Raw genomic sequence first — 144,179 nt, forward strand, 5'->3', positions numbered from 1 at the left:
TGGAACATAGGCTAACTGGTATTTGCACCTGGAGGCTGCTAATTCCTTTTCCTAAAAAGTGTGCTATTGTTCCTACAATGAAGGCTATTCCAGCTTGGATCCTTCCTCCTCTTCCCTGTAAATGTCATGGGAAAATGTTACATTGCAGTCTACCTGACAGCCCTTCACGGTTACCGTTCAGCATGAGCAAACCCTCTTTTGTCTCCCCTGTCCCTTCTTTTTGCGGTCTCTATAATCATAATCCCAAACCGGTGCTCAAGACTGCATGGTATTTTAGGTGCACAGTGAAATAAAAGTCTAATTGCCATCAAAATTGGGGGAAGGAAGGTCTTTCTGTAGTAACAAAAGGAGAAATGACAAGAGGACTAAACACTGTTCTCAGTTACTCCTCTAAACGCAGAGAACCTGGGCATTTTAACAGCACTGTTTTAGATGTATACCTGCACAGCATTTTAAAAACTTGCTTTAAGGAATTACATGAATATGACTCTGAGACAGAAGGCTACCAAATATAAAACAAAATCCATTACTACCTAGCTCCTCAAGTCCCACGTAGCCAGGCTTAGTTGCTCAGTAGCAGAGCCCGAGCAGTCCCGTAGGTGCGATGAGCTGCCCCACCACAGGACCAGTTGGCAGGGAACAAGAACTGTGATTTCAAACCTTTCCGGTCCTTTAATTCAGGTTTCTGTTGCCAGAACAGCTCTGGAAACTACATCCAACACAAAAGTAAATGACAAAAGCATGCAATGCTTTTATAACTCAGAAACACCGACACAAGTGACCTCCTGCCGGCAGTACAGCTGGTCACTCGGATGGAGCATATGGAAGCAGTAAGTTCATATCCTTTCTCCTTCTACCTTTCGTGCTGTGACTGAGCTCAAGAGAAAAATATTTCATTGTCCAGTAGTAAAAGCTGACATTATTGTCCTGCCTCCATCTGTCCATTAGCTCCCTAAAAATTATGTGAGACAGAAAACAGCGTAGTGAGTCCATCGCAAATGATGGGTGGAAAGTACACAGGTACCTCCCAGAAAATTTTCTGCAAAGACAGAAGCCCTGGCACTCTGCCTCCATCTGTTTGTAAGTGTGCACAATCAAATTTAAAAGTTTGTCATGTGACTGACCGCTACTGCTCTTATAAAACCCAAGAGTTTTGTGTTTCTGGCATGAAACTGAGATCTGGTCTTGAAATGTCATGAGCAATGTACCAAGACCCTGTTTCTTCCTGCCTGCTAGCACTGCCAGCATCTCACTGGCTGATCAGTTCTTTTTCTTCACTCTGGAAGACAAACTAGCAATAAAAAAAACCATAGTTTGGGTTTTGTTTCCTCTATGCGTCATTTGTATTTCTCCTATATTAAATTTTGTCGGGGCCATTTCACGCATAAACTTTATTTTTCTTTTGTGCTGGAGAACACCTGAAAAATTACTTAATGTGACTCCATTTATGAAGCTCATTGTGACAGCAGCCTGTCATCGTTGCTTCTGCAGGGACAATGCGAGCGAGAGAGGGGAGTGGGAAATATGCCAGTCAAAGGGGAAAGACAGGCTTGGGCTTTTGTAACGTTTGGCTGGGCTTCAGAAGGTTCATGGACTTTGTGATTTTGAGGCAGACAATCTGTTTTTATTTGCTCGAAGTAGTTGCTTGGCTTTAGACAGGAGACATCGGTGGCTCATGCCATTCACGTTTCCCTGCTGGGGAGGCAGAGTGGGAAATAAAAGCCTGAAAGTATTTGTGGAGGCGGGCGTGCCAAATTCAAAGCAAAACTCCCCAAGGCTGCGTGTTTGGTAGCTGTGAGGACATGCGAGGGCTGGGGCGAGAAAGCCTGGGGCTTCTGGGGACAAGGGGAGAAGTGGATGGGGTTGGATGCGATTAGGGTATTGGCAGCATGTTCTGTGCTGGATGCAGAGGTTGTGGATGTTAAGATGCGCCTTATGTTTCAATTATTCTATAAGCTTTCAGCCACCCACAAGCTCATGCTTTAAGTACCCTTTTGCAAAGGCCTGAGTGAAACAAGTCCATTATATTTTAGAGTCACTTATTGCTGGGCTTCTCATGACAATGTTATGGTTGGAAAATACATGGGTTCTCTTTTGCTTTTCCAGAAACTTTCAAGCACTTTCAGCAATCTTAAATGGAAGAATAGTTTTCAGACTCAGGGTAACTTCTCTTTCTAAACCCTGCTTTCCCAGAATTACTTTCAACGTGCATCTGAAAGGCTAACTAAAAATAAAATATTGACAGTTTTGTCAATATCTTAAAGGTGTTCAGAAACCAATGAACTGAGCTTAAAAGTGAGATTGTTGCTGCTTTTGTCAGTGGACAGCAATTCAGTGCGCTTCTCAGCAAGACCTAAAAGCTAATGCTCCTTGCCTGTGACTCCCACATAATGCTGCGTGCTGGAGCTGGGGGTTAAGCACTTATGCTTCTTTAACAAAGGTTCACTTCAACCATTGACTCAGACTAGGGGAGGAAAGGAGGAATGTCTAACTTTCTGCTCCAGAAACTCTCGAAGCTTAGGTTTGTTTCTTTGCCAAAGAGAAAGCTGTAGACTGGAATAGCTGGAGCTTTTAGCAGAGCTGGAAAGTTGGGAACAGCAGCAGAACAGATAGGAACTAAATGAGCAGATTTATTAGTCATGTTCCTGCCATCCAAAGTATCTTAATCTCACTACTTCTATCATCAGCAATTCCCTAGATATTCCAGAGCAGCTTCTGCTTCTCAGGGGAATTTCACAATTTAAAATTGCTTATGCACAAAAAGGAATAAAAAAACCTTAATTTTAACTTCCCACAAACCAACATAAAAACCACATAGCATCTAGTAAGTTCTACTTTTAAAAGTGCTTTGGTTTTAACTCCTGGTATAAATTATGTTACAATTCTTTAGAAAGAAAATGTAATGTTGGGACAGGTGCTGTAAGCACTCAGTTTTGCCAGCACTAACATGGATGCTGTAGGGCTTTTCCCCTCAAAACCCTAAAGTTCCCGTCAGAACCTTTGCTTTCATCATTTTTTACGGGTAGAAAGCTTTTAACTAATAAATTAGTTATCTGTCTGGGAAAAGATTTCTAAGTATAAGTTGTGGAAGAAAGAGATGATCCATTCTTGTATTTGAGGAATTATAAGTACTCATTTACTTTCACTACTAAGTAATCATCTTATTACAATTCATTTTTGGAAGTCTGCAGAATCCAAATCCTTGCTAAATAAAGCATACCTTATCTCCAGTGGTGACCTCCCAAAGACTGCCATGAGCATAACCAAACCCAGCGAGGCTTCACATTCAGCCCCAGGGAAGATGGCTCAGTGCATGGGCCATGCATTTTTTTTTCCAACTGCTTTTTGAGTCCAGAGCTTTTCGGGCAGATCTATCCAATTTGGGTTCTTGAGACAAGACAACATTGGTTTCACATTCCCTGCTTCTTTGCTACTCTCTTATTGTCTGCTGGGTCAGTGATACTTAGGATCATAACATTTTGCTGTGCCTGAAAGCAGCCTTTGTTTTTAGTACTTTGCTGAACCTTGGTCTTACGCCACTCAACTGCTCCTTGTCTACGGAAAGCCTGTGCTTCTCCTCTGATCCTTCGTGTGACCCCACCACACGTACCCACACCCTCCGTGTGCAGCAGGCCAGCATCTCTAGCCCATCTCTTTTCAGAAAAAATGCCCTGAGATCTCTGGATGAAAAATGCTTTATAAAATTGTTGTTCTCTGGAGAGCAATAGAATTGAGTGAGAGCCTTTCTGTGGAATTTGTAAAGCCAACTACAGCGTTTAATGGCAAATTAAGTCTTTACTGCAGAACTCCATAGGCTGGTGTATTACCATTCCCAAAATGCCTGGAATAATCCATTTCTCTAAAAGCCTTAGGACACTAAGTGAACTGCATGAAACCCCCACAAATACAAAAATAGTCCAGACTGTTCTTCTTTCATTCATTTCCAGTAACACGGGGCTTATATTCTCCTCTGTGTTGGCTCCTCAGACTAGTGCGCAGTAGCAGGAATCTGCTCTTGCTTTAAGACAGTTGCCAAATTCATTACTCCTCGGCAATGTGCAAAGCCCCTCATCACTGTGGCCACTATCTTGAGTCCTGACAGCTGGCTTGGGGTGTTGGGCTGAGCTCCAAGAATAAACATTTTCTAAGACATTAATCTTTATAGTCATTATCTACAGCAACTACTTCATCTGGCTTTTGGTAATCAATCTGGGGTGGGGCTTTTTTGTGTCTTCTAGTGAACATAATTTGATATAAAATTCATGGCTTTTCTTTAGAGGGGTCAGGGCTGCTCTGTGCACAGACAAGATGAGTAGGGAGGTAGCAATCACTTGACTTGAAGATATTCAGAGGCTGTTTGGGGCCAGTTTTGATTGTAAATTGGGGTTGCATCTGGGCTTGTGGACATGAGGGTACCAGGGTAAATCCTGTCCTCTTAGGAGGTGCGGAGCAGGTTCTGCCTGCAGGATACAGGGCAATCCTCTAAAAGAAAAATTTTGACTCTTGTGGTCCTCTCATTGCAGTGGGTCTACCCCAGAACACCCCACCCCTTCCCAGTTACCCCCAAGGGCTCTCTGGGCTCCATTATCCCCAGCTAGATTAAAGCAGAAGCCTAACCCACAAGCCTGAATTCACGTTGAATTTACAGCCCATCTCTCTTTTGTGCATGAAGAGCTTATAACAGCTGCTCCCATCTGAGATACCAAACTGCACGTGGCTTGCGTCCATTTCTTGGTAGAAAACGTAGTTTATGCAGGATTCTAACTCAAAGGGTGGTGCTTGGCAAAATGCATCCCCTCTGCCTTCACGGCAGGAGTAGCATCTTCACATCTCTCACCCCGGCAGCCTCAGCCTGTGAAATGTGGGGTGTTCCCTGTGTGAGGGCTCCCAGCACCCAGCCCGGCGGGGCCCAGGGCTCTGCGCAGCAGCTGGGAGGCAAAGGGTGGATTTTCAACAACTGCAATGTTGACTAGGGCACTTCAGCAATTCTGTCCTCACTCTGGCTTAGGAAAGGGAGGGGACCAGAGAAGAAGTGGGAGGAGGATCATCATTTAAGTGCAAACATTAAAGTTGCATTTAGCACCTGTCTAATTTTTAATATGTGCTTAGCTGCGACGTGGTATAAGGCACTGAGGTAAGTGACAATTTATGCAGCATTTCTAGATTAGCTGTAGCATGGAGAGTAACTGACTTTTTGGCTCAACAACATCAATCGAAAATAAAATCACTTCAATCCAAGCCAAAAAAAAGGTGTATATTTGGGGGAAGGGAAGGAGGACGTCTCAGGTTTTTCTGCCTTTTTGTTAAAATGAAGGGAATTTTGAAGCCCAGTGTTTTGAAAGGAGAAATATCTTAGTCTCTGAAACACATATCATTTCATTCTCGGAAAGCCAAGAGTACAAGGAGGTGACCCAAAGGTGCATTTTTTCAAAATTTTTTCTAAAAAGAAAATTCCCAGCTTTCACCCAGTCCCAGGGCAGCTTCCTCTGAACACAGCACCTGCGTGACCAGCCCCTAGGGTGATTTTCACTCCTTCATATAAAGTACATCTTATTGACACAGCCTGGAAGCCTTTATCCCATGGCAGCAGACAGACCCGTTCCCAGCACAAAGCTCTACGTTAGACAGAATGCTGCTGAACAGAAGTGCAGGGGTACAGTTAGAGCCTAAGAGGACCGAATTACTGCACAGTCTCATCACAGCACTGGGGCCTGCCTAACTGTGCTCAGCGCCTAGGGCAATACAAAATGCGGCTTCTTCCCGGGACTCAGTATTTCTCTCTCAATTACTTTGGTAGCCTCTCCTGCTACGGTCCATCCCTGTGTGGGTCTCTGGGTACTTCTAGTTGGTGCGCAGAGCAGGTCCGTCTGGCTCCTTGAGCCTTGGGGATCGGTTCTCTGTTATCTTCACTCTTGCACATTTGTTGATGCAGCAAAGCACGGAGGGGTTTAACTGCCTAGTCTGAATGGGAACAGCAGGCGAAACGCGGCCAGGTCCCAGCAGCCGCTTCTAGAAGGTCACTGTTTCTCTGAGTCCAGCTTAGATCACAGAGAGGAGAAAAGCGCTGATCTCCTGTGCGTGGCGGCTTATCTTAGTGCACCACGGGTGAAATTTCTTCCTTATCTGAAAGGCCATTGAAACACCCATGCACTGCTTGTTTCATACAAAACTTCATGGCAGGTTTTGGTCTGTGCACAGGGTGATTTTTTATTTATTTATTTATTTTTCTACCTGGCATAGAGAAAACAAATCAGGAGCAGAAGATAAGCAACAGAATGCCCTTGCGCCTTCCAAACCATATAGCTTAGGTTTCAACTGAGTGACCCAAGGCAAAGGTCAATATAGATCTGAACTGAAAGCAATACTGCCCGGGTAATAACATCGATAAACAATATCCAGCTGGCTGTTAACAGAAGAAAGGTGTTTTTCAACTAAGAGCGATTTTTTTCACGTAAATGTAAGATGCCAAGAGACAGCTTCTTTGCAGTGATGCTCAGTAAGTGTTTTGTCTGGCACAGAAGGCTCTCTGATGATAAAGTGCCATTTCCTGCCCTCCTCACTGCCCCGCTAAAATCTGTGTCTGATTCGCACCTACATCTCATCAGATGTAGCACCGCAGGTTGGTGAGCAGGGCAAAGTGCCACCTCAGCGGGCGGACAGTGGTGCCAGTGTGCCAATGCTGCTGCCCGCACCAGGGGAGGGCTCGGGAGGTCTGCTTGGTTGGCAGCACCAGTACTTGCTCCTGCCTTGGTGAAGCAGGTGAAAACTGTCCCTCTGCCTCAGCAAATAAGTTTCAGGTCAGCTTCAAGCCAAGCCGTGAGCAGGTCTGGTTTGGGACTGGGCTGGCTTCTTGCAGCACGTGCTACCCTGTCCTCCAGTGTTGCTCCAAAAGGCACCACGGGTGCTCAGTACTCCCTGTGCAATAATTCCTGCTTTCTAAAAGTCTGTTTATGACCTTCTTGGGGAATTAGGACCACTTAACAGACCCCCCTTCATAGCAAAGGTACAAGAGAATACGCTCAGCCCCAAACCATCCAAGTGAAAGTGAAGCTTGCTTTAATTTCTGTCCAAATCCCCCCAGCCCTGATGTGATGTGCAAAGAGACAGATGCCCCGCCAGCCCCCACGTGCTGCCCTGCCACAAAAAGCACCCGAGAGATTTGTGATGTTCCTGGGCACAGCGCTGGAGGTGCCGTTACCCCGAACAGTGAAATCACACGTGTAGCGTGACTGCATCGTGCTGCTTGCACATGTGGTTTGTGGATGTAAGTTGCCAAAAGGTAGAGAAAAACATCATTTAGGGTCTAAGCCACCTGGGCTGCAGTTGTGGCCAGCCATGTGCTTTTTGTCCTTTTCCTCCTCCAGATCAATTGTGAGGTTGGAGTGGGGCTGAGTGGAAACTCTACTGTTATTTTGGGTTGCTTTGCCCTGTAATCACTGCAGCACAGCATGGCAGCAGTACCATGAGAGATCCCCCCTTCTCCTTCTGCCACCTCACTTCCATAGGCGCAATCATCTTCTCACTAGAGGCAGTCGAGCCACATTCATTGCACAGTTTGTTTGCGAGCTTGGCATTTTTCATCATTTAATAATATGCAGCAAACGTTTTTTCACACTCTTAGAGCAGCCCCATAAAGCACCACAACGAGCTTTGGCAGTGATTTTACTCAGCACATTTATTGCATCAGTTGTTGAACAGAACTGTTTGTGCATCTTAATCAGAAACCTGCCCCCTGTTTTGTTTCCACTAATGGGGGAGAGGGGAGGGGAGGACAAAAAGGACTTTTAGGGGAGATCCCAGTGGCTCCAAGTTGCAAAATCACAGCTTTGTTGAAGTCACTAAATCTGTGCTGGAGGTCTGACCCCTGTGTTTTAAGGTAGAGGGAACCCTGTTGCTAATTCGGGGCAATTTTAGTCCTGTTTTAGGCAAGCAACCTCATTTCGTATAATAGCAGCATATTCAGCCAGGGCCTCCAGGCAGGCTGTGCCTGGATATTAGCAGGTCTGGCATGGTTTTCTGCTCTCAGTATCCCAAACTACTTAGCAGTGCTGGTGTCCCAGGGCTCAAGGCTGGCAAGGAGCAGGCGCAGATCTTCAGGGTCAGGCACTGCAAGTAGAGAGCCTAGTTCCTGGTTCCTCAAATGGTACCTTTTCTCCTTCCAGAAGAAGCCCAGAAGCAGAGCCAGTCAACATAGTCACTGCACTGCCGTGATCCCAGGGAGGGAGAGGAGAGCCAGCTGGCTTCTGTGCCTTGGGATCTCGTTGGCTTGGGAGAGGGACACTTTCAAAAGCTTACGTGCCCGGCTAGGTTGGGGCTGCCTCAGTTTCCTGACATTTCCAGCTGTCTTCAGAGTGAGCGTTGGACAGGACTTGGTAAAACACAATTTGTGTCCAGCTGGCCAACAGTGGGACAGGAGCGGTGGGAGTTGCTGTCAACCAGAGGGATACCTTCTGCTGGGTGTTGTAGGCAGCTTTTACCCTCTTTCTATAGCTCTAACCACTAGATGGAGGCACAGATTGATACTCAGGGAGTGAAAGTTCCACCATGGCAATAACTATAATCCCCAATTTTCAGCAATTTTTCCCCCCGGGGTCTCTCAGAGGCCCTGCAAAGCTCAGCAGACCTGCAGGATATAGGGACTAATTCACCCACTGGTGGGAGAGATTTGTGCTGCAAGGAAGCAAACAGCAAATGCCAAAATGGCAATGCTGCTGTGGGATATTGCTATGGGAACCCCTGCTCCAGCATGGCACCTGCAGTTGGTCTGAAGGGACATTTCCGAGGACTGCAGTAACATGGTCCCTACCCCTCTTCTCGCTTTCTCAGCTGCCTCTGCAAAGGCAGCCTCTCTGCCCGCTCTCACAGATGTTTCAGCCTACGGTTGCTTCTGCACACTTCAGCGGAGCGGTAGCAGTAGCATCTCTGTCGTTTATGGCTAGCATTGCTCTGACTCCAGGCTAGAGCAGCCCAAAGGGCTTTTACAGGGACACCCACACAGCAGAGCACAGGCTTGTCGAGCTCCCTTCCCCTTATTCCTATGTGAAGAGCACAGTCTGAGCGTCGTGCACAGTATTTGCTGCACCAGCAGCAGTTCTTTGAACAACGAACCCTCCCGCTGCCTGCACCGCCCGTGTTATCCGCCCTCAGTGGGACCGGCTGTGGGGTGCCTCTAGAGCAGAGCTGCTCGGAGCCCAAGGTGGGCTGCACGAGTTGTAACTCCACGAGTTACAACAGTTTGATGCATATCATGAACCTACAGCAGCACATATCGGTAGGGGAGCCACAAAAATGATGAAAAGGTTTTGAGAATTGGGCCTGTGAGAGACAGGCGGGCTCAGGCTGGAGAAAAGATGACTGTATGGAGGCAGGAGTGCTGTTTGCAACTGGAAAAGAGGCTGTTACAGGGCAAGTGGGGAGAAATTATCCCCATTAGTCGCTGACAACAACATGAGAACTAACGGGCTGGGGCTGCGGCAGGGAAACTGCTGTTTAAGTGCTAGAAGAAACATTATAACTCCAAGCAAAACTGATGCATTTCAAGTGGGTAAAGAGAGTCCATGACGTCCCTGCTGCTGGAGACACTCGGCACTGGGCAGACCTCTGTCCTCTCTTAGAGAGAAGAAAACGCCAAGCAAAGCTCGTCTCTCAGACACAGAAGACACTAATGGAGCGGAAGAAGTGTCCTCCTTCCCTGCCCACGCTGACCAGCCATGCTGGTACCAGCATACGTCCTGACCTGCTGCCCGGGAGCACCCCATACGCGAGCTGGTCTGGCCTGCCTGCTCCAAGGCAAAGGAGCTCCTCGCTTGGACTTTGCAGCCGGCTTCCTTTCGCCACATTTCATCCATGCTGCTTCGCTGCTGGTGGCACGGTGCCTGCTATTTTCGCTACAGAACAAACCTCATTTAAAAGAAACTCCTGCTGCTGAAGTGCTGGCACAAGATGCTAGAAGCAGCAAGCACCATGGGCGGTCAGCGTAACCCCCTTCCCGGTCAAGAGCACTTTCCTTCCAGCATGCACAAGCCTTCTGGCAACACTGGAATAACTGGGAATGAGATCTGGGCATTCAGCATGTCCACCCCAACTGAGCTGCTTTTGCAGCATCATCCACAGGATATTTTGGAGGAGTTTGGGCCCAGCAGCCGAAAAAGCTGTAATGCAAATGCCAGCCAGCCAGCCGGCAACTCCTACGATCCAACTGAACAAAGCTGACAAACTTCATTTTTAGCTCTCGTCTCAAGACCGCACGCTGCAAAGCACAGGGAAATTAGTGTCATTAGCGAGGAAACACAACAGGAGGACTCGGGCCAGTTGGGATATAAACTCTGGGCACTGAGGTTCAGCTCTCTGGCGGTCTCTGGTAGCAGAGCCTCATTCAACCTGTGCCCTAAAGGAACACTTTATGCCTGTCTCCAAATCAGAGCTATACCTATACTCGTAAAGAAGCAGTGAAGTCCTGCAGAGCATCTGTGTTTCCCTTGGAATAAAGAATTATGCCAGTATAAAGTATTTCTGTAAGGGAATGTGCTACTTGCATAGTTATTAATTCATTACTGGTCATGGCCAAACTCACTCCTCTACTAAGTCATCTATTAAATGAGCCAAATGAAATTTATTAACACAGCATTGATCATTTAAGTCTTTTAGCATAAAGCATAATGGGATAGAAGCAGAAGTAATGATTTCTTGCCTGGCTTCTGGTTCATGTCTGGTGCTCAGAGCCCTGTGTTACGGCTTCAATTGTTCCTGGAGCTTCTTCCCAAACAGGCATGTCCGAGCAGCTGGGGGGGATTTTCTGGGGTTTTGTTTAAAGACAAAGTGAGTTTCCCTTTGCACCTGGCCTGAAATGACTCTGAAAACTGAATTGGAAAAATAGAAGCAAGCCTTTCAATAGCTCTGAAGGCTGGCTAGCCAGAAGGAAGAAATTCTTGTTTGGACAATAACACGGGTGTTGCCACATTTGCACTCCAAGAGGCCGGTTGTCCATCTCAGGCAGCGCTCAAGCTCTGTTCTTGTAGGACCTCACCTCTTTTTTGCACTTACTAAAAACAGAGGAATAGAGGCTTTGGGGGGAGCTGGGGCAAGGTCTGGCCATGCAGCAGAAAGCCAAGTCTCTCCACTGGGCTGGACTCCAGCACTAGCTAAGCCGGCACAAGGCAGCTCCTCGCCTCCACTAGAGGTTGCCCCAGTGTCATTTTTTCGGAAGGAAACCGTGCATCCCCAGAGGAAATTGTCTAATCACCGTTTTGTACAATTAGACTCAGTCTTTATGAAGCTCTGATCATTTATGTTCGCAAAGCTAAGTTTGTTTCTACAGGAGATAATTTAGCCTCTAGGCAGATGGGGATTTTCGTGGAGTTTCTAATTCTGAATTTGTTTGATGGGGAACTGCTGCTCTGTTTCCCTCCCGCTGCCCCCCAAATTAAGAAGAAATCATAAATATATCTCTGAGGTGAGGCAGGTCTGGGGCAGTATCGCTACAGACCACAGGCTCTCGCCTTTGAGAGCCCCACGGACTCGGAGATGGCAGCTAATGATGTTTGTGAGGATCTCAGTAGCATCTAAATCTTATCCATTTTACTACATAAAATGACAGACAGGTCCCTAAGTGTTAGGCCATGTCAAAGATGCTCAAAGCTTTCAGCTCCTAATGAAGTTAAATAAGAGTTAAGCTTCATGGGTCTAAATTACGTTAAATGGGACTTACAAGATTAAGCCGCAAAGACATGGGGGAGCACAGCCCTTCCCTTGTTCCCGTCTTTAATTCAGCATGGGAACAGCCAACAGAGACGGGAGTTTGCACAGCGGGGGCTCCGCCGCTTCTCCGGGAAACAACCGCTCAGCAGCAGCATCAGTCATAGGGTGACTCACCCCGGCCGTGAGACGAGAAGACCAGCAGCATCGCCTGGCCAGGTGGGGAGAGCGGCAGCGACTTGGTGTAATAGAGCTATCACCGCCAGAAATCTCCGTCAGGTACCTGCAGCAAAATGTCATCTTAAATCTAAGTTGTCGGGGGGAGAGGGGAGGGACAAAACACTGAGCACCTCAAGAATGAAAACATCAATTAATTCCCTGTTTTCACTCGTGCATCAGCGCGATGCCCAGGGGAGCCTCCTCCGCCCCTCACCAGCAATCAGCCTATATCAAAGCATCATTAACCATTGTCAAGTCAAAGACATCTCGATTATAAACAAGTCCTAGCCCAGACTCGTTTTGCCATTCACACTGTGCAGTCCTGACACGAAACCAGAGGCTCTGAGCAATGTTTGGGATTTACCCTTTAACCCCATCTCCTTCGCTGCTACCTGCAATCAAATATTTATTTACTGATATTCAACAGGTCATAAAGTGCTAGGAGAATTAGTCTGGAAACACCCTTAAAACGTCATCTAGTCCCTCTGTCTATGCACAGCAGGATCAATGCTACTTACATTGTCCCTAGCAAATATTTTTCCTAACTATTCTTACAGACCTTCAGTGATGGAGGCAGTACATTCTTCACAGGTATCTTTTCTTCACTATCCTTACTGTCATCGCTGTTACATGGTGTTACTATCTGAATCTGTGTCCATGCAATTCAAATAAGCTCCCTCTTGTCCAGCTGATGAAGGATTTTGCATTTACTGGACAAGAGGGTTGTCACAATTCGCCATTGGCATACGCAGGTTTACATTTCACTTCAGTGGAGCTCATGAAAGTCTGCAGTCTGAAATGAGCATTGATTTTTCATAGTATGTCTGGGTTTGCTTTTTGTTATAGGGATATGTCTTGCAACACTTGAACTAGGAATTGAAGTATTTCTCATAAGTATATTTATAAATCCAACCGTTTAGCAGTTTGCTGTTGTTATTGCTATTGGACTTACTGATGACTTTGGGTTTTAAAAATAAGATATTTAAGCAGAAATTGACTTTTTCCATGGAAATTTTAATCATGACACAGATTTTCTATTTCTTCAATCAAAACTTTTAGATGAAAACATTTGACTACCAAATCAAAAAGGTCTACAAGAGTAGATGTGTGGGGGGTATCACAAGTTTTCACTAAAACTTTCAAAAGTTAGGGGGGAAAGGTGGTCTTTAAATCCACATTTAGCCACCAAAGATAAATAACCTGATTTCAGAAGTACCAGCCGTGCAAGGGCTCTCTTCGGATGCCTCCTGTGAGTAAGCGCTCAAGAAGATAAATGGAGGTTTCCCAGCCAGCAGCTTTCCTGACTTCAGAGAAGCCGTGCACATGAATAGCTCCTTGCTGAACTGGGCTTTTCATTACTTTTGAGTGGCACTTTTAAAAATAGGGCTGTAAACATAAAATCCCCCCACCCCCTTCCCCCACACTCAGTGCAGCCCATTCTGGAGCTGAGGGCAGAGGTTTAGCAGCCTCCTCCCCATCCTTGCTTGAACGGTTGGGACAGGGGGATGGTTTATGCACAAGATATTTTGGGTTTTTATGGAGGAAATACGTGCCTGTTTCATGAGATATTGCCTGGGTGAGAACTGACGTAAGAGAAGCCAAGATATTGAGCCATCCCCCAGACAGAGCCCAGCTTCTTGTGTCCCCCAAGACCAGTCTGAGCTCCCCCAAACTTAAAAGTCAAGGACCAAAGCTCGCACGCTCATCTTCTCCCTGTGGCTTTCTGCTGTTATCACCAAATCCTCCTCCTTTGTAACCGTGACAGGAGAATTGCAGGGAAATAATTTCTTGAAAATGTTACCAAAAACACAAAAATAAGCAGAAAATCAGTTATTCTAAGTGGCTGGATTCTGGAGTCTGGAAGCTTGTTTGTTATTTATTTGGGTAAAATAAAAGCACATTGACATTGTTTCTTTGCAGTAATGAAGTGACAGAAACGGTCCAGCGTATGAAAAACATTTGTTTTCCCATCCGGCTGTTGAAAACATCTCCTATATTTTTATTCCAAGGTCAGGAATTTACTAGCGGGTGCAGAGAAGGTTGTGTTCGTTGTCAGCGAGAAAAGGCTGGATGCGAACAATTTCAGAAGCATCCCCCAAGTCTTACACAGGCAAATTTCCCCAAAGAACAGCTTCTCTGAGCCGCGGCACACCAAGCGTCTTCTGACAGTGTACCAAAACGCATGTGATCATGTGCCTTCCTAGATGCATTCATATAACTTATATTTCAAAACTGGGTGTTGTGCAAGACAGCCAGAGCCGGGATAGTGTAGGAGGGATGGCAGTTTGTACTCAGATGATCGCAGCTGAGATCATTTGGGGCTGTAATTACCAGAGCTGGAAAAAGGGCTGTGAAGCAGCTGGCCTCTCTTCTGCTAATCTCCAAACCCTGTCCAGGTGGGTGGTTCGCTCTCAACCCGTCCCTGCCCAGACTCTGCTCAGACCAGGATGAAGTTGGTTTTGGTTGGGAACAGGGGTTGCTGGAGCAGTAGCTCCGAGAGCTGTTGGTGGCTTCCAGCCAAGAGTCTGGAGAAATGGGTAGAGAAGGTCCCTCAAGGTCTCCATGGCTCAGGGCAGACCTTGGGGGACTTAGTGTCTCTTCACAGCTGATACTGACCCTGCAGAGGGTTTAATATGTCTCAGTAGCGTTCACTACAGAATTGGAGGGTGTTATTCCCCTCTTCTGCAAGGAGGGAGAAAAGCCTGTCCCCTACCTAGCTGCTGGAATTGTGAATCCAGAGGAGGCCCAGGGAGGACCAAACCATCTACCACTGTCAGCAGCCCATGAGTTGAGTTCATGATAGTTTACAGTCGTGCAAGCTTGGATGTTTTCAGACATGAGCTGTTCCCTTTTGTCTAGGAAGATCTCAGAGGGGAGCTCACTGGGGGAGCTCCAGAATTCAGCCTTGCAGAGAAGCCTACAGGAGACCCCGGCAGCATGTAACACTTCAAAATTCAAGTTCAAGTCATCTCTAGGCCTGGGATGCTTCAGTGTGCAGGGAGGAGCAGAACTGTAGACACTGAACTACAGCATTGGACATGCAGAAAAAGGTCCTTCCTTCTGGCTTCAAGTGTCTGTCTTCACATTAAATTCACCAGTTAAACTGTCGCAGTTTGCTTTTCTCTGCAATTAGACTCTACGATTAGAACAGTTTCCGCCGCATATCTGTGTAAGTGCAAGTGTCCTTTTTTCCCCTTTATGAATGTCTTCTGCCCAATCCTTTCTTTCCATTTCAAAAATGGTTTAACAGGCTCCTTGTAAGAAGCTGGAACATGTTTCCTAGGCTAATGCAGCCCCAGCCAAGTTGTTCTTTCATCAAGGCAGTTCAGTCTTCAGCGCAACATCTCTTAAGCTTATTAAATCAGCCTAGTCTCCTGAGGGATGTTTTAAATGGGGGTAAAATACCATATTAAGCGATCCAGGAACTTATTTGATTTAATTTCATTTGTATTTAGTTTCTCTCTTTGTCTCCTCTTCAGGAAAGAAGAAAGAAAGATTTGGAGGTATTCTAAAGATGCTCCTTTTTTAACCTTTTGGTGAATATAATAATTCAATGAAGCCTTAGTAATCTGCCTCTGAGCACTCACAAAAAAAATCTGTCCTCTTTTCTTGCTACCTTTCCTCTTTCCTTCGGCTCTTACCACATAGATGCGATAGCATAGAACTGTGACAATGTCTCTTGTTACTAAATGGTCATGAACTTTTGCAAAGTTGGAGAACATTTGCTAGAATGGTGTAAAACATTAGGGTAAATATTCAAAATAAATTATACGTGTGAAGTAAATGAGCAAAAGACACTATTTGATGCGTTACCCAGCTTTTTGCTAAGGGAGTTATGGATATGTACGTAACAGATTAATTTGCCAAACTGTTGCATTTGGGGTTTGGGTTTTTTCTCAACAACCTTCTTGATCCTTAGTGCGAATGGCTCAGATTGTACGGCATATGCATTTTTTAAAAATGAAAAGGAACTAAGTGTATCTTAAAAAAAAAAATGTTTGTAAACGTTACTGCCTAAGGAAAAGCAGACTGCGCTATCAGGCTCTGCATGTGTGTGCCTGTGCCCATGCCTGCTTGTGCCAGTGCAGCATGTGTGTGTCTCTCCATTACAGCTTTTCAAACCTCTTGGTCAGTTCTGGGAGAATAAGTTTGGTAGAGATAATGCTTATGACGTAGTGTGAGCCTATATTAGACATCAGAGAATGCACTTAAGAAATGGCTCTACAGGCAATCATAGTTCAGCTCTGCTCTTTCCAGAGTGACTTGCAGACACTGGTCTATCTCTGACCCAGCCAGTTCTTCTGGAAATGATGCTGCAAAGGCCATAGCAGGTACAGGTGGTGCCGTCAGACCTGGCTCTGCCTCTTCAACACCCTCTTCCCACCTCTGGGTGAGGTTCTCCACTGCTGCGTACTTCTGCCAGCCATTTCCACCAGGTGCAGTAGGTCCTTTCTGCAGGGAAAACACACTGGTAGTGATCAGTACCCTCTTGCTGTGGCTGGAAATCACAAGTCGGGGACAGTCCTGTGGCTTTTTGATGGGTCAACATAGCCTGGAACTGTCTGAAAAGTGGAAGAGTAGGAGGTGGGGTCGCTGGACATCAGTCTGTGTGGTTGTTTTGCTGTCTTTTCTCTGTAGCCCCTGAATTGCCACTCAGTAGCTCAAGTACCTCATCTGAATTCAACAGGGCTGATGGTGCTTATCTACATTTCATGCAAATCAGCCCAAACACTGGTTTCTGGCTGCTTTCCAGTTCAGATTAAAAGTCTCTCTCTCTCTCGCACGCTCACACCAGCCCGTTGGTGGACTTTAATATCTGTTAAATGCACACATGGCTTTGACAGCACAGGAGCTGTCTGAACTTTGTCTCGGGGAGCAAGATTTGAAACAAGAATGAGCTCAACTGCTCTGCCGTGCCCTGGACAAGACCTGTCTCCTCTGAAGGAACCAGAGATTTTTGTTTCTGGGGGCAGCTGGGCCTGGATGACCAGTTCATCCTCAATCCTGAGTCTCAACAGCTCTCCTGCTCCCCTCCCTGCCTTGTCTTGCAGCGAGACACCGTGGGTGCACCTGACTGTGGGGGTCCCATGCCCTCCCAAGGCTTGGTGTGTCTGCAAGGTGATGGTGCATGTTTCAGCCATTCCAAAGAGCAGGGCAAACAAATGCATAAGGCATTGGCTTGAGAAGCAGGAAAAAAGATATGCCGCTCCAAAATCATTCAGCAAATCACCTACTGCTCTGTGCCTCAGTTTTCCCAGGTTTTGCCTATTTAAGCTCTTTGTTTAGTCTCTCTCCTTACATGTTTGTACAGTGCCAAGTGCAGAAGGTGCCTGATTTTCTTCAAGTTCTGAATCGTTTCCATAATGCAGACAGTAACTCTTCGGTGCCAGTGTTTTAATTGCCAGGATCCCTGAGATGTCTCTGCATACCCCTAGCAGAAGCCAGCACACGGGGCTGACCTCTCCTAGCTTGCTTGTTCTGCCTGGCAGACTCTTTTCAATTATTTTCTCCCCATGTTGCTGTTTACATTTTGTACTCTCATCCTCTGCAGCATTTCCAGTCACCTTCCAGCAGCCTGAATGCCTCCTAATCTGAAGTATATTTCAGCCTTATCTCTATCAAAGCAGAAGGGTAGGGGAGTCATCCTCATTCCCAGCTGCTCTTCAGCAGCCTGATCCATAAGGAGGCTGAAGCCATCAGCTGCTCATCTCAGCTTTCACCAGAGTTTGAGTAAGTTGCAGATGATTCTTCTGTCAAGAGCACTGAGGACAAAATGAAACTTTCTTTTTTTCAGGGCTGCACGTTAATCTCTTCTCAACGTGCTCGGAAATGATTGCGTGTCATGTTTCATTTTGGGCTGTCATTGAGTTTACTCAGTCCCCTTGCTAGGAGTCTTCCTGCGGCAATTCCGTAGCTGTTGTGGGTGATTGTGGGAGGAGGATCCAGAGGGGCCAGGTCAGCAGCCCTGGGCTGGAAGTGCTTTGCTGAAGCAATGGGGTTTCTCTCCATTTACACCAGTGTAAACTGGGATTGGGATTCACTCTGGTACCTCAGGGAGAAATGATTTTGAAATTATATGGGAAGGAGCAGCAGAGCAGTTGCTGCTGTCGTTGAGCAAACTGATTGTGTTGGCTGAGGGATGAGGAGGGACCTAAAAAACCAAGAAAATTTCGTGGGCTCCTCGGGTCTTCCTGGCTAGCCTGGGTGCCTTCGGGAGTTCCCCAGCCTGGTCCTCATCCCAGCAGATTCCAGCACCCCCAACTGCTGCATCTTGCAGCTCTCCGAGCAGTCTCTTAAAACTTTGTGCTGCCAGGGATGCCCACCCTCCATTCAGTGAGAAAAACATGCAGCAAGGCAAGAAGTGCAGGAGAAAACCATGCTAGGCACTGAGCACAGGGTGTCCAGGGCGCTGTGTGCTGCTTTCCCTTTTCTCTCTCTGCAGAGGATTATCTCAGCTGCCTCTCATCTTTTCTCACTGTCGTTCTCCATGTTCATCTCTTATTTTCTCCACTTGTAAGTGAGGATTAGGGCCACTTACTCCTCTCTTCCCCTTCCTTCTGTACAGATTCATCCATTCTCTCCCTGGCCAAATGGCTCATGAGCAATAAACCCCTGAGGGGCTCAGTGTTTTTATCCTGGACACAGCCAGTATGGGGTGTGCTGGTGGACGAGGTCCGTGCCTGGCACCAGTGGGTGACAGAAGAGCCATTTCTATTGAAGAGCAGAGCAAGGCTTTGTGTCCTTATTTTCCGTCCTTCGGTTTTCCAGTTTTTACCCAAATCCACAGGGTTCTGTTTATTGTCACCTGGAACATTTGCTGAAATTTTTATATTGATCAGACTCAGAGTTGCAGAAAGCCATTGCAAACAAAACCCCACTGTCACGCTGACAGTGAGCACTCACTTCTCTCGGGCAGCAATAAAAAAAGAGGTGACAGAGAGCTCAGTGCACTGAACATGCACCCATATATACACACATAACTCTGTAATTACTAGTATCATTGAAATGATAGGTATAAAGACCTAGTTAGCAATGGAGCAGGATCATTAGCATAAAAACTACAAGCACAAAAATGCACTGAAATGACAAATACAAGGAAGCCATATGAGATTTGCATTAAATTAGTGACTGTGTGTGAGATGCTATTTAAATGGCAGGTGACTAGAAAATTTCTTTCCCTTTTAGTGTAAGAGGCTGAAATGTTCATTTTCATGGTAAACAGTAACTACACATTGATTTCTAGCTTTAAAGCATCTCTGCAAATAGCACTCACAGTAAGTGGGGTTGGAGTCACCGAAATCAGAGGACTGGCGTGCCCTACGCGTCTCTGAAACTAAGCAGCACAGCTTGAATTTCTTTCATACACTTGTTAAAAAAACTGCAGTGACAACAACAAGAAAACCAACTACCCTGTGTCTGGGGGTGGTAAATCAATTCAGATACAATTATTTGGGAAAGCGATCTGATGAATTATTTCAAGCCAGAAACATGTGTGAGGAGGAACATCAGAAGCTTGCAGTGAGCTGAAAGTGCCCACCGGCTGCTCGTTGTCGCTTGGCAGCACCCTGTATTTCCACAGAGCAGAGGAATGGGATCATATCTGACAACTGGTGGATCAAGATTTCTCCTGCAGCTTGCAGATCCCATTTTTGATAGGCACCCAAGTAAGATCCTAGGCTTGGATTAGTGTCTTAAGGGTCCCCAGTGCCCATCTGTACGCTGACCATAGGAGGAAGCCCGCAGCCTGCTGGGGCTCTCAATGCTCCCAAAACTTGGCACAGAGCCTGGGGACCCCCCAGATCTGGCACAAATAGGGATTGCCAGGACCTCCAAACTCTCACCTTTGCAGATATTTTTAAGAAAACCCAATAACCCTTGTTGTTGCTGCACCCTGGGGAGCCCTAAGACCTTCACTGTTTTGTGAGGGTGTCAGCCACACCAAGAAAAGCAGGTTTCTGATAGGAAAAAACCTTGTTGTGAAAGTGCAACTGAAAAATCCTTTTTTCTCCTGGCACCAGGGCAATGTCTGGTGTCCCAGTGCAGGACAGGGGATGCTGGTGAGGCTGCAGAACGGTGTGCGAGGCAGTGGCTGCTGCTGGGAGAGGGGAGGGAAGGAGGGAGAGAGGTTCTCCATGGTGCTCAGCCCTGTCCCTCAATAACAATAAGGCTGTTGTTCCTTTGCTGGTGTACTGCAGTCACGTCTTCACTTCTCACGGACACACTAAGGATGGGTCTGTGCCCGGCAGCACACGGAGGTGCCAAAACTTCAGCAATTACCTTCAGGTGGTGCAGTGAAGAGCTGTTGTGGACTTGCCAGCTCCCACCCAGGGGCTGCATGGCTACGCTAGCAGAACGTCGCACCTCTGCTAAGAAATCCTGCCCAGGGACCACTATCATAACTCCCCAAGCGGTGGAGGGCTTTAGCCCAGGTGTATCCCTGCTGAGCATGGCCATCCTCTGTCCATAATATAGACAAGCCCCAGCCTGACAACTTATCACTTACACCTGAGAACACATGAAAACTGAGGGTTAGTCCATCAGTTAGAAGTTAATTTGCACACAATTAACGGCACAGACATAAGTTCAGCGTCAAGGCAGGTAAATCAGTATAACCACCTAAATCCCAGTTAGGTTTGTCCCAGGCATATACTGACAGAGCAGCATGCACACAACAGGGCTTGCAGCCGTCAAGCTGTACTGCTGTAATTCACTATCACAACTTCCTGACATAGGAGGCTTTAAGTAAGAGCTTTTGAAAAGGTTATCCTTTGACTGAATGAAGTCTTACCCTACCACATCTCTAAATAGTGCTATTTTTGGAATGAAAAATGTCACTTCTTTCCCAAAACAGGCCCATCTGAAACTGGTCACTAGGCAGTGACATGTTAGAAGAAAGACTTCTTTCTCCCTGCTTTTAGCTGGTGGTCAATGTCTGATGACTCACCGAATGGAGGGTCTGCATCCTTGGCAGTGCTGGGTTAATGGTTGGACCTGATGATCTTAAAAGTCTTTTCCAACCTAAACGATTCTATGATTCTATAAGTTGCTCAGGTTCAGTTTGACCGTGTAATTTGCAGAGAATTGTTTGAATGGCTTAATGTGTTCTGAATTATCCTGGTTTCACATGGGATAAAGTTTTCCTGGTAGCTGGTATAGTGCTGTGTTTTGGATTTAGGATGAGAATAATGTTGTTGTTGCTAAGTAGTGTTTATACTGGTCAAGGACTTCTCAGCTTCCCATGCCTTGCCAGTGAGAAGCTGGGAGAGGACACAGCCAGGGCAGCTCGCCCAGGCTGGCCAAAGGGCTATTCCATACCATATGGCGTCATTCCCAGTATATAAACCGGGGAGAGTTGGCCGGGGAGTGGTGACCGCTGCTCGGGGACAGGCTGGGCATCGGTCGGTGGGTGGTGAGCAATTGCATTGTGCATCACTTGTTTTGTATATTCTATTATTATTATTATTATTATTATTATTATTATTATTATTATTATTATTATTATTATTATTATTATTATTATTATTATTTCCCCTTCTTTTTCTGTCCTATTAAACTGTCTTTATCTCAACCCACAAATTTAACTTTTTTTTTTCCGGGTTTTCTCCCCCATCCCACTGGGGGAGCGAGCGAACGTCTGTGTGGTATTCAGCTGCCTGCCTGCTTAAACTCCAACAATGCAAAGAAGAAATTCTACTCTTAGTAATTGAGGTGGAACGGGTAATTATTTTTCTCTGTCCATAAGTTCACTTTCTGAAGAAGGAAGGGGAAAACTGAGCTTTCAAATGCCTTTATTCTTTTCGCCACAGAAGTAGTCCTCATTTGCACCCACAAATGTTTACACAGACTTATTTGTGTCGTCCCTAGCAGGCGCAGAGTCCCTTTGAAAACTGAGCCCACCTAATGAGAGAAGGAAAACACGAGCTGGTGCCGAGCAGAAAACATGCAGCTGCTCTACTGTATCTTTCTTCTACAGGTTTCTCCAAGTACTTGACAAATTTTAAGATCAACAACAAGAAACGCTAAGGGGCAGGGAACTGTTGTAAAGCATTTTTAAATGTGGGACTTAAAATTTGCCCTGAAAGGCAAAAATTACTTAACTCACTTGGCTGATGATCAGAGGGTACAAATCAGAAGCCTTAAATACCCAGCCCGTACAAAGCAACTCTTCCAGCTATTTATTCTTGACATGTCAGCGACACGTTTGACCGCACTGGTGTCTCTATTTATTTGCTCATTCTCTGTAACCTCAGCCTGCCAAACCGTGCATCTGTTTGGGCTGCTGTCAATCACACGACAATTTTTATTTTACTTGGCTCAAATCAAAGCTGGTGTTTTGACAAAAGGTGGAGGGAAGAGTAGCTGTCAAAGCACCGAAGGCGAGAGAGAAAGACAGAGATCTAAGAGGCGGGGGGGAGAAATGGGCTAGTTATTATCCGTGAATGATGCAGTATTATGCGGGAGATGTGATGAGCAGAGACTTGCAGTGAGACCGGTGCCGTGAGTTTTGGGGGTGACTTGCTCATGCTGTTTTAGGAGGTGCAGAAGAGGTGGTGAGTTGGGCTTCAGCCTACAGCAATGCAAGGAGATCTAAGCAGGAGGGCGAGGAAGAATAATGTAAAACAGCCAAGGCAAATCCCCCATTGCATTCCCCTTGGCAAGCCACCGCTTTGCAGGTTGAATTCAGGGGACGTGAGGATGGCTGTGCCCCCGTGTCACCTCTGGCTGGTGCACTGGGGACTCCACAAACCCAGCCTGATTTGGGGGCATAGGCTAAAATAGGAGGTGTTTGGGTGCTGGTGCACGAACTGGTGCACTGATGTGCCATGGCATGGTGATCCCATCATGGTAGGTAGAGTCGCTGGAAGTATGTCATGTTATTTAGGTGACACCAGATGCTCAGATCCATGCTGGCGGTGAGCAGCTTCTACGATACTTCATATAAGCTAAAAAAACCACATACAGATCTTGTATTGCCTTTGGACTCAGGTGACTTTTCTCCTAATAGGGATTTTTAAACCTGTGTAGGAAATATTTTGCCCGCTCTTGAGAGACTTCATAATTTCTCATTCATTTTTTTCAATTCTGGGATGGGATTTTTTTGCCATGTTTCATGGCATGCTGCATTCTGAGGAAGTGCAATAGCTTTGGGGATCACTCAAACTTTTTGAGTTTAATGACTGAAATGTCTCCTTCCTGTTTTACTTTTTAAAACTGAATATCGTTGTAATACCAATGGGGAAAAAAAGCTAAAATGAAAAATCACTTCAAAATAGAAAATCAAACCAGTTCCACTCTATGTTTTTTTTAAATAGTGTGATTGAAGTCAACATGTTCCTGAGCAACATCTCACTCATCATAAAATGGCATTTTCTGACAGAACAACATTTTTTCATAAAATAAGCACTCAGCCTGGGATTCCTGTATAATGACATTAAATGCGAATATTTGGCAGAGCTGAACATAAGAGGAGACACAAATTATAGCTAGCATGGACCAATGATTATTCTTTTTTCCTGCGCTAAAACAAAATAACCTATAATCATCCAGAGTAGCCAGAGTCTTCTGCTCAGTATCTTCACGAACACAGCAGATACAATTAGAAATCTGTAGCTGTCTCTTGAAAATAGGGGCAATGAACCAAAGCAATTGAACAAAAATAGGTGCCAATAAGAGCTAAGAGACTACACATTTTTTGGTTCAATGGCCAAATGGAAAAAAAGTACATTTTGAGTTAACCTGAATTGAAAATTTTTCCATTTTTCCAGTGAAGCAAAAAGTTGAAAAAATTAATAGCAGATTGCTTTTTCTTTTAAGCTTTTTTTATTTTCTGTTCCATTTCTTTTTCAACTACTTTTAGGGGAAGTTTCAGAGCCTATTTGATCAATCCCAACCTACAGTCTTGTATTGGAAAAAACAAGTTTTGCCCAACAGTATTTTGTCCTTTGCCAAGTGGTATGAGAAAAATTAGGTTAGACCTTCCAGAGGTGTGAATTGTTTGAGCTGTGTTCAGAAAATAGGGTTGATTCATCTCAGCTGAGAATCGGCTCCGCTGTCCTTGGTGGGACCACGGTATTTTCTGCCTTTGACACATGCTGGCGATCATTCACCAGCGATGCTGCTGTTCCCAGGGTGTCCTTGCAGACAATTAGTTTGAGGACAGGACTCTTCGTTCTGGTTATTGGAGTTCTCAATGAGGTGGTTGCTTTTGGAAACATCTCACAATGGAAATAAGCCAGGCCAGATGCCAGACTAGACAACAGGGAATTCTTTAACACTGGTTTGTTTGGGTTTTTTTCTGCAAAAGAAGCAGATTTATTTACAGCAAAATGTTTGGTGAATCCACATTGGTGTTATTGAATCTCCAACTTGAAAATATTCTGAAGCATTTAGAAAACCCAGCTTCAACGCTTGCAGAGCTTTGCTTCTTCAAGTTTCCTTTCAGAAGCTGTTTTACATTTACCTAATCTGTCATCAAAAGACTAGGAAGCAAAACAAAACATTTCTTACCTAGATCACCATAAACCATATTTAATTCAGAATTTTGAGGGCACCAAACATGCAAAAATTTTGATCAAACCCTTAACTAGATTATGTGTCACCTTTTTCTAAAGTTGTGGAGTACCCGACCAGCCAAAAGCAAAACCTGTTTTGCACTCAGATCTGGCCATGGGAACCAACAGGGTGAATTGAATTTTGTTTGCAGAGTTAATCTCCTCCAAGTCTGGCTTAAGCCTTCCAGTTTTCCACCACTACCACAGTTTTAGCACTTAGGTTTTCGTTATAAGGCTAGATTTTCTTGCTACCCAAAGAAATGCTTGAGCTTTCTGCAAATCCTGCCTGGCTTTGGTCCTGAGCGGCTCTGTGTCCCTGTGAGGGTCAGGGTGGTTTCATGGGTCCTGGGAGATGGTGTGTCCCTCACAGCCCTTGATGGAGGGTTCAGGCAAGGCATGAGGAGCTGCTGTTCAATGGTGATAGTTAGCAGTGAACCCAGTGGAGCAGAGGCCCGCGGCGGCATGACTTCGCTCCAGCCCTTGCTCCTCTAATAGGTGGTTCTGCGGCTGCAAGCATGCCCCGATGCCACCAGAAGGATGAACAGTGCTGATTTTCACATAAAAATGTGTTTCTCCAACAGACTTACTGAATGGCGTTGGCCCAAATCCTCCCCCTCACCTTGATCTCCTTTCCACCCCAACCCGCTCCCCTCCCCTATAGGAATACACAGTTTCCCAGCAGATGATTCTGTAACTATGATAATTCACCTAGTATACACCTTATGACTGAGTTTTATATTAAGTGTTCTGGGTGGCAGGGAACATAATAGCAGGCTGACTTTGTTGTAAAAAGAAAAAAAAAAAAACACCTTGAATTGCTTGTGATGTGAGTGCTTTCTTTTCAGTAAATCAAGCTGTTATCTTTCCAAACGCCTTCTCAGCACCCTCCCTCCCTAAATCCTCCAAGCCTTCATCTTTTTGAATATGATATTCCTTAGGGTACATAATTATCAGGAAGTTGCATACATAATTTAAACAGAGACCTTCTGATTCCGTGCCTCGATGGGCTAGTGACATTTCCAAGGGAAATTTAGCTGAACACTGAGGTAAAGCTCCCACTGTTCTTTGACAAGTTTAGTAAGATCTTTATTGTTTGCAAAATAGCCTGACCTTAGCTTTACCCTTACCACCAAGGGGAAGAGATAGCTGGATTATAACGACTCCATGAAATAAAACTAATAAAAATATAGAAAATGTACTTTAAGGGAATCTGTGGGATAGAGAAGCCCAAGGACTCAGGTGGTGGCTGCCTCCAAGGCCCTAGGAGTAGGGCAGGTTAGTAGTTTGGGTCTGGCCTGGCAGATGGTTCTGGGCTCTGCTAGGCTGGGAATCATCTGCCCTTATTACAGTGTCCAAAAGTAAGGGGTAAATTTTACGCTAATCACTCCAACCTCTCTCTGTAGTGAGTGGAGAGGAACTGAGACCTCCAAGGATTGATTCATCTCCCCTAATATTAGTCAAAACGCTCTCCAGAGTACCTGGGATTGTGATGAAATGCAGATAAAGTATAGTTATAATTCAGTGTTTGGTCAGGAAACTGGGCTCAAGCTAGCTCAAGAAAGGAGGTCCAGGGCTCCTTAGAAATGAAAGTCCAGGTTTCCTTTGGAATGAGAGATAGGCTTTCTGAATAATCGGGGTCTGGATGAGGGCTGGAGTCCAAAGATAGTAATGTGAGACCCAATAGTCAAGGCAGTGAGGTCCAGACTTGCTTGAAAATTGGACCTAATAAAACTTGAGTCACTTGACCGGTATGTAATCAGGAACTGGGATTCAGATTGTCTTGAAACTTATTCCAGTATTGCAACTTGAGCTCTGAAACCTAATGTGTCTGTGACTGCAAAGGACTTAGAAGTTTTTTATGTTTTTGGATAGTTCACCTGATTTCAGGCTTTACAGCCCAGTTTTGCACTTAGTCCTGACCTGAAGTGGCTTCTTCAGACACAGCTGACATTTGCAAGGATTTTAACTTGCTGTTTTGCAGACTGTTTCTTCTTTGTTTTGTTTTCGTAGAGGTTTCCTCTTTATAGTATTTAGCATTTAAATGGAAAATGGAAGGGGGAGAAAAGCAGCATTTTGGTATCTCACAAACCAGATGCCTAAAACAAATCATCGCTTCATGGCCAGCTATTAGTAAGCAGGGCTGGATAAAGAGGTGGCGCAAAACTTCTAAGTCCCTTGGCTGCTCAGAACATGTTTCTGAGGAGCTTCACAGCCTTTGTTGAGACCCACAGGGATGGGATAAAGTAGCAACAAGCAAGTCATTGCCCAGCAGGAATCCTGCGAGCAGCAGGAGGCATAGAAACGAGGAGGGGTGGAAGACACAGGCTCACAGCTCCACCAAAACAGGCATTTTTGACCAAGGTGCTGTACTTGCAGGGAGGCAGAGGGGTGCCAGTCACCAGCATTTACCATATCGGATAAAGAGCTGTATGTCAAAACCGAAAGGATGGGTGAGTCGCGTCTGCCTTGGGACCTGTTCTATATCTGCTGTCGTCTGATGCATTCTTTAATGACATAGATAGCAGAATAGAGGTTAGGCTTCTGGAGATTGTGAGCTGTATAATGATGGGAAGAGATCCAAATATGCTGAAGAACATAGTCTGTGTGCAAGGTAAACATGACAAATTGAAGGATCAAGCTGAAAAAACTAGGATGTGATTGAACAAGGACAAGCGTCAAGCCTGCACCTAGGAAGGGTAATCCATAACTGTGGGATGGAGAACAGCTGGCTTGGCAGATGTTGTGCAGGAAAAGATGGAGAATTTGTAGCTGATGTAAAGCCACTCATGAATCAGCAATGCCAGGCATAGGAAAAAAAGCAAATGTATGGGGAAGTGTAACAATATCAACCACAAGGCACATGGGTGATCCACATGTTCATCTGGTTTTTAATGCTGTACTTTAAGAAAACTGTGGATCAGCGGGAGGGCATTCAGAGGACAGCAACAGGGGCTATCAGCAACCCTCAAAACATGGCACAAAGGTAACATGAACTGTTTAGCCTGAAGAAGAGATGGCAAGATAATGATCTTCAAATATGGAAAAGGCAAAGAATAAGGGAAGAATTTATTCTTCATGCCCCTGGTGAACAAGTGAAGAAGAAATGGGCTTAAATTGCAGCAGGAAAGACTCAGGTTAGACATTAGAAAGACTGTCTTTAAAGCTGGTATTGTGAAGTGTTGGAGTTGATTGCCCAGGGAAGGTGCAGAGCTTCCACTGCTGAAAGGCTTCAGGAGGTTACAGAGCCATCTGTCAGGAGTGGTTTAGGCAGCATTTTCTAGCTTGAGGCAGAGGAAAGACCCACCGACCTCCTGAGATCTTTTCCTGCCCTTTTTTTTTCCTTGCAGTTTTAAGTTTCTGATATTTCCTAGCTCTGTAGGACTCTCGGACAAAGCACTGCTGTCAGAAAATAAGCTCTTCTCCCCTGTTTATCAAGAGTGAGCGAGAAACCACGGTACTATCAGAATTTCAAATGTAATTTTACACAGCGGTCAGCGTCTGAAATATCTGAGGCTTAAATATGGGTTCAAAACTAGTCATTTTTGGTTTCAAAATTGCCATAAATGCAGATATCCGCGCGTTGTAAACTGCTCAGTAGAGAGAAACAGGCTTTGTTTAATTTGTGTGCTGTGATGCATGGTTTACACTACATGGTATAGTTCAGGTTAAACACACAGAAATAGAGGTTACCCGCTTCTAATCTGAGCAAAGAGTGGAGCTGTACCTTACTACTGAACTACTCAGCTCTTTGTAGACATGAAAAGGATTTTTATTTTGGTTTTGAGATTTTTTACATCTGTTTAACATATAGTGAGCGTCATTATCTGTTTCCAATTTCTAACTTGGGTACAAACCATTGAAAAATGTGTGGCCAACGGTAGGAGCTCTCACAGCTTCAAAACTGTTTCCAGTCTGACCTGCAAGGCCTATGAAACTCCAGGTGGGAGAGGGCTCTCTCCCAAATGTTCACCCCTACTCCTATAGAAACATGAAGAATGAAGAGCTGACAGCTGTTCAGCAGATCCAGAGAAGATGTGAATCTGCTCCAGATCTTGGTTATTAGACCCTCAACTGCTAGAGCAAACTATGTGAATGCCTGTTTTTAACCTAGGTGGTGCAGCTGTCAGTTTTTATGTTAAAAATGTCAATAAAATTCATCCCAACAGCACTGGATGAATTCTGTAGAAATACTTGGGATTTAAGATTTGAGATCCATGGGAAACTCCGATATTTCTGCCTTAATCTTTTTTTCTGGCCATCAAAATAACCTGAAAATAATAGAAATATGATCACAAACACAATCAAAAGCACAAACTGGAAGATCTCAAAAGTAATGAAAATTCTGACCCTATTTGTTTGAAGTTGTTGAAGCTGCTCGCTCCACTCCTGTTGAGTCATTTTGTTTTGATGAAGTCAGACCCCTTCTCGTTGAGCCTGTAACAGAAGGCTTCACATCTGAAATTCTACGTGTTTCCAACAATAAAGGGATCCTAGAGAATAAAAGTTTAAAAGGAAGCTAAAACAAAAACAGAAAGTTGTAATGAGCCATTCTTGTCTTATCAAAGTACTTTGACATCTTTGAAACAAAATGAGAAAATGGAAAGAAATGGTTGCAAAATTTTGTGCGTCAGAAATGTAACTGCGATTGACGTGTCCCCGTGAAATGTTTAGATTGTGGCAAAACTGTGTTTTCTGGTTAAAATTCTTCTGTCAAACCTCTTTAGACCAACAAAAACACTGAGTTGTAATGACAAGCTAGCCCTTGAGGGCTGATGTGTGTCTGGAGTAACTGGAGGAAGGATACACCCTGTCTTGGCTTTTATGCACGAGAGATCCAAGTACAGGAGATAACGTGGGGCAACAGAAGCCCATGATGGAGCTGGGGTACAAGAAAGGAAAGGTCAGCAGTACCAAGCAACATGAAGGGACCAGGCTGGGCAAAAATTCTTGATGTCCACCATCTTCTGAGCATGGCAGAGGAGGTTCTTGGAGCGATGCACACCCAGGAGCATCCCGCTGCCACCAACGCAGCTGCTTCCCGCGCCGGGTGGTAAGGAGGCCATTATGGCTCAAAAATCTCCTAGGAAGGCATTTTTGTCTGTGTATTGGAAGACTGAGCTAAATGCTTGGAGCTATTAGCAGACAATTAAAGCTAATGTTGCAGCCATCAGAAAGATCCCAGTTAGTCACTTTACTCAATTTAAATCTTTGAAAATTTTCACAGTTCCAATCAAGGAAGAAGGAGGAAAATACATATAGATGTGTATGTATATATATATATCAGAGCATTAACTTTCATTGTCAAATCAAGTCAAAAATTGCTGAATGAGGTAAATATGAGAAGAAATGTAATAGACTATTACCACAATATAGCTTGTGGCTTTCGTTTTCAAATTATATTCACACAACCCTCGCCCCCACACAAATGCACTTTGGGATATTTAAGGGAAGAAAATAGTAATGTTTGAGATGGATAAAATAATCAAGTAAAAGGCATAAAAATCTGCAAAGAAGCAGGTTGTAGGGGGCTGGGTTTTAGGCTGGGCATTAGTTGGAGGATTGATTTGTTGGAGGTCCTTTCCTTTTCTAGAGACAAAATAGAAGAGTATTGCATTAGTCTCAGGAAAGAGAGAGACTAGAATAATAAAAGGTAAATGTAAAAATGGGTGGATCCATAGATAGTTAGGTAAGAAGGAGAACATGTGAGTTGTATGTAAGGAAGATAAAAGGTGGTTAAAGGAATACTGAAGGAAGAGAAATGCAGACCAGTGTGCATGAGAGCTGTTTCATTAGACGAGTGGTTAGATGGATAAAGTAAAGACAATATGAGAAAAAGCAAAGATATATTCCACAAGAAGCTGACAGATAGGTAGGCAGCCACAGAATAACATGCTGCATAGTTTAAAGTTTTCTTTTTCGTGTAAGCTGTCAAAGAAACAACCTCACTGCCTGTTTCCAGTGGTTTGGGTTGTGGAGGGCATTATATTTGTTCATGAGGTGAGATGCTGAGCCACAGCGCTGTTTTTCCAGTACTTTGGCTCTCTGTACTCTGGTGTGACGTTGCCACCAGGAGGCAGATGTCCATGTGGAGGTCCAGCCAGAAAAAGGAAGGCCATAGTAAGACAACCAAGCAAACAAACCCCATATTTGGACACTCATTGCCTGAACAAGGATGAGGAGGGTTTGTTGCCTGGGGTCTCCTGGGTGCCTTCTTTGAGGCAAGTCAAACCTACAAAATTATCTGGTGTTGTCTAGGAGAGAAAATATTGTCAAACTTGGCTCCTTTGCCTGAATAAAGCAATTCTCTTCTGGGTAGCCTTGAGCAAGATACTTTACCAGCTTATTCATAGAGATAGTTAGTTCTTACCATGCATATGTACAGCACCAAGCACACTGGAGTCCCAGTATTTTCTGGCGACTCAAAATGACAAGCTCCCTTGTCATTGATCATGGTTTCTTGCACAGAAGGTTATTTCCTCCAGAAGGGAAGGCAGCACAGCCTAGCAAGAGCACCCATGTTATAGCGTCTTCTCTGGCCGTTCCCAGCTGTCAGAGCACAGAAAGCAAGAGAGGAAAGATGGGGCAGTGCCCTCCAGCTCTTCATGCTGCATCATGAGCCAGTGAGACCACGATGGGTTCCTGGAGTAGTGAATCAACACTGTGCACCTGAATCCTCCTTCCCCATCACTGAAATTCCTGGTGATAGCTTTGTCTTTGCAGAGAAGAACCAGGGAAGAGCAGCCTGTGTCTGCTTGACAATCCAGTGTGCCTGGCTCTTAAGATATTTGCATGCCAGGCATTTTAGCATGAAATTACAGCTCAAGGCAGCAAAGAGTTTTCAGTGCTGAATGTCATTCCCAGAGTTGGCTGCTCCAAGAACCTGAACGTGGGCGGCAAAATATCCTTCCTGTTCAACACATTGCCCAGATGCTGTAGGCTTTGGCTTGAGCCAGGTTTACCATCAGCACATCATGACTTGATTAAACTTTGGAAGCCTCTGCATAGGCTGAAGGTCAGAATCAGAGAGCTACAACGAGCAGCAGTGTCAGGGTCAGTGATTTTGAGAGACATAAGGGAGCAGGCTGGAAAACCATGAATGAGCTATTTGATTGATTCTTCAGAAAACACTACCTATGCCCGGAATAAACAGGCAGGAACATCAGAGGCCATCCCACATTAGAGCCAGGGGCACGAGAAGCTTACTGGCAGATCTCCAGTCTTTGTGGGAGAGATGCAGTTCTTAGCATCTCTCCTAAGGAGCTGTGGGAGATGCAGTTTCATTGTATCAGCACATTTCAAAATGTCAGTGGCAATTGGAATCAAATGCTACAGTGCTGTAACAGGCACAGTAGTGGTATAATAATAACAGTAACATTATTATGGAGTTAAGTGCCTACATTAAGACACTGCACTCATAGGGCACACCTGCTTGAGAAGCTTGCGTTGCTGCTTGTTGAGTGCCTTTCTTTGAGATGTTAATGCTGATGTACTGTGCGTGGCCCTCGGGGAGGTGTGGACAGTGCTGTGGAAGTGCTAAGTATCATTCTGTTTGTTTCCTATCACCATCCAGCCCAATTAATTTGCCTTCTCTAGCCTGACTTTTCCTTCCCTGCCACCACCAGCTTTTCAGGGAGTTTATTTCTCAGCCTCTGTGAATATACTGCCTGCCCCATAGAGATGGTTCCCCATAGCTCTGGGTAAAATAACTTGTCCCTTCTGCATCATCCTCCACAATCTTCTGAAATTAACTGGAATAGGACATCTGTGGCCAAAATGCATCACCCTTCGTCCCTCTTTGTACCCAGTTCCAGGAAAGGAGCAGCAAATGTCCCACAGATGGTGCTTTTTTGCCATAGCCCAGCTCAGCCCATGGCTGGTGAGAGGTAGAAAAGAAAAACTGTTAGACTCTGTTTGTAAAGCAGGTTGGGGTCATCTCATTTATGAAAAATGGTTGGGGAGAGGGACACAAAGAGTATTTCTGTTTTAACATTCTCAATAGCTCCCAGGTGTTTTGGCAAAGCAACAGAGGTAGAGCTAAAGAAAAAAAAAGCAACAAAATCTAAATAGAAAAAGTGACTAGCAGAAAGTGCAAGGAGATTGTAGTAGTTCTCCCACGTGCTGGTCTGGGAGAAACAGGACAACCATGGGCCATCCTGCAATCTCTACCTGTCAGACCAGCTCTTCTGTCTTCCCCAGCTGGAGGTGGAACAGGAAAGGAAGGGGTTGAATGTTGGATGAGCAGCAGCATAGGCGTCTTAACTCTGCCAGTGTTTGGCGGTGGATGTGAGTTCACATTAGAGTGGAGGCGTTCACCAGGTTCAGGGAGGTGGCCTGTATTCAGCACACAACACTTTCTCACCCAGCAAACTCACAATTGGTTTGAGAGGATGCCAAGGGAAAAAAAAAATATATTCTTTGGTGTGGATATAATGCTAACAGGGCAGACGGCTTTGAAGGGAACACACAGGAGAAATGCGTATGACTATGTTTCACAGTGTTAAGCTGCAAAACCACACACTTCACCAGATAGAAAAAACATATGGGGCTTTGTAGTGAAAAGGGAGATGGAGCATCCTGCTGACCCATGATGGAAAGACCATCCTCAAATGTTAACAAGGGGGCTGACTTTTCTGCTATTAGCCAGGCATTTGAAGGGCAGGATGCATCTATCCTTCATCTATTCTCCAGGTCAGCGACCTGCTGTTACATGCAAATATGCCAAGGAAAAGGTCAGCAAAGGAGTAAGTACCAAAGGGCTGCAAGAGAAGGGAGGAGGGATCCAGCTGAATGTCAAGGGCCGAAATGAACCTCGTGTTTTCCAGGCAGAAAGGCTGGCAGCCTGAGAAATGATTCTTATTTACACCTACAAGAACTGGTGCCAGATACGCAGATGATGGGATGGTTGGGCACAAAGGAGTGAAGTATCGACCGGTGGATTCTTCAAAGATGGGAATAGCAGAGGCCCATCAATCCAAGTCACCAAGGGAAGGAGAGTTATTGTCTTGCACGTGCTCTCGCTCACACACATACAGAGAGACTTGCAATTGCTTTGCCAGTTTGGCTCCAGTCTTCCACTGACTCATAATCCAGCTACTCGATCATTTCTAAGTAAAGGGCTGTCAGTGCATCCCACCAGCTTGATCAAAGAAATCCATCGGTCCCAGATAATCCCACCAACCCTTTCTGTTCATGCAATGCTAAGATCAGGCTGTCTGTGTTCCCTCTGTAGTCAGTGGAGCAAGAGATGAGTTTCTCCAGGGGGTGACTGATCCTTTCCTAACAAAGGTGCTTAAGATACTGTGGCTGAACTGCCCTTGGCATGTCTGGATTTCCCTGGAGAGTCTAGCTGGCCAGCTTAGACATGGGCTTGCATTACAGCAGTCAATATTGCTCTCCAAGTGATGGCAGTAGTCCATTCAAGAAAATCTCTTTTTCCCGCTCTTTGCATTTCAACGTAGCTGCAGTAAAGAGAAACGTTGCTTTGGGCTACTGCACTGGCTGTCTCAGAAACCATGGATTCTCTTGGTAGGTCTTCCATTGTCTTCTTCTCCTCTGTGTCTCTAGACCCTGCCATAACACAGCATGATGGATGTTCCCTTTTTCCCCACCCTTCTTTTGTTTCCTCCATTTGGATGACATCAATGTAAGGCTTACTCAATGTAACCGCAATGTTATAGGCTCTTCTCTAACATTTTGGATGTCACAGCTTTGCTGTACTTTGCTAGGATCTGTGATTTTTACAGAAGGTAGCTGTACACTGTCCAAGCATAGCAATATCTAGTTACCTGTATCACCACTGTTGCTCCAGGCCTGGTGTCCTTCTGGGCAACAAGTTCCACTCATGCAGCATTTTTCCCCTGTTCTAAGCACAAGTGTTGTTCCTGTGGGATCAGCATACACATATCATGAAGGGATGTTATCCTCATAAAATAGCTTTTTGATATAAAGTCATGGGAGCAGACTGCCCAAAATCACCTGGCCAGTGTGGAGAACCCCATTGACACCAGCCAAATCCACAAGCCACATTATTTTGTTGATCTACGACAATACTTTCACTGCCAGAGACCTGAAAACTCTACCAAAACATCAAGATCTGAGTTAAGAAAGACCCAAAGTGCTACTATCCATGCGATGCCTCCATTGCCTTCCACTCAGTGAAGGTCTTCTGTACTTGTTCAAGCCTACAGAAGCAACAATGGTCCCTAACCCCATGAAGGAACCTAACCTGTCCTCGGACAAAACCTCCATTGGCTCAGCAGTCCAGCAAGGTAGCCCCACTCCACTGGCTGGGGATCACACTGCCATTTAAGACTTGCTGAGCAAGCCCTATAAAAATTAACACATCTTGCCAGGGAGAAGGTAGGGGATGATTAATGAACACAGCCAATGAAAGGGGGAGGGGGGGAATCAGGGGAATAGATTTGCTAAATTGACAGCATATAAAATGTTTGCTCCTGCCTGAAACAGCAAGGTTGGCAAACCCTATCATGGGCCAGTAACCTGGGTTAAGTGAGAAGGCCACGGACCCGTAAATTGTACATCATCTATATTCAGATGTACAGGCTTGTAGCCTCTCTGGTCCAGTGAGCCCAGTAATGAAAGACTTTAGAGCTGCCCAAGACGTAAGATCGAGTGCCCTGGTTGTTCTAGCTCTGATAAGATTTTAGATGATGATTAATTTTGTTAATGACTTTTTCAGTGTATAGCTCTCTTTCTCATCCCAGGGTTATTGTGTATGTTTTCTGCAGAAGTGAGAACCTTGAGGGATGTTCAAGAGAGACTTTTATCCCATGAGTAAAAACAGAATAACTGAACAAAGCAAGGGAGTATTTGTTATCAAATCATTTGGCCCAAAGAAAGATACAGCATGATACAAAACTTGCCCAAAACATTTCTAGTGCTATTTTTAGCACATAATTTTTTTGCTCAGAAAAGTTAAAAAGGAGTCTGCTGAGGCACTTATTGTTCCCTCTGCTGTGTATAGCTCAAGTGGCTGAAAACTTTCTATCAAATCTTTTTCTCCCCATTTTAGGAACAGACATCTTCTTGGCAGTGAGTGTGAGCAGATCTGCGTTGTTGTTAAGCAGGGGAGCTCAGCTGCTAATTTGTTACTGCAGAGCGTTTCACAGTCATGAGGAAAACATTGCCAACGCAAGTCCTCACCGCTGCTCACAGCCCCTGCATCCCTCCCCCTTCCTGCCTCCAACGGAGGGGTCCCTGGGTGATGAAGCACAGCCTGTGCCGGGCTGGTGATGGCCCTGACCATGCTGATGGTCGTGCTGCTTCTTCCTCCCATCCCCGTGCTGGATGCTAGTGCTGCTGTGTAATGTTTTTCTGTGTGCTCTCCATGGGACGGAGGCCTGATAACAGTGCTGCTTGCTCACTCCTGAAAGCAGTACCAATTCCCCCAGGGACAAAAGATTCAACAAGTAAAACCCCCCAGATGTTAAAATGTCTTCCACCAAGCAGGTCCTTTCTTGACTCCTGGAGGATGGGAACGACTGTCATTTCCCCCGGCCACATCTCTCCAAGACATCTACCTTCACCTAGTGATCGTAGGTTGGGCAGACATTCACATCCACAGAAAAACGTCCCTGGGAAGTCAATACTCAGGGGCTGGAGGACTATCCCCTTGCATCTCTCAATGGCGATGACTTTCCTCATTCATTAAGTCTGACATCTGCTATTGATATCAATTATGATAATTAATGAAACATTTCACTGGCTGTGGCTGGCGATCTGTCAGCAGTTTCACACTGAAGGTTGGTTGATGGTGTTAGTGGTAGCACAGAGGAGTTATTTAAGTAGCTCTGTTGGATTAGGGGAGCAGTGGGATCAAAAGATCTCATTGCCATTTGTGTCAGCCCTCGCTGTGAAAAGGCAGATGGGAAGAAGGAACCTGTAGAGACATGATGGATGGAGCACCTGCACTAATGCAGCAAAGGGAGGAGCTCTAAGAAAATTGTTTAAGGTCTTCCCCCTCCATGCTCTGCCTGTTTATGAAGTGTCTTACAAAAATCACACAGCCTTAAGTCCTAGGATTTTCAAACGAGGCCAAGTGCTGGGTTTTGATTTCTCTCAGCATTGGGCACCTGGATTGCTCAGGCACCTTTGAAGTTCCCTCAAGGTGTCTATCTGCACCTTGCTGCACAGACGTACCCTGACAACCTGGCCTTGTAAAATCAAGACGCACAGCTCTTCTCGCAGAGCAGTAAACACTGGACGTGCACAGGAGCCATTCATGGCTGTCCTATTTTAGGAAGTGGCTTAATCATTAGGTGGGCTAAGGACAGAGAATTGCATTTCTGCAGCGGAGTATATCTTATAGTCCCTGGGGGGCTTTTGAGAATGCTACACACCATTCCCTGCAGCTCTGTCAAATCTCCCAACCTGTTTTTCTGCAGAGAAGCTTCCAGAGGAGACATTGTCCCTTGCCAGCACAACGGTTATTTGTTCCAGGAGCTCAGTAGGCAGCCAGGCCCCAAGCCGTCCTACTGCTCTTGATACGGCAAACACAAAGTGCTGGTTTTAAGGTCCTTGCGGAGGAGTAACACATAGTGCAAGACTCCCTTGCATCTCAGTAGAGCCCCCTTGTAAAGAAAACAGATTTCAAAAGCATGCCTTGTTCCTCTGGCCTCATCCTGATTATTCTCACTCTCCTCTAAAGACAGCTGCTAAACTGGGTTTGGGGATGTACCTCCCTCTCTGCATTGGGACACTGGCCCAGAGTGACCACCTCAGATGGAGACATTTATGCTGCTGACAGTGGGGACAAAACAAAGCCCATGCCTGGCGAGAGGTTGCCCTGTGGGACCTGGGTGCAGAGCACTGGGAGCAGTAAGGCACTGCAGGGCTGTGCATGAGCACTGGGAGGATGTGGTTCATTTATTGCTCAGATTAGGTGTACAGACTTCGGTGCGGTGCTTTGGTTCCTCTAAAGATGCTGAGCAGTTTTCTGCTGTATATAAATGAAGAGATTAGGAAGGGGGTCCCGAGACACTGAGGGGTTATGAAGCTCCTTCCATGTCCAGTCAAGGCACTTGTGGGTTCTCAGTTACGGTCTCCTTCTCACCATATGAATGTCTGACATTTCATAAGCTGCTTTCTCTTGACAGGCTAAGAGAGATAATTCTGAGTAATTTCCCATGAGAAGTGAGGGAAAGTAGGGAGTCGCAGGGGGTTCTGGTTATTTGGAAATGTCTTGGAACATCCTAAAAAAAAAATGTCTGTAATTTCAAGCTTGTACCTTCCTTTAAAACTCTCCTGTCCTCAAGACTTTACTGTTGTTTTAAAGTTCTTGTGACCTTTATTTTCTCTCTTTAGTTTCCTAAGTAATAAAACTGTAAGGAGCAATATGGGATTTGGGGGGCTTTTTTTTTTTACCACTTGAGACAGAATGGTATTTGAAGTCACAAGGTGAATGAAGCAAGATTTAAGCTGAAGAGACGCTGTAGCAGTCCTGGAGCTGACTGATAGCAAAACAAGCAGTCAGTTATTAGAAGACACAAATCACTCTAAAAGATTAAGTACTGAAAATAATAGCCATGCAAACCTTGAAGGAAGGGATGGCAGAGGCAAAGGTCATTAATTGACTGGTGAGATTTTTGGCTACAAGTTACTGTGGAATTATCTTTCTTTTTTTAAGCAAAGAAAAAATAGATCTGGTTCTATTATCAGTGGTAGTGGTGGTGTACAGTGATTGCTGTTGTTGACTGTTCAGTGTTAATTCACTATTCCAGTGAATCCAAAGTAATTATTCTTCCTTGCAATTTTCCTGTTTTATTTTATTTATGCATTTGGCATTTCTATCGTGCTCTTGCTCTCTATCTGAACATAAAGGAAGATTAAAAATGCTCAGCAATTAAGAACTCTAGTAGATAAATGAAGCATATTTAATCTCACAAACTGCCTGTATGTGCTCATCAGGTGAGATGGACGAATGAATCAGGTATCGAGGTAGAAGCGGCATCTCTCAGTGCCCTGCCAACACACATAGGAAAACCCTTCACTGTGCCACCACGCAGGAATAGCAAAGTCCCAGAGAACACCAGAAAACACGTTGGGGGACAGGGCTGAAAAGAAACTAATGAAAAACTCGTTTTTATTTTTAAATGTGTGTGCCTTGCAGTATGAGGCTTGGGAATGGCTTAGGAGTCACAATGGCACAGATGCTCGAGGAGTTTCTCTGTTCTCACAGCGCTGTGAATCACACTCCTGATTTTGCTGAAGAAATGTAGGCCAAAATCCTGGGACCTTGCAAAGCTTTGCTTAGCCTCTGTCCATCAACATACAGGCATACATCCATGGTATATAAATAAATGTAAACATCTGTGTCCTCCAGACACCTGGAAATTCTTCAAATGCCTTCTCTTGGTTGTTCCCTTCTTGTGGCACATTTTTTTTATTTCGGCATCATTTGTCCAAATAGAGATGATCCTTTTGCTCCTTGAATAAGTAATTCTGCTCTACACTGCACTGTGGGCTCCATTTTTCAGAAGAAAATAGAAATATTAGACCAGCACCACTGCCCATCTAGGTTAGTACCTTGTGCCACATCACCAGAAACTCCAGATGAAGACGTTCAGGAAAATGAATCTACATTATATGTCAAATACACTAGTTAAACCGTTTAACTCTTTTAAATTCTTCTGGCTCAACTCTTTTATTCAGAGCTAAAGTGGCATAAATCAGTGCAGTGTACTCCAGTTCCAGAGGTTTTCTCTTCACAGTGAAATTGCAGCAAATGGCATGAATTTCTAGGATATTGGCTACTCTATAGGGACTCTCCAGGGTAAGGCTGAGTTTTGTGCTTTAAAAGTAGAGTAAGCAGCAGAAAGTTACTCTAAAACACATCAAAAATAACCACATGGAAAGAAAGTGCATTATAAGTTCACCCCTTCCCGTTCTCTGCATATCAGACAGCCCAAGGACAAGTGAGCTAAATTTGGGCCGCTCTGCTCCTAAATATGAGTGTTTACACAATGATTTAATGCAGTTTAGCTAATCCACTTTAAATCCCCAACCTTAATTAATTGCAAGTATTAACTAATGGATTAAATTTCTCAGCACCCCCTGTGGAGATGAACCTTACATGAAAAATCTTTCAGCAATGTCGTGTTCATTCTGCAAATGACAAACACAAATTTGGGGAGGGGGTTGACCAAAAGAAGAACTCCCAAACCTACTTCAGGTGTTGGTAAGCAGTGCAGACTTTGAGATCCAGACAGCTCAGGCTGGCTCCTGCCATTTGTTCATATTCTGCTTGTTGGGACTCTGATCCTCTTTCATTACACATTGGCAGGTATTACCTGCCCTGCACTCCTCAACTGGTGTTTTCCATTGCTGGCGACAACACGCTGACTTTTTCATTCTCTGCATGTGCATCTTTGGGTTTAATAAGACCTCACATCTCACCACTGCTTACAATGTGTCATTAGCTGTCATTAGAAGTTAAAAAACAATCATTATTTCTCTCAAAAATGTAGATGTGAACAATATAATTATAATTTAATTCTCATTTTTCCTTTTGATACCACTCAAAGCTTAACCATTTGAATTTAAAAAATTACTTTTTGCTTCCTTTCTCATTTAGTCCCATATTCTACTGGTAAGGAGAGAGGAGAAAATAGAGAGAAGAAATAGAAACCTCAAAAAATCTTTGTTTTATTTCAATGCAAATCCATGTCAATCTAAATCTGTTTTGTTTTTGTTTGTATTGAAACTGAAACTAACCCAGACACTTTTATGAAATATTGAAACACATGGATTACTACAAATAATTTTTTCTTCTAAAAATGCACATACTGTTTGTAATTCTATTTTTCATTGGCGAATCCTTCAAATCAAAGAAACTTGCCAGCTCCAGAGAGGCAAGTGTATGGTAGTTACACATTCATTTATCATTTCATGCTGTTCAAACATGTGCTAAATACTTTATAGAACAAATAAAAGATAGGCAGAAATGTTTGCCCCAGTGAAAACAGGAAAAACCCAGGGATTTAAACCAGAATTTCATTCTGTCCCTGTTACAAAGTATTTCCAAACTAAGGCTCCTATCAGTGTGCGCACATTGAATACAAGCCAATTCCCATCAAAGAGAATAAGATCAAATTGCAGGACTAGGGCCCATGTACTTGACAGTTATTAGTTCTCGGTCTGAAACATAAAGTATTTTCTATCCTTGCTCATACTGATAAAGTTGGTGATATATTTGTTCAAATATTCTGCACTGAAAAAAAAATATATTGAGGTTGACTGGAGTGATTTCCTAAGTCAAGTAGAACTAATTAAATTGTTTGGCCTGGGAAATGTGAAAGCATTTTTGAAAAACTAAAGCCAAAAAATTATTTGTTTGTTTTGAATGAATTAGATGTTCCAGGAATGTATTTCTTTTCAATTTAATTAAAAAAAAAAAAAAAAAAAAAAAAGAAGAAAAGAAAATGAAGCAAGGCTGTCGTCTTCTGTCTTCTTCAGCAGTCTTTGAGGATCGCTTCTGGAGAGTGTTGCTGGTACAGTCACAGCAGGGCTGAAGATGCTCCACTGTGGTTGCAATTCAGGTTGCTGATTGCGTAAGAGAGCAGCTTTCTTCTTTCCCACCACAAGGATACAGCAGCAGTCATTACCTTTTTTTTTTATATGTATTATTCTTCCCCACTCATCCTTTTTGTTTGAACTTCCGCATGAAAAAATGTAAAACATTTGAAAATGTTGTTAAGGGAGGAAAAGAAATCAATGTATGTGACCTTCACTTGGCAGCCTTCAAAAGTGGTAAAAAGCATCAGAACCAGGAGGCCTTTAGTGTGTTTAGCTGTGATTTGTAGCTGATCTCCTCAACTCCCAACTACTCCATGAGTTTCATGCATAATGCAGCAGCAGTTTTGATTGAAGTCAAAAAATCTGCTGACAGAATGTAGTGTCAGGCATCTGGGGAGATGTCTAATTAATTATTATAATTGACATCCACACCAGATGTCTGATATATGACGGTCTCTTTGTTGATAAAAGGTTTCGGTAATTCTGTTTGAACAGCACTTTCAGAACAATATGTTTTCCATTTAGGTCACAGGGAAAAAAATATAATTTATTTTTTTCAGGAAATTGAATTCTGTCGGATAGCAGCATTCTTTCGTCTTGCCTTCCAGCTTCTAACCAGCCTTGAAAATGCATGGGATCGAGGATGCAATGGAAAAGCATTCATCACAGTGTTGACCACTGATCAAAAGCACTTAGCTGGGAAGTGCAGGATCTGCCATCATCTTTTATTCTCTATAGTCACAAACAACAGTAGCTGATCTGACATCTGTAAAAAAATAATAATAATAAAATAGTGAAAACTTCAGTCAAAGAGCCACTCTCAAATGGAAAGCCAATATGTTAGGTTATCAAAGAAGGTCAACAGCTTTTCAGTTCTTTCAAGTCATGATAATACTTCCAGAGCACCTCGTATTGAGAAGGGAAAAAGCACACTGTAACCTGAACCTTTTGGCCTCAAATTCAAACCAACTCAGAGCCCAGAAACTTTTAGTAGTAAGAAATAGCTTGCCTAGCTTTTTGCCTTAGTAATCCACATTCTTCTGCATATTTTGTCTTTTCTTTTTGGCTTAGGCCTGCTGAGAAAAGGTCTTCTTATGGCGTGCTCACTCTGGATAGAAGCAGGAAATACAAATCCCTCAGAAAATCCAGTTTTATGAGCTTTCCAGAGTATTTGATGGATCTCAGAAGTTCCATTTCAGAAAATGAGCACCTTGCCTTAGGACATGGTTATGCCAACCAGATTTCTGAATTGTTTGAGGTTCATCCACTGCTAATTAACATCCTTCGGTAACAGAAACTTATCTTTTGCACATGGTTTCTTCACCATACCAGACAACTGCCTTGATGCCTGGCAGTGCTTAGGAAGCCACCCTGTTAAACCAGTAGGGTTCAGATGATGCTCAGTTCATCCTCATGCTTCAGGAGCTGGTAGGATCACCTTCAGCCCTCCCCAGAAGCTGTCTTTGGCTCAGATGAGAGGTGACCCTAAAGAGAGCAGAGAGGGCTCCTATTTCTGTCCATCACCTTACACTGCTTCTTTTTCTTACAGCCTTATAATAGGTCTATGTGATTTTGGGGTTGGGGAAAAGTTCTGCCTGTGCTTATTCCAGATGTGAGTCAACTCTGAAGCAGAACATGTAGATTGTCAGGCTAGCTTGCACTCGGGCCAGTAAGCACTACCCAATTTTTAATCCATATTAATGAAAGATTGGCAATCTGGGTGCCTACATTAGTGTAAAGCCTCTTTAAAGTAAAATAAGGCTGTACACATCCACACTGATTAACCATGCCCAATTCTGGGCACACCAGTTATTGACAAAATTTTTCAAACCATCTGGTGGATTTGACCTGAGCTTGATGCAAGACTAGGGCATAGTCAGATGAGTGCTTGCAATACATTTGGAGCCATTTAAGAAGTTACCTTCTCTCAGCTCCAAATTGCAGCTGCCTTAGCTGGGACAATGTCTCTGACTCATCCCTTCTTGTGCAAAGTATGACAGATTGACTTAAATTGCCTGTTAAAGTTCCCTGTCTAGAAGTAACCAAATACACTGCAGATATTTCAAGGTATTTTGATGCCCAAAGAAGCAGATAGGCTCTAGTCGTCATTTCAAAGTCTGGAAGTGCTAATTTGCATCCTAGATACCCAATTTCCTTTCCAGATGTGGCTCGCAGATGCAGGGGTATGCAGGCATCTGACCTTACATAGACACCTGAACAAGAAACGATTTTAATGGGAATTCAGGCACTTTGTATAGGGCTTCATTCTACCTTACTTTAGTCATCTGAAATTTAAATGTCTTTTCTTAGCGATTTGTGGAGTCTCTTTACAGTTACTGAAGAGACATTTGTAGTTATTATGCTGTATAGTTAGTTATGATGTCCCCCATTCTTCATAGGACTTAAGTGCCCTGATACCTGTTTGTCCCTGAGGGTTTGCATCTCTCCTGAAAATAGGACACAGGCACCTATGTTACCTAAACCTTGTGTATGTATTTTCTGAGGGGACCAAACTAGACCAAAGCTTAACACAAGAACAAAGCCCTAACATGAAACCAAAGCAAGAATTCACATCCCCCCCAGCATGAAGATGCTGAATTTCCAGTTGAAACAGCAGCTTTATGCTGAGTTACTAACATTGCCTTTTTTGTTTTATGGATACCCTTACTTGCTTAACAGAATAAAGGAAGATAAAGTACTTGCACGGAGATGTATTCACTTCTGTTCTGTTGGTAGTGATTTGAAACCTTTCACTCCTGTGCTGTTAATGTCACTTTTAATATTGCAAATTTGCTAAGATGCCGAGCGAACAGCATTTAAATAATGTCTTTACAGGACCGATGCGTGCATGAGTTTTTGGGCAAGGATGGCTGTGGCTTTTTTACTAGCATCCTTGCAAAGCATGTAGTCTGCAGCCTCTTGCTTTAATTTCTGATATAAATGTAAATGGTAATTTTAACATTTTCGATAGTAACTTGATTTAATCTGATTTTGGCAAGACACGTGCCATGTATTTTACAATTTAAAAATCAGGTTTGAAAATGTCAGCTTTCATGAGCAGGCGGGCTGTGTCATTTACAGCACACCGAAGGCACGTGGCAGATAAGGCAAAGTGGGGCTAAGGAGGCATTTAGAGATTATTTGCATCAGAGAAGGCTGCTGAGAGGGAACGGCTAAACTGTAGGGAAACTAGCTGCCTCAATATGAATATCTAAATGAAATGCTGTTAAACAGCTTCTGACACCACAACTGAATTGCACCTTGGCTACTGGCTGTGCTAAACATTTAACAGTTGGATGCAGCAGCTAGCATTAAAGCCTGCGAGTCCAGCTCCTGTCTGCAGTGTAAAAGAGGTCCACCTGCACTGACAGGTAAGCATGGTCTGACCCCATTCTCCATCACGAATCTCCGCTAACGTGCAAGGTAGGAACAGCCTGAGCTCCTGAGCTTTCCCAGGCATTAAAGGCTCATCATGTTCAATGCCAAGTCTTGGTTGTTCAGTTGGGATGGGTCAAGCCTAGGAGGGCTGAGCTCCCAACACAAGCTGCTGGTGACTGTCTACCACCACAGAAAGCACTTGGGCAATGGGGTTCAATAAATATCCACCTTCTCTCAAGGATGTGCTTCACCTCCTGTGTAGACACAAACGACCTTCTCAGCCATCTCCAGAAAAGGACTTCAGCTCCCTCTGCCTCTTCATCAGTCAGATGTTACCCTCCGTGGTAGTGATTGGCAAACCCGTATCTCACAGCACAGCCTGTGACACAACCAAAGATCCTCAGACAACTGTAAATGGATGACATTTTTCAAGACCTGGAGGCAATTGGATGGTGTCTCCATCCCTCCTTGTGCATCTCTCCTCCGTCCTGCGCTGTCTGTCCAATCCTTCCTCTCATTTCAGACTGAGGGCTCACATTTCCAGCTGAATTACCATGGTTATGTATGCTACTGGCAGCCGGACTGAGCCCATCTGCAAGAACACGCTCAGCACCTGGTGGACCTTGCACTGCAGCCAGAGCTTCAAACAGAGCTGCATTGCTTTGTATTTTCTGAGCATTGCCTTAGCAACACTTAAGCATTTTATTTCAGGATGGAGAGGACTGTGTCATGGTGAGAGAAAGTCAATTTAAATAGTTCTAACAAAACAGTTTCTTTAGTTGTTCATGTTTCAAAGGACTGGGAGAGCGTCTCTGAGGCCTGGGTGGGATGGGACTGGGAAGCACAGGTGGTACCAGGGTACCCATCGCGCACCCTTCATGTCCCACTGATGCTGAAGGGGTTGCACAGTGAGTACCGAGAAAAGGACAAGCAAAGATTCCAAGGGACGCAAAAAGGAGCAGAGAGCTCTTTCCTGAGCACAAGTGTAAAGTCTCCCTGTCAGACAGTTGCTCCTGTGGACTTTCGGTGTATAGGCTGCTAATTAAGAAACCAGAGGCCTGAAATCACTTGCTTTTATCCTGCAGTTTTTCTCTTGTAAGGATCTCCTGGGGTTCGGTTAGTCAGCACATTGAGGGGATTAGAGAGCCTTGGGAGATACCTTCAGAAATACTAGGGAGCTAATTAAAGCAGGCAAGGGGAGCTGGCCAGAAAAACAGTTTCACAAATACACAGGCATTCAAAGGCACAGGCAGAAAATGCAAGACAAGGAGAAAGATGGAGCTTTAAAGAGAGACAACGAAAGACACACCACCTGCAAGGAATAAGAATTATTAGCAAGTTTCTTCTTCACCAGCAGCCATGTTTTCCCTCTAGATTTTGCCCACAGGAACAGCTCTATGGCCATTATGGAAATTTTTCCTAAAAAAACAGGAATTGTTTGCTCACTTCTAGTCATTAACAGCTCTGTTTCTCACACCCAGCTGCTGTGTGAGCACACAAGGCAGTGGGAAATGGTAATGCTGCCTTTCCTTTTGGTTCCTGAACATTTCTCATTATCAGATCTTGCTTTGCATAACTTGTTAGAGCACTGGAAAATCTGAAATATTTGGGCTCCTATTTTCCTTGATATTTGTTCACTACAGGAAACAAATCGGAGTAAAATTACCAAGTAACATTGACTATGTCTGAGAAAGCAGTCAGAGGAAAATAAATTGGTTTGCCGCTTTATAGAAATATCCACGATGATTCATTTAATAGCTCTTGCTATTTAAGTAAGGAACCTGAGCTTTGGAGGTAAAGTCTCCTGTGTATCAAAGATTTGGCTTTGCCATCCATTCCACTTCCAATGAGCTGTAAGCCAAAAAGAGATCCTGTTCACATGGTCGTAGTACAGGCTAAGTCTGTCGGAGCCTTTCTGTCCTCTCTAGTGATAGGAGGTGAATGTGGAACAGCCAGCCTTAAATCGAAAGGAGAAAGGGGCTTAGAAGTCCTCGGAGGTTTCTAAGACCTTCTTGAGTTGACGACAGTCCCATAGGCTGGGCAAGAGACCTCCAGACATCCCTTCCCACCACTGCCTTTAAGATTTTATTTAGTGAATAGCTGAGTCCCACTATTGTCTCTTATCTCCAGGGGCTGGTCTGCCAAAAAGATAAATGGCCTGGCAGTGCTGTTAGCTGCTCCCTTTGCCCAGGCACTGAAACATGATGGAACTGCTTGAGGCTTTAAAATTAGTGCTTAAAACAGGTGATGAGGGGGAGGAATGAATGAATGTCGAGAAATATGGAAAAGCATATTGTTTGTGCGAAGTCAAATGCTTGAAAAACCAGAAGCAGCAGCAACGAGGGTGCTATCCTTTTCCTCTCACACTGGAATATTACACCAGCCCACAAGTGGGTCCTGAAGTGGTCTCGAGCCCAGTGCTGACGGTGCTATAGGTGAACCTCAGCTCCGGGGAGCAGATGGGTTGGCTCGCTCTGCACACAAAAAAATGAAGCCATGACTCAGAAATGCAAGTTAGAGTACTCTCCATGCTGAGAGGGTCCCGGGCAGCAGGGATGATGGAGAGCCAGTAGCAGCAGGTCAGTGAAGCAAACCAAATTTGAGAGGAAGGGTTCACTCTGGAGAGGCTGAGAGAAAACAGCAATCATGGCAGTTAGCAAAATAATAAATAAGCCCTCCATTTTTTGTGAGAGAAATGGTCACAGCTGAGCAAACACCTAGCAATGGGCTGTCTGGTGTGAATGATGGATAGAGAGAAGAACAAGGCTAGATGAGGTTTCATGAGCAAAGTAAATACATAAAAGCAACCACTTGGCAGGAGAGCTGCAATGAGTGGGATATTTGGAGGCGGTTCTCTGAACACATGCCCCTTAGCAGGGAGAGGCTCTTTCTACTCATAAGAAGCCCATGGAATTACGCAGATTCACAGAGGATAAAACCTTCTGGGTCAACTTTTGTAAATTATTTTGGCCAGAAAATAGACACGAAAATGGCTTTCACCCTGCCTTTTTCAAACTGGAACATTTTGACTGTTTCAAAAAACACTGTTTCAAAATGGACTTAGAAGTATAAAAAATAATCACACAATTCAAGCTAAAGTGAAGAGGTTTTGTTTTGCGCCTGGCAAATGCTGACAGTCAGCTTTAACGTTCGTGAGGCTTGGAGAGTGGCTGAAGGCTGGAGGAGGTGCTGATTCATACACGGGAAGCATCAATTTGTAATAAGACCAAGAATTAACTGGTTTTGCCCCCTGAAATTTTGCCACAGAATATTGTAGGTTTCAAAGGCAAGTGGGCAGATGAATGGGGAATGAATCCATGAAGGGCTATTAAGTACAAAAACATCAATTGGCAACTGCAAGCTGAAAATGCTTGGGAAAACAACAAAACAAAGTACTCACCCTGTTCTTACACACATCTCTTGGTGTCCACATTAACCACTTTGAAGATAGAAACCTGGATTACCTCTACCTTTGGTCTGACCCATAATAGCTACTCTTGCATATCGTAAACTGAAACAAAAAATGCTCTTTATTCCTTTATTTCTAAGCCCAAATTGAGTCATGAACTGAGTCATTTCTGCTGCTATTCCAGCTCCTGCCACGATCAGACCTAGCTCCCACTGACCTCGCTCCTTAGCCTCACTGCTCCTTCAAAGTTTCATCTCTTATAGCAAAACTTACACAAATAATTTAGTTTTTCTCCAATGCTTCTTTGCTCTTGCACCACTGCTGGCATGGTGCATTATGAGCCAGCGCTGGTAGGTGCGGGCACCACCCGGGACAGGCCCGTGGCTCAGCAGCATTTGGGCAGCACCACCACACTACAGGTACTGGTGGAGCTGAAACCTTCAAACAAGGAGCTCACATTTGAGAACTGCTGAGTTTTGATCCAGCCAGGGCTAATTTCCAAATCCCACTGTTAACTTTTGCCCCAAACTCTCCCTAATCTGTCATCTTCATCTCCTAAAGGAATGGTGAATTCGTTGGTTCGGCAGCCAAACAAAGCATGCAGGAAAACAAATACATTTCAGAGGAAATTAAGTATATTTTCTAGGGTTATTGACAAAATACACAAAAACCTCTTTTGCAACAAGATAAACATGCTGTTTGACCCAAAACATTATGCTCTGATGTGCTGGTAGCTTACTTAGCACTTTTGTTTAAACTCTTCTTTTTCACTTGCAACGTATGACATTTTTTCAGCAAATACTGTCTTCTACCTGAAAAAGGAAAGGAGCCTACTTTGAAAAAGCTGGAATGAAGCCTCCTCTCATGCAGTGACAGGCAGGGTGAAGAGCTGCTCCCCAGAGCCCTGGAGTTGCACCGAGCCTCTCCTGCAACCTGTGAGCGAGCCACGGCTCTGCCTGCACTCTGCCTGCACCTCATCTGCCTGCACCTCACCTCCCAGCGCGTTGCTCTGCTCATCAGGGTATGCAAATAGATAAACCGCCAGTTGAGATTCAGCATGTTATCTAAAATTGTTATCTCCCAGTCTTCCTAGTCCCCAGGACCTCATTTGCTGATGACAAGACTTTAATGAAAAGCCGTACTCATCCCTTTTGTTAAGATTAAAGAAATAGCAAACAGTATTGTATTCTGCAGCAGCACAGTTCTGGCGTGGTCAGGTGGAAGAGAGAGTGGCAAGCATTAGACTCTGAACCCAGGTGGTTTCTCATTCTCCTGCCCTTGTATCAGGCTCCATAATGAAACACTGGAAGGGAGTTCCGATAAGCTCTTGTGGCCACAACAGAGGACAGATGTCACAACACCGTCTTTAAGTAGAGGTAACCGTTGGATTCCTGCAGTGTGTAGCTCCCACCCTGGTTCATGTGGGTGAGGGGAGAATTTCCTCTTAAACACAGGGCAAGGTTATTTCTCTGCCCTGTGCATATGCAGAAGTGAGTACACAGCTCCATTTGTGTTATATTACCTTCATTCCACCTGTAGCTGCAGGAGTTTCCTGAGACTCACTGATAACTTGACTTTTTTACAAGCCTGCTTGCTCGCTTAGATCCCCAGTGGTGTGAATAACTGAGAGCTCTGGTTTTGGGCTTCCCTGCTAGGAGGTTCTGCATGATTCAAGCCCTGCTCCCCTTGAAGTCAAGTCCTAGAGATGTTCTAGCTTAGGCTGATGGCCATATTGACTCCGCAGTGAATGGCGCAACACGAAGTGGCTCATGACATTTTTATTTCCTTTGCCTGCAAATTTCTTCGTTTCAGACCCTTTCAGGACACAGAGCGTAGAAACCAAGGTATAGTTTATAACACAGTTCCTCCCTGTGCTTCTCCAACACCAAAGGATTTCACAGAACAAGTCTGTTTGATGAAGCAATTCTAGTTCTACATGGGAGCTGTAACTCAGTAACCAAAATTCAGTATTGTTTAGGCAGCTGCTATTCTGAGCAAACTTTTGATCACTACCTTTATGACATTGTAATTTCAGCAAGAGCATGGTCAATATATGGCTGTACAACAAAATACCATAGCATTACATGTAATAGTATTGTAAATAGTCTTCTTAACACCCTAACCTTAATACACAGCTACGTTAAGTTCAGTTGTTACAGTACCCATCACAGCAGCATGGTAGCAGGCCAAATTACTAGCATTCGGTAAGCGTTACCAAGAGACTCACAAGCAGTAGAAAAGTGTTATGTTTTTCCATGCACGGAACGGAACGGATGTCTTCAGCAGTGAAATCCCCCCTGTACCGAGGACAACACAAGCTGGCTTGGAATGCTGGGCGGGAAGGTGATGGTGAGGGCTTAAAATCATCTGTAATGGGTCGGACTCAAGATCTGCCCACGTCTTATCAAAGTCAATAATAGAGGTCTAAAAGGGAGCATCAAAACAGGTCAGGTATGAAGTGGTACTTCTCCAGCTTATCCTGGTGCCCAGTAACTCATACCCTGGGGATATCCCACGCCAGAGGTAGGGTCTTTGTATTTCATAAGCCTTGATCATCTTTTTCCTTCCATGAATTTGCCCAAGAGCTCTTTGAACCCATATATATCTGCATCCAGACCTTCTTGCTTCTACTTCCCAAGCAAGGCAAAATCATCCTTTCAACTAGTTAGGGAGCTTTCAGCCACCTTTCCTCACCTGCACAATCGTAGGTGTCAGCTGAGGGGGACATTTAACTTAACTGTGAGGTGAATGAGCCTACAGGTGGATGCAGAGCTAACAGGTAGATAACCTCTCCTTGATCATCGTGGTTGTTAAAATATCCCCAGGGGCTGGCTTTAAAAGGAGACCCTTCAAAGGGTTAGAAGGGCAAAATCCATCAAGGGAAGCTGATAGGACATGGAATAGTCAAATTCTCCTTTGAGCTGTGCAGGGGAACAAGGTTTGATAACAATCAGAGCATTTACAGTCTCTCAAAGGGTTAGGAACATCAGTCAAACCCAAGGCAGGAAGGCGTTAGTAAAAATAAAATTAGAAAAAAGTAAAATAAAATGGAATGGAATAAAAGTAGATAGGGACTGCTCTAGAGGAGTTTGCTAAGTGTTTTCATTGACTTCCACTTTGAATTGTGAACCGAGTCCAAAGTCTTATATAGTTTTGAGAAACCATTTCCTTACAGAAAGCACAAATAGCAACTAAGAGATGCTATTCTAAGAAGCACTTGTCACTGTATTCATTCAAAGTTGCAACAGTCAGTTGTGCCAGGATTTTTTTTTCAGCCCTGCTAATTCTCTGTCAGCTCTATCCTTCTAGGTATCTAGCTCCATCTCAGACTGTGAAACCACTTAAGAAACTGAAATGCTTTTGATTCTTAAAAAAGGCTGTAATACAAGTATGAAAAATATAATTTGGGAATGGATGTAATAGAATTCCTACAGGCATTCAAGCAAAGAAAAACCCTTCCGGTGAAATCTATCCCTCTCTAGAGCGGCTCAGCCTTAAAAAGGGTGCAATTAGGTAGAGCAGTCGTCCTGCCCTTGGTCCAAAAAATGGACTTCACCCTCAATAGGACCAGTCAAAACTACATTTTGAAGGAAAATTTATGTTTCCAACAGAACTGGATTTTTCAAACGACCAACCACCTCTAGCAGAAAACGTTACTATTTCATCAGAAACGCCAACTGATTTTTTGCCAGGAGCACAAATACTATCACTCAAGAGAGCATGTGGTGGCTTGAGTGGATTGCAGAGCAGGCGGTCTGGGACCCACCACCCCAGGGCTCCTCCACTGCTCTTCTGGCCCCTGCATAGGGAAGGGGATGGTGTCACGTCTGGGACCACCGCAACCACCCAACTCGGACAGGAGAACAGCAGCTTGCAGCACAGGGACTGTAACTCTCAGTCCAAATGAACTGGTTTCCCTATCAGAATCTCAAATGTACGTATATTCAAATATTTGTACACAATACAAAATTTCTCTCAAAAGTTAAAAAAAGGGGCTAGTTTTAGCTGATGCCAATATATATCTAATATTGTCGTGGTTTAACCCCAGCCAGCAACTAAGCACCATGCAGCCACTTGCTCACTCCCCCCCTAATGGGATGAGGGAGAGAATTGGAAGAGTAAAAGTGAGAAAACTCGTGGGTTGAGATAAAGACAGTTTAATAGGGAAAGCAAAAGCCGTGCGCACAAGCAAAGCAAAGCAAGGAATTCATTCCCTGCTTCCCATCAGCAGGCAGGTGCTCAGCCAGCCCCAGGAAAGCAGGGCTCCATCGCGGGTAACGGTGACTTGGGAAGACAAACGCCATCGCTCCAAACGTCCCCCTCTTCCTTCTTCCCCCAGCTTTATATACTGAGCATGACGCCATATGGTACGGAATAGCCCTTGGGCCAGTCTGGGCCAGCTGTCCTGGCTGTGCCCCCTCCCAGCTCCTGTGCACCTGGCAGAGCCTGGGAAGCTGAAAAGTCCTTGACTGGTGTAAACTCTACTCAGCAAAAACCAAAACATCAGTGTGTTCTCAACATTATTCTCATCCTAAATGCAAACCACAGCACTATACCAGCTACTAAGAAGAAAATTAACTCTATCCCAGCTGAATATGTATAAAAAGATATATATTTACACTAGTTCATATTGTACACGTACATAATGTAAATAAATGTATATAAATACCCTGAAGGTATTTAAAGACATGTAGATGTGGCACTTAGGGACATGGATTAGTGGGACTTGGCAATGTTAGGTTTACGGTTGGACTCAATGATCTTAAAGGTGTTTTCCAACCTAAACGACTCTATGATTCTATAATCCTATGATTCTATATAATAATATACATGTATAAATATTGATATTATACATGTAATATAAATATATTTAGATAAATAACTATATTCTATATATACAGTAATATAAATCAATATCTTTTTATAGACAGTAGACAGCCAGGATTTCTGAGACACCTAAGCATCACTCCTCATCCTTCCAGAGCAGGGGTGATCATCGGCCACAGCCACGTCAGCTGATCCCTGTGCCGGCTTTGCTCTGAGTGCCTCCAGCCCGTTAGAAGGAAGACACACCGACACGTGTGCAAACACACATATACACACTGTGCTCTCTGCTGGGGATTTGACTTTGATTTTTACCTGTTTGCTTTAATATAAAGTAAAAGGTCATTTTAGAGTAATATTCCACAGTATTCACTGTTTATTCTCAGTTGGAGATGCGGCGTCTCTCTTATCTGACATTTCCACAACAAATTAAGTTCCTCAGACACCTTTTTAGGATGCAAAATGATTAATACCTAACACAACTCTGAAATATAATGTACTCTGCCTATCACTCCTGCATCTCCTCTGGTGTGGTTTTAAAGCATTTCTCCTCAGGGCAGCTCTGTGGTAGGGCAGCCCTTACTCTTGTTTTACACATCGGGGAGGGGGGTGGGGTGGGGGTGGTGCACAGGCTTCAGAACTTAAAGAGGATTATCTCATTTATCTTAAACAGCACTCACCTTTAAAAACATCCTTCTCTCCAGCACCTGAATATAGACAGGACTGGAGCAATAGTATGCTCTGAGTAACTCCTCTACTTCTTTTCCTCCCACAGTGTTCGCTACATCCCCCTACGCTATCCTCTAGTGCTGTCAAATTTCTTTGAACGTGGTCAGGAGGCTGAAAAGGCAAGGAGACACCCAAAAATAGGGTGATCCCACGTGACTCAGTTTCCTTAGGAAACCAGCCTGAAAACAGCAGGAAGCGTTTCCATGCTCCAAGCACAGAGAAGAAAAGAGTGACAGCAGCACAAGCAAACAGCATGAGAGGCAGCAAACCCCCATGCCTTGCAGCTAGGAGCTGGAAGAATTGCCAGCCAATCTCAGAAAGTGTGCAGAAACTCAGCAGCTTTGAACACACCTTGGAAAAATTGAAATGAATCTTGTTGAAGTGATAAATGACCCGGCTAAGGGACCAGCTCTGGAGCAGAGAGGCCGGGGTGGGATCCAGGATGCAGGTGTGGCAGGATGTGCTGCTGAGGATGCATCTGCCCGTTGTTCTGGCTTCTCTCCAGCCCGGATCCAGGTAGCACTGGAATAAGGAGTCATGGTTGGGGCAATCGTGTTGAAGGTTAAATTGTGCTGTTCAGTGAGGAATAACTTTTCTCGATCATGCATGTAAACAAGAGAATCAGAGTGAGCTAACACTGAGCAACCCACAGCAGTGACAAGTAGTGTGGCTGGCCAGAAAAATGTTGCCAAGCAGTGATTTTGGGTTCAAAATACAGTTCCCTTAAATTCAAAGCAGGGAAGACTTCAGTGTTACCATCATTTTCTGGGAGGAAAATGAGAAAGTTTGGCCATGTCTTTCTCTCCTCATTTCAAGGAGTTTTTGGCATTAGTGGTTCATTGCCGCGTCTCCACAGCATCTCAATACCACCTACCTCACCTCTGGCATTGTGTGGCTCATTAACGTTGGCTTGGTGGTGGCTTCTGGATGAGATATGTTTTGCTCCCGGGTTGGAGGACACTTTCACACTAGACGTGCCCCCCCAAAATGATGGAGCAGTGGCCATTCCCACGGTGAGATCTGAGTCTCCATCCCTGAAACGGACAAAGATGATGGAACAAGAGGAGGGAAGAGAGCACAGGAATTAAAGCTGATTCCCCTTTGCAGCTCTTTGCATGTGCTTGACAGGTCTTCATGCTTCATGGCTATAAATAACTGCACAGGATGCACTGCAAAGATCCCTCGCAAAAAAAATGCTGCTTGCTCCTGGTGGAGCAGGTTGAGCCTTTACAGGTTTTCAGTGGCTCTGGGAAAGCATAGCAAAGAGAGAGTTACTGGAAATGTTGATGGGAGCTGGTAGAAAGGAAAATTGCCAGAAAATAGCTTTGAGGAGAAAGTCCTCCAGGCAGTGGTCCCCAGTGCTGGAGCACAGGGCAATGCAAACGCGGCATCATTATTTTGTCTGGCTAGAGACAGAAGTCACTTGTCTTATTCTTTTTTTTTTTTCACTTTTAGAGGGAATCAGAGGGTTTTTACCATACAAATGAGGATCTGTCTACCATGGGGAGATTTGGAAAAGCTCATCAAGATTAATTCTTAAAATGGATAAATGAAAGCACATTAAACAACCTATGTAGACACACTCATTTGGAATTAAAGGGTCCATAATTAAGTTTTACTTAATTCACTTTTGAAGTGACTTGAGCCAAATTGAATTAAGGCCACTTTAATTTCAAATGAAAGTATCCAGACCTGGGTTTAATGTAATTTAACTAATCCACTTGCAGTTCACACCACTAGTTAATTTTGGATTAATTTCCCCTTGTAAGCAAGCTCTTAAACAGACGGCAGGAATGCAACTTTATTTTCCCTTTTCCATCTAGAGAGGGAGCCACAGAACTTCTCTTCCCCCAAAAAATGCTTCTGCTCTGTGCAGTTTAACCCCTTTTCGTGCAGTTTAACCCCTTTTTACCATGCCTGGGCTGAGCCTGGCCCGGGGCGTGCCAGATGTCTGCTGTATCATCCTCAGCAGAAAGGAGACAGGGATGTTCCTCTTGATGGTTCCATCACTGATGTCCATCTCCCAAAAATATTCCCTCTTGCAGAATTTTCAAGCTCACTTCCAGGAGAAGGTTTCGTGTAGGGTAAATAAAATTTGGTAACAGGTTCTGAGAAGACACCGTTGAGGATTACTGGCCTGGCTTGAGGGGAACAGGATCCAGGCAGACTTTTTGGTGAACTAAAGTAGGACAGATCCCAAAGGGCTTTGGCAAACTCAGCAGAGATGCAGTGTGCTGCATGGTGGAACTGGAAAGACTCCAGTCAACAAGGTCTGTTTAATTAAAGCCATTTAAAAAGCTGCAAAGTTCAGTTTAGGTGCCCTGAACTGCGGCAGCAGCATGAGGGTGGTGGTGTTTTTCTGTGTTAATTAAAATAAGGGATCTCTTTGGAGCTTCTGACAATGACAAGTCATTAATGGAGCAACCAGCAAATGAACAAGCAATCATGGGGCTGGAAGGCACCTCAAGCGCTGGAGGAAAGAAAGCATTTGCAATGGAGGGCAAGGGTCTGCACAGCTAATGCAGATGGCACATACCCAAATCTTTCTGCTTTTGGTTTGAACTACCACAAGTTCAAATGCAGTTCAGTTCATGCCAAGTCTCTTAAAGGTTTAAGTAACCCTACTGTAGGGCACATAAACCCATGACAGCCTGGGATTCACCCAGAGAAGGGCTGTGCTCCCATTAGTAATAACAGCAACGATAGCTTCTGTTACTGCAGCTTGCGGTGGGCGTTATCTGTTCACACAGGCTTTGAAAAAAAGAAGATGATCCCAAATAAAGAATCATAGAATCATAGAATGGTTGGGGTTGGGACAGACCTTTAAAGGTCATCTTGTCCAACCCCCCTGGAATGAGCAGGGGCATCTTCAGCTTGATCAAGTTGCTCAGAGCCCTGTCCAACGTCACCTTGAATGTTTCCAGGGATGGGGCATCTACAGCCTCTCTGGGCAACCTGCTCCGGTGTTTCACCATCCTCATCATAAAAAATTTCTTCCTTATATCCAGTCTGAATCCACCCTTTTTTAGTTTAAAACCATTACCCTTTGTCCTATCGCTACAGGCCCTACTAAAAAGTCTCTCCCCACCTTTCTTATAAGCCCCCCTGGTTTTTTTGAAGAGAAAACAGTCCACTTCCAAAAACATTTTGAGACTCAAGTGGTTCGTCCGTCTCTTAATCCCCAAGGGACTGCTAGATCCACACTTCACTTGCAACGTCTCCCGATAAAGTCACCTCGTGTAACACCTTGCATCTGCCAAAAGCACTAGTAGGGTCCTCTGGCATCTGTCCATCTTGATGACACGGGAGGAATAAGTAGCTCATCCAGGCATTGCATTTTCTGGAGTAAGGAGTGAGGTTCAGGAGGAAATTTCACCAGGAATAGAGCTGGCAACTAAGCGCATATGTCTTTCATCAAAGACAAGAGCTCTCCTTGGTTTGAATTCAGAAGCTGCATTTCTTTTCAGCCACAAGCCAGAGCAGTTTAATTGAGAAATCCTGTCAGGGAGGTAAAGCTTGGCTCCAAGGTGCCTCCACCCTTCCTTACAGCACCTTTGATTTCCTAAATCAAACTACACTTCCCAGAAGGCACTTTCCCTGGAAGTGCCTCCAGGCAGGCCCATGGCTAAGGCTAGTTAGAGTTTCATTTTTCAGGCATTTGAATTTTTCCAGCAAGACAAAGCAAAAGACACATTTTGTAAAAATATCATTTAATCAAAAGAAAATCGATTCTTATGGGAAAAGACGAAGAAAAAAAAAAAAAAAACCCACACCTCCAATGAGATGGAATATTTTCAACCAGCCTACCAATAACTATCCCACAGCTCCCTACATCTGGCTCCCTGCCTTTCACATAAGCGGCGAATGGGTAGGAACTCCTGCTGTCAGCGTTTTACTTCATTTGTGACCCACCACCTCTTTTCAAATAAATTCCCATTGAATTATCTGAAGTGAACAGAGAGCAAGGGGGGAAAGGAATTCAGGCTTGGAGGATAATACAGAAGTTATTTCAGCTGGAAGATCGAGTGCATTGCATCCATTTAAAAATCATTTAAAATAGTGAAAGAGGTGTTTTGAACTCAGTGGGAAGTTGATGACTGATTTGAATTCGCGCTTGCACACCCTGTTACAAGGAAAAGCTCCCTGGAATATAAAAGTCCCCAGAGAGATCTGCCAGGATATGGTGAATGGTACAAATCAAAGCAAACTGGAGGTGTGACATAGGTCTTGCCAAGGCCAGAGGTGGAGGGTCCAGGCATCTGCCATCCCCGGAGGGCAGAGGTGAAGCCATCCAATGCCTGTCCCCAAGGACGGCAATCCTCAACTGGCTCATCATCAGGGGGAAACATCCCCCCAGAAACGTGCGTGTGCCCAGGAGGAGGTGCCTACAGCTATTTTTTCAACCGAGGTTGCAGGGCGATGCCCAAAGGGAATGCAGCGGGGTGTAAAATTGAGCAGGGCTTTGATGCATTTACCAGCTTAGTTTAGCAACAAGCAACAGCAAGAAATGCACTGTGCAGCTAATTCCAGAACAGGGCCCTGCTCCCCCCATGGCCATTAGCTGCCTGCATCAGCCCTTATTTCTGCCTTAGTTTTCCTATCTGTGGAACAGCGATGATAAATTATATAGACCCATTTTTGTGATTGATTTGAGCTCTCTGGATGCAAATTGCTAATAATGGCAAATACTCTTGAAGGTAGTTTAAAGAACCATAGATAATTCAGTTTGTTTTGTACTGTAGCTTACTCACACTGCTTACATACACATATATATGTGTTTCTGTTTCTTCTTAAGATTCATTTCATTTTTAAGTGCATGTGAGAAGAGCCCGGAGTTCAGCTATACATCGCTTATTATTGATGTTTTTTAAAAGTAAATAAGTGTATGCTATTATGATTTCATCTCCTGTGTAGGAAAGCAGCACTCTGAGTGAGTTTTACTCTGGGAGACCTGCCGTGTTTAAATCTCTTACAAGATATGTCTTTGTTTTCTGAGGCGCAGAGAGTGTCTTCTCCATTTCACAGCACACTAAGGATTAACACCCAAACTGTAAAATGCATTGTACTTCCACCGTTAATCCGTCACATAAAAAAAAATAAAAACACAGCAAAAAAAAAAAATCTTCACTCGCCTTCGCTGACTTTCCACGTTGGTGATTTTTTTAGAATTTTTGGAAGGCAATGGACTATTTCCACGAGATGGGTGATGTCCTCGGGGGTCTCCAGGCTGCAGCAGGGGTGATCCAAGCTGTATATAACCTCCATTTCACGCTGTGACCTGAAAGACAGATTCCTGGTAGTGGAGGACAGCCTTTGACTCGGGAAGTCAGGCCTGAAATCTCTGTTCGTCCTATATAAGCTTAAATAAATGAGTTTGTGCTGCATTTCCCAAGCGCAAGATGGGTATCATAGACCCCCTCCAGTCTCACCAGGGCTTTCTGTGGGGCTTGGATGTTAGGATGAAATAGGGTATGTAAACAGATAATACGGGGAGAAAATGCAAGCCCCAGCTGTTTCTTGTATTTGAAAGAAAAGAATGCCTCCAGCTGAGGAACAAGCAAAAAGTTCGTAGCATTTTAGATGAGCCTGGATTCCCACGTGGGGTTTGGAGTGAATTTTACATAAAGTTTGTCTGGAAATATTCTAGCCTGCAGCTGAAAATAAAACTCTGCAAAGGTACCAAACCTCGGTGACTCAAATCCAATCCCAGGCTGAGGTTTTTCAAAGCTGTAGAGGAAAGCCGGACAGCAGAGTTCACATTAATTTTAATAAGAATTGGGCATTCAGATCCTGTAAGTGATAGCAGGGGCTATCAGCCTCAAAACCTGTACAAGCCCCAGCCAAGCGGGACTACGTTTCTGCAGAGCTCTGACAACTCGAAATACCTGTTGGAGCCAGCAGAGACCCAGCGTGGCACACAGCCATGTGCGTGCATGCACACCAGCGCCTGCTCCCACAGCATTGCCGGAGCCTTCCAAAAGTTACAGGAATATTTTTTAGCCTGTACGTTTTGAGGTGTTTTTTTTCTGCCTACTAGGAAGCAGGGATTATATGCAAAATGTGTTCATATTGCTAAGCAAAAGCTATAAACATGCAAATTCCAGTTCAGCAAGTTTTTATGCTGATTGCTAGACCTCTTCTTTGAGCAGATCCTAGCAGCATATAGCTCGGTGCTTAGGAATTTCTTAATGAGCAAGCTTCAGCACAGTATTTATGGCAATGCTGAGAGGTGCTCTAGTTATCAGGGGATGAAACTCAGGTTTAGAGATTCAGACAATTTCTTAATTCAGGCTTTTAACTCAGACTTGCACAAGGAGTTAAAACACTGGTGAGTGCAAAACTTCTGTAAGAACCTCACATTGCCCCAGTCTCTCAATGCGAGGTTTCCGAGTGAAATGCCATGAGAACTTCATTAGGGTTTTTTGGCTCGATTTTCTTGCCCTCCGTGAAGACAGACATGGGTATATGTCACAGCTGGCACCGTTCTAAGGCTGTGGTAAGGGATTCAGCAGTGCCTTGCACTCGGTTCCTGAGTCCGACTGGATTCAAGAGAGGTCTTTAGCCACATCCCTCCAGTGTCCAGATTCAACATCAATAAAGGAGTATGGTGGCTATTACTTTTTCATTTGTAGATGAAAAGGCAAAAGGGAGATAGTAGCGAGTATGCCTGCGAGTAAAGATCATTGAAGATTTTCAAACTCATGAATGCTCAGTACCTGAGATGCACTTGAACATTTAATGAAGGGTCTGGTCAGTTCTTAAATCCAAAACAGTCCAAGCCTGCTTAGGATTAACGCTCCACTTTTCTCAGGTGATTTTGGGGAATATGATTCAGTAACAGAAAAAGCAATGAGACATTCCTCTGGACAACAAGAATAGCCACAGTAGACACACATGAGTCAAAGCTGAAATTCAAGTTCTGCCTAGAGGTTTCAGGGCTCTGCAACTAGCCCGACAATGCTCCCCACCTCTGCAGACCTTGATGTCTTGTGGGGACAGCCCTGTGCTGGGGCTCTGGAGATCAGCACCTTCGTGCCAGTCTTGTCCTGTGTATCTTCTGTAATTGGGAAAAGTTCCTTGGGCATTTAACCCTCATCATTCAACTGAATCATCTGTGTGACACTCATATCTCAGCTGAGGTCTCCAAGCAACTGGGTTTTCATTCAGGTGTGAACCCTCTGAGTCTCCAAAGCTTGCTGAAGCTCATAGACTATTGCAACCAGGTTATTAAGGCCAGGTTTGAAGTGGTTTCTGGCCACACTTTTCCATGTTGGTCACACACTGGGTTCCCCTCACTGGTAGCAGGTCTGAGCATCTCCCACTCTCCCAGGTAGGAGCAGGGAGAAAGGATCAAGAGCTGGAGGAGCTCTGTCCAAGAAGAGGTCCATTCCTGGTCGGAGTGACCTGCCCAAGGTCAGACTGGGAGCTGCAGCCAAGGAAACAGCCGAATTGTGTTTTTCAAATCCTGAGCTAACGTCTTCACAAACAGAGCATCTTTCCTTCGTGCTGGCACTTGCTAGGGACAGGTTATGTGGTACAAACCGCTCCAGCAGTTCTTCTGATACAGTACTTACTGGAAAGCCACTTTCCTTGCCAAAAATGCTTCTGCTTGGATGTCAGTACTCATTTGCCAAGTTGTGTTGCCTTTAGATGTTGTTCATATACTTATCAAAGTCATTTTCCCCCGAGCTTTCAATCAGATAGCCCTGTGTTGAGCAAACAGGAGGAGACATTCCTTAAGTCCTCAATTACATTTCTTTTCTCCTCTTCAATTCCAGCACAGACAAGAGGTGATAATACCGAATCTTTCAAATATTTGATATACAAAGAGAAGAGCTTGTTAAAACGAGACCAATTAATGCATTTTTAATCCACATTTAAACACATGCAAAGATCCTGAATACTAATGTCGTCATTTAAATTCCAGGCGGGGAGGGCTGGCGCAGGAGGCTGCATATCTTTCAATCTCTGCTTTCCTGCCTTGTTTGAATCAGGCAAGGTCGACTAGGCACTGCTGCTTATAATAAAAAGGCGTATTGAGGCTCCCTCCAGTTTTTTTTTAATCACCTGACGATGTTCTTGCAGCTACTGATCATGTTGTTATTTTTTCCCCCTTCTTCTTCCTACTTTTATTCCTGAAGTTCAAGGACATTTTGAATTCCCCGGGTGTGCCTGCTGCTAGGAGAGCACAACCACACAAATCGTTTGAGCTTCTAATGTTTCCCTTAATGGTACAACACATTTGCTTCTGACTGTTCCTCATGCAAATCGATCAAAAACTTGATTTTCCATCTTCTTATCATCACTGTTGACACAGCAGATTGTTCAGGTGGGCCATGTACATAGGCAAAGGTTATTAATTTGAGGCACCGCTTGTATTTCTGTTGGATCGGGTGGCCCTTGCAGCCTGACTTTCTGCATATATAAAATTTTTGGCCCAAAGAGTTTACAGCATACGTGGAAAAAAGGGAATAGAGAAAACAAAGTTAATGCAGTCACCAAAACTGACTGTATCGTTGCGTAGGAAGCTACCACCTGCCAGCTGAACTGCAGTAACAAATCACGTATGCTTCTGTACGGATGGCGTTGCCAAATAGGATGCTAATTAAAGAGACCAGATATCTGTTTTAAAGAAATGCATTTCACTTTGGTGCAGGTAGGAGTGTGCACATGGCCAGGGACTGAGATGCAGCTGATAACTCATATTTCAGTGCCTCAATCACTTCTGCCAGGGCAGTGCACCTGAAGATGACGAGCGGTGTCACAGAAAATAGGTAGAAGTGGGAAAAGCAGCTACATCCCTTAAATCTGAGCCAGTCCTGCAGGCCATATTGTCTCCTGCTGCGCTACGGGATATTAACGGGAGAAATGAGTATGCCTAGCAGTCATTTGCCAAAAAATTTTCATCATAACATGTTGATACATCAAAGCCAGAATATTTCAGAGGGAAGGACCAATTTCAGTAGATTTTACATTTGGGGAAAAATGGAGAAAAGTTTTTTAAATTATCAGTAGGTCACCGTGACTCCTAGAAATAGAACTACTATATTTTGCTTCAAATTTGCTTTTTGCTTTGAAATATAAGTTCAGCTACAGGACGAAAAGAAAGATTGAAATGGAAATGAAATCTTTGGAAATTACCAAACTGAAATGTTTCTGTGAAACCAGACAGGGCTTTTTTTTTTTCATTACTTTATTAGAGTCTTCATTTTTGGAGCCTTACTTTAGATTTTCAGATTTTGTAGGGCAGGATAGGGTAAAAACACTTCTAAAATCCTGAAAACTTTCAGTCTACAGGGAAAATGTTGAGTGTAACATCACTAGCGAGCGCAGAAGGGGCTGTTCCTCTGGTCCAAACAGATCTAACTGTGAGGCCACCCCTTTTAATAAGCTACGCCCTGCTTCCTTGAGATGAGTGATTATCCTGTATTTAAAGCTTTGGCCTTGAACTTGCAGTCGGGGATGGTGTCTCTCAGGTTTTTTACCCTTTCCTTAATTAAGAAGCTGTATTAAATATTCAGAAATTCTGCTCTGTGACTTTCCTGGGAAGCACAAGGACATCCTGGAGAGACAAATCACTTTCTCATTAACACCTAGCCAGGCCACTGTTCTCCTTTCCCTTTTCTCAGTCCTGGCTCTGGTCCTCCAGGGCCGCAAAAGTTCTGGAGAGGTGCAGGCAGCTTTTCCTGAGCTGGTGGAAACGCAGCAAGGGCTTTCATTGACTCTGGTTTACACCAGCTAAAAGACTGGGTCTTTGGGCAGGCAAGAAAGGACACAGGAGCAAAGCTATTGGGAAGATGATGCTGTTCCAGGCACCTCCCAGTGTTGCTGACTCTTTTCATGTGTCCATAGGGTGGTTTTACACAGGGGGGGGGCTTATGAAAAACAGGAGGAACTCGGAAATCCCAGCCTGAGCATCATCAGCGTGGCAAACACCCCACAAAACCAACCACTCTGCTGTATGAGATACAGCCAGCACATCCCTCCTTGCGTGCTGCTTGTCACCAGGATCCTAACAAGATACTATTGATTAGGACCATTGACATCGCTACGGCATCTGCAAGCCAAGAGCAAGCTCGCTGCATCCGTGCAGGGGGAGCAGACGGCGCACTCGCAGCAAAGCACCCGTTTGGGGTGATTTATTTGCTGCCGGGGGCTGGATCAAACTGTTCTTTCCCTTTTGTTTCCCGTTTTGTTTTCTGTTGTGGCCTGTCAGTTTTCCAATACCGAAGACACATTTTTCAATCGAGCGGGGTCCCTGACCTCCTGCATTTAATTACTAATCAGAACCACATGAGCCATCAGTAAAGGTGTTGAAAGGCAGGTCTTTATTGGCTGTTTGCTCGTTTTTCCAAAGAAGTGTTGGATCCTGGAGGTGATAGGTGGTAAAAGTTGCTGTCATGGGGGAAATGTTTTTTTCATTAAAAAGAAAAAACAAAGAACCTCTTAGCTCTCATTTTTCTGAAGAGACGTGGAGCAACCAAAGACCTCCATTTCTTGTGCTTCTTCTAGCAATCCCCAGGCAAGGGACAGGCCAGGGATTACCACCCCCATAGGCTAAAAACCAAAGCTTTGCCCAAAATTTTTAGCATTTCTATGTCCAGGGCACGCAGCCAAGGTGTCCTGGCTTTTCCAACCCCTTTCGTTGTTCCTGCTGCAGAGGAGGCTGGTGGAGCCCTGCAGCTTGTCCTTCCTAGGGCCAAGAGGGCAGAGAGCAGCCAGCCCTGTGCCATTAGCAAACCCACTCCATCTGTGCCTTGTTAGTCTTTCTTAATGAGACTAAATAAAGGCTTGCTGGTCTCTATAATGATGTTGGACAGAGGCAGGGGCAGCTGGTGGTGGAGAAGATGAGTATCTAGGCTCTGCAGGGAGGTCTTAAGGCCACTTCTGTGCTTTTTATTTCCTGGTAAGAAAGATGGGAAATGGGGAAAGCTGTGTCATGAGGTGTATGCAATTTGGCTTTGGAGGATAAATATTCTTGGTTATGTTTGAGCTTGTTTGCTGTGAGGGATATGTGTGTTTTGTGCTTAGGAAGTGTGGTCTGAGAAAGGTTCAGTGTAGCTTGGTTGAAAATAGTAGGTACATAAGAAGGTTAATGGTGCAATAAGGGAACTTCATGTTAGGTTCTTTAGACTCTCAAATTTAAATGATGAATGTGACAGCAATAAGTCTAAGGCAGGTGTGCATTCAGTATGAAAGACTGATGACTGAAATGCTTCTTTCTTTAAAAAAAAAAAAAAAAAAAAGCTGTTCCTGAATCCTTCCAGAGCAAGAGCTCAGTAGAAGGAGATGTTACAGAGAGAGTCCAAATGTGCTGCATCGTCATCGGCCAGCCCAAGGCAAGGCCCTGAACAGAGCTGCCCCACTGATATGGGTCCCTGGTGCCTCTCACCCTGGACGTACAGGGGATCTCCACTCCCCTGTGTGAGCTGGCAAGAAACCAGGCAGGGATGTGGTCTGTTTTGAGAGTTTATTAGAGCAAAACCAAGAAACCTGGCTCTGAATAGGTAGTGCCTTGCAGAAAGCACAGTTTGTCGTGCAGTACTCCACCTCTGTTGCAATATCCTATGGGGCATCTGTCTTAAAATGTGCTGGGGAACCCGTGCCTTGCTCAGTAAGGGCAAGGGCTTTATGGATGTGAATAGAATAGCCACAGTGACTGTAGACATTCACCTCTGTATGTCGTGTAGGGCATTTGATTGTCCCCCGAAGAAGCAGATAGGAAACAGTGTGGTAAGTGACTGGTGTTTCAAAATGTCAGCAGCTGTTCGATGGCTTTCTCTCGTGAAGTGTTTGTACAGTGCTGGGAGCCGCGGGACCTCTGTCTCAGCTGGGGTTCCTGGTGCCGCTGCCGCTCGCTGGCAGCGCACGGGCGCATCTTCTGGAGTCCTGCATCTCATGGGGACAAGTGCTGACTCGGCAATGTCAAAGCAGAGCATCCACAGGCCCAAGCCAAGGAGGGATGGGGGAAGGCTTGGTGCATAGGGCTGAATGCCAGCTGGAGGCCACCCTTCAGAGCTGGTGGGGTTAAAAGCTGGGGTCTCCCTGCTTTTGCTTTTTTAAGTACCCAACCTTACAAATCTTCCAAATGTCCTTTTTTTCCTTTGCCAAGGTCAGGGACTTGCCCTTGCAGGCTATTTTGTCCTTTTTACTGGTAGCTGCACACTAGTTGGGATACCTCAGTCATTATGTGCAGGTTTGGCCACTCACGACCTCACATCACCCGCAAGCCCAGAACACCGATGCGCTTTTCTTTGCTGCTAGAGATAAAAGAGAAAATCCTCCTGGCCCTTCTCTACAGAAAGGCAGAGGGTCTAGGACACCTGACACAAATCTAATCCTCAGCAGTAGAGGACAGCAGCTCACAGCTTCGTTATCCCAGTGCTGGAGTCAACTAGCTAACGAGGCTGGCAGTCCCAGAGCTGCCCATGACATCCTCCTCCCCTGCCAGTTCAGTTTCTTCTGCTGCTGAAAATTATATGTGGGGATTGAACCTCGGAGCTGTGCTCACAGCCCCGACGTGCATTTCTTCTGACAGTCCATGTCCTGTTCCCACCGCTCGCCTCGGCCACCCGGGCAGCTCTGGCTGCCTTCTCCCCACGCTCCCCTCCTTGTGAGCAGCAGAGTTTATTAATTGATGCATGTTGCAGCAGGCTGGGGGGGCAGGGGAGGGAACAGGCGTGCGCAAAGGCAGCGATAGCATCTGCTTTGTACCAGGCAGCAAGCAGCGGGGTTATTGTTTGTTAATAGATTGCTTTTGAAAAGCTGCTCATATGGGACCAGGCGAGTTTCAGAGGTAATTAAAACTCTGTCTATGCAAAAGGCGGGATCTGATTATTTCCTTTCCAGAGCAGGTAGATTAAACCAGGAAGGTTTATTTCACTGCTTCTAAGAGTGCAGGGTTGCTTTGAACAAAGTTCATAATATGGCATATAACAAATAAAACTCTTCAGCTTCTTCTCTTATATGTTTAAAAAAAAAAAAAAACCCAAACTTTTCTTTTAAACCATCATCCTCCTTGATTCTTCCTTGGATTTATCAGTTCCTATAAAGCAGAGGACATGTGCACCCATGGAGTACTGTTGTTCCAAAGCTCATTTCTTATCTTTTAAACCCACTTGCTCTCATCTTGGAAGACTTTTCTGCACCAGGACTCCATTCTACCTGAAAGAGAAAAGCGGTGGTGGGTTGGTAAAGAGGCTCAAAAATAGTAGCAAAGTCTCCCTATCACTTCTCTTTTATTAAAAGAATGAAATCAAGTACATTAAAGGTAATCGAGACATTTTAGAACCGGGTCAATGTCTGTAATCTCAAACACTGGCTGTGAGGCTGCAGTGTTGCCTGTGGGATTCGGTCTCTGCACCACTCTTGTCTTTAGGCTCTGCCTGTTCTACATATTTCAAAGAGCTGACCTTTGTGGAGCTTCAGGGAAGAAGAAATCTGGGTAGAGATTCATAAATCTCTGAAGGAGAAGGGTGGAGAGAAAAAAGGATGTCTCTATTATCTAAGATTTTTGGCGTTATTCTCATAGTTTCCTCATTTGAGGCCTGGCTGAAATGCTGAAGGCTGGGAGATGTGGGTAGCAGAGCTGCCAGGTGGGTGAACACCGGCTTGTTGCTGGAAGGAAACGTGTCCCATGGAGCAGCAGCAAAGCATGAGGAGGCTGCGGTTCCCCCAGTGCCTCTGAGACAAGAGGAAGATACCTGCAGTTTATACTGGCTTGGTCCAGCCTTGGTTTTTGTGCGCCGAGGTGGGGAGCCCATACGTGTTCAAGAGGAGTCAGGCTGCCTAACACCACTCTTATCTGGGGGGGAAAAAGCCCTTTGCAAGCTCTGTGCCAGGCCTGTAAGGGCTAAACTGTGTCCTGCAGGAATAAAGCAGGGGAGTGGATAGGTGCCTCCTTCGGAGCGAGTCCTGCCCTGCGGCTGCTGGATCTCACTGCCTTTCTGCAGTAAATAATGGTCAATAATGGTGAATGCATTGGGCTCTGAGGGGCAGCTGTGGGGAGCTAGGCAGGCTGAAAGACTCAGGAGAACATGGCCAGTAGGAGAGGGGAAAGAAAAAAATTAAGAAAAAAAAAAAAAAATATCAGTAGCTTAAGCTGTTTTTCCTGGCTGCATTCAGCAGCTTGGAGACCAGGAGGGTTTGCCTGCAGATCCTAGGTGATGTTGCCAGCTGAGTTTATGCCCGAACAGACCAGCTGACTGCAGTGGTTTTACAGAGGTGGACTGGAGATCTGGGTGCAGACCTCCATCTCCTGGATACTGACGCCTGCCAGCAGCGGTAGATTTTTAGCTGAAAGATAATATGGAAAGAAGGACTGTTTTATGGGACGTGTCAGCAGCACGGTAGTCACCATGTCCCTACTTCCATGCCAAGGTCACTGGGGTTTGTGCAGCTCAGACAGTTGGTTCTCACCTACTATCAGGTGTATAAGAGCACTCTGGGTCAAGTGAGTTCCTGAGGTCTCAGTCCAGTTCCTCATGAAAAAAAAAAAAAAAAATCTTAGTTTCAAAGCTGTGGGGCAGCTTTGTCAGCAGTGCCAGCAGAAAAGGACCAAAATCTGACCATAATGGGATCATAAACCTTTTCCACCCCTTCTTCACCTGTGGGCTGTGTGTGCCCTCCAAGTTGCATGATGCAGATTACACGAGTCGTAAATTAGGGGTGACCCTTGAAAATCCTCTCCTCTGGCCGAGTGAGGGTATGCTCCATTGTGCAAACTCTTTTTGTCAGGGCTGGATGTCTTTTCTGAAAGAGGTGACTTGATGCAGAAATTACAGGGTGAAATGACATGGCCCTTGTTTCATAATAGATTGAACTAGCTGATCATAACAGTCCTTTCTGCTGTATAATCTGCCTAGCATATGTAATACACTCATATATTTTATGAGTGCATGGGTCTCTTTGCATGTACTTGAACTGAGCACATGTATGCATGCATACACGTATTTTATTGCTGATAGGAAATGAAACCTCAGATTAAAAGACATTAACAAAGATAAAAAGTAACAGAATCTAATTTCAATTGTCTGTGGCAGGAACCCAATTTTCAAATGATAATTACAATAATTAAAAATTCCCTTATCAACCGAGATAAAATGCAGCACGTTGGCAGGCAGAGACGATGAACGAGGCAAGCACAGGCTCCTTGGTGCTGAAATCAATTTTCAGAAGTTCAAACAAGCCCCAGAACAATTCCAGTTTTGTTGTGCTTTTTTTCTCCTGGGGGAGGAAGAGACTTTCCCCATGCATGTACACATATCCTTTTTTTGTCTCCTTTATCTATAAGGTCACGTTAGCTGGAACAGAAAAAAAAAATCTCATGTAAACAAAACTATTTTGCCGTAGAAGTGCAGTATGGGGAAAGTTCAAAACTGTATCGGGCCTTCCCAGTTTGGGCTTTACTTCTAATTATGGATTATCTTATTTAGAATTAACAAATGTACATGCTCAGCTTTTGGGGAATTTGCCAAGGAAGGCTCTCAAAGCTCTTTGTGCTGAGCCGCTGTGAACTTGCTTCCTGATGCCTTCTTCTGCCATTGTCCCCGTCGTACCACTGGGGAGTTCATGAACAGAAACTGAAGTCTAATTAAAAACAACCTCCAGATGGACATCTGGAAAACGAACTTTTTTTGCCGTGAGAAATCTCAGGTTTTTGTGCACACGCTTTTCAAAGGTAACAGACTGCCTTATTTGAGACTCCACTTTTTATTTCATGGAATAGAAATATATTGTATGACTTTCTATTTTTTAACAGTATTGTGATGTGCACAAACTAACAGGCACCCGGGCCCAACCTATCAAGCTCAGTGACACCCTCAGAAAGAGAGATGGGACTTTAAGAAGGTCTTGTTCTTCAGCCTTAGCAATTCACAGGGGATGGAAGACAGGAGAATCCCTTGTGACAGAGCAGAGCTTTGCTTTCTGCAGGATGCTCCGTCAAGGTCTTCAGGGAAGTTGTCACTTCAGCCCGATGGAGTTAGTCATCACCTTGTTGTAAACACTGGATCCAACATGATGTATTTATGAGGAGATGACAATTCTCGGTGCATGGCAAATGCATTAGCGCTCTTTAAGCAGTTTTAATTGTACCTAATTAGTACAGAGAGTCTCCAAGCGGAAAGTTTGGCTCTGAAAGCCTCTCTGAATGTCTTCATTGTTGTGTATTTGACTTCAGGATTTAGGGCAAGCTGACTTCATTTTGAGATCTTTTATTTGTGGGGGCTGGCATTTCTCACATTTTTCTCATGATAGAGTGAATTCATCCTTTCCCCTGAGTAAATGTTTGCACTATCAGTTCCATACTGTACAGGCTGGTACATCATACAGTTACTTGCTGCTCTTTCTCCTGGTGCCATCTAACTGGCTCAGGAAATTCCTACAGAAAGGATCTCATTCCGTATTGAATTGTATGGGTTATTAGTGTAACTGCTCTAAAACCACATGAGTTTCATTGTGGCTGGATTCTGTACGAATAGAATTTTTACTCCTGGGATAAGCCATTATTCATGTAACGGTCAATGAGAATTTTATTTATCAGTGCATGTACAGGAATGTGAGAACAGACAGAAAACCGTGATACCCTGGTTGTTTCCTTCCTGATTTTGAGAAAAGTTGTGAGATCAGGGGAGGAAGAGAAGGGGAAAAAACATTGCTGGATTGAAGGTGGGCTAGATCCAGCTCCATGTGGATCAATGAAGCAGGGACGACTTCTGCTTTTCTTGTTGGCTTTTTCCTCCCCAGTGGATAACAAGCCTAGAGACACATCTCAGACATAACTTCCCATTCACTTGGAATCAACCTGGAGCAAATATTTCTGCAGTGTGTAACTGAAGAGGTATTGTTGTTATAACTTTTAATTCAAGTTTCCCCGTATCTGATCTGCAGCAGCAGACTCCCAATTGGGTGATGCAGCCAAGACTGTCATAAACTTCAGTTACACCCGTCTTGTCTCTTGAGAGAATCTCGAGTCACCCCAGCCTTAATGCCAGATTTGAAATTTCGCTGCTCCCTCTCAGCAGCCCCAAGGTGAGAGGACAAGCATCGATGAGCCCAGCCCTGCCAAGCCTTGTGGCCCCAATAACCACCTGCTCCGCTGGTGCCATGCAGAAGTGACGTCTTGGTGGGAGCAGCGTTGTCAAAGGGGGCAGAGCTCAGGGTGACCTCAATTTCTCAGCTCCGGTATTCAATTATTTCTGCAAGGAAAAGAATCTTTATTATTTAATAATGGCTGAGGCATTACAAATTATTCATCAGTGCAGGAAGTGAGTTGCTGAGATGCACAGAAAGGATGTGGTTGGTGTTGGGGGGGTGACGCAGTCAGAGCCTGGCTGAAGGGAGACCTCTACTTCACCCAATGCCTCTTCCTAGCACAGGCAAAACCCCCTCTTTCTGGGGTCTTGTCCAGTCACGCAACTGGGAGAAAGATTTTATTTCTGCAGGTACCTTGGGTTTAAGCTAGTGCATTAATTTTCAGGAGGAGCTCAGGTGATAACTGAACCTGATGGGTTCATCGATGGGTGATACTGTGTTCTTGTGGGTGTTATAGGGTTGGGATGCATGCCAGGTTAGGCTACGGGGCTCTTTCCTGTGAGCAAATATAACCTGTACCCAGACTGTCAGTGCTTCTATTGGGTTTTTTCTTGCTCATCTAGAGATCCTGGCAGTAAGCTTATTCTGGTGTAAAGGTGCATCTGCCGGGCTGCACAAGGAGTTCTGACCCATGCTCTTTTCCCCAGTTGGCAGTAATAACCATCCCAATTTCAGGCAGTGAAACATGGGGTTTCCACCTGGAGCACCACCAAATGGTATTTGTGTGGCAGAGCAGTGGTGTGCTGTGAGATGCTGCTGAGTTGGTGTGAACCTGTGCTGGTATAAGTGTCCCCTGCCCACACATTGCAAATAACATTTTTCCACTTGAGTCAGAAGGTGAACCTGTAAAACGCTGGAAGCTGTTTTGTGAAAGTACCATACCTTCATGATTGAAAAGAAAAAACATCCTTGCTTGCATATTTAATTGCCAAATTATCATATAAATGTCACATTACTTAGGATGCCAGAACTCACTGATATTTTAAATGTTTCCATGTTTTAATTCCTTGCAAGTCAACCTTTGCAAACCTAATTACAAGAGGAAGATCATTGATGGCATTTTCTTCACCATGTTTGGAGCTGAAGGGAGTTTCCTGAGACTCTCAGACATTTTCAACCTTTCCTCCCCCCGCCTCCTTTCGTTGTAGTGACAGGAGTTCTTCCTGCTGCTCCTCACTGGGATGAGATGGATTATTCTCAGCGAAAACCATGGAGTAGCAACAACAGAACACGCTTGCATATTTGGGTTGGTTCTGCAAAATTATTTCTGCAAAATAACGCAAAAATAAGCAGAAAAGCCCATGCAGAGTTGAAAACCTTGGGGAGGCTTAATGCAAAACAGTTTTCCACTTCAATATTTCTTTCAATTTTATTGTAAAAGCAGCTGTCTGAAAAGGATCAAAATCAAAGTGAAATATTTCTGAGATAGCACAGTGTTTTTTGACATTTCCAGTGCATTGAGAACTGCGCGCTTTCAAGTCAGTCTAATATTAATGTTTATATTAACACTTACAAATACACACTTGCTGATGTCCCTCTATTCACTTCTGTATACACCAAACCTATGGGTCTGTAGCCCTTGGGACCTGCACGGCAGTACTTTGTGCCACCGTTTTGCAGTACTGTGTTAAAGACAGACCCAGCAGTTGGCTGCGTTCCTGATCTGTGGAAATCCTTCGATGACTGTCCTCAAACATGATGGAAGTAGTCGTGCTCCCTTAACTCCTCTCTCCCAGAGGCTTGGGGCACCTCTTGCTGCTCGTTCTTGCATCTCTTCAATACGAGTCAATGGTTCAGATGACTGCAAAAGGATGTGAAATTCTTCTGTCCTAGGAAGTCCAGCCAGGTCTGGTGGAAGGGACAGCTGTTAGCCCCTCTAATGTTGTTTGGAGCATGGAGGGACATGCTTCAGTCCTTGGTGTAAAAGAAAACAGCTGGGGGATGATCTGTTCTACGTCCCACAGGCTCACAGTGCTGTTTTAGCAGCTGCGTTTCAGAACCAAGCTGCCTCCAGAGCAGCAGATATTTCTGGTGCCTCTTCAGCGTTATGTCTAAGCGCATTCCCATCTCCTGTTTGCAAAGGGATGGAGAATAGGAGAGCAGAGGATGTTTTCTCAAAATCCCATAGTGAGGTAGAGGTAGGACTAGAAGTCAGATCCTGGTGCTATGGGTGCATGAGGCAGAGCAGTGTGTGGTGCCTCAGGTCTTCTGAGGCTGCTGTAGGGTTTTGCCCTCAACTTCAATGTTTCCCCTGTTGAAAGCAGAGTCTTGTTTCAGTGCTGTTCTGTGCTGATCTTCCAGAGCACCCCTTGCCAGTGGTAGCTTTGGGGTTGGAGCTCCTGACTTCCAAAGTCTTGGCATAGCACAGCTCCTGCTGCTAACCCTTCCCTTCCTTGTACTTTCTGGGTGCAAGGTGGTAGCAGAGCACGGGCTTCTTTAACCTGTTTAATGTTGCTGGGTTTTCTCCTGCTTTTTCTCTAGCCCGAAGCACAGGAAACAAACTCATATCCACTAATCCAGACATTTAAGACAACACAGCCAAGGTTAATAATCCAGTGACATCTGAATTGCACATACTGTAAATAATCAACATCTTTCTGAAGGGCTGCCGAAGGATTTAGAATGGGCTAATTACAGAAATATGAAAGGGAAATGGCCCCATTGATTCAGCACGTTGCTGAACAGAAAGGCAATTTCATAAAAGACTGGGGGCACCACTCTGATGTGCAAAACTGTGTGTATATAAAATGTATGTATGCGATGCAAAGTTTAGGAAACAAAGATCTTATTTCTGCTTTGATATTTTTTTTTCCTTCTTAATGAAGATCGCATCTCAACTTCTTACTCTTAAAGAGCAAAACTAGTCCAGAATGTTGACGCTCAAATCTCCCGTTAGTTTCTCTTAGGTCTGTCCAGCCTGCTTGGAGAGGCAGAGCAGAGGCTTTGACTGCTGGAGCGCTGGGACTTGATCCCAGACTTCTTGGGCCTTCTGGACACCTTGATCAAGGCTCTTTTTTGTTTGCTTGGGGTTTTGTGTGCTTGTTTGGGTTTGGTGGTTTGGGTTTTTTGGTTGGTTTGGGTTTTGGTTTTGGGGTTGGTTTTTTTTTTTTTGGTTAGTTGGTTTGTGGTGTATAGGTGTTTTTGTTGGGTTTTTTTGGTTTGGTTTTTTGTTTTTTTTTTTTCATTTTTGCTTTCCTTCCTACCTCTTGTTGAAGCCACTATGATGTCAAATCACTTTGCCTCTGCTTGAATGCATTCCCCTTGCTGGGGTGAGAGCAGGGTCTCTCTCCAGCAAAAGGGCTGCCTGCTCACTCTGCCTCTGCCCGGATTCAACTGGTCAGGCCCTGACATAAACCAGTGCAGCACCAGCATGGAGCAAATCCTTCAGCCTCAGCCCCTGAGCAGAGCCTGTATCCAGCCTGGGGCTGGACAAGGAGCTGTGAGCTTCTCCCTCCTGTGGGACCGTGTCAGAGGGGTCAGGACCCCCAGCTATGGGGTGATGGGGCCCCTGTTGCCATTGCCTTGTCCCTGCAGGTCAGCAAGTGGGGAAGGTGCCGGGGCTGCACCCTGGGCTCAGGCTCCAAGGGTCTGTCGGGCATCGTTCAGGAGCATAAAATGCCTTCATTAATGAAGCACTTAAGACTGCAGAGCCTGAAGGGAGAAAACTATGTCTATATATAGCGACAGGCACTCTAAGAGCTGAGAAAGGGAATATGTCTGTTAGAAAATGCCAGCTATTGACTGCTGAGATGTGGTGGACCTGTGGAGGGTCAGACCCTGACTGCTGATTTAAACTGTGACAGCAGGGAGGGACTAGTGCCAGTGTACCGTGGTGTTTCCAGTCCCACAAAGAAGAGCTTGCTAAAAAAATCAATGGCAATAGCATAGGGAAGCGAAGGACCCAGCCACTTTCACCCTGGTGTCCCCAGACTCTGGGTTCAGTCTGTACACCCCGACACTGGCTTTGTGTCTTGGCCAGGCTGAGCAGTGCTGGCTCTGTGGGACCACGCAGCTGTGACTCTGCGCGCTCAGGCTTCCTGAGACAGTGTCCATAAATGTGGCTAATTATTGCATAATGAATAATACATCTTTGCAGAAATCTCATTTATAAAAATGCTGCATTATTTCCCCCCCCTCCCTTCGAAGCACAATGTGTGATGTTCCTCCGAAAGAAGATGTACAGAGCTTGTGTTTGCTTGTTCTGGCAACCGAGCTTTGTGCGACGTTGCAAGGACAGGTTGCTGTGAGGTTCATCTCGTGATGATGCGGTGAGCCTGCTCCCTCTCGGGCAGTGCAGAGGTGCAGCTCCCAAAGTGGGGGCCTGCCTTTGCAGCCTATCCCTCTGCAACGTGGCAAGCAAGATGCATGTGGTTGCCCTCAGGATTTATTTTGGATTATGGGCATAATGGAGCCCTGACATTTCAACCAAGAGCTGAGACATTTTAAGTTGTGTGCAGGGAAAATTAAGGTCTTTGCGCTTTCCAGCAATGATATTGCAAAGAGTAGGAAGCCAGGTGAGATTCATTATGGCCCCAAAGCTGTGTGTAGAACTTCACACTTCCATTTGCAATTTCCATTTTTAACTGTCTGTCATTCCAAAATGTTTGTATGAAAGAAACAGGAGAGCTAGAGAAATAAACCCTGCAAACATACGCACCTCTTACTTGGGCCTTTCTATTCCTTTGCAACTCCACCAACTTCCCTGAAGACCAATCTGAATTACACGGGTCTGGGTGAGAGCCGGGGGCCCCAGTCCTTACAGCCCAACACAGGTTCCTGTAGGATAACAAAGAGAATGCTCAAACAAATTACTGAATCTTATGTAAGGCCAAAAATGAAGCTAGACAGGACAAAAAAACCAGAATATTTTTGCTCATGCCTATTTCTATTCGCATTATTACTGTAAAAGCCTCTTAATTACTGGAAGGAAATTTGTAATAGGCCTTTTGGTGGAATGCTGCATTGTTAGCTGCATTTGTACACAGGCAGTTACATTATGAGCAATCTGAAATCTGTAATAGAGAAGTTCTTCTTTGAAATAGAGAGAGACGGAGGTAGGGAGAGCCAGAGCTTTGTACGACTGTCCTCTTTCTGCTATTTGATGGGCTAATGCTGTCAGAGACTTTGGTGCTATTGTTCAAGAAGCAGTAGCGTGTGAGATTTTTTTTTTTTTTTTTGCATTTGCTTCATGGTTTAAATTCTGATGGGTCCTTTGATCCTGCCGGTGTTCTCTGCTCCGACTTGCTCTTCTGCTGGCTCTGCTTAACTTCATTATGCCCATTGCTCTGGCTTTGTCTGGCCCTGTGCTTCTCTGGGAAGCTGTGTGGTCAGGGGATGTACCTCCCTAAGGACCAGGAGGTCAACCAAGGTCTTAGGAAGAAGTTTCTTTCCCAAAAAAGGTTGTCTTGTAACTGCCACCCCCAAATGTTTCATGTGGTACTTATCTCTACTGGGGGGTAGAGGCAAAGCAAAGCAATTCTGGTCTTTCCAGAGGTTTTTCTGCTGCTGACTCATGAGTTACCTTAGCAAGGGGCAGAGCAGAAAAGTGAGAAATACCCTCCCACAGCCCCTCTGGGAGCTCTCAGCTGGGGTATGGAGCCCAGATCCCATCCCTTCCCCTCTCCCAGGAGGTCCTCCCCCTGGCCTGGAGCCTGAGCGCTCTTGTGGGTCTGCACAAGACATGAGCCATTTTGTGTAACTTGGTTTTTCAGCAGCTGTAACTTTGGTCAGGCTTTCATCTTGGATGACAAAGACAAAATGACCCTCTGGAGTCCTTACCTGCTGCTTTCAGAGAGCTTCTTCTGCACCTTCAGCTTTGCAGTCTCGGTGGCAAACTGATCTTTTTACCTCTGCACAAAATGATCTTGTGTGGAAGTGTGGAGGGATGGGGTTTGTGTGGGACAGGGCTAAGTCTAAGAGAAGATACCCTTGCAAAAATCAGAGACAGCTGGCTAGGCAGAGCACGCACAGTATTGTGTGAAAGTCAGGATAGGAGCCTGGTCCAGCCAGGAGGCAAGAGGAGCCCAGATATGAATTGCAAAGAGAATGAAACTTTGATTTTTCTGTCAGCCGGTTTGCTCTGCACTCCTGGCACCCAGCTGATAAGCTTGTCTTAATGGCAGTGGGATACAAAGCTATATTGACCGCGTTTCCAGGCTGCCTGTCTCAAAGGGAAAGCTCTGCGTTCCCCAAGTTTTATGACTTGAAGCTGTCAGGCACCGAGGGGGGAGAGGGGGAAAGCCGTGATGGATTCATTCTTGTCCCTTATCCAGTGGCTACACTGCACCTTCCGCAAATATCAGCATCTTGAAACACTGCAGAGAAAGACAGAGGAGAAAAGAGCGAGGCCCAGATAAATCATTGGGGTTTGCAAGGCTTTATTGCAAATGACAACAGCAACTGAAAGGGTCTTTATTTTTCTCCCCCTGCTTGACTCTGTTGTTATGCTTTCTCCTTGCCTTCCTTCTGTCCTGTTCCCACTCTTAGTTGTTCATTATTGCCATTAACAACTATTAATTAGGGTCAGAATTCACATGAGCTTGGTGCTGCAGAAATTCAGAGTATTTCATCTGCGTGTTTCCTTCTTCCCCCCGTATTGTCTTCTCCCTTCCCCAGAGCATCTCTCGGGGCCCTGCCCCACCTCGAGGTGCCTTCTCCTGAACCCGAGAGCTGCCTGTCTCTGCCCATCCGTGGGAGATGCCCCCGCTTGGGGTCACGGCACAGGCACAAATCGGGAACGGGGTTGTTCAAGGCTGGATCTGGGCAGCAGGAGACAGCCAAGGGTTTTACAAGTTGCAAGTCAGGCCAGCTCAGCACTCAGTTTTAGAAAACAGTCTGCATGGGCTTAAGTTCATCCTGTCCATTTTTTGAGTCTTAAAAATTTCAAATAGTCTCAGGACCGAAGGAGAAAATGCTTTAACAAAAATAGGTATAAAAGCTGTGATGTCAGGAGCCTTTCAGTGCTGCTGTGAGCTGGGGAAGTAATACAGTGAGGGATGGGGGTGATGATCACCCCTGGATGAAGCAGGCTGTCCCTTGAGGGACTGCGGAGGACAGGAGACCCAGCAGGAACTAAAAACCCAGGGGCTGCTGTCTCTGCACCGTGGGGAGAGAAGGGGAAGGAAAATGCACAGCTACAAAAGCCTTTAAAGCTGCTGCTGTGAACTCTAAACTGCCTTTGCAGGACTCTGAGCTGAGTTACACAACTGGGGGTAGATTTATGTTTTCCAGAGCTGGATCCAGGCTAGAAATCCTAAAAGAAATTATTTCTTTTGAAGCCTTTGTTTTGCTTGGGGAGATGTGTGCGACGGGTGGTTTGGTGGTTTGGGAGGGTCGCAGGGGCTCGGCAGCTTCTGTACTGCAGCACGCAAATTGCCTAAAGCTTTTGTGTTGCTTTGTTACCAGAGGAGGATTGGAGGCAGATTAAACAAATTAGCGTTTGGGATGTCAGATACCTAAAAAAAAAAACTCAGGAAAGTGAAAAGGACCCAATTCTGCAAAATGCTGAGTCCCTCCTCTGCCATCTTCACTGAGTTTCCAGGACACCAAGTTCTTATAGTCATTGGGGTTTATGTTGCCGACAAAAGCCCTAATGAAATCTCACTCTGGTTTGTTGAAATGCTATCCCTGTCTAAAAAGAGAGGAGATTGCTTTTCCTGGAGCCCAACTCCACAAAGTCTCTGGTGGAAATGGAGAAAACCCAGAAACATAAGGACTGTTTCTATCGTCCCGAAAGCAGCTGGTGTACACCAAGCCCGCGGCTGGAGCTGCAAGAAGGTTGGAGGCATTTGATCCCTATGAAGTCTTAGGGGGTGGTTTGGCACTGCCCAGGGCAATGGAAGAAGCTGGTTCCAGATCTGTTGGTGGGTGATCCAGGTCCATCTTTTTGGCTGCCTGGACCTGTCCTATATAAAACCCAAGAGGCTCTAAAGCAGTTTTCAAATTTTGCAGGTAGGATTTGTGAGTGGGAAATGGTTTTAATTTGGTTTGATTCACATGAGCTGTGAGTTTTCTCATTGGCTGTGTCCTGTAAATCTCTCTTGCCTCTCCTTTTTTTTTTTTTTTTTTTAAAGGCCAAAAAAAAAGTGGAATATAACCCAGCAAATCTACTTTAACATATGTAAATCCATCTCTGCTGCAAAAAGCTTAAGCTCAAGTTAGAGTGGCTTCAAAATCGGACCTTTTTCTTACCCCTTCTTACACTCAGAATTTCCTGACGGGTTTTGCTAATCAGCACAGAGGATGTGCCGCTTGCGCTAATACAAATACCCATAAATACAGCTTGCAAGAGCTGTGCGCGCCCCGGGCCTGGCTTTCCCCTGTTGCAGCCAGGACTGAGCCTTGTGCTTTTGCAACGAGCAGCAATTTTTCCCAGGCAGCGCAGGCGACAGTGCCGCCTTCGAGGAGGCAATGCGAGAGCTCCCGTAAAACAGGGTACATGAGACCTTTGAGAGGAGCTTGTGGGCCAGCTTGGCAGGTGGATGTAAAGCTACCAGAACTCATTCAAATCAATGGAGCTATCCTGATTTACACCAACAGAGCGTACGGCCCTTAGCACATGATACCAGATGGTATTTTATAAGCACAGGAATTATTTAGGAATGTGGCTATTACTCCAGTACTAATGAATTACAAATAACTCCTATAGGAAATACCTTTTGCTGACTAAGAAACATGTCCCTGAGATAAACTAACTGTTGAGGTTTAAAGGGTCAGCAATTTTTTAAAAATATATTTTATTCCTAGTAAGTTAAAGGGGCCCAGAAATATCCCACTTGCCTCATTAGCAAATATTACCCAATTTTTCTTCCACGGTGTAGCAGGGGGGAAGAAAAGCCTATAAAATAAACACCTGGCAGGAGTGCATAATCTGCATAAATTCGAGTGGTTACACTCTTGACAGAAAACCAAACCAAAATGAGACTTTCGAAGCTGGCAATGAGACCTTGGTGATGATTTATTTTCATGCAGAGAGTGCATGGCTGGGATTTTAAAGAGTAGCCCTGCAGATCCCAGTACTCCATTCCCTGTGGGAGGACGAGCCAGCTGCTGCAGCTCCCCCAGCTTTTCTCGGTGCAAGCCACAGGCGAAACGGGGCCAGTCCCACCTCTGCGTATTGCTGCTGCCAGAGCTGAGTAGCAGCATCACATCATAGTTGTAGGTCTCCTCCAGGTCGGTGGTCCACAAGGTGGGAGGTTTGATGCTTGTTGGTCACAAGCATGCGATGCGTGCCCCTGCGACGGAGCAGTTGTGCTGCTTCACGTTGGAGGTGAAGTTTGTTGATTTGGGTCCTGCAAATGGGTTTTTTTTGTTTATAGGAGCCTTGGTATTTCCTTCCTTGGGTCTTTTGGGGATGATGATCCCCAACTTGTGCCATTTCATCCAGTACCACAGCAAGCAAGTGAGCACGCCTACATGCTGCATTGATTTGCAAGCCATGGTTTGCTGTGACCAGCTGGCCATGCCAGGCAGGTGTTACAGTAGGACCAACACAGGAGGGACAGGGCGTGTGACATTTTCTCCACTCTCCCCTGCTTTGTAGTCCCGACAGAAGGTTTCTACTATTTCATTTGCCCTCTGGCACAAGAACCCTCTAGTTTCCCAGGGAAAATGATTTGCAAAAGTATTTATGCAAATTGGCATCAAACAACTACGTGACACAATCTAGCGTGCCTATTTTTCAAGCTTTCTTTTTCCTGGCAGGTGGGTGTTGTGGATTAGGAGATAACTCATACCATCTCACCCCATCCTGTTCTCTGAACTGGACAATATTTAGTGTCTTCCTACATCAGTGCCACACCGGAGACCATGTTGAGGACTGCATCAGCTCTTACCACTGGCAGGCTGGCTCTGTTCAGTTTCCCATGAAGGAGGAGGAAAAAGGAGTGGGAGAGATGGAGGAAGGTGTACAATCTGTGGGAGGTGGCAGGAGGGGAAAAAAGATTAATCTCCAAGGCAAGATGACGTAAGCCTTGTGAGCTCCTGGAGGAGAAGAGTCCGGGGTAGATGCCCTGTGCTGGTAGCTCATTGCACATTCAGAGCACATCCAGATGAGTGACAGCTGTAAGCCATGCTGGTCCTGCATGTAAGATAAAATGCTTTCTGCAGGCACATGGCTGGGCAGGGCAGAGGTGGGAAATGGTGTCCCCATTGCAGCTGCTGAGGATCTCCGGTGCTGCAGGAACCTGCAGGCAAGAGCTTTGCTGCCTCTTGGCACTGGGCACCTCAACTGAGCTCCCCTGGAAGGAAATGGAGGTCTTTACTTTTTAAATGTATATGTCCATTAGGAAGGGGAAGAGCCAAGGGGGACAGTCCTAGAGCAGACTGGAAAGAGCCCTCACCATGCCAGGAGCACTGATGGCTTTTTCCGCCTTCTTTTGTGCACAATTACCTGAAAATTAAGCCCACTCTGAGATGCTTTGATAGTATGAGGGGAGGGGAAAAATGCAGAGGGATAGTCTCTAAGAGAAAAGTGGGGGGGAAAAAAGTGTGCTAGTAAATTTTTAATGCTCGATTAATTTTTAGGTGCCAAACAACATATTTGCAACAGAGCTGGTCTCATCAGAATAATAGAAAATCCATGTTCACAGACTTAAATTATTGATAAGGGTTAACAGGGCCATATCCATTCAGGATGGTGTGCTGTGTTGCTGCTTCTCCTTGTACATCTAGTTTTCTGTACCTTTCATTCTCTCTTCTTACCTTTTAACCCCAGTGTTTTAAACCAACCCCACCCCCAGCCATGCCTTTCCTGCCAACAGTTTTGCCCTAGGATCGACTGGTTTCTTTTCTTCCCCAAGAGAAGGTACCATTCAAGGTGTCAGAGTGCAAACCAACATGTTAGCAACCCAAAATATAACAAATCCAGCATGCTGATGTATTTCAGGCAAATTCTGGAGACTGCATTTAAGATTGTGCATTGAGGTGGAGGTATATACACCTTAGAAACCTAAGGCAAATAGATGGCTTTTTTTAATCTTTGGTCTCCAACCAAGAAAGCTAGAACCCAGTAAGAAAAGGAGTGCTGAGATTCTGTCAAAATTGCAGACTCAGACTTGAATTTTAAAAACCCTCATGGAAAAATTGCAACTTTTTTTTTTTGAGCAAAATTAGGAATGATCAATTTGAGATCAAATCCCGAAGGATCTTGTCAGTCACTGGGCTTTGGAGACCACTAAATAGGAAGCACCCCTGGAGGATCCTAGCCCCGGTTTTATCTATTTCCTTGCAAATGCCCTGTAGCATGAAGATTTTTAGGACTGCAGTCACCTCTGAGACAATCTCTAGCCACACTGAACACATAACAGCACTACTAGGTCTTTAATTTTGTAGCTTTAAGCCTAATGTTTTCATTCATCTTTGGTCCATCCTCTAGTTTCCCATCTATCAATATGAAGAGTAAGGTAGGGCAAGATGACAACTAAAGGGCAACTTCTGGCAAGGATTTCCTCTCTCCCTCACTTGGTGATGTGCTTCAGCAGGAGCAAACCAATTATTCCTTTGCGGCAGACTTCGAAGGACTACGACAAGGTTGGACTCAGGGCATGGAGAGAAACTGAGCTTGCTGGTGTTTTGGAGACCCTCCCTCTAGGTGGGGAAGAGGGCATAGGGATGCTCTCCAGCTCCAGGGTTATTTCCAGGGTCGCCCCAGATGAGATGATACAATGACACAGGAATATGTTCCAAAACAGCATCACAAAACAAAATGGCCAAAGTGATGATGCATTAATCCAGCAGCCAGGAGCAACTGCCTGTTACAACCGGCACAAACCTCTCCTCACCTGGCACCATTTGCTGCGATTGTTTTATGTTTCTTCTTCCAGGCAGCAAAAAAAACCTCATAATTGTGGCTTCTTCAAGGCAGGGAAGGAAGGTTGATTTCTTTTCCCCACATCCAAAAAATCCATATTTGAACAAAGACTAGGAAAAATTCATATACAGAAGCATCATCTTGCAATTAATCACAAAAACCAGCATAATGTAGCAATGATTACTTAGCAAGAACAAACACCCACTCTGTTCTATCTTCTTTTTGTCACGGGTTGGACAATTTTCAAGAGTTAATAGGTAAAGCCTAGTTTTCAATAGCTCTGATTTCCTTTCCTTTTTTTTTTTTTTTTTTAAAAAAAAAGCTCTTTTCTTTATTATTACCCATCCCAGTAGGTATTAGGCATTAGTGGTTGTTTGCACATCACTTGCTGGGTCCATATTTGAAAAGCAAAGTAGGTTGCTGGCAGTAAATTTGAATACTCCTGACCCATGTGTTAGATGCAAACTCCGAAAGTTTACAGTGCTGCTGAGTGATTAAGTATGTGGATCAACAGCAGATGAACCAAAATAGATGCATGTAACTTGTTTATGTTCAGTGAGGGAGAAGAAAAGTGGGGAAACATGGATTTTTTTTTTTTTTTTTTTTTTTTTGCCAAATCTGTGGAATTCGGTGCTGCAAGATATTACTGTGGCCCTCAAGTGCTTCCTCTCCCCGAGCTGCTCTGTGTCACGCTGCAAGCTGGGCTTCCTGGATTTTATTCATCACTTGTAAATAGTCCAAGAAAAAAAAAGCCATTATTCTGGTCAGAAAGCACTTTGGCTGAAAGGCTGCATTTTTTATTATTTGGGTCTGTTGCAGTCCACAAATAATAAATAAAACCTTGGGTAATTTAGTTTTAATTATGCTCCCTGGTTTCATTGCTCTGCCATGTCCCAGGTGTGCCAGATCCATCCCCCTGTTTAGCTACTCAATCATTTCCACAGAAACGTGCATCTGATTATTCACCCTTTGTGCTCTGGTGATGTACAACAGCCCTTTTCTGGTCTCTGCTGCCGGACCTTGGCTTCGCCTGGCTGCGGTATGCCTTACCCCAGGCTGCAGGGGCCGAGGGAGCTGGGGTGGGATGGGACGGGACAGAGCAAGCTTTGGGAGAAATCAAGCAGAGATGCTCAGGGAGTTTGTAGTTGACCCTTCCCTCCCCGCAGAAGTTGCTGGGTTTTCAACATCAGAACCATTCACAGCAAAGAGTTGATCTCTGCGTATCTCCTACTTCAAAAACAGGGAAACATTGAAATGTTTGAAATAACCCTTTTGGACCTTTTTGAAGTGAAAATATTCTCTCTGAGGGTCAACGTTAATTTCCATTTAGATGTTTAGCTAGAAAAGAGAAAGAAAACAGGATGACTGACATCAAAAGAGCCGCCTCTCACGCAGTGATACGGGTGCTCTGCACTGACCCAGCTGGGAGGGAGGGGGTTTAGTGGTTTCATTTCTCAGTTTCTCTATCGATGGTGCCTCTCCCTCTGCAGCAACAATCTTTGCAGATCCAGGAGCGCTAATCTCGCTGGCAAAGCTCCATGTCCAACCAGCAACGGTGCAAACACCCCCGGTCTCTAGGGGACTCCCTGGAGCAATCGGGGATTTTTCCCTCCTTCAGGTCCACGGCTGTGAATATTTTGGGGGGGTTTGAATACCTTGGATGTATCAGCTGAAGTGAGGAGTGCTGGTCCTGGGTATCGCTCTCATGTTTTCCAAGAGAAAGGCTTTGCAGTTTTCCTACTTGCAGTTAGTCATTTGGATCACCTCGCTGCTTTGGGAAGATTTCCAGGTCCCCTCAACAGAGAGCTCTCTGTCCCCAGCTGTGTCACCTTCCCTTCTTGGCTTTGCGAGCTGCCTTGTCACGAAGGAGCGCGGCTGTCATGGTTGTTCACAGATCAAAATCCACTCTTTGATGTAAGCTGGAGTTTGAGCCATGAACTGCATTGAAAATGAGGACCGTGACCTTAAACTGGCACAAGCAACTGCCCAGGACTCAGTGGGGGAATCTGAGCCCAAATCTGATGTCCTTGCAGCAGCCTAAAGCGAGGACGAGCACGCAGCTGCTGTAGCAGTGGCAGTTTGTGCATCAGCTGAATAATTGGAAATTTCCATGTAGGCCATCTCTGGAGAAAGGCAGCATTTTCAGGCTCTCTTTTGTGATCTGAGTGGTGGTCATATGGCGTAGACGTGAAGTCCGAGCAGTGGGTCTGGCTGTCCCGCGTTGATGGAGTCAAGCGATGAGAGAGGGATGCTGGTGCTGTTTGTCACAGGGTCCTTTTGCTGCCTTTGTGCACAGCAGGGTTTTCACAATGTGGCACATCATGGCCATAAGGCTCAGGCAGGTGACTTGGCTGAGGCTGGAGTGGCTGACCTGGGTGGCACACCCCGGGAGCACCCTTGGCCATGTGTGCCAGTCTTTGGCAGAGGTTTGTGTTTCACCTCATGCTCATGATGGAGAAGGGTTACCAGAGGGTTACCTGGCATGGGCACCCATTCACAGGCTTTGTCCATGTCTGTCAGGGTGTTTCTTTTTCTGCACGTTAAGGTTCATAGGCATATTTTGCATATGATAGGAAGATCTCGGTGCATAGCAAGTTAAGCACCAAAAGCTTTATGGGGCACTTAATCCAAAACCAGGTGGGAAACCCCAGTTCCAACCCCACTCCCAGCTACTTCACCCCATAGACTCAGAGCAAATAGATCTGGATCTACCCTTTGGTGTCTACCAGGCAGTGGGTGAGAACTGAGCAAAGACCCCAGGATCACTTACAAAGCTCCCCTGCGTCCAATTTCCAGCCAGTTGTGCCATTTTCATGTCTGTGCCCTCAGTAAGGCAGTGCCAGGACCCACCACTTCACCCGTTCAGCCTGGATCCACCAAGAAACCATGAACCCCACCTTGCCCGTGTCTAGGGAAGCAGGCAGGTTGTATTATTCAGAGTGTAAATGCTGTGGGATAGGGACTGTCTACCACCGTGCTTCATTAGCATCGGGCCCAAATGCACCCTGTTCTTCCCTGACCCTTCAGGACCATTGTAAAGAACAGGCTTAGGCTGGTGATAGGATGCGCCTGAGCCATGTACTGGGAACTGGCGTCCCCCTCTCCATCAGCTCTGTTATTGGTGATTTCAAGGTATTATTATTCCAGCACCTCGATCTAAACAAAATGAGCCTTGAATAAACGTAATAGTAAGCTCCATTTGTCAGTGGTGAGATGCCCTGCCTTTAGCAGTCAATTCCCATAAGGAGGCATCTCTTCCTCAGCATGCTGGATATAAACCTTAAATTTACATCTCTAGTTAAATAGCAGCTTCCAAGACTAAGGCTTCAGTCTCTAGTGACAATGAACAGAAACATCTACCCCATTAAAAATTTCATCTTTTTTTTTTTTTTTTTCTGATGAGAAACTATGCTGCGCAGGCTTTTTTATGGGTTCCCACAGAGGTGGTCTAGCTGCAGTGTTAAATCTTTGCCATGTCAGGCTGAAAAGCCACTAGAGATGATGCTTAAACACTACATCCATTCCCCTGCCATTAAAAAATCCTTCCCTGCTGGATCACAAGTGGGAGATGGAAATTGGCACGTGCTGTGCATCAAAGAGGGAGGTGAGATGGTGGAGTGCAGCAACTGGGCGCTGGGAGCCAGCGCACCTGGGTCCCCTCCCTGCCACTGGCACCCACCTGCTGCGTGACCATGAGCAACTCATTTTGTCTCTACTCTCGGGGTCCATTTTTCCCCCCCATTTATTGAAATGATCAACGTGCCGGAGCAGGGACTGTCTCCCTGTGGTGCAGAGCACCCGCTCCCCAGCACAAGACCAGTAACACCAGCATATTGCAAAACTCACATCATACAGCTGTGCCTAGCCTCCCTCCCCTCTCTGTGGGCAGCAGTAAAAAAAAAACAAAAAAAAACCAAAACCAAAGCAAAAAGATGTTGTTAAAATAACATTGCCTATTGCTTAAACAGAAAAAAGCATGGTACTGCAGAATTAAAGGCTCTTATCCTGCCCTGTAACTCACCTAGCTTTATGGAGCACATATGGCAGCCCAGCCACCCACTGCTCCAAGATTTCAGCAATCCAGGAGCGCGTGGGGGCGGGGAAGTGAATTAAAGATGAAGTGGCAGCTGGAACTGTGAAGTTCCTGGCTTAATATCATTTTCGGAGGAGTTCTGTGCATTCGATAATATGTGCCATGCACATGGTTATTTCCTCGAATTAGATAACAGTAGATAACACAATGATCCTAATCTCCCCCTGTTGCTTGAAACCTGGCATTACGCATCAACACAGTCCCTGCTTATCTGCTCTCTGATGGCTTCCTTGGGAGCTCTCACCGGCAGCTCGCTTTATTTAGATATTGCCAAGATTACTGTGGATGGAAATGAGTGTCTGCTGGCAACCAGGGTTGCCTGCAAGGTGTGAGGCTGGAGATAGTCGGCTCCGGTGCTGGTGCTGGAGACAAGCTCCTGCCATCTGCAAAATGCAGGTGGTCTCAATGGGATTATAAGGAGGAGGGGGGCAAGGAGGGGACAGCCAAGACTGTATCTCCAAAGAAAGTGCCTGAAGAGCAGTGTTGCTGGGTGAGATTGCCTCCCACCGCTGGCTGACCCCGCAAGAGGATCCATCTCATGTTCTCTAGGTGAGAGCCACTTGTCCGGGACCCACTTCAAAGCACTGAGAAACCACAAGGGGGTTTTTAGGTTGGTTGGTTTTTTCATTGCTTGGGTTTTTTTTCTTTTCCCCAAATTTCACCTGGGATTCTGGCACTGAAGCAGTGCTGTGACAGTATTGCATCGAGGACAGGACCTCCTCGGTGGCCACGACAGGACATGTTTGCTGTGCCTGTCCCATTTGGGGTACAACGACATCCCGGATGATCCCATCCCATCATGGGGAACCTTTTGCAGTGATGTAAATGGGCAGACCTGCATCAAGGGCACTAGTTTGCTGCGCACCAGCTAAAGGCTACTTGAGCTCAGGCTGTCGAGACACCGGTAACACTTTTGGTCTTGCAACAGGTCAGGGGCAGGAGAGCATTAAACATCAAGTTAAATCCTTTACAGCATCTCCTGATTGGAAAATGGGGTTCAGACGTGCAGCAAGTAAGTTACCAGGTTTGCAGAAACAAAATCAAACTTGCACCTCCTTGTCTTTTGGCATAGCACGGTGGGTGCCGGGCAGGCACCGGAGCTCTGCCCATCACCAGACCTCATCAGCCCCTTCCCCAGCCGAAAGCAGCTCGCTCTCCAGACGAAGGAGGGATGCTCTTTCTCTCTCTCTCACACACAAAGGGTAACAGAATTCTGGTATTTATGTATCGTTTTTCCCTGCTGGCATTTAATGGGCGTTTTAGTAGCACAAATAGAAAATGCTGCATATTCATCTTCCGTGTCACAGACATTGAGATGGAGAGGAATGAAGGGAGAAGCGCCTCGGGCTCATTGTACCAATCTTGTCCTCGGCAGCAATCTCAAAGATGAAGAATAACTTAATTACCGCATATCATTTAGTCTCCTTTATTTGCTCTTTGTTGCTCTCCTCCGATGCCTGTGCCCACACTCTGGCACACGAGCGGCAGGCAGGCAAATCACTGTTTGATTAAAACGCCCAGTGGACTACTGATCCCTGACCCACTTAGAGCTCCCGTGGAGCAAGAGAGGGGCGATGAAATATGGGCTGCACCTAGAAAGATAAAGGAATGAAATCCATTACACTGTCAGGGGTGTTGACTTTGCAGAGCAGCAATCTGGCCTGCAATGCAATCGGGCGGTGATGGGCTGGCCACTCCCGGGGAGCATCTCGGAGAAGAAAAAGGGGATTGCATGTACATCTGTCTTGTTCAATTTGCTTCAAGAAGAGTGTGGGCGCTGAGTTCATTTGAATGAAAAAAAGCAGACTGAAGCCAGGAAGAGAAGTTTTTCCCCACCCCCAACTCAAATATGGGAATCGGGAATGCTCTGTATGGGTTTCTCTTTTGAGCTACATGGCACGAGCACTTGGCAGTCCCATCCAGTGCCCTGCGTGATGCATGAGGTACAAAATGTGAAAAAAAAGATGCCTCCAGAGTCCTGAGGACAAGGGGAGGCTCTGGGTGAAGCAATGCTTATGGCCTTGGAGACCAAGAAATAGCCACAAAGCTCGGCCCTGCAAGTTCTCTGTCACGCACAAGGCAAATAGGGGCACGAATAAAAGCTCATGTTCCCTGCTTTGCCCTGAACAAGGATCCTGAGTCCTTCTGCTTAATCATCCTGACTTTGAGTGCTGCAAACGCGCACAGAGACGCTGCGTTATTTTTCCCAAAAATTGCCCCGCAGTGGTTCAGCGAGGTCCAAGCCGGGCAGGGAGACAAGGGCAGCTGGAAGTCAGGGGAAAAGCAGTCAGCCAGGAGATGCCAGGGTAGCATGGGTGAAAAACTGTATTCTCTGACTGTCTCCAGCATTTCGGAGATATGGACATGACCTGGGAGGCTCAGCAGCTTAAGCACACTTGTTTTCACAGGGTGGAGAGCACCAGAAGCAATTAACATGTTTAAAATAGCTGCACAAAACCCCGCTGCAAGTTTGCAGGGCAGGGAAGAAGCCAAAACCCGCTGCGGACAGGACTTCCATCAGCATGTCCACAGAGGGACAGTCGCGGGAAGGCTTTCACTGGGCGGGAGCACAGAGCTAGAGCCAGATATCAAATCCAAATGTCCCCCCTTTCTTCCACAACATGTCATTTTCTTCCTGCCCTTAGAATGATATAATTGCTATATTAATTCTCCTAAGAAAGTTCAAGGGAGCAAGGTCTCTGCTGCCAGGTAGCAGTGAGTTAGAGGAGGCAGCAAACCGAGCAGGGCTGGTTTATGCTTTTTGTCAGTGCCATTCCCTCTGAGCATCCCGGCTGTTTTAGGTAAATGTTTCATTGCATTTTGAACATGCAGGTAATGAAACCTTATCTTCATAGTTTTGTGATAAAAAAGAAACAGAGCTGTGCTAAATATGCCCTCAGTGAAAAGTCACTGCAACCAAGCCTCTTCGCAATAAACATTAAACAGGACAACTATATGAGGTCCTAGTCTACAGTAATTTGATCAGAAGTATGAGGTCTTGGTGAAATATTGGTCTCATTTTGTAGAGTAATGTGGAGCTAAACAAAGCAAACAGGTAGAGATATCTGAATTTAGTGATGCAAGGATGATGGAAGAGGGGGCTTTGTGGCTTCCTTAGGAATCTCAGGACTTGCAGAGTCTCAGAGGGGGACCAGGGAACATAGAAAGATATTAGATAAATCTGCTAGCAAGCTGCCCCTGGAGAGCTGCAGTCACAACAGCTGGGTCTGGAGGAGGCACCTGGTGCCGTGCTGCGGCGTGGAGCCATGCTGCAGCAAAGGGGGCCTGCAGGCAGCTCTGCCCTCACCCGTGGGCACGAGATGCCCAGGGGACCCACCAGCTCCTGCCCGTGCGATGGGACCTGGCTCGGTCCCCTCTGCTGCTGTCCCCACTCCCAGGCAAAGACTGACCCACTGGCTGCAATCATCCAGCTAACTAGTATGTCCCATAGAAAGGCTCCAGGCCCAGCACCTCATCATTAATTGCTGTAAACGGAAAAAAAAAAAAAAAAAAAAAACACCACCAACACAACCCGTGTGCCAAAAGCTTGGTAAGACACAGCACGGCGTGGCATTGTAGCTGGGCATGGAAAGTGGCTTCTGTTAATTACGAGGAGAGAGGAGAGAGGAGAGGAGAGGAGAGGAGAGGGGAGAGGAGAGGAGAGGAGAGGAGAGGAGAGGAGAGGAGAGGAGAGGAGAGGAGAGGAGAGGAGAGGAGAGGAGAGGAGAGGAGAGGAGAGGAGAGGAGAGGAGAGGAGAGGAGAGGAGAGGAGAGGAGAGGAGAGGAGAGGAGAGGAGAGGAGAGGAGAGGAGAGGAGAGGAGAGGAGAGGAGAGGAGAGGAGAGGAGAGGAGAGGAGGACAAAAAGGACAAAAAGGAAGTGGTGGTGTTCTCTGACAAGTGTGAGTTTGTGGGATGGTGAAAAGAACGGCCCACCACATACTGCAAGTTCAGATGTGGGCGTTTAATTCTGCTGAGACCTCACTAGGGGGGACTGGAAGATCATTTAACCCATTCCAAGTTGCAGCTCATGTTGCAGTTTTATATGCATGCTTGCACAGCAGGAAAGCTCTAATGATTAATTAATGCTAGCACCATGTTTGCAAACTGTCATGGCAAAAGCTCTAGCTATAGAAGTTGCACAATGGTATCAACGTGCAGCAGATTTTTTGCCACACAGACTCATTTCAGACAAACAAAACCCACAAAGCATTGTTCTGACTTGCCCTACAGAAAATAAAAATAGTGCACTGTCTTTATGACACATGTGAAAAACGGCGTATGGATAATTTAAAGTGTTCTTTGGAAGCATCTGGAAATATATTTAAAAGCATTGTAAGAAGGGTAGTAAATGTTGGATTTTATGCAGGAGAAGCCATGCAACCTGCAGTCGGTGTAACTTGCTTTCTTGAACTCAAAGTGACTGCACTGGCTTCCAAACACCCAGCATGCCTCCCTGGGCTCTGTCACAGCTCAGGACACCGAGGACCAAGATCTGCTTCATTTATTCCCTTCCTTTCCAGAAGAAAAAAAGGAATAAAAAGCCCTTGCTGCTCACAGACAAATCCCATACAGAAGGTAGTATTTTAGCAGTTCTTTTGGGAGCAGACACCTTAGGAGCTGCGTGGATGTCAGCAAACACCATTTTTCACTGCAGATGCTCCTGCATCCAGAGATGTTCAGGCCATTTGAGCATCTGGGCCAGCCCCTTTATAAGAGGTTAGTTAATGCAATCCAGGCTCCCCACTACTGCACCGCGTCCAGCACACATTATTAAAAGACAGCTTCCAGGAAGGCATTTAATCTTGGTCTGAAGTCTTTCAGGACGTGAAGAATGCCCTGCTTCCCCAAGTCATTTGTTCCACTTTCTCTCCTTTAATTTAATAGCCAGCCAATCCTGGTGACCACCAGCCTCGCAGGATTGCACTGGGGCTGGCTGGGAGCAGAGGGAGGCCCAGGAGCAGGAGCAGGCACTGTTGGAAGGGGAGCCTCTGCATTTAGCTCATGCTCTGCTGCCATGGCCACTGCGAGCTGGCTGGTTTCAAGGCAGAGCAGGCAAGTTTGCATGAGTGGCCCTGGCTGAGGAGCAGGGCAAGGGCCTGTGGGGTTGCTCATTTGATCTAAAACCTTCAACCACAGTCAGATGCAATTCTGTTTCACTTGCTAGCCAGAGATCGCTTCTTGCTATCCCATCACCCTGGGCTGCACATTGCTTTTCCCATGTTTCCCTTCCTCTTCTGCAGCTCTTCTTGCTGTTGTTAGAGTGTGTGTCGAGGGGGTTTTAATCCACATAAAACAACGAGCAAATGTAAAATATTATGATATGATGAATATGATTTTATATTGTAGTTACCTCTAGGCATTCACTTTCTTATTTCATTGTGATTGTTATAGTTCTTTTATTCCTTTCATAAAGAAAAACATTTAATGTAAAAATAAAAGGAGTCATGATGATTTGGGTGAATTGCAGTGCTCAAGGCTTTTCTCCACATGTGCTTAAAGATACATATGTGTTTTAATGCAAGAGCCTGGGGAAGAAACACCTCATCTAAATCCTATCAAAGGCAGTAGGAGTTTGATCACAGAGCAGAAGACAGTGGAGTGGCTTCAGGCGGGGAAAGGAGGGGACATCGTCACTCTCATGGTTTGGGCCAAGCTCCAAATGTCTGCCCAGCCTGGGGCATCCTGAAGGTCCAAGCTAGTTTGCAGATGGCGGCTTCTCCTCCAAAATTCACTGTTGCTGCAAACGAGCCAGCGATGCTGGTGCGACGAGCACTGTCGGAGAGGCTGCTGCAGTCTGTATCCATCACTGCAGCCTTTGTATCCCTTGGTATAAAATCAAACAGATGCGATTAAATACGGTGCAGAGGGCTGAGGTGGGCCCTGAGGTTTCAATGGAAAAGTGGCGTTAATCAGTCAGGAACAGGCTGAGATCATTCACTCTTACACCCTCACAAGAGGCTCCATCAGGCCTCTTCCACAGATTTCACTCTGTTGGTTGAAAAACCCATTAGGCTTTAGCGGTGTGATTGCTGATGTATTTTAAGCCTTTCAGATACTGTCTGTGGATAACTAAAGGGCTCGGGCCATTTAAAGGGCCCTTTAGAGCCAACTTGCAACATGGAGGGTGAACACACAGGGAATGATCGATGGAGTCTGGAACTGGCTGTAAACTTCCCAGCAGGATTTCTTCCCCAGCTCCGAGTGTGCTGTTCTGAGATCCTTGCTGAAGGTCCTCCTGCCCCTCCTCACGCTGTTTCTCTGCACCAAAAGATTACAAGGTCCCGCTTTGCTCTGCACATCCTTCTGAATAAGATGACAACGAATCTAAGAAGAAAAGCAGCTTCCCTGTGAAAGCTTAGAGTAGGTGTTGGTCTTTGTGTGGGGCTATAAAAATATCAGAGGGTGACTGCCTAGCAGCATCCTCGCAGCAGCCCTGCTCGGGCCGTGGGGGAGTGATTACTATCTGCAGCCTGCAGCTTGCAAATCTCACCGAGCCCTGTCCGCCAAGGGCTCTGCGCTGAGCGGTGCTCGCCCACGGAGCAGGGGGGGACAACTGAAACCTGCCCAGGGACCAACATCAACTCTGTCAGTGCCTTCAGCCTGTGAGTGGTTGTCAATGAGATGATACCAGGAACCAGATGAGAACAGACCGTTAACTCCAGTGCAGCTGTAAGCACATAAGCTCATTTGCACCGCAGCACAGGGCTGAACACAGATAGAGCAGGGAGCAGGACGGCCGTGGCGGCAGAAGGGGATGCCGTCCCCTCTTCCCTTCACTGCATCAGTAAATAGGCATCACAGAGCAGATTTGTCCAGCCAGATGGCCTTGGAGACTTAATAATAATGCCGTATATTATGGCTAGTGGCCTCTTCAGGGCATGTTCTTGAAAGAACCATGTAGCACTAGTAGCTGCCCAGCATCTCTAAGGAGTGTGAGGACCAGCCCCTCTCCAGGAGGTGCAAGAGCCAAAGAACCTGCCCTGGAGGGAACGGGGCAGTGCTGTTCGTTTAGTGAAAGCCTTTCTGTGCACAGGAGATCAGATTGGTTTCTTGGCACAAACACTTCAGCCAGAAAACATTCTTTTTTTTTCCAAACCGAAGCTGCTTAGCAGGAAAAGTTCTGGAGTTGAGGAGTTCATGGTGGGAGCCAGTGCAGCCAACTCCCGGTGATCAGAAACAGGGTCAGTAAATGCTCCTGGGATTTATGTTCCTGGTCTGGACCCTTCAGAGCTGTCCCCAACCAAACAAGTGCCCCCAACACCAGAGGATAGCACTTCCAGAAAAGGAAGCTATTTAAGGAGTTTTGTTTTCATCCCGTGTGGCGCAGGGCATTGCCCGGTGCTGAAGATAATCCTCTGCTGGGCATTTGTAGCTGGGAGAGGCAGCGCCTGTGCCATGAGAGCAGGGCTCTGGAGCGCAGGGATGCACCCGAGGAGGAAGCTGTGGTTTCAAAACTTCTAAGAGACTGTCACAGGCAATAATAAGCCTAATACAAAGCCAATTACCAACTATTTTTAGAAAGCCTTTGACAGCATCCCCTCTTCAAACCCGAGGATATTTATTCATTATATTCTAAATCAGCTCACTTACCCTGAGGTTGATTCACATGTCACAGGCGCATAATGTTATCAGCCTAGCATCAGCAATGGCACTTACCATACCAGCCTTCGTCACAGCGTTATTGACTACGGCGGGTTGCAGACAGGTCACAGACTATCAATATTAGCAGTGCCTTTAGTGACAATTAAGCACTAAGCGTGGATTGAGCAGGATGACACAAGTTTTGGAAATATTCAGGTCACTGCAAAGTATCGATAGGAATAAATCCACATGTTCCTGATACAGCAGGAGCCACCTGGTTGGAAAACAACTTGTCCTGTGCACAAAGGGAGCATCAAAGTGAGAAAAATATGGACCTGTTGCAGCAGGTCCAGAGGAGGGCCACAAAGAAGATCAGAGGGCTGGAACACCTCTGCTATCAGGACAGGCTGAGAGAGTTCAGAGAGCTGTTCAGCATCAGCACCAGTCAACTTTGCTCCTGAGCTTGCTTGGACTTGCCTCGCTTGGGCCAGGGCTCACTAACAAAGTCCTGGAGAGGTGCACAGAGTCGTGTATGACCTCCTGCAAACTAAATTTACTCTTTATTTTTAAAAGCTTTGAGGCCCAGGGCCAAATTCAGAGATGTGGCATAAAGTTAAGACTCCCCTTACTCACTCTCCCCACTTAGAGGCTATTTTAGGCTGGGAGTTATTTTAACTTGCACCTTTTCTTTGGTGCATAAATTACACTTATTTAGATTGCTTTATGCATCAGCAGACAGGGTGTAAGAAGTGCCCAGGGAGCTTTAGCAAACCTGAGAGGCTCTAAATCATGCTGCCTTAGACCGCACCACTGAATTTGCCCCATGGCATCCCAGGTTGCTGCGGGCATCGTGACTGAAAGGGCCAAGACGTGATATGGATGGGGTTATCATCCCTCTCCTGCTTTTCTGACCCATATGAATAGTCCATGATGTCCTGGCCAGACTCATAAAGTCTCTGGAAGTTTGTCACAGGGTTTGGTAGGAGTAGAGCAGAGCCCACTGAGGCTGCTGTCTGTTGGGTTGTTGCAGGGCTCCTGCCAAGGATGGAGGTGTCACCAGGGCCGTGCCATCACGCAGCTACCACGGGCTTCACAAATACCCTTACTGAAAAGGGGAGAGAGAGTGAGCTGCGGGGGGTGTGAACCAGTCTGGGACATCTTTCTGCTGGAGGAGAAAGTCTCTATATACAGCAGATGGCATGAGAAGTGCCAAGCAGGCTCAGGAGTGCATGGCTGCCTTAGCACGGGCCTCTGCTCAACAAAAACTACTAGTTATCAGAGCTTTCCACTCCCTGCTTGCACCAGGAAAGCACAAACCAGCCCAGCAGCTCCAGTGAGCAGGATTGCGATGCAGCTCTGCTGTGGCCCATGGATGCCTGTCTCTCCGGTGACAAGCAATGCAATGCTCAGAAGCTGGCTACAGCAAGCACGGAAATCTGATGCAAGGCTGGGAAATAAGGTCTCTGCATAAATGCATGTAAGTGGCAGCAGCATTATGGTGGGAATTGAAACAAGGAGGTGCATTGAATGTGCTGCTTAAAGCACTGCAGGCAACCGCAGGAAAGAAAAGGCAGCGTTTGTAACACGTTGCTGCAATCCTTTGTGGTGCAGAGACACCACGCACTGAACTCTCTGTTGTACCTGGCTCACAGTATATCGGGGTGGAAATGCGTGTTAATTAAGCATACACCAGCGTGTCATGCTTCTGCTCTCCTTCAGCAGCGAAGTTACAGATCTGGCTTCCCAGTTGCAGCTGTGTTTTCTGCTATGCTCTTCTCTAGCAGTGTAGCAGCTCTGATCCTGCCCTTGCCAAAGTCCCAGTGAGTTTCTCAATCCTGGAAAATACCTTTGGTTTTAAGGGTACAGGATTGCTGCCAGAAGAGACATCATTTTATTGGGATAGCTGGGCCCCAGCTATTCAGCAGAGCTATCAGGGATGAGCCTTGTTTGAGGCTTTATTTCCTGCAGGCTCTGCTCCTGCTGGGCAGGAGATGAGAGGGGCAGAGGTGGGCCACCCTGTGCTGCAGCATTCACCCCAGGCTTTTCCATGCTTTACCCTTGCCCACAAAGCTCGTCATGACCTTGGGCCAGCTAATTAACCTTTCCACCCCTGCCTGCAAAAAAAAAAGGAACAAATGACATGTGATACCCTTTAGTTTAAGGATCTCTAACTCTGTTTTCCCACCTGGGTGCCCAAGTTACACGCTCCATCTCTCCAGCCCAGTTAATACTTAACCTCTCCTTTGGAGAGGGCACTGTCCACAAAATCCAGAAAGCCACAGCCCTAAGGGTCAGCCCTGGACACAACCAGCTCAGGCAGTGACCCGGCAGGAGCCTAACCACCCTCTCATGCTGCCATTTGCAGCCTATGGAAGGGTTTATGTTCAAATTCCATTTCACGGTGTGTTGTAAGGCACCCCTGCGGTGCCGTAGGGCAGCAGTGCTGCGTGGCTGTGCCCACAGCTGGTGGCAATCTCGGTGAGGTTTGATGGATTCCCATACAGCTGCTCCATCACCCACCCCAAAACGGGGTGAGAAGGTTCCTGTCCCCTCCTGCCCAGGCTGGAGTTACCTGCTCTGTGGGCTGACTGCCATGGAAGCAAATCAGGATGAATTAAGGTAGATCTTGAGGTATATCTGCAGAAGAGAGGTACATTAGGCTTAGGTTAAAATTGCAGTGAAAGCAAAACCCATATGGCTTTTAATGCAGGACACATGCCTGCAAAGAAGCTAAGATTCCAAGCTAAAACCTTCCTTTACAACCCAGTGGCTTTGTGTTCACTTCTATTTTGCAGTAGCTAGTTAAATTGTAGTTAGATGAGCCAAATTAATTAATTCTCCCCCTCAATGTGCATCTTACCTTAAGGTGAAGGTAAAGGCCCACTCTAAAGGTCTAACTTGGTCCTTTCCAAGGCTAGACCCCTATTATTCTGCCTGGTTAAAGCTCCAAGGGTTTGACCCCGGGATCAGGATTTGCAGCCTACCCTGTGTCTGGGCTTGTTTAATTCAGTGTGACAATTCCCAGGCACTCCAACAGACTTTGGATCGAGCCATATTACTACTGAAAGTGCTGCATCAATTCTTTTCTAACTATACCCAAGTTTTAATGTTTAATATTTAAACATGAAAGTTCCTTTTGAGACGTTTAAAGTGGAATTATTAACAGCCCCATGTAGAACTGACAGGTTAACAGTGCGACAATTAAAAAGAAAGGTTAAATACATTTTCTTTTCAGACCAACTGCTGTTGCTTAAGACTAATAAATCCACCAAGGGATGGTTTTTACAGAGTGTGAGGGGCTGTGTGTCAGCTTTTATAGGCTTGAGTTTTTCAGAAATCACCACACTTCTCTTTCCAGGCAGCTACAGGTTTCAGTCTATATTTAGCAAATGGGACTTCTTCCAAATAATTGTGTGAATCGAGTCAGAAAGAAAAAAAGTTAGAATATGAAAAAAGCAAAACCTACCGGCTGTGGGATTTGCTTGCCATTTGCTTCGCTTTTTTTAATTTATTGTTATTCTCTGTTGTCGTGATGGCTTTGAAAACAGAGGTGCTGGAAAACAGCTGAAAGTCTGGCCTAGGTCCTCTAAGGGATCATATGAGTGCTAAACTCCTATTTCTCCTTTGGAAAATAGCTTTTCCTCGCAGGCTGGCGGGGAACAGCCCCAGGCACAGCAGGGGTGTCCTTCTGGGGGGCAGCTGGATGCCAGCTGGGACATCCGGGCGGCTAAATGGCACCTGAGCCACGCCTGGGTGTTTGTAGCCAAAGTCTGGACTTTTCAGAAAAAAAATTTCCGTATATTTGTATGTGTCTAATCATATAAATGTTAACTTGATTGTGTTTTTCATGTGCTCTGTGATTACATGGTGGAATGTATTGTTGCAGGGTCAGAGGAAAAATAGATGAAAGGGTGACCCTTTAATCACCTAAAGCGAGGTGGCCCAGCTTGAGCAGGGGGTGGGACCAGATAACCTCCAGAGGTCCCTTCCAGCCCCAACCGCTCTGCGATTCTGTGAAAGGAGGGGTAAGAGATGTTCATCAGGATAAATCCGCCCATGACTATTGAACATGAGACCCAAAACCAACCCTCGGCTCTCTGCAGACGCTCGGCACTGTAATGTAAAGTTGAATAGATAGACCAAGGAGGAGGGCGATCTGGCTGCCCTCTTTCCTATACTCTTCCTCCCAGGCATCCTCTTCTGGCCTCTCAGACAACACAGGACTCAAGTCTGACTCACTATTACCTTTCTTATAATTATATCACTCTTCCAGCTTCTTTTTAAAGCCACGGGAGTCCTTCCTTGCCTTTGATGGACATTGATTTGGCCCCAAATTTGCAACCATGAAAGGTCACGTGACTTACAAGTATAGAGGAATATTTACTCACCCTGTGCTTTTAGCAGGTTAAAAAAAATACTGACTGTTGTTTTAAATGAGTTACCGACAGCAGTAGCGGATGTTACAGATTATTATAAGCACATCAGTGGAAGGTATTATAAGATGGCTATAAGCCATGGTTATAATCAACCTGGTTTTGATTTATTGGACTCTATAGCAACCCATATAAATTGATTAGCCATTTATTAAAATAGCTATTAATCATGGATTATCTCTTTGTACAAATTTAGAAAACTATCTTGGTTACAACCAGACTGGAAGACGGAGAAGGAAAAGTCCAGTGTTAAAACTTTGGGGAGAAAGCCAGGCTCCTTTTCAGTCTGTATCTTCTTACGATTTCCCTCTTCCTACCCTCTTTCAGGCCATGCCATAGTGAGCGTGAAGCCCACAGGATCCTGGCAGCTACCTGGAGCTTTCTGTGATACATGGACACCCCACAGCATGGACACAAAGCAGCCCTCCCCGCTTAGCCTGGGACAGCTGAGGCATATGATAGCCTGGTATATGGCAGATAGGTATATGGCAGGCTCCTAGCGATCACTGGTCATTAAACCAACTTTGGAGCTGCCGATGCTTCAGAAGCCAAGAACAGAGGGTCCCCTTTTTATTGTTCGTATGTATTTTTTTTAAAGGTCAGTTTGACAGCGTTATAATGGACTTGGGGATATTCTGCCGTCTGCCTCGCCTCTCTCTATCTGTCAGCCACACACTCTGGTGTCATCTTTTTCCACAGGCAATATATCTTAATGCACCAGTCTGTACTGATCTTCCTCCCTTCCCCACATCCCCCATGAATATATAACCACCAAATGTGATAGGAAGAAATTACTATTGTAATAAAACTGGTTCATTACATCCTTCTAGTCAGAGGCGTTTAATGAGCACCAGGGCTGCCTAATGCTGTTATGTTCCCTTTGAGCCAGATGCAAATGTAATATGTTTCATCGTATCATTTAATTTACTCTTTGGAGCTGTGGAAGGAAGCAGGCAGGTCCTTCATGCAGTGGGCACCAGTGGTTTAGCCAAGCCATTAACAAGTGCCTTGACCCTCTGCAGCGTGGTAGTGGCTTGGGCGTAGTGCAATGGCAATTGGATTTCCACTATGGAGCTGCTGCATATCCAGATGGTTCAGGACACATGAAAAGCCGGGCCAGTCTCCAGTATGGACAGCTACTGGGATGCTCTAGCTCAGCAGAGATCAGCACCTTCAGAGAGAGGATTTCTCCCATCCTAAAACAGGTGTTTGAGTTGGGACATAGGAAGGGACACTGTAGATGGACCTAAATCACCACTGGGAATTGCACATCTCACTTACAGACACCATAAAAGCTGACCGAGACCTTCATTTGTTGTGGTTTCACTAAGGAGATCTTTCCCAATTTCAGGAGCTTTTGCATTGAGTTCTTAAGCAGGGCATGGTAGATGCAGCAGCCAGCAATTTGCAGTTTACTTACAAAAAGCCTCTCCCAAAACCAGACATTAGGGACAGAAACTCTTCGTTGAATTCAGATCAGGATGGATTCAACTGCTTTGGCAAATGAAAATCCTGGACAAGTTCCAAAAATTACATTTGTTTTGTATTTTCAAAATTAATTTTTCACATTACGTTTTGCAATGGCATTTGTCATTTAGAGTTTGACCTTCTTGAAGAAAACAAAGAAAACAACATTTCAAAAAAGATTAATAATCCAAACAGGAGCAATGTTCTTCACCTGGAGGGGCAAATAACTACGTGTTGGATACAATGCCAAAATCTGGGACTTCCTCTCCCTTTTTTCTATTATCTTTTCCAGTTTGATTCAAAGCAACTTAACCTCTGAGCACCTTGGTCTTATCCTAGCCCCTCCAAGAACCCAATAGGCTGACATGCACTCGTGATTTCACCTTGGAAAGAAATGCTGCTAACGCATATCGCATCCATGGTGCCCTGTGCCTCCTGCTGAGCATCTAGTAGCTCTGGCAGGTCCTACAAGACAGCCACCACCCCCGGGCTTCTGCTCCCTTTCTCCCACTGACTTCTTGGTTGGTGTGGGACAACCACTATTGCCTAATTATGAGCACCAGCTAATTCAGGAGGCCGTGGTGTTTCCAGAGTCCCGTGCACCTGGAGAAGATGTTTTCTTCTCCAAAAGCCACGGGCAGTCGCAGGTGTTCAGCCCATCTCCGCACATCGCAGCCCCAAGCCCCAGGCCCAGGCTGTGTTAGTTTAAAAGCCCCGTGGAGGATGAACACAGCCATCTGCCCTAATTCCCTCTGGCACATTTCAGCAGAGCAGGGTTTTCTTCACAAGGATGTTATTCCTCAATATTTCCTGTTGTTTTCACCCAGCTTGTTTATGGCAAATAGACCCTTGAGATACAGTCCTTTTGTCCGGGAAAGCTTTAATGATCTCAGAGTCATTGTGTTGGCATCGGTTTAATTCCAGCTGCTATAAACTGGCAAGCTGATGAGAAGAGATGTGTTTATGGGATCTCCGGCTATTTTGCTAGGGTGTGCGGTGCTGTGCTAACACAGACTTACAGGGCCTTGCAGGGCCATTAATTAAAGACACTCTGTAAAGGTATCACCGGTCGTCTTGCAGACACGAGAGAGGTGAGCCTCGGGAAAAGAAACCCTGCCTTGCCATGGGGCTTGTTTCTTTGGAGATGCCATTGTTTCCAGGCTGGGATCTGGAGCGTCTCCCTGTGAAATCCCTTCTGGCACTGGGTCTTATGGCAGCTTTTTCACGTCTGAGCCCCGGTGGCTTTGCCTGGCAGACTGGCCTGCCTCACTGAGACTGCAGCAGCACCTCCCATACCCCAGCTGCTTCAGGGCTTTTGGGCAGCCGTATAACCCAGTTGTCTCAAGCAATGCCTGGAGCTTTAATCACGGCTGGATGTGAGAATGGGGAGGCTGGAAGGGATTGCACGCAGCTGTATGGTCGCTTGCCCATCATTTAGCTGGGAGCATGTACTATGGCATGAAAAGAGGGTAAACAAAACACATCTTGGCCAGTTCCACCCAGTTTGTCCCTGTGAGCCACATGTACCAAACCTTGGCTGCTGCCAGGCTTCTCAGAAGGCTTGTCCATGCAGGGACTTTCTGGAAAATTAATCTGAATTAAGCAAAAACCTGAATTTCCAGTGGATTTGCTAAACTGCATTAAACCCCAATATGAACTATGCCAAATGGAATTAAGACTACATTAATTTTAAGAATGCTCCCATGCATGTTTGAAGAACACGTTAATCATCGTGGATATCTCTCTGCAGAGATCCTTGGGGGGCGAAGCCGGGAAGCTGGGGGGGTGCAGGCACTCGCTGCTCATTACAAAATGTAGGAGTCCTCTCGGCAAAAAGGAGGTGGTTTTCCCACCTTGAAAAGCTGTAAGGGAAGAAGAAAGCCTGGTAGCTCTGGACAGTGGGCCATGCCCAAGGTTTAGGTCTGGACTAACGAATTCTGAGAGGTTTCTTTCCAAAGCTCCCGGGAGTTAAGCACCCTCAGTCTGTTCTTCACGCTGCAGAAAGCAGCATGGCTCTATCACAGTCTCTGAGGAAGAGCAACGCAGAGGATTTGCCATGAGAGCTCCCTTCCCTAGTCCTAATCTGTGTCACTTTGAGTACAGCAGAGAACCAAATCTGACAGCTGTTTTAGTTTACCCCAGCACAGAAATCTCCATGTGAAAAACTCAGGGCTTTTAAGCCCTGTTTATGTCCCAAAGTGAAAGCAGCATTAACTCCCTGAGTGCAGAAAACAGCCTTACTGACATAAATGCACTTATGTGGGGAAGAGGAACAAGCTGTGTTGCTAGAAACGACTTTATACCTTCCAACTAAATCCACGCTTGCCTTTGTGCTGATACAACTAATAAGCAGTTAATATGCAGTGCCATCAGCACAAGGAATAACAAAGCCCTGTTTCCTTAAGATCTGCATTTCATGCCTGATTGCGAGCTCCAATCAAATCTTTCTTTGCCATTCGAATGGGTTTTTCTAAATTCTCTCCCCTGGTGTGGAGTCTTTGATGTCTGGTAAGGTAGAAGCCCACGCTATGGCCTGTCGTTCAGACAAGAAATGCTGATTGGGAGCATTTATAGGCTTTCTCTCTACCTGACCACTGTTTTCACAGTATGTATAAAAACTTAATTGTATATGAGACTGCTTTCCTCCCCCATCAAATCTGCTTGAAACCGCCAATGGGTTCAAAAATTATTAAGGTCAGAATAAACATGCAGAAATGCACACACATTCATTACATGATCATATGAGCTTAATTTCCTCGGGCGAGCAGGCTAAAAATATCCCACATGCCCAGAAGAGGTAATTGTACCGGTATAAAAACTCTGTAAGGTCGTGCTGGTTTCTTCCACTCTCTCCGCGGTTTGAAGTGGTGTCCTGACACATCCAGCGTGCCTCTGCCCGCCCCACCATCCCACGCACCTCCCACAGCCAACAAGCATCTTCCACCCAGAAAGGGGAAAATGCTGAATTATTAATTTCCATTTGCATAGAGCGCAATCCTACTGCACCGTGCCTGGGATGGGCAAGGATGCGCTGAGCCCCTGAGGTGGCCCGGGGAGATGTCCTCTTATATCATCTCCTCACCCCCCCAGAACAAAACACTTCTGTCAGGCTGGTTTTTGCAAGTAAAGTGTTCTAATGATGATAGACAGTTCCAGATCATTGCCTGCAAAGCCATGTCCCGGAGAGCTGGCACTTCTCACCGGGCCACCAAGAGGCTTTCTAAGCGATTAGCACAAAGCAAAGGCAATGCCAGCTCATGGGCAGCTGGAGCTTGGTTGCTCCCTTCATCCCCCAGCCCTCCCCGCTCTTCTCACCTCAGCAGGGTAGGGGGTCTCCATTCAAATGGAGACAAGTTGCACCTAAGCACTACTAAATTCAACTGGCTTTTCTTTTTCTTTTTTTTTCTTTTCTTTTTCTTTTTTTTTTCTTTTCTTTTCTTTTTCTTTTCTTTTCTTTTCAAGGAGAGAAAAATCATGCAATGATTTTCTCACAGACCTAGACTCAAGTGACTACTTAAAAATATATATGATGATTCTGGAGGAAAGCCCACAAGCATGGTCTAAGTGTCCCCCTTCCCAAAATGCCATACAGAAGAAAGCAATTATAATTAGTCCTCAAATTATTTTTAACCGAAATAAGATGCCTCACATGATTTTGGAGTGTTCAGGCTTTCCTGTCCCTTTTGCCATGCAATCAGGGGTGAGAACAGGCGCTAACAAGAAGAGTGACACCTTCATTTCACACACCTCATTTCCAGACGGAAGGCTTACTTTTGCCCAGTGACCCTGATGAAGCATTTGAAACACACCTCCTGGTTGAACGGAGTTACTTCTTCCACTCCAGGGCTTTGTGCTCCAGCTGAAGGATCTCTCGGGTCACAGTCCTTGCCAAGCACAACCGACCCTTTTCTAGGTCCTAAAGTGATAAATTTTCCATCAGGGGCCAAATCAAACTTGCAATTTGGAGCTCCCACAACATAAGTAATTAAGCTGGCTGTTTAATTCCATTTCCTCTCAGGTAGTCCAACAAAGAGCGATTAGCCCTTTCTGATGAACCACTTTCCCTTAACATCTGTCTCTTGGGCACGAACATTTAAACACATCACTTGCTGGCTGGCTGCATGAGGAACTTTTCCAGTTACCTGGAGGAAACAGGTTAGGGAATCTTTTCTTTTAGCAGGACACATTCACAATTCAACTAAAGCAAATGATAAAAAAAATAAAAATCTGCAGCATAGCTATGGAAGAGATTAAAATTGGACAGGTTGATTATAACCTGTCACAGTTACAAGCTAATGAAATTCCATCGACAGGGCACGAAGGGCCCCGAACCTCCCTGAGACAAGTTTTAAGGCCTTTCGTCTGAACTCTAAACTTTGATCATCTGCTGATGAGTTTCTGCTGAGCTCCTGTCAGCTGAAGACAGGCTCATTTCCATCCGTCAGCGTGGCACCGGCCAGGAGAACTGAACTGTTGACAAGTGAACTGGTAGGCGAAGGTCGGTGCGACAGATGCAGTGGGTCGGTGCTGGGCATGCTATTTTGGATGCGGTACATCCATGTCACTGATGCTATCTGGAGTTCAGTTTTAGCCACCCTTTATATTTTACCGAGCTGTGCAAGTTCAGTGCCTTGGAGGAACCTGTCCCATGGCTCTGAAAACCCAGTGTGTCAGAAAAGCTTTCTTAAGCCTCATGGGGAACTACTTAAGGAAAATAAAGCTCAAACTCTGATCTTTTTCTAGGGAATTTCCATAAATCGTGTTATTTCCGTATCTTTTCCTCTAAGAATGAAGGCTAGAAGGGGTCCTCCAGTTTCATCTTTTGCTTGGCACCGGATCTTTTGCAAGTCAGCTTTTCAGATAGCTGGATCAGTTTATGTGATCATACAGTTTAATGCAAAAGAGGATCCTTGTATATGTGTGTGTAGTGAGGGCAGCATGTTAAGTTTTAAAAAAGCTGACAGTTGGGTCCATCTCAAGGAAACCTAAGACGAGCCAAGCTCTGTACACGTCAGAACCTTTTTAGTCAAGGAGATCTTTTCATCCCATAGTGAATTTAATGCCATTCATCCTATTGCCACCACATCTCGCAGTAGTGACCTCAACAAGCAGGGAAGCACTCAGAGGTCAAGAGACTTCCTTGTGACCATCACTAGTGACACTACAGCATCAGTCCTTCAATGTATGATCATATGCAAACCCACTGTGGATACAGGACAGGTCCCTTAGCGCCCTTCCCAGCATCCCTTACTTTCTCCTTTAAATGTTTGGGAGCAATAATTTATGTGCAGAATACAAGAAATAATTAGTGTACCTCTTGCTTTCTGAGAGCGAGCAAAAACCATAGCAAATGCCATTCCAGCAAAAATGGGGTCAGCTCGGATTAAACTCTCTTCCAATTTATCTTTGGTCTTTAGCATTAAATTTACAATACATATTAGAAACAAATTTTAATTTTCCACAGCATTGGGCAATATCTTTTCCTTAAAGCCTAGAAGAACATCCATTAGCATCCTCTCCCTCCAGTTTGGTATGACTGTCTCCTCATTTGCATGTAAGTGTGAAGTTTGCTGCCTGGACAAAATTGCCTGAATGACATCAAAGTTGCTGTATCAATATGCAACACACATGCACACACACAAATGAAACTCCCACCCACACTCACATACCTGTCCTTCACTATTCTTGTTTTGAAATAGTGCCCAAAAGCACTTTCAAGAAGATACTATTGGGAACACCAGACCATGAGGAGGGACCTCTAGAAATAGAAGTGCATGCATAAGTTGAACTTCCTATCTATCTAATTAAAGTAGACTTCCCACCTTAAACTTAGGCCTTAAAGTTAAGCCACCCCTTAATAGGCAATAGCATGAAAAGATATTTCCAAAGGGCAATTTATTCCATCTGAGCAGATGCTGTGATCATGAAGGGCAGCCCAGTGATGAAGGATCTGCTGTCCGCGAGGCATGATCAGTGTTCAATAACCTGCTCAGTCCCAAACTGCCCAAAGGTCACTTCGAGTCAGTCACTTCAACCTAAAATCTGCAAGGAATACCCCTAAGTCTTATTGCAATGAATGGCAAAGGTGTTCATCTTACCCAGCTTTAGATATTTTTAAGGTAGATGACAGTCCTACCTTGATAGTCAGTGGACACACATGAATATACCTAGCACATGATTCATGTGGGCTGTTTTAGATAACCGCAACTGGCTGAGATGGTCCACACCTTGGAAGTGCTGCTCTCTTTCCAAGTACAAAAGGACTCTGACAGCCATCTCCTATGGAGACAGCTATACAGTGGACTTCTGAAGAAGTGAGATGAATCTCATGCCCATCCCACTACAAACTACTACATTTTTAATAAATAAATATTGCCCTCTGTATCACTGCACCTCGACGTGGGGATCTGGGTCGTAGTGAAGCGTTCCCCATCTGTACAAGGAAGATAATAGCACTTACCTATCCCCAGGCTTGCTACGAGGATGAATACATCACAGAGAGCTAGATGCTCCGATACTATGGTAATCAGGTGCTATCTCAGCACACCAGAAAGATAAGAGCCTACAAAGTACAGATGGCATTTCAGCTACAAATCCCTGGCCCAGTGGGCAGAGGCAAACTGTGTAAAATGAAAGCTGCCTGCTAGGTTCATGTAAGCCTCCATTTTTGAGTCAGTTTTCAGACTTTTTTTTCTGCTGTAATGTCACTGTCGGTAGAAACACCCCACTGTAGTGAAGGGACAGCAGCTCTGACACCAAGGGTGATTTTTCCAAAAGGCTAAAACAGCTGTAGCTGTTCCCAGCCAATGCTGACATTTAACAACATGTTGATGCACTCAATAGCATCCAAATGTTTCTTCTTCTGACTTCAGCAATACTAAAGCAAATAGGAAAATGACAGCAGTTTCTTACCTGGAGCTACCAGGGTCTTTCCCAGTGGATTGCAATGAAGTCCACCAGCAATGACCCACCTGTGCAGGATAAAACACAGTGTCAGCATCTCTTATCCTGATTTCATTCCCAGGCCTCCTGTACATGAGTAAATAGTGAAAAGAGGTCTCACCTGGAGCTATCAGGGTGCCAAATGCCCTGATTCTTCCCTTGTAGAAGTGAGACTGGAACACAGAAAAATGATTAGAGGGCTAGATGGTGCTGCAGATTTGGAAAGAGAGAAGCCTGGGAGGAGATAGCAGATAGATGAGATAAGCAGCCCTGTGCAGAGCTGATGGATAGAGAGGGAGTGCAGTTTGCCTTTACTAGCTCACTCTTTTAAATATTGATCTGGAAGCTTTCTTGGATCCGTATCAGTGAGCTCTGATTTACGTTCCCATCTCTGACTGCCTGTGTTCTTTTCCCAGTGGAAAATCAAAGGGCTTGTACCTACAAATACCCATTTTCCACTTGGCCAGCTAGCTGGCAAATGCGAGCACCGCTGCGTGCCAGCTGTGCACAGATGTCCATGGGCTGTGCCATCTGCGAAGCGTGGGATGATGCTTTCTCCTCGCGTGGCACAGCAGTCGGAGCGGGTGGAGGACAGGCAGAGAGCACTTCTGATACCCTTAAAGGAAGATTTTTTTTTTTTCATTTTCTTCACCCACTGTCCTTTGATCTTTCTCTGGCTTGTGGTTCAACCCAAGGAATGTTGTTTAACTTCCTTTATGTGCCATTTCTGCAGGCCTATTTGAACTTGAGGAATTGGGTTTTTCTTATGACTTCAAAGCCAGGTTTAATGACTGTAAAGAGCAGCACAGCTGTGGCACTCCAGGTACAAGACGCCCTGTCTCAGGGTTTGTCAGGGAATAATAAAAGCATACATGGTGGAGACATGTTGCAAGTCACCTGCACTGTAAATAAATGTGCCTGCTGCTCTCAGAATTGACTTCTCTTCATTGTACTCAGAATGATTCTCTGAATTGAAATGCTTTCATATCTGAAGGGAGGGGATGGGGAGAAAAAAAATGTTCCCTGAAGATAAAAAGTGTAATAGTCTATTTTATTTTCCACTTTCCACATCAATAATGAAAAGTTATCCTCCAGGGACAGCTAGCAACATGCTCCACTCTACCTCTTACACATCAGCAGCACAAAGTATCCCTCGACGTCGAGGCTGTGATACAAAGCGCCAGGCAGATCAGAGCTGGGGCAAGGAGGAGAAGCAGGGGCAAAGCAGAGCCTGCTTCCAGCCCGAGGCTGAGCTCCCAATTGACAAGTGTTACCACCGAGGTCATGCCTTGAAGCCATGTGTACAAAAGCAAATGGAGGCAGAGTGGTTCTGTTAAGATACTCCCCCCCCGAAAAAAATTAAATAAATACAGGGAAAAGAAAAGAAAGTGGCATAAAAATCCAGGCAGAAGCTGTCAAACAAGGGAACATTTCTTTTTAAGCCAAAAATAAATAATATATAAATAAGGCTTCCTGCTGCTTGCTGATACTGGAGTTGACCAGGAGCTCAAATACCTCAAGGAAATGGGCCCTGTTCACCTGATTTCTTCCTCTGACTACTTTTATCCCTGTTTTCCTCTTTTACACCAGCTTCTCCCCCAGCTCTCAGCCTGCAGTGACATTATACCCTTCTGAAAAAAATTATCTCCCCTCCACCACTGACTCAACTATTGCTCAGGTTTCTCCTAAACAACTGTTTAGGAGACAATATCTTCAATTTGCATTCTAGACTGGGAGCATTAAACGTCAGGGAGCAGGACAAAGACATTATAGGCTATGCCAAGGCCATGCAGGGACTCTGTTACCTCTAAGGACCAAGGTCCTCCTCTACAGGTGAAGATCAGCTCACAAGGCCATGAAGTCCACCCTGACAGCAGATCACCCCTCTAGCCATCTTCAAGCTTTATTTCCTCTAGTTGTATAATGACCATCTCCAAAATGGTTTCTCCCAGAAAGGGCGATGCTCACCTGATCAGTGTCAGCATCCAGACCAGGAAACAACAGCACCGCACTCGACCTCAGCAAAACTGAGACATGCCACTTGTTTTGTGGGAATCCAACTCTGGGATTTGCAGTCTTCACCACAGCCTGCCCTGTGGTCTCCTTTTTGTCCCCCAATCAATACCTTTCAGCCCGATGGGTCTCAGAAGCACGGTGACACACCATTAGCAGCCTTGTGCTACTTGCTAAATGCCAGTAAATTCACCAGCAAAAGCAGGCAATCATTCTGGGCAGCTTAATCTTTGGCTGCTTAAATTAAGATCTTTTACAAGGGCTTTATTTTCAAGGAAAGACTGATCGGCTTGTCCTGAAAATGAGATTCTTTTAAAGTGTTTCATCTGCATTACCCGCTTTTGACACGTTTGACGTGATGGAAGTCCTGTTTGAGTATGTACTTAGAGGGCTTGGTGTAAATTCTGGGCAGGCTTCTCAGGGAACGGATCTTCAAGTTACTCCACAGTCAGTTACTGATGGTGATCCACCTCTCTGCTATCTGCAAGCAAATAAAACCTGAATTTGTTTTACATCGCCATCCCTGTGTTTTTCTCCGCAATTAAGTGCTGTTTTTTTTGCGGCTGCCTCTAATGCCTTGGTGTAAAATATATCATTCTAAAGCAGAAGTGATCATTTCGCATGTATCCCTCAAAGTCACCATCTAGGCAAGAAACTGTCATGTTGGTCAAACCAGTATGGCACTGGCTTGGGACTTGTTAACCATGAAAGCAATTGCATCCTATTTTATCAAAGTGAGAGGCAAAGTTGATACCTTCATGTTCAATAAGAAAGTAACAAAAATAATAATAGCTATCTGTGGTGAATAACAATAATGGACACCCCACAAACAGCCTATCAGGAAATGCCAGCCAGCTGGAAAATGCAAGTAACAAGTATTTTACATATTCCAATTTGTTCTTCCATTTTCCTCTGTTTAATAAGGGAGAGAAAGTTCTCTGTGTGTGGAATGGAAAAGAGAAATCAGGCAGCAACGGTGCCTTTCCAGTGTGCACCACTAACAGATCGGTGATGGAGGGAGCTCCTTCCCTGTCCCAGCAGGCAGGACAGTAACTGTCACCAATCACAAGTAAAACTGAAGTAATTAATAGTGGGGGCACCACCATCTTTCACTCTGATGCAGTTGGCTCCCAATCAAATAATGAGAATCTTAATTTCTTGCTTGACTTGGGCTGGGCTTTATTGCACATAAGATAATCCTAGCACAGAGCTGGAGGACCTCCTTGGGGCAAAGCTTAACCACAGGGACACTGACTCCTTGAGCGGAAAGTTGGGGACCGCTCCTAAGCAATCACTGTTGCCACAACCAGGACCCTCACTGCATCCTGGATCCACAAATTATCTGCATCCTTTTTGTTTCTTTCTTTCTTTATTTTTTTCCTCCTGAATTAAATAAAAGCTGCAGCAAGAAGGTCAAAATGTTGGTATTATTTATTTTACCGGGGGGGGGGGGCGCGGGTAGAGCTTCTTCTATTGCAGTGTAAGAAATACACATCAGCAGATTTGACACAAATCCCTGGCACTCCAAAAGCTGCACCAAGATCACGATCCTCCAGAAAGCCTGGTCCAGGGGAGGACATGCTGCAAGAAATGGGATGGCAGATCTGGAGTTGGAGGGAGAAGGGGGGGAAGGAATGAGTCAAGAAGCCCAAGTGCTGTGCCCCTGCCAGTCCCATCATGTTGATGAGATATTACCATGCTACAACCCACGGTGGGGCTTGCCCAACATGTTTTTGGCCTCCAGGGAGCCCAGCCAGGGTGCTGAGTGTTCAGCCCTGAGCCCCATGCACGGTGATGGGGCTTAAAGAGCCTTCCCCTGTGCAGAAGTGGGGAAGCTGCAATAGATCAGCTTAGAGTGAAGAGAACTGCAGGAGAGGAGAGAAAGCAAGAGTGCAGCACTGCCTGCTCCAGCACCGAATCCCTCTCCCCACCAATTGTGTCAAGAACTAGAAGTCTATCACTTCAGCCTAATGGAGCATCATCAACTTACCTCAATGAGGCACTTAATCGAAAGAGCATTTATACCACTTGGATTGCCAGCCGCACTTTATGACAGCTCTTTGCGCAAGAGATGTCATTGTGCATTTACTTCTTTGTTAGACTAGATTGGAGTTATCAGCGGTTGAGTAAACCCTGCCATTCGCAGGAACACCCTGCATACGTTTGCAGGACAGGAAGAAACAGAACAAGAAAAAAGACAGCTGGTAGAGATAAGCATGACTTTGGTGGTAAGGAGAGAAGCAACAAAGCCATTCTCCAGCAAGACAAGATGATTTAGGCCATATCTTTAACCGGTGTAATCCCCGTGATGGGCTGCATTCACACCACCATCAGTGGTATCTGTGTTTAAGCAAAAAATAATTCAGAGTAGTTACCATGCAGGACTGAACATGATTCTTAATGCAGTGAAGAGACACATCTACATATAATTTTCGGAATTTGGCCCTTGTTTCTTCCTATGGGTGGTACAACAAGGTGTGGTTGACAGCGCTTTGTAGTAGGTTTCTAATGTCCACATCAGTCGCTTGGCCTGCACCAGCAGTGTGTCCCATCCACCTGCAGTGCTGCAGTAGATGATCTGAATACAGCACCATGCTAACTCACACCAACTGAAGAAACATCCCACACACAACACAGGCTGCTATTCAAAATAAGGTATAAATACGTTATTTAAGGTATAAATACGTTATTTACAAATACAAAGAAGAGGAAGAGGAAGAAAGGAAGATATACAAAGAAGAAGAAAGGAGATATACAAAGAATAAAGGAAGAAATACAAAGAAGAGGAAGAAAAAAACTCACAGCTGGAGAGCCAGCTACAGGATAAGAGAAGGTATGAGCCCATTCTGCCAATTCCTGTAAGGAAACAATTTAAAAAAAAAAAAAAAAAAGAAAAAAAAAGAAGTAATAATTGGTCTTCCATCCTGAAAGCAGACTGAGGCGTATCCTGAGCTGGAGGAAGTAAATTCAGAGTGAGCCATGCTGGAGAGAAAGAAGTTAGAGTCAGAAAAAGTGGTGGAAACCCTGCTGAGTTTAGAACAGAAGGCAGTTACTTTATTTACCTAAAATTTATACCTGTTGTAGCTACTGGATTACACCTAGGTAAACTCAGAGCGAGTACTGAAAAGACACTGCATTTGTATGCAGGGCTGAATAATAAGCATTGCTTAATCCCTTGGCAAACCCAATTTACACAGCAGAGTTGGACTCACCCTGTGGACTCACCTCCCTTTGTGCTACAGCATCAGATCTGATGTCCCTCCAGACCACTCTGCACCCAAACGCCACCCGAAGCAGTGACAGCAGGATCCACCCCACCAGCAGCTACGAAAAGGGAGGCACCTTCAAAGAGCAAATCATCCACCGATTGAGGATGGGCGTGAAATAACCCTCTAGAGAGGCCTCTCCCTCTGTTCACCATTGCACGAGTCTAGATGGCAGTTTTAGACAAGCACGTGCAATTTAGATGGCAGAAATTAAATGCAATGGACAATTTGCGTGAGTGTTTGCTTTAGTTCTTACAGCCTCCAGGAGCCTGGCTAAGACAGTGAGCAATGTCAACCGAGGAGCTTCCTTCCACCTTGGGATGAGACCTCCATTGAGCATCAGTGCGCAGCTCTCACGAAAGTCTTTTTGCTAGCTGAGCTCCTGTTTCTCCCTAGTGCTCTTTGCAGAGCCACGGGGCCTCCTTTCCAACCAAACCAACAGGTTTTCTCTTCTGCTTCAAGTCCCTTCCTGCAGGTAACACTTGAATCATCCTCCATCTCGTCAGTGTCAGCAACCTGCTGTGGGGCACCCTTTTTAGCCTGGGGAAGGGTCTAAAACCAGACACAAAATGTAGATCCCATTTCCTTAGCATGGTGGAGAGAGAGGGATGGATGAGGGAAGCATGCCTGGTGGCCCAGGGAAAAGCTGGTGGGAAGACAAGCAGTTTTCACAGTAACCCGCAGGGGGTTTATTTGCCTCTGTTGAAATCCAGTGTGTAATTAACTGATCTCTGATAACATTTGCCTTGTCAGGATAGAATTCAGATCTTATCTTGTCTGACAGCAGCGTTTATGGTGTTAATGCTGGGAAAGAAAGGGGGAAGCTGTAATTGTGGAAACCCTATTTAATTTGAGGATTCTGTTATCTTGTCATAGGGGCTTAGATTTCACTAATAGATTTTGACTCCAGGAAAATTGTATGCTCAAATAGATGGGATTTTAACAGACAAGATCCCACTGATATTTATGTGAAAATACAGTAAGCTGCATTGAAAGTTTAGAAATGTGGCTTTGCTTAGGAAACCTGCCAAAGCTAGGGGGGGCCAAAGGATCCTACCAAGAGCTGCATCCTCCCAGGGTGGCCCAGGACGTGAACGGAGAGTCACCAAAGCAGACAGAGAGTGGTCCAGGGGGTTTTGATGGGTCAGAGGGAGCCTTTGCCCCCGTGAATCAGTGAGCACAAGACTTACTGCCACAGACCAGAGAGCAATGAGTTTTAAATGGAGGTCACATAAGCCCTCATGCAAAGTTTCCAAGACTTCAGCTGTGATTTGGTCATCCTGGCCAAGGTCTCACCATACTTTCGGTTTAATCTTGGATTCTTTTTTCAGTTTTTAAAAATTATTTGCCGTTGCCATGCCTTCTCATAGAAACCCTCTCCTCTGGTGTGCAAAGGGAATTTTGCCACCCTAAAATGAGGATAAAATTGTGAAAACATGCCCTGCCAGAGGAGAATGAGGGAAGAGAACCAAACCCAACTGCCAACCCTGTCCCATTAGTGGACAGTACAGTGTCTACTCTCAGCACAGGATAGCAGGGGCGACGGTGGGTGCAGACCAAGGCCACCACTGCCACCCACCCCGGGGCTGGACAGATGTCACTCAGAGGAGGTGGCCGGTGGGGAGGTGCTTGCAACCACCACGAATGTGTGAATCCCACCTACCACCTGCATGTCCACCCCCAAGCTCAGCTGCTTCCACATCCCCACGGCACATTAGCAAAGCATGAGCATGGAGGGGCAACAGTCATCACCACCAGACTCAGCATCACCTCCTTCTTTGCCCAGAGCAGATATGATGGATCCCTGATGTGGAGCTAGCTTGGTTTACAAAGTCATTTGCCTAGAAGAACAAATGCCCACAGAGAATCTACAATACCCTTTACAACCATGTTAGCTAACAGCTGATCAATTATTTCTATTTATGACAAAATCATAAACTCTAGACTACAGAAACCCACTGCATCTTCATCAAGACTATTGATTATCTTGTGGCTTGCTAACAACTGTTCTTAGGAGAGCACCCTGCCTTCATTCCAGCCTGACTCCAGCACAAATCTTGCAGAAACAGATTGTTTGTGCATGTCGTATGTGCATGTGTATGTGCGAGGCTTTGAAAGACCCTGCTTGCTCTTGAAAAATATTTGCCTGGAAACCAAACTAGTGATAAAGCTGCCTGTGCTTGCTATCAGCCAGAAGCATGAAGCAGATATCTGCTCCATGGCACTGAAATACTCAGGTCCAATAGCATAATCCAGTCATGCTGGATTTACCCAACATTTTTATCTTCCTTGCTGTTTTTTCCCCCTCCTCTGTGTAAGATAAGAGGAACACTAAAAAAATAAAATAAATGCACAAATAGCCTTGTTAGTAGATATTGGAGCGGTTTTATCATTGTTATTTATTTATTTATAGCTGATTAATTCTTATCAGTGATGCCAGCTATCAGCAAGACAAATGTGACACCCCATTAACACCTGATTCCCCAGGAACGCTGCGCAGATGAATTATGTTGTTTTGGTGAGGCACCCGTTTGGTTTGGCTCAGGTCCCCGAGGTCCTGGCTATCTTGCTTCCCCAGGAGCCCTCCAAAGCAGGGATGCTCAGGAACCAGCCCAGACTCCCCTTCCCTCTCTCCCTGCCTCTCCTATTTTCCCTCAAGAAGGGAGAAGCCTCCACTGAAATCTCCGTGCTCTTGGACAGCAAACAGGGATGTGAGAGTATGTTCTGTGGTTTTTTGTGCTGTGGCATTTCTGAGAAAGGGCTTTGCAGAAGCGAGAGGACGTGAGGGACCGAGCTCTGACAAAGCCTGACCGAGACTGGCTGGAGCTCAGCCCAAAAGCTGCACTTGGCTGAATTTCAGCCAGAGCTTCCCACCAAAGCTGTGTCCTCGTGACTGAGTTTTGGGTGTTATTCCAGCCCAAAAGGGTTTCTGAGGACCAGGAGTGCCAGAGAAAAGGGGAGGACAGATGCTGCCACAGCACTCAATGCTTCCCGTAAGTCCTGCTCCACCTTTCTGAGGTCTGTGCTAAGTCATTTTTAAGTCGTCTCTCCCCGCAGCACCCTGGGGAGAAGGAAGGGTGCTCTTAAGCACCTGTCCAGGGAGGGAGAGCATATTCTGCATATGGCATGGAGGATTTTTTTCAAACCAGCCCCTCTCCAGGCTATCTGCTCCTGTCTTACAGAGGGACAAAATAGTGGCTTCTGGTAAGGTCAGCCCACTTGTCCAAGGACAGCGCATGAAGGGAAGAAGCAGATGGGAACAAAAGGACATTTTTTAACTAAATACCTGTGTTTCTGAAACTTTTACACCTGGCCAGATTGATCTGTTTTTCCATTGCCATCATGAAAGTGCTGTGAAGCCCCAAGTCCGTATGAGCATCATGTCACATGCTCCTGTCTCAGCAGAAACCCGATGGGCTGCTTACAGCCCAGACCAGCCATGATGGCTGCTCCCAGTCAGGCTGCAGCACTGGAGAAGTCTGGGATCGGGGAACATGAAGCCATATGGTAACAAGGCTGGAATAGGCAAGGGTTCACGCTCTAAATACTGAGATCAGCACCATGGGATCTTCAACAAGTAGGGAGATGGGGCTCTGACTGCAAGGGGTGGTCTCCGACTCTTCCCCATGCTATGTCCAGGGGGGACATCGAGCTCAGTAGGGCACATGTGACTGCATGTGTCACTGCATCTCGTCTCCCCGTCCCCCATTTGAGCACAGAGATAACCGTGCCCCTCTTGCCTGGGTAACTGAGGTTCTCCTCTGGCCTTCCCAGGGGTGGCATATGTGACGTTGCCTTCAGCAATGGGGACATCAGCACTGCTGGAAAGTGCTGCAGGGCAACTGCTGCTTTCACCTCCCTGTTGCTTGTGTCGGTGGAGAGGGTGGTACACGAATGCGGATGGCAGAGAGAGATTTCGTTATGCAGAGTAAGTCCCACATGCTGTGTTGCTCCCACAAGTAATAACTTTCCCCTCCTGCCACCATCCCTTTTGGAGATGACAGGGAATGCATCTCTGTGAGTTGCAGCAGGAGGAGCCAGGACAGAGGGATGAGGGATTGGATGAATGCAGTCCCTGATAGGAAGTGGGAAGCTGTCGCGACAGGCTCTGCAGTGGTTACAGACCTTGATCTAATTTTTTTTTTTTCCCCTCTCTGAGACTGTTTAGAAATGGCAGCTAATGGAAAACAGCTCTGGGGCCTTTCTTTAATAAGCAGTTTGGACTGATTTGTCCTTTGTAGTGTAGCCCAATTTCTCCTACAAGAAGAAAGGAGTGGAGCTCAGGTCTGGGCATTGGGCCAGGTCCTACAAAGGGCAGCTCGCTCAGGGCGCCCATGCTATGCCTCACACTGGCTACTCCTGTTAGGAATTGCTCTCTGCTATCTCCCCACCCTCTTGGAGGGTGCTAGGAGGACACCCATGATGATGACAGCCAGATTTGAGCAGATTTGATCAGGCTGTTCTCTAATTTCAGACACCTGCTTTTGGGAACATGCTTGCCCAAGCACAGGCAAACATAACTGGAGTATGGAGGGGCTCCAGGCCTGACCAACAGCATAGCAGGAACATCAGAGCTTCCAGGGCACCTGATCCTGGCTGGGGATCCCACTTCGGGGCTGTACCACAAGACTTCCCTCCTCGCAGTGATCCCATGAGGAACCTGACAGCCCTGGAGAGAACAGTTAGCAATGGGCTTTTATGGTTTGTTGGCCCTTAGGAACCTGGGCGTAACGTGCCATCTCAAAACCACATTGCAAATCCCATCCTATGATGGGGATGTTGGGCTGACGTGGACTTCAAATTATTCTATAAGTATTATTTTTCTAATTGCCTATATGTCAATGGGTACCTAATTCCCTTAGCCAGCTCTGAAAATCCCGAAGTCCATAACTCACCATGTTTACGCATGTTCCTATCCCCCATCAAATCCATCTGACTCCAAAAATTAAGTTTTGGTTTAAACATTCGCTTTATGCCATTCTGAATCAGTCCTATATCTTAAGCTTCCACTTCTCCAAATTTCTAATCAGAAGACAAATATTCTTCTTCACCTAGTTGCTGTGAAGCTTAACACCTTCATGTTTGTTTGCAAAGTGCTTTCAGATGCTTGCTTGAAATGTGGTTTAAAAAACTTAGTCTGTGTTACGATTCTTACATCCAGAGCCTTACAGATGGTGGTTAGAAATGAGATTTCTCTTGGTACAACATAAGCATTATTCCAACACAGAGCCCCTCTCCTGCTGCACTACGCTGAGGGACCACTAATGCTGCTGGTAAACTCTGTCTTGAGACAATTTGGGTGCCAAATTTTCATACTGTCCCCCAAAAACATAGGGCAGCCTCCCATCTTTTCCACAGCCCATTGTGAAACTGGGCTGCTTTGCTTCAATGCCCCCTCCTACCTCCATGCTACCGGGGATGTGCCCGTCCTCACCATCTTGCCAAGAGTGCTGGTGGATGAAAGTGCTGCTGCCTCTTGAGCGAAGGCTTGAGATGATGCTGCTTTTGAAGGAGGCAGGTAGTCCTCGTGGGCAGGGCACCTGCAGACTCAGCTCCTCTATTCCTGCTTTCCTCCTCACTTTGACCTTTCTGTGGCTCAAGGAAAGAAGATATGATACTTCCCTTCGTTGGGGTAATACCTTGGAAACTCTAAAAAAAAAAGGGAAAAAAAAGAAGTATTGCTGCAAAGCCTTATTGACACACTATTCACAGGAGGCATCCATTTAAGCCACTTGCAGGTCACTAGGACTTGGGCTTTTCGGCTATCCAGCCACTGCGACAAGGCAGTGCAGCGGCCCCGGTGGGACTCAGTGGGACACACGGCGGGGAAGCCAATCCAGGGAAGGGGAAGCAATGGGAGAGACCTCCTACGTCCTGCTCTCAGCAGTGCAAGGAGAGCCGGGCAGCTGAATTGTGTGTGCTGTCTGCAGATTTGTGAGTGACTTGTGTGCCACAGAGTGAGTTTTAAATAGCCTTGGGCACAGCAGTTATCTCCTTTATCCATCTGAGGACAGGTTCAGGATGGAGGTAGCCTGAACTGGTAAAAGGAAGGAAACAGTGATTCTCAGACAACTTAAGCAAGAGGAGCTTTCATTTTCGTTGGAAACATGTCAACATTTTGGCACAACATCCTGCTTGAAAACAAACAAAATGTCAACCAAAAGCCAAGGATATTTTGTTTTCCCAGTGAAATATTGAAATTTGCAGCAGGAAGCAGGCAGATCTCATGGAAAAAAAAAAAAAAATTAAACCACTCTGTCAAAAGCCTAACAAATTCCAGCCTTGGTAGGGAAACCTCCTGACCACAGTCCCCTCTCCAAACGCCAGTCCCATAAACCACGTCTCCCCCTCGTCGCGGTGCTGACCTGCAGCCGGCAGCAGAGGGGCAGCTCTCCGGAGGAGGATGCCGAGCGCTGGATCCTGTGGACACGAGCTCGCTCAGCAGAAAAGCATCACAGCAGCCTAAATGGATGCGTCGCAGCAGGCAGGCCAGGGTTTATTGGCAAACCTTGTAAGAGGTTGTAAGTTGTATGTCTTCACGATGACTCCGTCTTTTTTCCTTGGGGAAGAAAAGTCTGTTCGTTAAGATTGAGTTCCCTCTAATTCCATTGAGACAAAAGTTATGTTAAACTCCCAGGAAAATCTATTTTGCTCCATCTTCAGCTGCTTGCTTTATACCAGTTCTGTCTCTAATGGAATTACTGAGATACTTTTGAACAGCACAGAGCCTTATCTTAACCTTTGCTCTCTTTTTGGAAATGATTTAGTGCAGTTTTCTTATCTGGACAGAATTAAAGACTTTACAATGTGTTTTTCTACCGCTATCCACTCCTCCCCACCCCCTCCAAAAACGCTACATACTTTAAATCATTAGAACAAAAAAAACCCTTTGATTTTGAAAGCAGAAGTTATTCCCAAGAAAAGCTGATTGGTAAAATATTGTCCTTTTGTGAAGGGGGGTTGGAAAGTTAATGAGCCTTCCACGGGCAGCTGGCAAAAAACATGGAAGGAAACAAAAGCTGTTCATGGGGCAGGTCTGCTGGAAAGTCTTTGAAAAATGGCCTGAACTGCAGATTAACTCTGTTTGGTTTGTGTTCGGTATTGTCTCGCCAGCTTGCCGTGGGGGCTGATGAGGCCTTTGCTAAATGCATGGAGCTATTTGCTTAGCTGTGCTGTTGTTTCTCTAAGTCCTTCCACTTAAATGCCTCTGTTTTGTAACTTTTCATTGAGTGTTTTTTTTGCTGCGTGGCTTTAGCGCAGTCGGCATTGCTGTGGAGGCAGTGTTGTCTCATGAATAAAGCACTACAGTCAAGCAGAATTTAAGATATGTACCTCTTCTCTTTCCTGTTTATCTCCCTTATCTGATGGATCAGCTCTGTTATTGTACAGGACTTCAATTCTGAAATGCAACCCTCTCTGTTGCTGGAGAGAGCGACAGGGATTTCTGCCGGCATTGCTCACCTTTTCTCACTGCGGGGCTCATAAACACTCCTGAAAGCATTTGATTCGCAGAGGTTAAAGGACCTCTCTGCTCCTCACTCCAGCCCTAACCTGCAGTGTGATCTCGGACTCATCAGTCCATTTCTTTTCCCTCACCATCTTTTAACTCTCTCGTTGGGAAATCCAGCGCTCTGGACTGTCACCACTTGCACTGTCTCACGTGGCTGGAGCAGAGCACGAGGCGGGGTTAGCGTAATGTGAGGCAGCTGTAACGAGGACACGGCAATGGGAATATGCCTGGGGACTCAGGCAGTGCCAGCAAGGTGCCGCGGAGCATCCCTCTGCCCACAGCAGCCTCGAAGCCCATACCTGCAACAACACGGTGAGGACCGTGTTGGGGATGCTTGGGGAGATGCTGGGTGTCGGAGCCCCGCTGTGCAGCTCCCAGACGGCTCCTTCCCTGCCAGGCTGTGATATCCTCCTGGATCAACGGTGGGCTGCATTCATGGGCCACTGGGCACCCCCTTGAAGCCTTGGGAGCAGGCTTGGGATCAGCTCGCAGCAGACTTGTTTAGCATGAATTGAGGCTTTGTTTCCCACGCCAGGAATGCTCTCGGCAGCTCTACTGAGCACCCCCACGGCCTGCCCTCCACTTCTCTTAGAAAAACCCTTCTGGCTGGCAGCAGAGACTGGCACCATCCGGACAAGAAGTCAAGGTTTTGCTCTTCCAGCTGCAAAAAAACCAACCAAAAGTTAATCCCATGCATTTGCCAAACATTTGCAGAATGAAACTTACAGAGAGAGGCTGAATACGAGTATCCTGCACCCACAGCCCATCAGGTACCCATTGCTTCACCCTAAGTCCTTGTCCTCCCCGTTTGCCCTCCCTGTCCTCACAGTTCCTTGCAGGGAGCATCATTTCTGGGTATTTTTGTACAACACGTAGCGCAGAGGGGAATTGTGGTCAGCGACAGAGTAGTCACCACAATTTATTTAATAAATACTAATGCAAGGAGGGTGGCTGCTGCGGTGTGGTTTCACCTTGAGAGCTGACCCAGGCAGCACTGCCGTGGTCGGATCAGTAACGCTCACGTGCAAAATGTGTGTGAAAACGGTCAGGAGAGTTAAATGCCAGATGTCAGTAGATGCTTGATGGAGTCGTTAGTGAAAGCAGTGAAGTGGGCAGCGCTTGGGGGAATTAATGAAATCATTCAGCCCTAACGCCAGGAAGAGGGGAAGAGGGACAGCGCCCGGGAAGGGATGATGTGAGATTTGGAAAGAAATGAGGAGTCAATGAGGTGGAGACGTGCGGAGAGGCCCGGTGGAGGTTTCTGCTCTAATAGCAAGAACGCGGGGTGGGAGAGGGGGCCAGGACCCAGCCACGGCCCAGTGGGTGCAAGGGGTGATTTGAAACGTGATGGCCTGAAACAGAGAGCTGAAATGTAGCCTCGCCCCGGGGGTGCTGGGGCAGCAAGGAGATGCCTCTGGGGCATTGCACAGAAGCAGAACTTCAGAGAAGTAGAATAAAAGAGACAAAGGCCATATTCAGAGCAAGTGGGACCCATTGCATTCAGTTATTAAATCTGCTTAAAGTAGGGATGACTGACCAAGGCTTCGGTGCAGGTTGTGGATTATTAGGGTTTTTTTAAAGAACACATCTTCACGCGCACACAAAACCGGAAAGAAAAGTTTGAAGCTTTTTCCTAGAACAACCCCAGCAATTTGAATGATGACAGAAAAAAGAAGGGCACAAATGCAGGTGGTAAATCAGTCCAGAAAGAGCAGCAGGGTGCCACAGACCTGTTCTCCTCTTCCCCCATTAAGCACTTTTATAGCCCAGGCTGGGGGCAGATGAATTTGCATTTAAACTTTCCTTCCCCCTCCAAGGTGGCACTTTCTACCTTACGCTTCTTTGAATCAGGAGATGCAGAATTGCCAAAGGAAAATAAAATAAAATGTCATCTTTTTTATTTAATATTTAACTGCTGCTTAGACTCCTCCAAGAAAAGAACCTGATATTACTGTTTGGATTGAATTATGATGGCTCCGCCTGAAAGTTATATATTGCTGGTGCTCCATTATTCATTAATCGTAGCTTTTCCTGTCAAGATCAACATGTACTTCTCAGCTGGTGCCTTGACTGCGTAATGCCTCGGATAGGGAGGGAATGTAAAAAAGATGCCTCTTAATTGTTTGGGGATTTCAAACATGGCTTTTAAAATGTCAGTGACGGTTCCTGAAAGATGGCATCCTTTTCCCTATGAGCTCTAGATTGCCAACAGATGTTAACAGCCCCCGGCTCCACCCAATACTTTATGAACTATAGAGAAAGTAAACAATATCAGGATACAGGCAGCGAGGTCTGCTTGTAAATTCATTCCTGGGGAGCAGCAAAAAAACCCAAACCCGGGGATTCGGTGCAGCCCGCAACACCACTCATTGTGCCAAGGTTGAAAAAGACCTTGGGCTTTCAAAGAGTGATGAAGCTGCCATCAGATGGGGAAGTTTAAGAGGGAGAAAATAAATTTAGGGCCTTTTCTGGGCTGCTTTGTTCTGCTGCAGCTTAAGGGTGAGCACTCCTGGGTCAAATCCTCCTTCTCGGACAGACCTTGCCTGGGTGAGCCACCCAGCATCTCTGCAGTTCAGCTCCTGCACTGGGGGATGAAGGTGGTGGAGACAGACAGCACGCATGCGCTGCAGGAAGGGATGCCCTGTCCTGTAAGTTTTGGACTTATTTCTTGCTTTTCTCCACCAAAATTACTGCTATTTCATTCCTTAATCAGCTCTTCAGAATACAGATTTCTCATCAAATCTTAACTTCTCAGATTTGGAGAGGTCTGGTTTCCAGTGTGAAACTACCAGCACAACTCACACCATTGTTCAGAGAGAAAGAGGACGGAGGAGAGCACGGTAAATGTGCCCGTGGTCAGAGCAGCTCATGGTTTCACCCGTGCAGCTGGAGTTGCAGGCTGGTGCAGGATCCCAGCACTTCCCACACAGGCTGTCCATGGGCAGCTCAACAATGTCTGTGTGTCTGGCAAGACATGCTATGAGCCGAGAGCTGCTCAGAGGAGATATCCCACCCACCAGCCTTTCTCTAAGCTGCCGACCACAGTGTCAGCGTGTTGAGAAATGTTATTTTCCTCTGATTTCTGCAAGCCCAACACTCTTCAGGACATGAGGTGGTGCAGCCAAGAAGGAAAAACTAAGGGTTTCAGCAGAGCTGGAGCGAGTTAATAACTTGTACTGAGGATGAAGAACATCCTCTGTGATAGCCCCCAAAAGCCCCAAAAGCTCTGCAGCATCCTCACTGTGTGTGCACACCAGTGCACGGGGTGTTGTATCTGTACGTGAGCGGTGCCTGCCTCGGAAACAGTCGCGGCTGGGAGCTCGTTTGCATGACCGTGGTGCTACAAGGCGTGCAATCTGCTCTGCACCATCCTCTGCCCCTCTGCAGGCTTTGCTGTCCCTGCAGGCAGCAATGGGAGAGCAGGGCTTAGCTGTGCCCGCTCCCTGAAGGAAAACATAATGTCCCCAAATGTCCCTTGGACATCACGGCTATTTCCGCAGTCACTAAACATGTTTATTATAGGGCAGACGGGAATCTGGTATTCAGTGGCAGCCCCGTGCTCCCCTCACTTGTCCTTCAGTTTAATGGGATACAGGCATAAATCATAGATCTGATACTGCACGTGGGCTCTGGCTATATTTTTTTTATAAAGAACATTTGCTCTGATTTATAGAGCACTGGGTTTTGAATTAGTCTAGCTTGAAAACTGAATCAAATCTTTCCATCAAGTCTGTTTTTTTGCATTATGAATGGCTTAGCTGTTTAGTAATGGAACGCCAATCAGTCATTGCTTCTCTCCATAGGCAATGCTGAGAAGATCATTTTGGAACATAGACTCTGTGATTAACTGAAATGAACTGTAAAATTGTATTTTGTTTAAAGCTTTTTCTTTTGCTGGGAGATTCCTGAGCGGATTGTGGAGTCACCTCTCTGGTGGCGTGAAGGGGGTTAAAGGAGGAGGGGGGCACAGATGGAAGATGCAAGCCTGAACTGGCCACCTTATCTCTGCCAGAGTTTTCTCATGTGTAAAACAAGGATGATCATTTCCTAAGTTACAGGGGTGTCTTAGCAGTTAGGACGAGATCCGAGATTTGGCCTACAAACTTGCACAGAAGGTAATAGCTTTTTCCTTACTTTAAGAGCAGACTGTTCTCCCTGCTGGGGGAAGGTGAACCGTGTAGGCACGGCACTCCTGGCACGCAGATTGCAGGAGCCAGCCGTCATCTCCGCAAGCCTGTATCCCCTCGTAAACCTCAGTTGCACTTGGAACTACTTTCTGGCTTTGCAAGGATAAAAGGATGCTACACAGACCCGTACTTTCCATGCAAGCCATGCTGCACACACAGCCCCGCACAGGGCTGGTGCAGCTCCTCATCACGGCTATCTATAGATGCCTGGAGACAGGCACGGTTTAGACAGCAAGTAAAAAAATAAAATGCATGGTTGCTACTCATGGTTACTACAAGGAGCAGCTGAGGGAGCTGGCGTTGTTTAGTCTGGAGAAAAGGAGGCTGAGGGGAGACTTTATCGCTCTCTACAACTGCCTGAAAGGAGCCTGGAGCCAGGTGGGGATTGGTCTCTTCTCCCAAGTAACAAGTGATAGGACGAGAGGAAATGTCCTCAAGTTGTACCAGGGGAGGTTTAGGTTGGATGTTAGGAAAAATTTCTTCCCTGAAAGGGTTGTCAAGCATTGGAACAGGCTGCCCAGGGCAGGGGTTGAGCTTTCATCCCTGGAGGTATTTAAAAGCCGGGGAGATGTGGTGCTTAGGGACATGGGTTAGTGGTGGCCTTGGCAGTGCTGGGTTACCAGTCGGACTTGATGATCTTAAAGGTCTTTTCCAACCCAAATGATTCTATGATTCTACTCCCCAACCACTCTCAAAGCCTGCCTTGATAAAAAGCACTCTCCCACGGATACGAGCAGCAGGTCCGAGCTGACCCAAGACCCTCAGTCAGCACTTTCTGCTCCAACCTCAGAGCTTCAGTGGAGCTCCAGCAGCCCCTGTGGAAGACACATCCTACCCCAGCATGAAAGGTGACAAATGCTCAAAAACCCACCGTGTCCCGAAGTCAGTCATACTGCTGTTAATCACCTTCCCCAATAAAAGTGCGTGCCCTTCTTTCTGGTCAGAATTCATCAAACTTCAGTTTCAATGAACCTTTCTCCATGGAAGACCCTTGACACCAAGGTGTGCTGGTTTTGGCTGGGATGGAGTTAATTTTCTTCATAGTAGCTGGTATGGGGCTATGTTTTGGATTTGTGCTGAAAACAGTGTTGATAACACAGGGCTGTTTTCATTACTGCTGAGCAGTGTTTACACACAGCCAAGGCCTTTTCTGCTCCTCACCCCACCCCACCAGCGAGGAGGCTGGGGAGCACAAGAAGTTGGGAGGGGACACGGCTGGGACAGCTGACCCCAACTGACCAAAGGGATATCCCACACCGTACGGCATCACACTCAGCACATAAAGCTGGAGGAAGAAGAAGGAAGAGGGGGACGTTTGGAGTGATGGCGTTTGTCTTCCCAAGACACCATTACCCGCGATAGAGCCCTGCTCTCCTGGAGATGGCTGCGCACCTGCCTGCCCATGGGAAGCAGGGAATGAATTCCTTGCTTTGCTTTGCTTTGCTTGTGTGCATGGCTTTTGCTTTCCCTATTAAACTGTCTTTATCTCAACCCACGAGTTTTCTCACTTTTACCCTTCCGATTCTCTCCCCCATCCCACCGGGGGGGAGCGAGCGAGCGGCTGCGTGGGGCTCAGCTGCCGGCTGGGGTTAAACCACGACACAAAGTGACAGAGCTCTCCACCTTCAACTCATATTTTTGCTTTGTCACATACACAGGAGCATAAATAAGCTGTTTTTCAATCAAACAACCCAAGGTTCTCCAAATCTTTCATATTCAACTGGAGTGAATTATTCAGTGAATTATTTTGCTGTATTTGATAAGTTCCAGTTTGATTTGACTAAGTATAACTTTACAAACACATTCTGTCTGCTCCCATCCATCTCAATAGGAGCTTTGAGATATTTCTTTAAAGTCATGTTTAGTGGCTTTAGGTTAGGTCTCATTAATACAGTAACGATTTTACTGAAGAGCTCACATGCTAAACCCACTCTGCAGAATACATTAGCGAAATCAGCTTTAAATGGGCTGAAATAGATAACTTTCTGGAGCTTTCGGATGCAGCTCCAGAACATCTAAGCAGATATATGGTTAAATGAAATCCATGTTTCTGTATAGAAAACTGATGTAATTCCATGTGAGATGATGTCAGGACAGACACAGGGCCATGGTTACAGGCTGGCAATGGGGAGGAAAGGGTTCCTGTCTCATCTCAGCTACTGCCATGTAAATTTGGGCATTTTGCCTGATGTGCTTGGTGCCTCGGTGCCCTCTCCCACCCTCCGTTCAGCCTCCCTGTGTGGGGTTTACACAGTGCATTGGAGGCTTACCTCCACATCCCTACATACATACATAAAAATAGTAATTCACAAAAATCAGGAGGGAAAAAAATAGTTACGTGAATATCAGACTCCAAGTTGCCTGGTTTCCTGCAGATTTGTGTCTCGTGGGTGACTGTAAGTTCTGGTTGAGACTTTTCATGTCGTTAAGTCTCCTCTGTCTTCCTCCCCGCTAGCCTGTGCCGCGGCTCTGACGTCTAATCGGGTACGTGATGATGCTGCAAGCTTCACTCAGGTCATTTGTGGGGACTTTCTCCTCTGCTCAGCCGCTATTGACAGGAGATGGCAGAAACATCATGAACCTCTGTTCCTCTGTCAAATTTGCTTGAAAATAGCTAACACATTCAAAAGTTACACAGGTGGTAGAAAACACAGATACACATACATGTACACACAACTTGTAGTTTCTTTTGAGCTTAATTTCCTTAGGAAAATGGACTAAACATCTGCAGAAAGTTTTCTTATATACAAAGTCATATCTGTGTGTAGGATCTCACCAGGAAGACCGTGTCGGTGGTCAACTGACAGGCACAGCAGCAACGAGTGGCGGTGCCCCTGCCTCAGTTTCCCTCTAGGCAGGGCAGGGACGGCGATGCTAACCCCTTTTTTCTAACTTATTTTGAGACTGACATGTGGAAGAGCTACCTAAGAGCAAGACACTCAGTATTAACTCACCGGTGGCCAATTTTGTACCTGGGAACAATATGTGTTTGATTGTGCCGGTGCCAGTAGATTGCATTTCATAAGGGTGTCCCTGGCAGGAGCCAGAGCTGGGATGTTTCTCAGTGGGAACAACCATGAGCTGTGATGTATCGCTTCACTCTGGAAACATTTATAGCATGCTCCTCGCAGTGGGCATCTGCAAAGCAGCTTCTTAAGCTTTTATCACAGCAGGGTAATATTGACAACCAATGAACTTTCCCTTTCCGTAGCAGTTAGAGAGGGATAGGTATTAAAATCCTCCACCCGCTCAGCTCCCCGTCGACTTTCATCCGTACTAAGCAACTGGCTTATCATGGGGTTATGTCTCGCCAGGAGAGAGGTTTTCAGCAAGGCACTGTCCCGGAGGAAAGCATCCAAGGGGACGCAGCACACCAGCCCCAGCCATCCCAGCCGCTGCACATCAGGGGACGGTGCCCTCGGGGTGGGGGGAAATACCCACAGGTTTCCCTAAAGCAGGGAAAAATCACCTGCAGCTGCAGGATGACACCCAAGAAACCCTACTGCAGCACCCACCTACCCACCTTACACCCAATAACCCTATTGCAGCACCCACCTTACACCCTGCCCAAACTGGTGACTGTCAGGGTGGGTCCACCAGACTGCATGGGGCTGTGCCAATTTACACACCCCACGGCACAAAACCTCTGGTGGGAGACAGGTAAGGGACCACAAAGGTATCCTTATTCCTAGGGACTGACAAGCTTGGCACTGGGACATGAAAAGGAAGAGGCTAAAAAGCTGGAATAAAATAAATTCAGACAAACATAATATGTCCTTTTGATACTTCACCTCCACTCCGTCTGCCTCTTCCTGTCTGTCTCTCCTCTTTGCTCATGACTTCAGCCAAAGGTCATTAAATCAATAAGCAGATTTCCTGGTATCCAGCCATTTGGGGTCAGGATCTTTTAATACAAGGGAGGGACTGTGCCCCTGCATATAAGCACGGCATCCAGCACATCACTGTATTTATTATCATGATCGTTATTATTGAAATATCACTCACTATTCCTTTATCGATTTTGGCACACAAAGCGGGGATTCAAATCTGTGTTAAAATAACAGCTCCACTGCAGCGCTCAGTATTGATGGACAGGGAGCAATAACATTTACTGGAATGAAAATCTCGGGGTGCTGTGGGGTGGCACAGCGACGCTGTGATAACGAAGTGTCATAATTTTGGACTAGGCTCCATTGCGTGGTTTTGGGAAGGGGTCTGGAAGAGAAGAGGACCAACAGTTGGAGGGATGTCCCGAGTGGGGTGCCCGCTGGAGATGCATGGCACAGCACTCAGCTCCTAAACATCTCCACATTTGCATCCTTCTCCCTAAAAAACTGGGGAACCTACTGTTTAAAAGCTCCTGGATCACCACTCCCAAGACAGAGCGAGGCTACCTCCCTTCCAAAAGCTGGTCAGAGAGCTGTTGTTCTCACAGACGAGCACGTGTCTTTGGGGTCGGCCTCTGGAGTTGTCACTTTTGGGTGGTCACAGACGTCTCAGGGACAGAGCAGGGCCTTGTCTGCGTGCACACGGGAGAACGGGGATGCACAGACTCCAGCTGTCTGTTTTGATTCATGTTGCAATTTCAGAGGCTCTGCAATACGGTGTTATTTGTATAGAAAAAGCCAGTGCAGTGACTTTCCCGATAACTTTCCATTGAATGATCCTGCATCCAGGCCCAAGGAAAGGGGACATTAGCAGCTGGCAAGGCAAAAAAAGGTATTTTTAATTTTACTTTTTTTTCTCCTCCTCTGAAAAGTATTACCTCCAAAGGCAGAACCTGAGCGAGCATGGAAGAGCAGCGTATCCGCAGCCCTCGGCACAGCCAGGGCAGAGCTGTGGCCTCGCAGGGAGCAAGGGCAGGACAGACGTGGCTGCTGCAAAAACACCACGTCCTCTCTCCTTTTCATTCTCCACATGCATCTTTTGGGGGTAAATATAACCTCTCTCTCTCCACACTATCCTAAATTCTTTCTCTGTCTCTCTCTCTACTTAGGTTTCCAGCTATTTATCTGCTTGTATTGACTAGATTAGATAAAGCTTTAGGTGTAAGGACAGATGGAGATGGATTGGTAGAAAGCTACCCAACCATCCATCTGTTCCTCCACCTCTCCATCTCGCTTCTTAAATCCTGATACATTTCCCATCATAGGGAGCGAGCTCTCCTCCTAGATGAAGACTGAGGGTAGATAGATGGATGGCTAAGTAGATCTTTATTTAATCTATCCATCTATCTATCCTCCCAGACTGACCTATCAGCCCATCTCGCCTCCTAATTTTTTCTCTGCCTGTCTATGCTCAGAAACCCTGATCCATCCTGCTCCCAGTTAAGGATTTACTACAGCTTCTCTCATCAAAGAGCAAATGTGTTTGACCCTTTTCATTACCCATAAAATTACTTGCATTGCTCCTTGTTTTTGCTATAGTTTTAATGGAGAGAAGCAGAGCCTGAAAGCAAGCAAATACCCAGGCGCTCTCCCCAATTAAAGACCAGGTTAATCATCATCAGCGAGCCGAGAGCTGCATGTCTACAGCCAGGCGGGGTGCAGCCGCGGGTGCACGAGGGACACCAGCCCAAAAGGTCATATAAAAAACCCCATAGCTCCCCTAGCACCAGTCGATCACATCCATTTGGATGGCACCAGCTTATAAATTGCTAGTTAAAAGCAGCCCTGCACTGGGCAATTTTCCCATGAGAGAGTGAAGATTTGGTTCTGCAACTTCTTGATGTGGGTCTGATTAAACACCCTGCTTCCATCCTCTCTCTCTCACGCCGTGCCGGGTAATTTATGATGGCTCACAACACACTATTGTAAATGTTCCCTATTGCTCTGGCAGCACTCTTGCCTCCCTGGTACACTATTCCCCCACTGAAGAGAAATGAGTTCAGCTAGTGACGATTGCTGCTGCCCTGGAAAAGGTTCCAGCGAGACTATATCACACCTTAAAAACCAAGAAAATTAAAGGAGGAGGAGAAAAATATTGACCTGGAGGCCAATTAAGTCCTCAGCACAAGGAGGAAGCTGGGACTTTAGAAAACGTCTGTTTGGTGAAACAGAACTTTTGCACAGAGGAGGTTATATCAAGCCCCCTCCTTTCTGCCTGCCTCCGGGACATTTTCATCTTTGTTCATGTTTCAGCCTTGATATTTGCAAAATAAAAGAAATTTCTGGTTTGAAATGATTCTGCGTTTCACAATGTTGAACCGATTATCGTGAAATTAATTATTACAAACATAAAGTTAACACGGCAGAAATGGAAACAAAAACCTCCCCAAAATTGCCAAGGGAATTATTTGCAGAGATCAAAAGCAATTTACTCTGCCAAGCTTTCATATTGCAAATGGTATTTGAGAGCTCCTCTTTCCATCTCAGCGTGGTTGGCAGAGGAGGTTTGCTGAACTCAAAACATTTGGCAGGGCAGGAAAATTTTTCCTCATCCAGTTTAAGCGCTGGGCTCGTTACTTCGAGGTGGAGGGGGTCTCAGCAAGTCAGGGAGCAAGACCCAGGGGCAGCCCCAAGAAAATGCCAGGGATGAGGCATCAGCGTGTTCCCATGTGCACATCTAATATCAGTATTGCAAACTAAGGACCAGGAGCTGAGGGTGGGACTGCCTGGCTGGACGAGGCAGGACCATTGCACAGCAAGGGTGAGGTGCCTTGGGTGCAATATATTTAGGGAACTGCCAGCAAAAATGCCCGGGCAGGCTGGAGGGGACAGCAGGGACAGCAGGGCAGGGAGAGGGCAGCTGCCTGTCTGCAGATCTCCTGTCCCAGGCAGTTTGTCCTTCATTTCCTGAGCTACAAATTCACTTGGACACATGTTCTGAATTTAGAAACAAGCACATTCAGTGGAATTCATATTTTATGAGGCTCCTTTTAGGGGCATATTGTAAAAGAAATTACTAAATCTGATTTTTTCCATTCTTTCCAGTCTCTTAAAACCAGCTAATGAGCGTCAGGAAACATAAAAGGTCCTGCTTAGGCTGCACTGTGAACCAGGATGTTCAAGAGCTTGTGAACATCCCAGAATTTACTACGTGCCAATGAGACATTAAGGATTAGAAGATGGCTTTTCCTCCCATGGCAGTCCAGGAGAGCTTTGCCATTATCACACTGACCCAGGTTTGGGGAGGAATCAAGTTATATATTGTAGACCTGGAGATCCAAGAGTGTGCTCCACCCCTGCTGTGTGGTCCTGGCAATGTGTTTTCCATCTTCTACTTTATTTTTCATTTAATCTTACAAATGGCACACACAGAATTATATCTGAAAAGGCTGAGGCTGTAAAGTCCAGCACTCAGACCTTTGAGAGCTCAAATCTGCCATTTTAATATTTGTAGATATAGAGATACATGTGCATATAGACACTTAAGCTGTCCACGTAGTGCTGACAAAATGTCAGGGCCTTACCTTTTCAGAAGTGACTCATGGTGTTTGGGCTGCCCAAGCAGATAAACCGGAGAGACACAACACAGATATGCCGCGGGTGCAGAAAGCAGCGAGCCCCACTGGCTTCCCCCAAAAGCTTCTCCCCAGAAATGGAGTGTCCTCAAAACCACAGCTCCCCTTTGAAAATAAAGGCAATATTTGTGTCCTTGGCTATGTCTGCATTAATGACTATATTATATGAGGTTGGGGGGTGCTTTGGACTGGCCCCAGCCCTACCCCAAGCTCTGGACATGGCCGGGGTGCTCCCGGAGCACACCTTCCCATCCAGGGGCATTGGACAGGATCCAGTCCATGCTCTCCAGGATGGCTCCAGGGTGCAAACCAAAACACAGCAGATGGGGATAGCAGGGAGGATCCCTTCACAGGCACATCTTGATCCCGACTAAGACACTAATAGAGATGTCCCTAGAGGGCCAAGTTGCCATCCCTCACCCCCAGCCAAAGCTCAGAGGTTTGGAAATCCAAGTGTGCAAAGTTTCTCTCCACTCTCTCTAAACTATAAATCATCCCCTGCCCATTTGTTTTGGAGAAATATACAGTTCCTGCCACAACCACTGTGAGATAAAGCATTGTAAGTGTTACAACATGCAGCTAATCCCTTTAATAGATCTCTTGCTATTAATTTCAGTACTTGCTTTGGCTTTGCCAGGCCCTGTCATTATTCCTGTGGATTATGTCTTCAAGGTGGCCTATCTGCTTTATCCAAATACTTTTCATATTTCAAACTCCGGAGCGCACTTAGCATTCAGCACAAACCAGCCAAACACCTTGCAGAGCCACTGAACTAGCGAGGCATAAATCTGCCACCCGTCTCAGGGCGAAACAAATGGCTGCAAGTGAAAAGGAAGAGGGCTCTGTACTGTATCATTTAGCAGTGAAGATCTCCAACGCAGCTGCAGATAGGTACAATTTGCTCGTTCATTGAATAGCGGGAAGGCGCATTTTCTCAGCAGCTTGGTAGGACAGTTCGAAAAAGAGTAGCGTTGACCTGAGAGTTGCCAGAACAAATCTGGTCCCATTTGCGCCCTTATGATTGACCTGCTTGGGCATATTGAAGGTCAAGCGGCAAAGTTTCCTTTCTGATCTAATCACAGATGGATTTTTAAGAGACAACGGAGAGCAATTGAGGAGTCTCCGTGTCCTTCCCAGAAGTTAACGGGCCCTGACGCCTCTCAACCTGGTGCTGAGAGACATCAGACCTTCAAGGATGAGCATCCAACTGGTGTCTCCCCATAGCCCTCATGGGTCCCTGGCCATCAGTGGGCTTCATTTACAGCTCAGCATCTTTCATCCATGCAGAGCGTGGTGCAGGGAAGGGCCACGCTGTTCAATGACCGTGCCTGCCAGGGAAGGATGAATTTATAGCGATGAATTCTCCCACCTCAGCTTGAACTTGTGCCCAGCAAAGGTGAGCGCTGCCTGAGGAAAGGGCAAATGAAAGAGTCCAGTAAGGACAATAGGAACACAACCTCCTAATAGCACATTGCAGCCTCTTTTGAAATGACCACGTGCGTTACCAAAAATGCATCCAGCACAAAAGCTGTGTGGCACCAATTCACAGGCAGCTCAGCTCAGTAATATTGGTCCAGGCAGAGAAATTGAGCCCTGGACCCCCTTTTCAAGTCCCTCATCCCTCACTCCCTGCCTTTGTTGGGATGCCAAAGCCAATCAGGAGATGCTGAACCTCCTTGGCTTGTGTTCATTTCTGGTAAGTAATGACTATTAGTATTCAGGCCAAAGACCTCGCAGCATTATACAGTTCAATATTTTCTGCCCCTGTAACAAAGGCAATCTATTTCGCATGCAGAACGCCGGAGTGCAACCTTTTGTTACTCGAGTTTCTTAAATTTTTATCTCAAAAATCAATGAAGGAATTGGAATTCCACATCTCATTTTATGGTCAGGAGAAAAAGCGGGAGAGCACAAGGGAAAATGATGAAAGAGGGGAAAAGGGGGAAAAAAAAAAAACTAGCTCATCCAGATATGCTCATAAATTCTTTAACAATTTAATTACTGTGCATTTTGTGCTTTGGTTTTAAAGCTTTGAATGAGGGTTGGGTTTTTTTGTTGTATTTTTTTTCCCTGCAGAGTCTATAGAATTGCTTGTCTTTTGTAGTTGATCTTCTTGGAGAAAGAAATTATTCTCCATCCAATTAATCTAATTAGAATGTAATCAAGTTGTAGAGATCTGTGCAGCAGTGTGAGTGATTAGGAAAAATTACCTTTCCGCAAAGAGTTTAAATTTAATTTTAGTTCCATAATCTAAAGCCCAAATAAAGGAAAGTGTAATTTGCACTGCAATACTTCGTGCCATGCTGCCTGTTTCCTGGGTAGAGGAGCAAATTTCAGCTGTATTCACAACAAACCACCCTCGTGTTTCACAGCTCAATCCGCGTAAAAACAGCGGTTTCCATTTTCCAGAAGGAAATGGGAAGACACACTCTGCTCAAGATCACACAACGGGTGGTTGAGAGCAGAGATGGGTTTTTAGTGCTCCAGTCTAGTGTTTAACCCATTAGACCGTGGTCCAGAGATGCTGCCAGCTGGTGGCTTGCCGGCGCCAGGATGCTTTTGCCAACCGTGAGCATTGCTGTAGCATTCAAGGGAGAGAGAGTGAAAGCCTGCAGCAAGGAAGAGTCCACAGGAATTTTCTTATTGTCTACATTGTCTCTCCAAATCAAGAATAAAAATAAAAGACCTCAAATTTATCTATGCAATGAGATATTTTCAAAACACTTGCTTTTCACCACATCAGGAGGTTTCCAGGGCCATAAATAGTTCAGGAAATAGGAAAGAATTAAACTGGCATTTTTTTGTAATTTTCTAAATTATTCCTTTGGCTTTCAGCCTTCCCATTTCCACTCAGCTGGGACATTTGATTGCAGACACAGCTTTTCTTTCCCTCTGGGAAAGGTTTCAGGGGTGGGGGGTGTACCACCACTCTCAGCTCATCAGTGCATCAGCAAAGCTAAGACAAAAAGTGTTGCATTAGGCTGCATTAAATCTCACTGAAGCTGGTGACCAGAATAGCTGCTTTTCACATTAGACAGCTGTAAGCCATTACGAGCACCTGGATCTCAAAAGCCATCTACCCTTTAGAGACCTGGCCCACCCGAAATCTTGCACCAGGCCCCTCTGCTGTATCCCACTATCTAGATAGAAACCATCCTTCCAAAAATTCAAGTAACTGTCTTCCAGGGGCATTCAGTCCCCAAAATCACATCTCTGCTGAGCTTGGGTCAGCTTCTTAGATAAGATCTCGACTGAACTGCTGAGCTTCATCCTTGAAACCCTGTTCCCATGTTCACCAGTCAAAAACCAAGCAACAGAAATGTTTTTGTGATGGACCACATAGACAGACAGATACTGGCATGCATATATACACACATGCATCACCTAAAAGGCTAATGAGGACAATGATTTTTAATATACCCCATGAGAAGTTCCTACTGTCCTTAAGCCAAGATCTGAGGCTAAGAGGTGGAGATGAGGTTAGTACCCTGTTAGTTGCAGAAATATCCAGCCAAGACTCACTCCCACTGCCCAGCCAGGGCAAAACAGAAAAAAAAAAAAAAAAAGAAAAAATTGATTTTGTTGTTATAATTCTCAAATTTATGAATTCCAGAACATTTTTAACATTGTCTATACTAAAATAAGCACTTCCCAGCCTTTTCTTCTTTTTGTAACATTTTTAGGGTGTAAATCTTTATTCATCAGAACTGGGAGGAGCAGGATGGCTGCTTAGTTGCGTCCCCTACATGTGACACTGATTCCCCCCAGCCCTGGCTGCAGCAACAGTGATGGCGATGAGGATGTTGTCCCCTTAGGACCCCCCATTGAGCAAGACATGACCACCCACCTTGGCCCTTGAAGGAAAGGGGTGAAGGAAAAGGGAAAAAGAGACATTGGGAAGGAAAGTGAGAGAGAGGGAAAAAAATGAATTGCTTAAAACTTCTATTACTCTTCATTACCTTCTGCTTTATGTAAGTTCCAAGGTTCATTTACCAGCTGTAAGTAGCCCGGTGCCTTTGTGTGTAAGAGTTGTCATGCCTATTGCTCCCATTAATGTACTGCGTGAAACTAAAGGTGGCTCGGCTGGTGCTGCGAAGCCAAATCAATGTAACTAATGTACCTCGTGCAACAAATCCGTAATTGTCCGTTGTTGGACTCGATGGATGGGCTTTGAGTATTTGTTGAGAATAGGGACAGAGAGGGAGATTACTGCTGGTAGGAGCTGGAAGCGATGCTTCCCCTGAAGTTCAGAAGATTGTTTCAAAAACTTTCTTGTCTTTGGCAAGACATGGCCAGGTGATGTTCTATCAGTGGCCTGAGGGGTTCATTTAAATGAATCAGTCTTTTTTTTTTTTTTTTTTAAGATTAAAATGTGCTTTTTGCAGACAATCCTCAGGATTCCTTTAAATCTGCTGTCTCTCTGCACAGACCCACAGGTTGGGTATGGCCAGGACAGCCAACCCCCCCCATTTCTGTATAAAAACAGCAGTGAAGTGAGACGACATGGTCTGAATAGAGAGGAACATTTATAGTTTACCTGAGGGAATATAATTTTTTTATGCACGTATTTGTAGGCTTGCTCATGCCCTGAGCAACATTCCCACAGGAGGCAGCTTGGAGGGTTTTTTCTTTGGGCCTCCCTTAAAAAAGAGGAAATTTTTTTAAAGAAAATATGGTGTAGCTTGATATTCAGGTGTGGAAAGGAGAGTGGGAGCTGCTGGTAGCAATGGGACAGCCCAGATTATACACAGACCCTGGCTATTCTGGGTTTGAAAGTTGCAAACTGAGGTCTTCATCCTGCCAGGAGCTCCCCAGGGTTGGTGAGGTCTCGTGTTCACTTCCCAGCTTCCTACTCCAGGTACAGCCTTCATGGGAATGGAGTTTTCTTATTTGCAGTCATTAAAATATATCTATAGATAGATAGGATTACTCATGTCTTGGAATACATATTTTAGAGAAACAGTATAAATATTTTGGATTGTCATTCATTAAACGTGTTTCTTTAGAGTTCACTGGGAAGGGAGGTTGCAATTGGCTTGGGCTTTGGGCTCCTGAGGTCTGCTTTTGAGGAAAAGTCTGACTCTTCCATGTTTCTTGCCTGTTTTACTGGAGACCCCTCCAAAGAAAGGCTCTGAAGAGCTTCTGTGTCATGGTGTCCTTCCTTCCCAGGCTGGAGAGCTGTGCTAACACGTGCAGCTCACTCCTATGGGCTCTTTTGGAAATCCTAACACTACAGCAGCAGCTGTGATCTAATTCATGGCCCCTACATTGTAGCTGGTCATATGTAGCTATGTTACATGCAATTATAAAAAAGAAAAGTATTTCCAAGTCCACCAGTTGGTCTATAATGTTCCTGGATGAGGCTGGTGGTGTGTGCTGTGAAGGACACAGCAAAAACTGGTCCCTGCCCCAAAGACCTTGAAACCTATTTAGGTTTGAAGTGAGAAGTTCAGAGAGGCAAGGAGCAATAAGCACTGAGAGGGACAGTGATTTATCCAAGGTTACCCAACAAATCAATGTCAAAGGACTTTCCAACCCTTACAGAAGTCCCTCGCAGCACAAAAATGTTTTCTTGTAATGCAAAAAATCCTCTTTTCTATATTTAGCTGCAGAATTACTCCTGGAACACGTTAGTTCTCCAGGCTCCTTGGACAAAATAATGTTATTAGACCGAATGCCAGTGGAAGCAAAGGTGATTTGACATTTCATTGAAAATTGCACCCAGGACTATTAAGGAAGGGGAACTTATTTGGATGCACTGCAGGCACTAACTCTTCAGATTTACACTTTTCAGTCAGAGCTGCCTGCAACCCTTCTGCAAAATTGGAGGAGAATTTCATACTTTTTTCCCCCTCTCTCTCTCTTTACACTGAGACAAATCTCCAGGAAAATTCATTACGCGGTTTAAGTGATGGGATTTATCATTCCATTCAGCTTCTCCAACTCGGAGCTCTCCTCGCTGTCACACCAGCGAGGCAATTCTAATTTTTTTCTTTCATATTTCCCCCATGAAGTTCGCCTCTGAATGACGGGAAGAAAATAGAGACAAGAGCCTAGAATGGCTTCGGGCTATACGTAGCACTGTGGGATGATTTTCTGCTGGCTGCTTCACTGTCTGGGGAGCCTTCATAAAAGCAGAGACACTCCAGGCCAGTTCATGGGGACCTAATGCAAACATCATAGCAGAGCCCCTGAACAGCATTGGTGCAAATCATAAGCCCAGATGGGTCTATCACCTACCATGGAGGAGGTTTCTCAGCCCTGAAGGACGGCTGCTGGCTCAGCTGGTCTGTGTGTGTGTTGCATTTCTTTGAGATCTCCCCATGGTCAGAGCACTTCTTCCCATCCAATGTCTTCTCCCTGCAAAGCACAAGGATGAAAATAAAGCCTTTCACTCAAGGGGCAACTTCACATCTCCTCTGTGTAATGAGAAATCTCTGCTGGGTGGTCGGCATCACCAGGAGGTCTCCATCATCCTGAGACAGGACCAAAGGTGTCCCGCAGAGCAGGGAGGAGCTGGGCAGTGCCGCTGGGCAGTGACTTAGTCAAAAAACACCCTGGAGCATCATGAAAAAGCCATCAGAGCATGAATAGTCCCAAGGCAGCAGCATGTCCAGGACAGATCCAGCATCCTCACTCCTGTCCCCCTATTACCACTCAGGGTCTGGGTCCCATCTCAGCCGAGGTGACAGTCCCTGCACCCTGCGCTCGCTGTCCTCCCTCCTTGCCCCAGCCCAGGCTTGCCAGGGGTGGCAAACCTCAACAAGGCACCGTGCAGCCGGGGATGCCTCTGGCAGGGCACTGAGCATCTATTTTAGGCAAGACCCTAAATCTGTGACCCAAGTCCCATTTTAAATGTCTACGTCCTTTATTAGCTCTGACCTTTATCTAGTGTTAATAATAAATTGATGGTGTTTCCTATTAGCCTCTTATGAATGCATCTTTGGCTAATAAACACTGTGGCCATACACCCAGAGAGTTTGTTTCTATCTGCCTAGAGTTATCACCCCATAAAGAAGAAGCTGCTCCACACTATCATCTAATTGATATATTTTGCTTGATTCCCAATAAGCTATAAAAAGGTATGTTCGTTGTGAGGAAAACTACAGTTTTTATCATCTTCTGCCTCATTCTCAGGGAGGATTAAAGGAAGAAATCCACTTTATGTTTACTAAAATATTTAGAACAAGCTGTGAAAGATGGAAAACATTTTAGAATAAATATAAGTTGTATTAATATGATAGTCCGTCCTTGAGAATAAAAAGTAGCCATAGGTAGGTAGATAGCTATTAAAGAGATAAAGAGATCTTACTTTAAATTGACATGTATCTTATTTGATTGCAGCACCATTCCCATGCAGTTTCAATGTTCTTTCTCCACTAACACCAAATTAATTCTTTTTGATTATCATTATTATGGCAAATGGCAAAAGGAATTAACAGCGATGAATCAGGCGCTTACTGCGAAGTGCGAGCTGGATTTCCCACCTCCCGTTGAGACGCAACGAGACCTGCGCACGGTTGCAAGGCCATAAAAATGATGGAAGGAAATGGGAAGGAAATCATTTGGCAGATTAAAAAGATTCCTTGCAAGGTAATGTCTGCCAGACTTTGTACAAGACCCGAGATCATCCCTGTGACCTACAAACAGTTAGAGACAGAAGTATTTTTTCCCTATTGAACTAATATTTGGCTCAAGAGAGGGTGGCGCGGTCATAGCAAGTGCCAGGACCGAGCCTGGCACCAGCTGAGCAACCAAAGGGCAATTTCTGCAGCTGCAGGAGGTTGCCCATTTGAAAGGCAAATTTCAGTAGCAGGAAATGTGCAGGGCTGCAAAAAATGAAGCAGGTCTGGAAAGCAGCTCCAGGGCTGCCCAGGGGCTGCAGGGCCTCTCAGGTCCCATCCTCTTGCCCGTACCATGTTTGCAGTCAGCCCTGCGACTTCTCTCCAGCTTGACTTGAACTGGCTCTTTTTTTTTTTTTTTCCCCACGGCATCACCGGGATAAGGGAGGCACCACTCGCACTCCTGAAGCTACCCCTATTCTCTCCACTAATAAGCTCCAGGAAGATATCAAACAAACTACCCCACGCCCCAAGTTACAGCTTGATTTTCTTATATTTGTCAGGCCAGTGGGAGCTCAGCTGAAAAGAGATGAGAACCAGCTCCACTCATCCCTGCAGCTCTGTGCACCGGTGTCACTGCACAGAGGGGTCCTGGCATCACTGCTTAGCTACACGGCGAAAGCACAGTGCTGCATTTAGGGCAGGTGATGCAGGACTTGGATGATCTATATTCAAGTCCCACCAGGGCTGGAAAGCCCCACATGTTTGGGGGACACTATTCTGGCCTGGAAAAAGATTGCTGGCATTGGTAAGTTTAAAAGGACTGTGGGGAGAAAACAAAATCACAACCCTGACTGACAAGTATGTTGGCAAAAGGGGAAAAAAAATAAACCAGCCCTGCACAAATGTAGTTTACCCTAGTTGGAGCATCCTAAAGCTCCAGCTTGTTCAAGGAGGGGACTGAGCTCAAAAGCTGAAGAAATCCCCATGAGAGAGCACAGCTGCAATGGCTCTGTGCAGGACCCTGCATTTCCCTGCTGCTGTTAACCCCTCTGCAACATGGAGGTGGCAGTTGCAAAGTCTTTCTCCCCACACCACGTGTATCTTGGGGCTTTTCAGGGCCACAGACTGGATCTGCCTCAGTCAGCTTGGCATGGACCCCTTCCACCTCTCCCCGCCTCTGACATTAACACATGCTCTAACACATGCTCATCTTAACCTGAGCTCTGGAGCCGCTGGGATAGAGCCCAAATTTTTCTGCTGCCCTGCTCTCATTTGGGGCAGGACAGACTGAGCATGAGTAGGAGCAAACCGCATTTCAGTAACGACACAGATCACACGTGCATTGAGTCGAGGGGTTGTTGCCTTGGCTTGGTGACGTTTCACTTGCTTTCCTCTCCACGCTCTCAGATTATTTGGCAGTGGGAACAAGATTGTAGATGGGGGCCTGATGCCTCCTGGCAGCTCCCAGCTTCTGGCAGAGACTCATTGCTGCAAAGTGCGCTGCGGTAAGGGGTGTGTTGGGTGTGCAGTGTGGCACCGGGGCAGACACTGCACGCACGGGTTGTTATAGAAAGTGTCACCCAGGCAGGCTTTTATTGGAATTCCCATAATTAACGTGCCTCTACCCTGAATCCCAGCCAGCACCTTGCCAGGGCTTACACTTCCCTTTTACATAGCTGTTAGGGCTTGATGGACCGAGGCTGTGAGCTGAGAAGAGTTGAGACAATGAGTGTTGCATAGGGAGCTATGCCACTTCTGCAATGCTCTGGGGCACCCACACCACCCCTCAACACGAGGTGGCCAGAATGGCTCAGAGGTCAGACCCAGGGTCTCTTCAGCCGGTTGGGCTCTGCCAGGAATGGGCATTACCTGCTTCATATGGACAGGCAAGAAACTCTGAGCTTCACAAGAGAGACGGGCAAGACCCTGGGTGGGTTTGAGCCTCTCTCTGCCCTCACAATGGAGACTCTTGCACTTTTCTAAGGACATATTTTGAGAGTTTTTCAGAACAACAGGCAGCAAGAAAGACCCACCTGTATACCAAATTCATTTTGAAGGGCTAATATAAGGCACAAGATAAGACTCAGCATGAGCCTTCCCCCAGCACACAGACCTGCCCCCCAGCACCCTGTACCTGTGCCTGCAGTTACTGGCCCAGCAGCCCCCGCTGTGTCTGGTGGTGGTGTTTCCAAGGCTGGGTCCTTTGCATGGTCAGGATCATCTCTGTCCATCCAGGAGCTGCAAAACTGATGAAAACTTTGAGAAGCAAAACTCATCATGGAGCAGATGCCATTTATTTATTTTTTTGTTGACACCAAGAAACGATGCAATGCTATTAGCATTTCAAGTCTTCAGCCATGCTGAGTGCGCACGGAAATAGCAGTGCCGCATCTCCCTCTGTTTAACCCAGCGGGAGAGCAAGGGCTGCTTTAATAGGGAGGCGATGCAGAGGTGGCTGCGCCAGAGGGAGCGCAGGGAGAGCGGCATCCTGGATGGCAAAGTCATGGTCCCCCACGTGCCAAGGCCACTGCCTGTTCCCATCCCATATCTGAGCCAAACCGGGGGCCCTGAGGTGCAGGGATGTGGAAGGAGGGGAGGATAGCGGGGTCGGGACATGGGGGAAGGGGAAAGTACACTCCTCATCCCAAGTGTGGTGTTCCTTTGGGGTGAGATTTAAGAGGGACTAATAACTTACGGGGGTTTATTATAGCAGTAGCAATACTAGCAAGCAGAGTTTGGGAGGGAGGGAGGGGGGATGCCCACATCTCCCATTTAACAGTCTCTAACCAGTCTCAGCATTGCCCAGGCTGACCCAGGCTTCTTCAGCAGATGTTTCTTTGCCATCCTAACCACTCCGGGGCTCCATCATCCCTTCCCTCCCCTGTAACTCAAAGCTTATCTCTGCCCCCCTTTCCCATTTCTAAGGGATGCAGCTATTTCTGTATTACAGGGAAGTTTTAGGAGCAGAATCCATTAGGGGCTCATTTACAGCCATGCCCTTAGGCAGACACAAACCTTGCTTCACTGAGATGATAGACTAATCTGTCAACCTACTTCACCGCTGGCCTGTTCTGTCTGGAAATGGCATTACTGAGCACAAGTACCTGACACCAGCCTGCATCTGTCTTCTCGCTTTCTTTGCAGCCTGGAGAGGCTCAAGTACTCCCAGACCCCCGCAACCAACAGTCCCCAGAGAAAACCCACGCAGCACCGTGCCCACGAGCCCCACTGTTGTGCCAAAGGGAGAGGGTTTCTCTTCCGCGCACTGATCTGCAGCTTTTGTAAATATGTGGGCTATATCCTCACAGTCGGATCACAGGGATGAAGTCTGAGCATCTCTGGGACAAGGGGAAAGATGCAAATCGTGTCCAAACCCAGGGCTGTGACTTACCTTCCTGCAAGGAACTGGCAACAAAGTCAGATCCAATCTAAATTTCCTTCCTGCTCCCATTTTAATCAATCTCTAATTGTTTAGCAGAGGCCATTTGTGATAAGGGTATAAGAAGAGCTTCCTGGATCAGCTGAGAAGCCCATCCAGGCCAGCCCCCCATACGGCCAGCGTGGGAACAGGACAGGCGCGCGGCCATAAACCCTTCCTGATTCTGACAATCTGCAGCTCGGGGCCTTCCTGAGCCAGAAGATATATCTGCAAGTAACTTGTATTTAAAAGCCCTTGATGGCCATTTTCTGTGCATATTTGTCTAATGACTTCTCAAACCCGTTTCTGCCTCTGGTCTCCACTGGCTCTGGCAGTGAGTTTCAGAATTGAATTAGGTGTTGTCTGAAAAAGTCCTTCCTCCATAAGGGGAGAGATAAAGCTATCTTGAATTCCATCTGTTGCTGGCATCGAGCTGAACTCAAATCTTTCTTGAATCTCTGCAAGGAAGTGCAAGTCATGTCTGGCCAATGTGTGGCAGGGTCTGGGTGCCCAAGGGATCCACAAAGGAGCTTTTGGTCTACCCAGGGCCATCTGTGTTCATAAGGTGCAGCCTGTCCCTAAAATCTCCCTAACTCTGGATAAGTGTGCTCCTATTAGGACCATCCCAAAGAACTGCACTTTCAGGCCTGTTAAGCTTTCCCGTCACTACCAGGTTCCTTCTAAATCTCTTTCCATCCACTGATCTAATGGGACAGAAGGTTTTATTTTCTTCCAGAGGTGGAGAAACTAAAGCAATGAAGTTATATTTATCAAAGTCATGCATCAAAAAAGGAGCTTGTACATCCCTAATAAGACATGAAAAGAAAGCCAGCCCTTTCTAGAGGCTGGTCTCCTCAGTCCATTTTCAGCTGGAGATGGGACAGCTCAGTCACATCAAGCTGGTTATAGACTGGGCCAGATTTGACAATGTCAGCCCGGCTTTCCAAAGTTTCTACCAGGCTTGTGTCAAAGCAAAAAATAAATCACAGGTCTCTCAAACGCTGTTCTCAGCCTTCTCAGTCAGAGATGCTTGTGCATTTGTCCAAACAACTCTGTCCCCTTCCCCCTGCAAATTTCCAAAGGAGACTTCAGCACTGGGAAGCCTACATCTGATATCTTCTGCTGGTACGGATCTTATCACTATTTGGCCGTAAACATAGTTTTAGTGCTGAATGGTGATGCTTTGTTTTATCGGTGCTCTCTCCACACACCCCAGATGATGACAATGTTCCTTTGGGTGGTTTCTGAAGTAGATGACAAGAAAGGAAGGATTGGGAGAAATAAAAAGAAAGTTCCTAACGACGAAAGGGATCAGCACACACCTCCAGTCTCCCGATGTTAAACACTGCTGACACAGGCCCTGCACTGCACAAATCTGTAGCTTCCTTTAAATTAGCAATTCCACAGACACAGTAGGAGCTTGCATAAGAATTGTCCATAAAGGGAAGAGAGTCACAATATCAGCCTAGCATGAAACCCTGGTTTCTGCTTTTTAATTAAGATTTCAAGCTTGTGTCTCCCCTGAGGTGCTGCGGAAGGTTTTACCAGATACAATAAGCAGCCGGGGTCCCTCTCAGCAAATTGGCTTTTCATAGGATCCTAGCTCTGCTCACATACCCTTTAGTGCCGAATTCTCAGTGCCAAATTTGGGGTACAGCATCCACAGAAGGTAAAGCCCAGAAGCTGGGTACTGGGACCCATCCTTGCAGGCTCGGGTCCTTTTGTGACTCCCCTTTCTCAGCAAGGTCTTGCAGTTGATACAGGGAAGCAACGGGACACGAGTTTTGGTACATGTCACTCTCAGCATTAAACAGAAACACAGTAACTCTTAGGATGACATTTCCAGTGCGAATACCTGTGTTTATATATTTTAAAAACCATTCTCCACTCTTCCATGTTCTCTTAGTATCCTCTTGGAGCTTCTCTTTCCCTAGCTGTTCCTGCCTGCCATGCATCCTTGCAGCTGGAAAATGAAGTTAAAGAGATGTGAACAATCAAACA

General features: G+C 45.7%; 2 long non-coding RNA genes across 8 annotated transcripts; both read right to left on the reverse strand.

Moving 5' to 3' along the window:
* Window positions 1–69,630: 69,630 nt before the first annotated feature.
* On the reverse strand, window positions 69,631–84,207 carry LOC148055355 (uncharacterized). The gene is made up of 4 exons (XR_015705537.1): window positions 83,896–84,207; window positions 76,210–76,745; window positions 75,089–75,207; window positions 69,631–70,535 (listed from the first exon to the last, which is right to left on the reverse strand). It is a non-coding gene; the product is annotated as an uncharacterized LOC148055355 (long non-coding RNA).
* Window positions 84,208–90,582: 6,375 nt separating this feature from the next.
* LOC148055356 (uncharacterized) lies at window positions 90,583–120,195 on the reverse strand. Of its 7 annotated transcripts, none has more exons than XR_015705535.1 (8): window positions 119,846–120,195; window positions 118,402–118,595; window positions 117,471–117,685; window positions 111,996–112,112; window positions 108,726–109,251; window positions 106,879–106,930; window positions 106,728–106,786; window positions 90,583–96,552 (listed from the first exon to the last, which is right to left on the reverse strand). It is a non-coding gene; the product is annotated as an uncharacterized LOC148055356 (long non-coding RNA). The 7 variants fall into 7 exon arrangements; XR_015705534.1 differs by lacking the exon at window positions 119,846–120,195 and having other exon boundaries at window positions 90,583–92,592; window positions 96,488–96,552; window positions 118,402–118,872; XR_015705532.1 differs by lacking the exon at window positions 119,846–120,195 and having other exon boundaries at window positions 109,106–109,251; window positions 118,402–118,872.
* Between the last annotated feature and the right edge of the window lie 23,984 nt (window positions 120,196–144,179).

The sequence above is a fragment of the Nipponia nippon genome, unplaced genomic scaffold (genome assembly GCF_047370975.1).
Source record: "Nipponia nippon isolate SJK-2023a ecotype South Korea unplaced genomic scaffold, ASM4737097v1 scaffold_23, whole genome shotgun sequence".
NCBI lineage: Eukaryota > Metazoa > Chordata > Aves > Pelecaniformes > Threskiornithidae > Nipponia > Nipponia nippon.